We start from the raw sequence: 144,179 nt of genomic DNA on the forward strand, positions 1-144,179 counted from the left end.
GCCGCAGAGACCTTAGCCTAGCTGGAACAGGACCTAGAGCGTCTCACAGCGGACATACCAGAGATGACTATAGACGATATTCCTATCCGACTTCAGCGCTATGTGGTCGCAGTCCCAGGACCTTTCAGGAGGTTCCTGTGTAGGGTAGCGCGGGCAGTGGTCTCATATAGAGAGCACCACCAGTGATTGGCTAGTCACTTTTTGTAGACACATGTGACATTTTTGTTTTTTTGTACTTATCATTTTTGCCGATCATAAGGTGTTTTTCAACCTATGATCGAAGACGATGTATATTTTTTGACACACTCCTATCTATATATATATCATTATTACCAGCTTATCTTGTTGAACATGTATGATGAAATGTTTTTAAATTTACATTTATGATTATCGCAAATGTCTGTCTAACATTCGAGAAGCAATTGCATCTGCTAATGTATTTAATGACCTTGGAATATGCTGATATTCAATGTAATCAAATTCACGTTCCAAGAGGCGCACTCTAAAAAATAACCTTAATAACACTGGATTTCTAATGGCATATACTCTATTAAGCTGTAATACAACGAGTTCAGAATCTAACCTCACTATCAAACTCCGAATCCCAAATGAAATAGATTCAGATAATAACTCAATCACTGCACTGTATTCTGCAATGTTGTTTGTTGTTTGACCGAGGCTAACCCCATGCATAGAGACTAACTCGTCAGAGGGTGAATAGATAACCCAAGCTGCGGAAGAGATATTCCGTGTACTACAACAAGCACCATCAGCAAATCCAATGTACGTTTGGAGAGGCGTCGACATCTGCAATATCAAGAGTAAAACCAAGATAAGCCAGAATAACGACAAAAAACACACTCTCTAAGCTAAGCACACTGTCTATACTAACAAACACGCCAGCTAGAAAGAAAAACTAACCTAACTAAATCTCCATACCCATCATTTAAGCATAATACCTCTTTAGGTAAAGTCCATTTCTGGGCTTACCCAAAGAGTCCCCATCAAAATCTACCAGCTCATAGGCCCCTTTTGCTAGCTTTCGCTTAACAATGTAGGGCCCATGCCACATGGGAACGAATTTTCCAGCACCTAATTTATCGTTAGCTTGATCATATAATAGCACTAGGTCTCCTTCCGAAAAATTACGAGGGGTCACGTTGCGATCATACTGAGCTTTCATCCTTTTTGCGTGAGTCTCGATTGCCAATGCAGCGTCACGTCGAGTCTCATCTAATTTAGCTAAGTATAATAGACGCTTATCCTCTTCGGAAGTAGCTGGAAGTAATTCGATAGCCATTTGAAGTGATGGGATTTCGCATTCAATGGGCAACACTGCTTCCAAACCATAAACTAGTTGGAAAGGAGTGAACCCTGTTGATGTTTTCACTGAGGTTCGGTACGCCCAAAGCGCTGAAAATAACATGTTGTGCCAATTCGACCGATGAATACCAATGATTCGTCGGATCATGATAACTAGAACTTTGTTGATGGACTCAACCAAACCGTTTTCTTGGGGATAATGAGTAGAACTATCATGACGCAAACCAAGCTGGCTTGTAAGTTCTGTCATCATAATGTTTCGAAAATGGCGCCCATGGTCAGTGATTATCGCTTGTGGGACACCAAACCTAGCAATAATATGATTGAATACGAAAATCGCAGCTGTCTTACCGTCTGCCTCGAATGTAGGCATCGCCTCGGCCCACTTAGTAAAATAATCAACCGCAAGGATGATATACGCATGCCCCCCGGCTGAGTGAGGGTTACATGTAATAAAATCGATACCCCATTTAGCAAAAGGACCAACGGTAATTATAGGGTGGAGAGGAGCAGGTGGTGCGCGCATCTTGCGATCAAACACTTGACAGTTGTGGCATTTTTGGACCGCAATGATACAATCTTTAAACATGGACGGCCAGAAGTAGCCAGCACACAACACCTTCTGAGCTGTGGCATACCCAGACATATGACCGCCACACGCTCCAGAATGACAGTCATTCATAACCCTTTCTGCCTCTTCATGAGTTAAGCAATGACGAAAAACCAAATCTGCCCCACGACGATAAAGAGTATCTCCAATAATTTTGTACTGTTGGGACTGGAATTGAATTTTTCGGTGTTCCGACTTTGAAGCTTCGGGCCGAAAGGATTGGGTTTGGAGATAGACAATTATATCCCCATACCACGGATCTAAAGTGCTGATGAGAAACAGAGATTCGTCCACAATGGGTTCCTCTGCCACAGTTTCTGTGTCAGCACGCGGGAAGTCACACATCAACTCTGCAAAAACTAAAGATTTCTTAGACTTAGACTTTTCAAATTCTAAGTCGAACTCCTGCAGGATAACGATCCATTTAGAGTACTTGCCCCCTAGCAATTGTTTAGTCAAAATATAGATCATAGGGTTGCAATCCGAAATGACTGTAGTTTTACGGAGAAGAATGTAATGACGAAAACGTTGGACAGCCTGAACAGCTGCCAGGGCCAATTTCTCCACATGCGAATATTTTAGCTCAGTGGGATTTAACGTCCTACTAAGATAATATATCACATGTTCCGTTTCGAATTCATCTTCCTGTACTAAGACCATTCCAATGGTGGAATGAGCGGCGGCGAGGTACAAAAAGTAATCCTGGTTGTAGTTGGGAGGATGCAGCAACGGTGCATGGGTCAACGCGTGCTTTAGCGCATCAAAAGATTTCTGAGCTATCTCATCCCAAGAAAATTGAGCATTTTGTTTCAACAACCGGGTAAAACCCTTGGTAATCTCGGCGTAGTTAGGAATGAATCAGCGTAAAAAGTTTGCTTTCCCTTGCAAACTTTGGAGTTGGCGCAAACTCGAAGGAGGAGGCAATTTGATGATAGCTTCGACCTTCGAGGGATCGACGCGAATGCTGGCTTTTGAAACTACAAATCCCAGCAATCGTCCCACTTCGATGCAGAAGACACATTTGTGTGGGTTCAACCGTATACGATAATGCCTACACCTCATAAAAATTGCTCGTAAATGGACAAGGTGATCAGCTCGACGTAAGGAGTGAGCGGGCAAATCATCGAGATACGGTTGCACAATGTGCTTGATGTCATGAAATGCATAAGACATTGCCCTTTGAAAAGTGGCTCCGGCATTCTTAAGCCCAAAAGGTAATTTGCAATAAGCAAATGTCCCCATGGACAAATGAAAGCCGTTTTTGGTTGATCGGCAGGTAGAATATTGATTTGGTTGTAACCGGAAAAACCGTCCATAAAGGAAAATATTTCACTGCCGGCACAATCATCAATTATTTGATCGATATAGGGCGTTGGATAGTTGTCCTTGGGACAAGCACGATTGATATCCCTATAGTCGATACATATTCTTATTGTTCCCTGCTTCTTGTTAACTGGAACAATATTCGATACCCAATCCGTTAACGGGATCGGATAAATGAAACCTGCTTTCAACAGCTTCTCAACTTCTGCTTTAATTGCAGCCGCTTTCCGAGGGTGTATCTGACGCAGACGTTGCCGAACGGGTTTAGCGTCCGGGTAAGTCTTGATCTCATGAACAACAATGGAGGGATCAATTCCTGGCATTTCCTCATAGGACCAGGCAAACACGTCGCGGAATTCTTGAAATAGGGCCTTGTATGTTTGAATTTCGTCATCTGAACACGAGGCACCTATATGAATGTGTTCAACAATTCCGGGCTTCACTGAAATGTCAATGGGAATAGTGCGAGAAACGTTTCCCAAATTCAGCTCTGAATCAGGATGTTTCATTGGACTCTGAGCGTCTTTGACATATTCAGCTGTAAATATTGATGAGAAATCGTTTTCAAAACGATCATCCTCAGGTAAAAACGAAGATCTATGATGGAGATCTTCCCATGGTAAATCGTCTACGCACAGGATTTCACAAAGTTGTTCGTCAGATGACACAACTTCGGGAAACGTTATTAACTCCGAGGTTGATGCGAAAAGGGATTCCTCATGGACCACATTCATTTGGTCGATTTGGGTTGAACTTGGGTCGGAAAAAGACTGCACGGCTTCATAAGCAATTTCATATGGACTCAAAGGCATTGCATCACCGAATGAGTCTATCTCAGATTCAGATGGGACAATCCAAGGATCATCGTAAATAATAGTGTCTGACGTAATCATATGAATGAATGCTAATGAAGGGTCTGCGTTGATTGGAGGAAAAGGAAAAGTTCCCAGTAAACCGGAATCTTTAACTAATCCTACGCCAACATCCTTATAAGGGATAGTCGTTTTACCGACATGCTGGATACTCTCTGAAGAGGCTGGGTCGGATGAAAAATAAGCCAGCTGGTCTATTGTCACGATCTTGCCATTATGTGGAAACTTTATTACTCTGAAGACCGATGAAACGACCACTGTCATAGCGTAAGACCAACTTCGACCCAAAGAAGGTTGTAGTCTAGAGGGGCATCAACCACCTCCACATCTAGACTAACGGTTTTTCCTTCAACCCCTATAGGCAAATCCTGTAAAATGCCAAACGGATGGAACCCACGGCCATCAAAGGCCTTAAGAATTGTCGGGGATTGGTTCAGCGAAGGAGAACCAAGCGATCTCCAACACTGAATCGACATAATACACGTGGAAGCTCCCTCATCAATTACAGTCCGATGAATAGGCCTGTTTTTTACTATCACTGGAATCTGGAAAGCCATCTGATGAGGGAGACGCGGTGTACTATTTTCTAGATCAAAGATTATTAGGTTCGGGTCCTGAACATCAACAGCTCCTATAGCCGACAAAAGTAATTTTTGTTGTGCTGGGCATGATTGCAGCACTTCTAAAGCCGACATTGCTGAGGGTGAAACAGCTAAATCCTCAACAATGTTGTAATTCTGGGCCGCTCTCGCATGTGGATTGAAAGCAGACCTTCGAAGTACACCCTTGGCGGGCGGTTTTATTACTAAGTCAGGGTTAGGTTTCTCGATCTGTAGTGGATCGGAACCGGGAGCTGAGGTTGATGGATTTGAATGAGAAGATTCTGCTTCTTTCGATCCATCAACAGGACTTTTACTACCATAATCGTGAGATCGAGTCGCAATCCTTACATGAGACATCATCAATATGGGTTCTTCAGTGGCACTCGAGGAAGAACCTATCATCTTACTCTCCTGCTTTGGAAATGGATCTTTCAAAACAGCAGGAGTTGAGGAACCTTTGACGATTTTCACAACCTCGGCCCGATGGGGGCAATCTCTTGTAAAATGATCCTCTTCACAAATTAGACAAGGATATCGAGGTTTGCGCTTTTCGTCATTGGTTTCCGACTTTTCTGTTTTCTCCTTTGGAGTTTTGTCTGCTTTACCCTTCTTCTTACCCTTCTTCTTCCCACCGTTTTTTGATTTAGCCGTAGATGACTCTACAGCGTGAATATCGGCGGAAATTTCAGGAGAAGACTCTCCTGTCGGGGAATCTGGTAAGGTTATAATGGGCGAAGAATTCTTTGAAGATTTCTTCTTGCTTTTAGTATTTACCGTACCAATCATGCCATCAGCAGCATGAGATCCCGAAGGAGCAGCAACGATTTGATTTGACTTTGGAAGATCTGGGATCTTTTCATGTAACGTACCTGACTGAGTGTAAACTAAGTCAAGGTACTGCGCTTGAGCAATTACTTGCTCTTCAGTAACTACTCCGGCCTTAGCTACATCTTCAGTAATCTTCGGTAATAATGATTTAACAAACCATTCAGCTAAGATTTGGTCCGGAATAAAAACTTTCACTAATCGCCGTCGACGTCTCCATTCATGTATATGATCGGAAATATAAGTGGATGTCGACTGTTTTAGTGAAGTTAGTAGCTCCGTGCCATTATCATATCTGACCGGCAACTGAAAATGAGTTAGGAACGAGGTAGCTAACTGACTAAAATTGTAAAAAGAGGCCCGTGGTAACTCAATGTACCACTTGGCCGCGAGACCAATGAGCGTACGCTGGAAAAGACGTAAGCGGATCGAATCATCCGAGATGGAATTTGAAGCACACCAGAGGTGGTAAGTCATCACATGATTGGACGGATCCTCTCCAGACTTACCTTCGAACTTGGGTATATCACTGGGCAACTTATTTGGCATTGGCGGCCAAAACGAAAGATATTGTATTGGATCGTTCGTTAGGCGCGACAAGTCTGGTAAATCCAAAGTTGCGATAAACGGTAACTGCCGATTAGGATCCCTAAAACTTTGGGTCACAAGACCAGTCCCAGGAGGAGGATATCCAGGATAACTTGGAATAGGAATCGCATTCGGGATATTATATCCTCCTGGAAAACCAGGATTAACCGGACCGTACTGGGGTTGCTGAGGTTGTTGATAAGTGTACCCAGGATACGGTTGATACTGGTAAACCGGCTGTTGGACAGCAGGCCCGTATTGGTACTGTCCCTGGTACGGTTGATAAGTGAATTGTGGTTGACTAGTGACAACCGTACTTAAACCAGGTTGTCCTACAGGCATCTGAACCGTAGTTTGAATCGTAGATCCAGACAATGGTAAAGATGTCTGAGGAGTAGTTGCAGAGACAGTAGAAACCGGAGCTGTCGATACTCCAGAAGCAAGTGTGGTGGAAGGAGCAGATGTTGCGGTAGTTGCAGCAGCCGTTTGAGATGGAGTACTAGGTGCAATTGGCGGCTGAGTAACTACCGAAGTTACAGAAGTTTGAACATTAGACTGGACTGGTTGCTGGGATGGACCAGCAACTAAAGGTTGTCCAGCTTGAGATGACAACTGTATACTTGGCTGCAATACCTGTTGAACTTGCGATGGATCCCACACTATGTTCATTCCGGGGTATTGACCCATGACAGGTTGAGGATATTGAGATCCATAACCGGATTGAGGATAGGATTGATAACTGAAAGGCACAGTTCCCGTACCTTGAACATATGATTGACCTTGAGGTGGTTGATAACCTTGACTCGAGTATTGACCTTGAGGTTGATAACCTTGAGGTAAATACTGATACTGGGGTTGACCTTGACCTTGAGGTTGATACCCTTGAGGTAAATACTGATACTGAGGTTGACCCTGGGGTACATATTGAGGCTGGGGTTGACCTTGAGGAATGTATTGTACTATGGGTACATACTGTCCTTGAGGTTGCCCCCCAGACGCAATTTGTGTACCTTGAGGTTGCCCCCCAGGCGTTAATTGAGGCTGCCCCCCAGGCGGTAATTGGCCACCTTGAGGTTGAGAACCGGGAACTGAACCTGACATCATGTAAATGTCTCCTACACCCAACGGTTTATTACCATTGTTTCCAGCTAATAACCCATGTTCAATGGGTTGAGGAGATGCTCCCGCAAAAGTACCAGAAAGTGACTGATACCCGGAGGGAACAGAAGGACCGCCGTACAAGAAAGATTCAGGAGATTGAGTGAACACGGACGACTGACCAGACATATTTACAGGAGTATAAATACCTCCAGGTGGAAAAGGAGTACGAGGTGGAGAAAAACTTATCCCTGAGTTGTCTAAATAATTGGTTAACGAAAGGTACCAAGTAGTACTTCTAGGAGGACTGTAAAAGATAGATTCACGCTCCCTTAGATCAATAGTAGGTTGATCTTCAAGGATAGATACGCCTAATTCTTCCTCTGGAGCAAGTTCTTCAATAGCTATCAAACCAGCAGGAAGATTTTCGGTGATGACTCTTTCTACCCTAGGTGAATCAGGTGCACTAGAAGTTGGAGTAACAGGTTCAGATACTTCAGGTTCTTCGCCTATATCACTAGTAGATGAAAAACTACCAGCAAGCTCGGAAACTGCAACTGCTTCGGGATTATAACCTGTTTCTAGACCTTGGTAATCTGGATGGACTACCAATGACGATTCTCCTTCTTCAGGTGAACCTACTTTACTGCCACTAGGAGTTACAAGGACCTTTAAACCTTCGTAATGACTCGGGACCTCTTCAGGAGGTTCGCCCCGCAATCTACGGGACTTCCTCAACAAATCGGCCACGGTAACAATCTCAGGAGACTTGCCCCGAAGTCTACGGGACTGTCTCGGTAATTCAGCCACAGTTAAAAACTTTTAACTACTGCACACACAAACAAAGTAAAATCTCAAAGCAAACCACCTAAAGTCTCTAAAGAACCAAACAAATTTGAATCACACGCCTAAAGAATCTAGGGCGTCAAACCATACACAAACAGTAGCCTTCCGGACCAAAAACACTAGTTGGAGATGAAACCCAACATCGTTAAATTCAGTACAGAAGTGGTGGGTAGAACAGTTACCCCAACAACCTGCTTAATGAATAGACCGGCACAAGTTCCTCCACTTTAACCGTCTCGAGTGAAGTGAACCCCCCGGAAAATCCAAGTGAGTCTAGCCGACGTCTGCTCCAGGTACAGTGGGATCTTCCCTCCACCGTCACCTCGGTAGAATCCTAAAGATAATGGTCACTAAGGTTACCAACAGCAACAAATGCACCTGGGGGAATAGTCTACACTCCGACAGCACGCAAGGGCAGAGTATCAAGCTCAATCCCCTTGCCAGCTCCTTGACAATAATCCAAGGTTTACCGACAAGTGACCCCTGGCTCCTCGACAATGGTTAATCCGAGGTTTACCGTTTGTAGTACGTGCATGTCTGGCATCGTTCCCAATGAGGGAGGATTGATCCCCTCACTGGTTCGGACACGAGCTCGTGCTTCTCCTTTAAGAGGAGCTTTCCCAGAGTACAAATGAAACAATTGGATTTATCCTACCACAAGATGAGCTACTTGTTTGGTTTTGCTGTCTTGGAGAGTTAATTACTCTCCTACTCCAAGACACTAGCCTGATCTATATTGGTGTTTCAGAGCCCTAGTAAATAAAAGTTACTAAGTTGATTTTACTTTAAGCGTTAATTTTATGGCTTTCTTTAAGACAAAAGGTAGTGGAGATGAAACTGATGGTGTGTAGACTCGATCGAAATCCACTAAAAAGATGCACTTAGGATGATTTATACTAATTTTTCCTTTTTCAATGAATTCCCTAGCTAAGAGAGTTGGAGAATGCAAACTTGATATAAAAACAACTTTCTTGGCAATGAAAACAAAGAAACAAACTCTTTATCTTTTTCAAAACATACGACACATGACCACTAATCACTTCACGAAAATTCCTTTTTCTTTCAAAGACACAAATGCTACCAAAGCAAACTTTCCTTCAAAAGATATTTTTGTATTTTTTCCTAATTAATAAAGCATGTAAAACTTACTTTAACAAAAATCAAAGTTAAAAAAGCTATGGCAATCAAATCAACTGAATTTCACTCAAAAGCAAATCTAAGGGAAAAGCACCTAAAAGTAAATCTAACGATTCAAAAGCTTACTAAAGATGATTCCTGGATGTTTTACTCAGTCAAAATATAACTAAGGACTAGTTAATGCAGAACCAAAAAACCAGTCAAAACAAAAATCAAAATCTTTTTGTTCTTTTCTCAAGAATAAAATTCAAAGTTCAAACAACAAACTTTTTCGAGATTCGCAAAGAGAAGACACAAAGGTAGGTCTCTCACAAGGGTGATTTCTATGACAGGCCCGACTCCTAAGAGGACTGAACAAAACCAGGGAGATCCAAAGTTTGACAACCTCTAATGCCAAAGTCACTACAGAACCAGTTAAAAATCAAACCCTAAGGCAAAATCCCTATGAATTTCACTAAAACACTCGACACTGACGAAACAAGCTTAGGTGAAGATTTATGGCAGAAAACCAATGGATCTGGGCAGAAAAACAAATTAAAAAACAAAATGTAAAAGGCAAAAAAGAAGAAAATTGAAATTTTCTTAGTTTTGACAGGGGTACGCAGGCGACCTGTTTGCACAGGTGCGGGTACGCTCTGTGCACAAAGCGACAGTGCGTACAGGTACGCACTGTGCTCAACTCAGGGACTGCATACTTCTAGCAAAACAAAGAAAGACTAAAATCTAATTTAACCCTGAGCTAGCCCACCCAAATACACAGTCAGACAACCAAAAACCAGAAAACAAATAACTTTTCTCAGATCAAAAGTTGATACAAAGGAAAAAAAATTCACATCAATGGATTCCTCAGTGGAGTCGCCATTTTTTCATGCGGAAAGAGTCGTTAGTGCAGACACAACCGACCTCCCTAGAAGCAAAATCTTTCTAGTGACAAACAAGACAAATAAATCCTACCTTTCTCTAAACATGCATTGCAAATACAAGTAATCAGGGGATCTTTAACATACCTTTAGTCCAACGCTTTGTAGTAGTCCAGCCTCGCTGATCTGGATGAGCTCCTCCTTCTCTTTGAAACCTGCATTCACTAACAAGCCAAAAGATTAAATAGCACCTGATAAACTCATAAAACAATACATATCTATCATATAGACCAAGGAGTATATGAAACAAACCATGAATAACAATCAGTTGAGAAAAATAAGTTCATTTGCATTAAAAGGTAACAAAAGGAACCATTACAACCTGAGCCTTGGTGTTGTGCAAGTCCCTCCTAGGGTCCAGCAAGAGTTTTCCTTTACTTTGATCAGCTCACCCACTCTCAAATAAGGCTAGGAAAGGATGGGAATCTCTCCTCTCAAGCTTTACAAGGGAGTCCTAATTCCAGCAGCATCTACCCTTAGGAATGTTCAGCTTTCAACCTCCCCTCCCTTTGGCCCAATGCCTGTATTTATAGTGTTCTAGAGGAAGTTATTCAGGTCCACCATCAATGGGATAAGCCCCTCTTTGGATGGGATAACTCCCCTTTGGTAGGGATACATGAACCATCTGGAGGCACTTCATACACGTCAAACAAGCTTCTAGAAGGCTCTAGAAATGACCACAAGTAACTTTTTTGGAGTGAAACTTGCGCCTTTTGACCTTTACAGGAGTACGCACTCATTGCTTTATAGACAGAGCGTACAAGTACGCAGGTATTGTGAACTTGAGGTGCATACACGCAGGTAAGGCTAAGAGAAACTGCGTACCTAGAGATATATAGATTTTTAATGACTTTCTCTCTTTCTTGGAGTTTGACATGGAGAGCAGAGGTATGAGGCTTGCCAAGGAGGATAGTATGACAGTTGATGGAGCCATACTAACTGTAAGTAGTCATGGTGACAAATTTTAGTGTAAAAATAGGGTTTTCATTGTCATGTCATTGTCTAATGAGTCATTTTACACCTTGTTCATGCTTCAGTTGCGCCTAGGCAAGGTCATTTCCCTCTCCTAGGGTTTTGAAAGCTCATTTTTCTTGAATGGTCAAATCATTAGCAAAACTTGTATCCAGATGTTCATACACCTTCCCCTATCCTTCATGTACCTTATCAAACACTTTCCATCACTGGGATCCCCCAAATTCCTCATTTTTGCACAAACCCTAGTTTCTAGCTACAACCTGGCAATTTTCTAGGTTTGGCCTGTGTTTTGCCCTTTTGGACCCCTTCCCCTCACTCAATCTCTGAGATTCCACTTCCCCCTGCTTCCTAACATCCCTCCCCACTCCCAAAAATTTCCCCAAGAATTTAGAAGCCCCTTATCCCCTTCATTTCGCTCCATTTCGACAAAATTCCTTGTTTCACACATCGGGACAAGTCGCACTCAAATGATGTTCCAGAGCAATAAAAGATGCATTTTGGAAAACTGAGAGATTTTTTTGTCCATAACATGCCAAAAAAGAAAAACCTCCTTCACTTTTTGCACAGGTGTCATGGTTTTAGAGAAATGTCAAAATTGCAATCGCCAGATCCAAGGAGGTTGGCCAAGGCACAAAAACGGAGAAAAAGGCCCGATCCCCTCCACATCTTGGCCGAGGCTTCCTTGAAGGAGCATGGCACTAAATATCTCATCCCCAGTACAAATTCCAAGAAATTTTGAACATTTTGGGTGATTTTTTGTTTTTAAGGCAAAAAACAGGTTTTTCCGCTTGACGGGTCTCACCCCCCGTGCGACCCTTTCACTTGGCAACTCTATTTTCAAAAAACTCAGCATTTCTAGATTTGGCATGAAAAGTTACACATGATCACCCATTTCCAAGAGATTTTATGAAGTTTTGCTCCTCCTGAAAGTCAAAAAACAAGCAAAAAATGACTTTCTGCCACATTTTTGACACACAGAAAGAAGTCTTCGGAGATTGCAATTTTGGAGGGGCAAATGACAACCAAATTCAGAAATTCCAATTGGGTTGGAAAGTAGACTCACAGAAATTTTCAACAAGCCTACTCTTGCCTCATTTGGACACCTGAAAGTGCCCCAAAAGTGCTCTCAAAGGCGTGTGACCCGTCAGGCAAATTGCGCAGGATTTCAGCCTACAGCTCAGCAAAACGCAGTTTTGACTGTGTTTGACTTTTTGGAGTTGATTTTTATCCTTCTTGTTGTGAATGATGTAAATTTATGACACTTTTACACTTATTTATCTCTTCTGGAAGATTCATTCATGAGATAGGTGAAAATTAAATGAATGAACTGGTTTCCTAGCTTATAGAGGCAAGTTGTTTTGACTGCCTAGTTTTTAGTGCTTAGTTTAGAATTGGTTGAAACAGCTCCTACGATAGTGAGCTAGACCTCTAGAGGCAGGGAAAGATGTTAGATGATCTATATTATGTACTCTCTTGCTCATTTTCATGGTTGGACTCTTGAGGGAGAAGCTATCATTGTATTATTCACTGTATCTCTGCAATTTTTGGCTAAGGAAGACCAGGGTTTTGCAGTCCTTTTTGGGATTCTTGTGGTTACATGTATTGATGGTGTGTTTCTCTATGTACTTGTAAGTGTGTTATGTGAATCATTTCCTTTCTTTTCCTTCTGCACATTAAGCAAATGAAGTGTTAAAGTAGAACTCATGACTATCATGCTCTGCTTTTAAGTTTGTTTAATTTCAATGTTTTCTACTGTTTAAGGAGAATTCAAAGTTATTGTTTGCTCTCCTTAGCTCCTCACCTATCTTTCTCATCCATTCATCTCAATCTAAGGCATCAATACTGTCTCCTATCTCGCCCCAAAGAACCCCCTGCAGAAACTGTGTCCAATCCCCGCACCCGAAATTGCCACTCCTCAATTTTCCACCAAAAACCCTAAAAATCCCAAATCAACCCTTTTGATCAGTTTACTAGCCTAAAATCAGTGTTACCCTATTGGTTATCTCGCCCATTGAAGATCTTTATCGAGATAGACCGGAGAGAGCCCTCTCCTGCCCCGTAGGGCTATCTACGAGGCTAAGTGGTTTGATGTTGCCTTGAGGTTTACCTTTCTCAGCCTGAGGTGAAATTTCAAGCGTTAACAATACTGACCTCCAACATTTTGATTCCCAATATGTTGATAGGTTAGACCGTCGAGCTCCAATATGTTAATATTCCTTCCTTCCTAAGGCTTCAAATCCCTAAGCTTCAGCAGGCCATAAATTTTGAACCAGGAATCCATTTATGGACTTTCGCATATCATTGGAAATCTTTTCTAGAGAAATTTCCAATGGAGAGGGTCCGATGTAGGTTTTGAGCCCATATTCCAAAGATGGCTCCAACTCTATGACATTGTCTAATCCTTGACTCTTTGGAAATATGGAATCATAACCACCAAGGTGATCCTTTGCATGAAGGTTGCAACTACCATGGAATTCCTTATGGGCCATCACTGCCAACATCTGTTGCACCAAGTCATCCAAGCTAGTCTGGTTGACATCAATGCCAACACTCTTGCTAATAGTTAGGCAATGCCATGTTCCCACAACATCTCCCTAGCATGATTGTTGACATCAATGCAAATGCAGTTGTAGATGCCTTCACTAGGCCACTGGCCATCGAGCCAATACCAAATGTGCAATATGGGGGTCCCACCTATTTGGAAATTTAAATGTAATAATATATAAAATTGAAACCTTTTCTTTTTTCCTAAAGAACCCCAACCCTCAATTTCCAATCAAAACTTGATTAGAGAATATACTATAATTAAGTATTCAAGTGGTTCAACTCCCTAACCACTTTCAGGAGGCATAAGAAAGGGAGTGGGCTATGAAGGAAGAGGAATAAGACTCAAATTAGAGGTATGCACTAAGTTTAATTTGGCATTCATTCCTCCTAATTTTGACATTTTATGAGTTACACAAAGTTGAACCAAAAGGTGGCATCAGATCTTTTTTGAAGGAATATATTGTCAAATGAGCAACTCCACTCATATTTTAGACACATTATTTTAGGTAACTTGATTTTCTGTCATTTTATTTGCTATTTGAAGGTCTGGTATTTATTTAACTAGTGCTGACAACCATTAATTTTGCATAAAAATAGGTTGTCTACCATTATATCAAAGTATTCAAAGGTGTTTTATACACTGTCTCACCATTTGTTTTTTTCCCGGACTTTTGTATATGATTTTGACATTACAGATGTTTAAAATATTATTTTTTCAATGGTTATTTGTAGGAATTTTTTTTTTTTAATTATATTGTACTTGTAGACTTCTTAATTAATAAAATCGACTCTTTTTCTCTATATTTTCTGTGTATACTTCTTCCAAAATTGTATACTTGTAACAACCTCGTTAAAAATCCATGTAAAAATTAATAAAGGTAAGATAAGACCTTGGTCATGGGACATGTATTCTGAGTTGAATGTTCGGAAAAAACATAGTGATGGGGATCACTTATGGTTAATTAATGGCTAAGGAAATTAGCAAAGGAAATCTAAAAGGCTTTGGAAAGGCATGAGGCATTTACTGGAATTTTATTTATGAAAATAATGGAAATTAGGAGAAAAGGGAGGTCAAAAGTCACAGGTTGCATGTGAGGAGGAAAATGAAGGAAAATAATAGAAATTGAATAAAGCAGAGCCCTCATTAATAAAATATGCTTACGAGGATCAATTCACTGTTGTGGGGAAAAATGCCTATGCAGGACGATCCTATCCACCTAAGGTGTGACAGTGCCTTAGCAACAAACAGAGACATCTATTCTAGTATTCTTCCTTTATGAATTAAGAATGAAGAGAGATAGATGGACTAACCGGTGTCTTCCGTTTGTCCCTCGATCCGGTCTCTCTTCTCCTAGAGGATTCCCAGCTACTTGCCTTCTCGCTCGCCCAGCTTCAAGAGGTTTCTGCAAGATCACAAGAAGAGAACACTACACAAGACATGGATTCATATTCATAACTAGTTCAGGATTAGAAATAAACTAAACATACTAATGCAATCATACATCAAAAATACATCAGCATATAGGAGAAACCAAGATAGCTTTATTGATGAATAACAAGGTTCAGGAAGAGATACAACCCAAAGGGCTCCAATCTAGCATCTCCTTCCCAGCAAATGGAATTCCTATCTTCACCCCCTTCAAAGCATTAAGCACCCAATAGTTCCAGTCTCAAACCAACAACAATTCTTTGCAATAACAAAATTCCAGCCCCTAGATCTCATGGAGGAGAGATCCATATATAGATGTTTGGAGAGAGGATGAGTCAGCTTGAGATCTGACTAGTGTCCTCTGCCTCTGTTAGTTCTTGATTCCACTTGGAGGTTCTGGCTTCCACTTGGAGATTTGGAACCTCTTACTCATCACCAGTCGAATTCCCTGAGGCAAGTGTCATTTTGGAAGCTTCCTGGGTTTTGACACCTTGAGAAATGAACTTGCCACATGTCCACTCTCGCTCAACGTAGGTAGCCAGTGTTGCCTTTGACATTCAACGCAGGTAGCCAGTGTTGGCTTTGACATTCAGTGCAAACAGCTAGTGGAGCTACTGAATTGACTTGTTTTTGAGCAGTTTCTGGTGGAGAACTTCTGTGAATTGCTGTGGTTTGTTAGCCTTGTTCCTCTATGGGTAGGAACAACATGTTTAGGGACTTTGGATCCCTTAGATTATGGAAATTTCATGCTCAATGCTGTAAGGCACAAAAATGTCTATAACAGTTGCCCCCTAAAGTATGAGGCCGTTTATCGGGTGAAATGCTTTATCAGGGGGATCCGAAGTTCATCCAATGTTGGGAGGAGACCTGTAATAAGATACAATACAATACATTATTTTTCATACTGCTTTCATGATCTAGCTGAGGCGGGCATTCCCATGCTCAGCTTTATAAATTCATTTTTCTGTACATAGAACAGACAATCGTCTGATGGTAGACTGATAATTTTGATGAAATTATCATCCTTTGAGTAGGATGATTATCTGCTGCAATGATGTACATGTCAATGTCTTTATCTTTCCTGAATATATATCGCAGCCCGGATGGATGAAACTAGATCTGGGGTCTTCAAACTCGTTCGATCTTCACTCTATGTACAAGTCGATCCATGTGAGAATTGTTCTGAAGTCGAACATGGAAAGACATCGCTTGATTACCGGTCAATGAGGTAAACCGTTAACAAGCATGAGAGGAATCACCGATAATGATAATGACCCTCGAGGTACTGCAGTACAATTCACGTGGTGTGAATAAAGGACTAGGCGTCGAACACCACGCAAAATCTTTCAGTCGAAGGTCATTGTGGGGAAAAATGCCTATGCAGGACGATCCTATCCACCTAAGGTGTGACAGTGCCTTAGCAGCAAACAGAGACAGCTATTCTAGTATTCTTCCTTTATGAATTAAGAATGAAGAGAGATAGATGGACTAACCGGTGTCTTCCATTTGTCCCTCGATCCGGTCTCTCTTCTCTTGGAGGATTCCTAGCTACTTGCCTTCTCGCTCGCCCAGCTTCAAGAGGTTTCTGCAAGATCACAAGAAGAGAACACTACACAAGACATGGATTCATATTCATAACTAGTTCAGGATTAGAAATAAACTAAACATACTAATGCAATCATACATCAAAAATACATCAGCATATAGGAGAAACCAAGATAGCTTTATTGATGAATAACAAGGTTCAGGAAGAGATACAACCCAAAGGGCTCCAATCCAGCATCTCCTTCCCAACAAATGGAATTCCTATCTTCACCCCCTTCAAAGCATTAAGCACCCAATAGTTCCAGTCTCAAACCAACAACAATTCTTTGCAATAACAAAATTCCAGCCCCTAGATCTCATGGAGGAGAGATCCATATATAGATGTTTGGAGAGAGGATGAGTCAGCTTGAGATCTGACTAGTGTCCTCTCCCTCTGTCAGTTCTTGATTCCACTTGGAGGTTCTGGCTTCCACTTGGAGATTTGGAACCTCTTACTCATCACCAGTCGAATTCCCTGAGGCAAGTGTCATTTTGGAAGCTTCTTGGGTTCTGACACCTTGAGAAATGAACTTGCCACATGTCCACTCTCGCTCAGCGCAGGTAGCCAGTGTTGCCTTTGGCATTCAGTGCAGGTAGCCAGTGTTGGCTTTGACATTCAGCGCAAACAGCTAGTGGAGCTACTGGATTGATCCTGAATTGACTTGTTTTTGAGCAGTTTCTAGTGGAGAACTTCTGTGAATTGCTGTGGTTTGTTAGCCTTGTTCCTCTAGGGGTAGGAACAACATGTTTAGGGACTTTGGATCCCTTAGATTATGTACATTTCATGCTCAATGCTGTAAGGCACAAAAATGTCTATAACATTCACAGACTTTTGTCAATTCCGTTTTGGAGCTCTCTCTCTATTCTCTCTCTATCTCATATTGTTTGACACTTAGATTTTTCTTGGAAGCATGGCATACTTGGAGTTTTAGAGCAACAAGGAAAAGGAAGAGAAGTAAATCACAAGAGAACATCAGAATTAGCAGCTATAGTGGGACTTTCTTACAGGTATTGAGTTGCATGTATGTTTTCCTCACTAGTTTTGGCATGCAGAGCATATGCACGTGGTTTCTTGGCTATGATTTTTCGTTGGCCTGGAAGATTGCATGGATTGACAATGGATTTTCCTATCCTTTCGATTTCTTGGATATCCATTGTGTTGTGGGTTTTACTTTTGTTTTCTGGTTGGTTCTCTTGTGCCTTTGGTTGTGGGTTGAGTTGCTAGTTCCTGCAAGCCTTGGTTGGACAAACACGTTTGAAGCCTAGTAACAACTTGGGTTGAGTTACTAGTCGTGGAAGCATTGGTTGGACAAAAAATTTGGAATCCCTTCGTGGGTTGAGTTACTAGTCTTGGAAGCCATGTTTGGACAAAAAATCTGGAAGCCCGACAACAACTATGGGTTGAGTTACTAGTCCTAGAAGTCCGAGTGAGAACAAACGCTCTCGAGCCCTAGATAACATGGGTAGGGACCAATCTGGTGATGGTTAGTGATGTCCAACCATGAGGTGGAATCACTAGTTAAGGGTTGAGGTTGTTTGGCCTCTGGAAGCCGTGGATGGTTTTGATTGATATGTTTTATGAGATCCAACAATTATTCTTGGAATATGGCACATGGGTGACTGGATGAAAGAAAGATTTGGTTCAGCCTAGTCTACAGTCGGGTGGTTCGTGGAAGTCCCATATCTAGTTGAATTATGAAATAATCAATAAGAGCTCTCTTTATCCTTGTTATTTGTATGGGTAAATATACGTGTTTATATGTGTGTTATGTGGTTGTTATATTGTTGATATTTATGTTGGTTATATGTTGGTTATGAATGAGTTTTATGATATTGTAAATGGATGGCTCTCATCATGTTTTGGTTAAATCATTGAATGTATAATGAATTTATGGCTTAATAGATGGTAATGAAGTTATTGTGATGAGACATCAATTATTCTTATTGATTCTCATATAAGTATGAGACCCCAGTGCTCAAATTTGTTGTTTAAGCCTATTGAATGCATATTTGTGACATGTTTAACGAAATGCATGTCATGGGTAGTAGGGGTCCAGTCAAGTCCTTATTCAGGTAATTACATTTGTATCATTATTTTGACGTTATATTTAGTTTATGGAAGTGTCATGGAGTTCTAGGTAGTGACTTGAGCCCTGAGCTTGAAAAGGTGGCATGGAATTCAGAGTTGTAGGCATAGAACTGCTTAAGAAAGTCCCCAGTCACAAGAATACCCATGATGTGGGAGTGACTAGAGGATCCTAGTCTCACTCATTTCCATGTCATGGGAGTGACTAGGGTATTAATGCAGTAAAAAGTCGGTTCGTCTTAGGGGCTAGTCACCTAGAAGGTTTGGATGGATCCTCATGGTTCTGCAGTAGGTTTGGAAGGTCTTTTTTGTTGTGTTTCATTGGTTCCACTTCCTTAACTGACACATGGGGATTTGAATCATATCATAGTAACTATTTGCCACATGTTTACCCTCGTTGGCTGGTTACTTGGGTAGATGTGGGAGGAGGGTGATATAGAGTGGTACAAGAACATGGTTCACCGCTCGGACTAGATGGGAAGTGTTTTGTTCATGCATTCATATTGGTTGCATATGTGTTACTCATATGTGTTGTCTATGTGCTTTTTGCATATCCATACTGTTGATCATGGTTGTAGTGATGTTTCCCTATGAAGGTTGATGGTGTTGTTGTGGAATATCTCATCATGAATGTGTGCATTTATTATGCATGTTGAGTGCTTACGTGATTTCAAGTTTACATCGATATGGTTTTTGTTATCATGCATGAGGTCATGGTATGTGATTGATATGATCATGCATTGATGACTAGACTATGGTTGGAATGATGTTTATATGTTGTTTTATATTTATGCTACATATTTACATGTTGTTATGATTATTTTTATACATGTATTATGTTGATTGATTGATCTTGTAGGATATATCCTCCCTGGATTATGCTAAGGTCGGTTGGTTTGTTTATGATTTGGTTTAGCTTACATAAGATACCTTGCAGGAAAGATATCAAGATGACTAGCAAGATGGCAAACTACAATTCACAAGATTCTCCTTAGGGATTAGATGAGCAATGTGGTGTTGGGAATTTGTCTTACTTAGCAGACACACTGAGAATCTTGAAGGTAGAAATAAGGAGTTGTAAAGCATATAATGACATAATCATACAAGCATAGTAGAAAGAAGTAGAGGTTAATGTAGTAATCCTTCATAGTTTATCATAATTGCAACGACATGGACTACTTCAAATCAATCATGAACAGGAGGATGGAACTAATGGGGCATGTGGAATTAGGTCTCGTTGTGGGTACATGTCAGATAGAGATGACATGATCATATATGGTAGGTTCTTGGACACTCCGGATAGGAGAGGCGATAGACATAGGTACAATTCTAGTTCTAGTTCTCACAGGCACTATGATCATCATCATTATCTTCCTTATAGGAGGAGTGAAAAGGGATATTTTCTAGATGATTTTAAGAAGAAAAGACACCTACATTTGATGGATTGATGAATAAGTCATAGGATTCAAAAGCATGGTTGCTTGGAATTAATAAGTTCTTCAGATTACACTATTACTCAAAAAACATGAAAGCTAGAATAACTACATTCTATCTTAAAGGTAAAGCAGTTATATTGTGGGAAGATGTAATGAACGTCAGATATATTTATGAGGAGGAGTTGACCTGGAATGAATTTGAGAGACTACTCATGAAGAAGTATCTATCAGAGAGATATTATGATCACGGGGAAAAGGAATTTTATGACCTAAATATGTGATCTATGACCGATGAGGATTACACTAGTATATTTCTGGATTTGTTGAGTTATGTGCCTTACCTCTTGGAGGAGAAGGCCAAGATTTGGAGATTCATCAGTGGGTTGCCAATATCATTCAAAGACAAGATTTAGTTGATGATCCTAGATCATTGGAGGAGGCCATCAGGAAGCTAAAGCATTGTTATGAGAAATAAAATCACAAATCTAAGACTAAGTTGGACTGGAAAGGTAATGCAAATAATAAAGGAAAATGGGACAAGAAGTGAGAAATACCTTAAGGTATAGGTAATAAAGAGAATGTAGCTCCATTGAATAAGTTCAATGCATCTGACAGGGGAAAGGGACTTCAATCTGAGGAGCAGAATAAGGACGAAGGCTAGAATCCTTTACAATGTTGGACTTGTGGAGGAGAGCATCGTAGGAGAGATTTTCCATAACATCATGGTGGTAGACCACATATATATAGTGGTTAGGATGCATAGACAATGGGATATGTTGGAAAAAGTATTCCTTGGATATATGCAACATTGGATTACAGGCAGGTAGATCACCAAGCGTCTATTATCAATATGGATGGTAAGTTTTTTAATCAATTTGTTTCTATTTTGATTGACCCTTGATCTAATTATACTTATGTTAATCCTGACCTGGTGGATAGGTGTAGCTTGAATAAATAAGTTCATGCAGAGTATTGGTTAGTGCAGTTGGATACAAGTGCAAAGAAGTGAGTTCATCATTAGGTAAACACTTGTGCATTTGATTTGAATGGTATGCCTACCTCAACACATTTGAATGTATTACCATTGGGATCATATAGTATGCTGGTGGGTATGGATTTTTTGTATCTTCATAGGACCAAGGTGGATTTTTATGAAAAGGCTATTGAGTTCCTAGATGACAATGGGGAACAAAGACTCTTGCACAGTAAGAAGAAAGAAACATGAGTGAGAATGGTGACAACTATGTAGGCAAAGCGTAGTCACAGGAAAGGGTGTTTGTTATTTGCAATGCATATTTATAATGACAAAGGTAAGGAAGTTGAGGATGTATATGTTTTGAGCAAGTATCTAGTTCTACAATGGTTTCAGGATGTATTTCCCGCAAGTATTTTAGAGTTTACACCTCATAGTGAAGTAGAATTTTCCATTGAGTAGGTACCAGGGGTAGTACCAACATCTAAGGCACCTTACAGGATGAGCACACCGGAGTTGGTAGAGTTGAAGTCGCAGTTGAACGAAATCCTTGAAAAGGGATACGTTAGCCCAAGTGTATCACCACGGTGCACACCAATACTGTTTGTGAAGAAGAAGGATGGTACTCTTAGGTTATGCATTAAATATAGGCTGGGGAATAATGTGACCATCAAGAGCAGGTATCTGTTGTCGAGGATTGATGATTTATTCGATAAGTTAAAGGGAGAAGAAGTGTTCTTATAGATTGATATGAGATCTAGCTATCATCAGGTATGCATTAAAGAAGATGACATTCATAATATAACTTTCTGAGCTAGGTACAAACATTATGAGTTTTTTGTAGTTCCATTTGGTTTGAATAATTCTCTAGCTACTTTTATGTTCTTTATGAATAGTGTGTTGCATCCTTATTTGGACAATTTTTTTATTATGTTCATTAATGATATATTGGTATATTCTAAAAATGAAGAAGAGTATGTTGAACACTTAGAAACAATATTGAGATTGTTGAGAGAGCATCAGTTGTATGCTAAGCTCAGCAAGTGCAGTTTCTTTCAGACTGAGGTACATTACTTAGGACATGTGGTTTCCAAGGAAGGCATAATAGTGGACCCAGAAAAGGTAAGAGCTATCATGGAGTGGGCAGCTCCTAGGAATGTGGATGAGGTGAGATCCTTCATGGGGTTAGCAAGTTATTACAGGAGGTTGATTAGGAGATTCTCACATATTTATTATCCTATAAAATCATTGCAAAGGAAAGGTAATAATTTTGATTGGGCAGAGGAATGTTCAACAAGTTTTGAGCAGTTAAAGTAGTTGTTGACACATGCTCCAGTGTTAAGGATCACAGATCCTTACAAAGAGATTTTGGTATGTACATTTGCTTGCAAGAGAAGGCTTGGTGGAGTCATTATTTAGGAAGGACACATAGTATGCTATGAGTCATGGAAACTAATTGAGCATGAAAATAACTATTGACACATGATCTTGAGTTGGTTGTGATCATTCATGCATTGAATATATGGAGGGACTATCTTCTTGGCAGATGATTTGTATTGATGAGTGATCACAGTGGATTGCGGTATCTATTTGACCAACTGAACGTGAATGTTAGGTAAGTTAGATGGTTGGAAAAGATCCGTGAGCTTGATTTTGAGATCGGGTATATTAAAGGTAAAGATAAAGTGTTGCAGATGCTCTTAGAAGGAAGATATTGTTGGTCATATTTCTTATTGATGTCAATATGGAATTGTTGGAGATGGAAAATAATATTGTGATGCATTACCCTTTGAGATGTTTCCCTAACCTCATTATGTAAAACCTAAAATGGAACCCTTAGCATGAAGATTTAATCATGATGAAAAACTACATTTATATCCCTATCTTGAATGATATAATAATGCATGATCTAATGATGAAAAATGAAGCCCTATATGCCCATGATCTATCTTGAATGATATAATAATGCATGGATAAATTAATGCAAAATAGGATGCACTAAGCCTTAGCCTTGATTAAAGATGCCCATGAAGACATATTGAAAAGGCACACTAGCCTTAGTGAATTATGTTCATGATGCCAAAAGCCCTAATCCTAATTAAGAACGCATGTGAAGGACCACACATAAATTTGAAGGCCTAGATCTATGAAGAAATAGCCCTAGCACTATCCAAAGCATAAAATCCTAAAATAATGACGACAATTCACAAAATACAATTTTCTTGATGGAAAAATTACCTCACATAAGGATGAAATTAACACCATCATGTAGAGGACATTTTTATCTTTCCATCGAGCTATTGTATGCCATCTAACTCCTTCTACATTGAGATAAAATTATTTTTTAAGTTAAAATATTATATTCTTTGATGCTAGCTGACCTAAGCCTACATGTATATGTCGAATTCTCCTCCAATAGACGTGACTAATCATTATAACTCAAAATGTGTATAAATAGGAGTTCAAAATCCTCATTCTAAGCACAATTTTTCGCTAAAGATCCCAAGCATTCAGAGAGGAGGAAAAACACAACAAGGAGGCAAAGGAGGATTTGATTTCTCTATTTTGGGTTTTGAAGTCAATATCTTGTATAAAAGTTGATGTAGCTCGTACTTATATAATTGAGAAGGCTTCCCTAATTACAACAATGTATAGACTTCATACATGTGTTGTTTTGAACCTATGGAAAGGAGGTTGGACATTTTGTTAGCACAAAAATATAACAAGAAGACTCGGACAGTGGGATAAAAGGTGACAAACCAGAAAAACAACCACTATAGAGGATTGTAATCATTGTAATATACTTGGGTGAAGGCTCATGTGCGAGCTATACTCGAACTTGTGTCATCTCCTCTAGAAGATAGCATTTGGACCTGTGTTATGAGAATTTAGACTACATAACATGTTTCTACTACACAATGAAACTCATATAAATGCTAAACCCGTGGGTTATTGTTTGTGATATAATAACGATGATACTTGGACCTATGTTGTGGAAGCTTGAAGTATATTATAGTCACCATATTGAAGCTCGATCAAACAATCATCTTTTGAAGGCTTGGATTAATCACTTTCCGCTGGGCATTGACATTTAGATTTCAGACTAGCCCAGTGAAGTTAGATCTTAACATCTGAAGGATCTTATAGTTCAAATTTTTTACTAAGAGGGCTCAATGTTTATGCTTCGAATCTGTGGTGTGTAGACCACTATAAAATCTTGGATTTGGAAGAAGATAGGTCTTTACCTCAGAACTGAACTCAGTTCAATGGTTAGTTTCTTGTGGGTGGATAGTCACAAGATCAATTGAAGTAGCTGAGAGCTTGGACTATATTATAGTCACCTGGACCAGTGTGTGAAGAAGTATTTGAGGAGCTCGAATCTTGGACAAAACTTTCAAGAACAATAAAGTATTAAGGCTCGGATCAGATCACCAAAGCATCATTGAAGGATTTGTTGTAACATTATTCTCAATTTTACATTTATATGTCAAAAATAAAAAAAAATAAAAAAAGAAAGAAAGAAAGGAAAAATAAAAATAAATAAAGAAAAAGAAAATAAAGAAAAAATGAAAAGGGATAAAAAATGAAATTGAAAAAAATGAAAATATTGACAAAAATAGAAAAGAAAAGGAAAGGAAATCCCTAGAAAATAATTTTAGCTATGAATATTTAAATGTCGCTATCATATTCAAAAATATTAAATTTGTTGCTAAGTTAAAACTTAGGATAATCGATTTATTTGATGTTTTTATCGCATTTTATAAAGTTAGGATATGACAAAACAAACGTGTCACCTGCAAATAAAGTATGATATGGAAGCAACGCCTCGGATTCACTCCACCGAGATCAATGGTATATGAACCTTTTCTGCTCCCCGCCCCCTGTGCACGGGGACTGAAAAGTGGTCCGCCCAAAATGCCAAAGCATACATGGCGAGTGCTGAAGGATTTTGGGGGTTCACCTCCTAATATGATAAACCACCGACACCTCCCCTGAAAAATCACCTTCACTCCCGCAAAAGATTATATCCTTCGCCAACCATCTCCTGCCAAGTGTCATTCCCTCTACCACATATCTTTCACCACATAAGTGTTGGATTTGTGGGGCTTGACCTAGGTTCAGTGTTAGTTAGCCAAACAAATCCCTACACTACTGGTCCTTTCAACATCAGCCTGCAGAGCGTGGACCAAAGTCTCACCCAAAGCAGTATGGAAGGATGTTGGAACCAAGTTTCTGCACCCTGAGATGGTCATGATGTCGGTTTATACCCTCTGTTCCTACTTTCATGTAGGTCACTAAGATTTAGGGCTTTGTCAGTTTACCCCTTTGTTCCACCCTTTAGTACCTCCACGAATGTGTACGATTGACCTTTGCGCAACCTTAACCTTTGATCCAGGTACTTTCGTGCTACTATGACAACGTGTTGTATAGGTTCCTAAGTTTTCACGAGTGTTTTAATTATCTTACTAATAAACCACAGTTATCGCTGCGAAAATAGTTATTACTATTTGTGTTTGGTTAACTAATATAGTCACATACATTCGTGCATCACATAAACATTGTAAATTAAACCCAAAATGAAATATAACCAGATGCATTAACAAGAAATAAATATATATAATTTGCAGAATACTTCTCTTTATTGATATCTTCAAATTAATACAAACTCTATCTGCCTTGCACACATAGCTGCAAGGGTCCACACACTTAGCTGTGGACTTCAAACCTAGGCCTCTGCACACTCAGCTGCAAAGCCTATTGGAGAGGTAAATCCCCTCTACGGATAGAGGTGATCCCTACTAGCCCAGCAAGGGTCTAGCAACAATCAAACAATGCTGCTATGCATGTTCCTAATTACAATTAAACAAGAGGTAAAGAGCACCTACTTGGATTCCAGCGCTGTTGTTTGACGAAGAGATGCCGCCTTCGCTCCTTCGCTTTGGCTGGTCACGATCCTCCGCGATCTCCGCGAATAGATACCTGCACATACGAAGAGGAAACAAACACAAGCGTGAAATCTAATAAAAGTAACCATACATCAGTCAGAAAAGATGCAATTCACATTTAACCATCGCATAGACAAATGAGAATGGAACAATAATAGCAGTCATCTATTATTAATCAAACAGAGAAGAGTACAACCAAATGTTCTGACGTCGGTAACCTTCTCAGGAGGGGCCAGTCAGCAAGTATCCCAAGCATTCACCTTTGGAAATGATTCTCCCAAGACAAGCAACTCTCTCTCTCACACAAGCAGCACAAAACAACCTTCCCTAAGCAATCAATCACTTCCACACCTAACACACCAAATACCTATAGTAGCAGCAATTTGAGCACTATAAGCTCTATACAATCCAAGCTATTCCAAAACTAGCTGCTCATGGTAATGGTGGAAGTTTATATAGGAGAAGGAGCCTCCTAAAAGGGTGGAAGGATGAGCTTATCCTCAAGGGAAGTGGTTGCAAAGGGTCGAATAGACATGCCATAGAAAGGAGTCGATACTCACAAAGCCAACAACCAAGCCTGGAGTTATCTGGAAGGCTGGCTGTTGGAACAAATTCGCCCAAACAGGATCAGCGCGGATTATAAGGTAACTGACGCACTGACGTCGCGCCTCAATAACTGGACCCAGAAAAGGTAAGAGCTATCATGGAGTGGGCAGCTCCTAGGAATGTGGATGAGGTGAGATCCTTCATGGGGTTAGCAAGTTATTGCAGGAGGTTGATTAGGAGATTCTCACATATTTATTATCCTAAAAAATCATTGCAAAGGAAAGGTAATAATTTTGATTGGGCAGAGGAATGTTCAACAAGTTTTGAGCAGTTAAAGTAGTTGTTGACACATGCTCCAGTGTTAAGGATCACAGATCCTTACAAAGAGATTTTGGTATGTACATTTGCTTGCAAGAGAAGGCTTGGTGGAGTCATTATTTAGGAAGGACACATAGTATGCTATGAGTCATGGAAACTAATTGAGCATGAAAATAACTATTGACACATGATCTTGAGTTGGTTGTGATCATTCATGCATTGAATATATGGAGGGACTATCTTCTTGGCAGATGATTTGTATTGATGAGTGATCACAGTGGATTGCGGTATCTATTTGACCAACTGAACGTGAATGTTAGGTAAGTTAGATGGTTGGAAAAGATCCGTGAGCTTGATTTTGAGATCGGGTATATTAAAGGTAAAGATAAAGTGTTGCAGATGCTCTTAGAAGGAAGATATTGTTGGTCATATTTCTTATTGATGTCAATATGGAATTGTTGGAGATGGAAAATAATATTGTGATGCATTACCCTTTGAGATGTTTCCCTAACCTCATTATGTAAAACCTAAAATGGAACCCTTAGCATGAAGATTTAATCATGATGAAAAACTACATTTATATCCCTATCTTGAATGATATAATAATGCATGATCTAATGATGAAAAATGAAGCCCTAGATGCCCATGATCTATCTTGAATGATATAATAATGCATGGATAAATTAATGCAAAATAGGATGCACTAAGCCTTAGCCTTGATTAAAGATGCCCATGAAGACATATTGAAAAGGCACACTAGCCTTAGTGAATTATGTTCATGATGCCAAAAGCCCTAATCCTAATTAAGAACGCATGTGAAGGACCACACATAAATTTGAAGGCCTAGATCTATGAAGAAATAGCCCTAGCACTATCCAAAGCATAAAATCCTAAAATAATGACGACAATTCACAAAATACAATTTTCTTGATGGAAAAATTACCTCACATAAGGATGAAATTAACACCATCATGTAGAGGACATTTTTATCTTTCCATCGAGCTATTGTATGCCATCTAACTCCTTCTACATTGAGATAAAATTATTTTTTAAGTTAAAATATTATATTCTTTGATGCTAGCTGACCTAAGCCTACATGTATATGTCGAATTCTCCTCCAATAGACGTGACTAATCATTATAACTCAAAATGTGTATAAATAGGAGTTCAAAATCCTCATTCTAAGCACAATTTTTCGCTAAAGATCCCAAGCATTCAGAGAGGAGGAAAAACACAACAAGGAGGCAAAGGAGGATTTGATTTCTCTATTTTGGGTTTTGAAGTCAATATCTTGTATAAAAGTTGATGTAGCTCGTACTTATATAATTGAGAAGGCTTCCCTAATTACAACAATGTATAGACTTCATACATGTGTTGTTTTGAACCTATGGAAAGGAGGTTGGACATTTTGTTAGCACAAAAATATAACAAGAAGACTCGGACAGTGGGATAAAAGGTGACAAACCAGAAAAACAACCACTATAGAGGATTGTAATCATTGTAATATACTTGGGTGAAGGCTCATGTGCGAGCTATACTCGAACTTGTGTCATCTCCTCTAGAAGATAGCATTTGGACCTGTGTTATGAGAATTTAGACTACATAACATGTTTCTACTACACAATGAAACTCATATAAATGCTAAACCCGTGGGTTATTGTTTGTGATATAATAACGATGATACTTGGACCTATGTTGTGGAAGCTTGAAGTATATTATAGTCACCATATTGAAGCTCGATCAAACAATCATCTTTTGAAGGCTTGGATTAATCACTTTCCGCTGGGCATTGACATTTAGATTTCAGACTAGCCCAGTGAAGTTAGATCTTAACATCTGAAGGATCTTATAGTTCAAATTTTTTACTAAGAGGGCTCAATGTTTATGCTTCGAATCTGTGGTGTGTAGACCACTATAAAATCTTGGATTTGGAAGAAGATAGGTCTTTACCTCAGAACTGAACTCAGTTCAATGGTTAGTTTCTTGTGGGTGGATAGTCACAAGATCAATTGAAGTAGCTGAGAGCTTGGACTATATTATAGTCACTTGGACCAGTGTGTGAAGAAGTATTTGAGGAGCTCGAATCTTGGACAAAACTTTCAAGAACAATAAAGTATTAAGGCTCGGATCAGATCACCAAAGCATCATTGAAGGATTTGTTGTAACATTATTCTCAATTTTACATTTATATGTCAAAAAATAAAAAATAAAAAAAAAAAAAAGAAAGAAAGGAAAAATAAAAATAAATAAAGAAAAAGAAAATAAAAGATAAAAAATGAAATTGAAAAAAATGAAAATATTGACAAATATAGAAAAGAAAAGGAAAGGACATCCCTAGAAAATAATTTTAGCTATGAATATTTAAATGTCGCTATCATATTCAAAAATATTAAATTTGTTGCTAAGTTAAAACTTAGGATAATCGATTTATTTGATGTTTTTATCGCATTTTATAAAGTCAGGATATGACAAAACAAACGTGTCACCTGCAAATAAAGTATGATATGGAAGCAACGCCTCGGATTCACTCCACCGAGATCAATGGTATATGAACCTTTTCTGCTCCCCGCCCCCTGTGCACGGGGACTGAAAAGTGGTCCGCCCAAAATGCCAAAGCATACATGGCGAGTGCTGAAGGATTTTGGGGGTTCACCTCCTAATATGATAAACCACCGACACCTCCCCTGAAAAATCACCTTCACTCCCGCAAAAGATTATATCCTTCGCCAACCATCTCCTGCCAAGTGTCATTCCCTCTACCACATATCTTTCACCACATAAGTGTTGGATTTGTGGGGCTTGACCTAGGTTCAGTGTTAGTTAGCCAAACAAATCCCTACACTACTGGTCCTTTCAACATCAACCTGCAGAGCGTGGACCAAAGTCTCACCCAAAGCAGTATGGAAGGATGTTGGAACCAAGTTTCTGCACCCTGAGATGGTCATGATGTCGGTTTATACCCTCTGTTCCTACTTTCATGTAGGTCACTAAGATTTAGGGCTTTGTCAGTTTACCCCTTTGTTCCACCCTTTAGTACCTCCACGAATGTGTACGATTGACCTTTGCGCAACCTTAACCTTTGATCCAGGTACTTTCGTGCTACTATGACAACGTGTTGTATAGGTTCCTAAGTTTTCACGAGTGTTTTAATTATCTTACTAATAAACCACAGTTATCGCTGCGAAAATAGTTATTATTATTTGTGTTTGGTTAACTAATATAGTCACATACATTCGTGCATCACATAAACATTGTAAATTAAACCCAAAATGAAATATAACCAGATGCATTAACAAGAAATAAATATATATAATTTGCAGAATACTTCTCTTTATTGATATCTTCAAATTAATACAAACTCTATCTGCCTTGCACACATAGCTGCAAGGGTCCACACACTTAGCTGTGGACTTCAAACCTAGGCCTCTGCACACTCAGCTGCAAAGCCTATTGGAGAGGTAAATCCCCTCTACGGATAGAGGTGATCCCTACTAGCCCAGCAAGGGTCTAGCAACAATCAAACAATGCTGCTATGCATGTTCCTAATTACAATTAAACAAGAGGTAAAGAGCACCTACTTGGATTCCAGCGCTGTTGTTTGACGAAGAGATGCCGCCTTCGCTCCTTCGCTTTGGCTGGTCACGATCCTCCGCGATCTCCGTGAATAGATACCTGCACATACGAAGAGGAAACAAACACAAGCGTGAAATCTAATAAAAGTAACCATACATCAGTCAGAAAAGATGCAATTCACATTTAACCATCGCATAGACAAATGAGAATGGAACAATAATAGCAGTCATCTATTATTAATCAAACAGAGAAGAGTACAACCAAATGTTCTGACGTCGGTAACCTTCTCAGGAGGGGCCAGTCAGCAAGTATCCCAAGCATTCACCTTTGGAAATGATTCTCCCAAGACAAGCAACTCTCTCTCTCACACAAGCAACACAAAACAACCTTCCCTAAGCAATCAATCACTTCCACACCTAACACACCAAATACCTATAGTAGCAGCAATCTGAGCACTATAAGCTCTATACAATCCAAGCTATTCCAAAACTAGCTGCTCATGGTAATGGTGGAAGTTTATATAGGAGAAGGAGCCTCCTAAAAGGGTGGAAGGATGAGCTTATCCTCAAGGGAAGTGGTTGCAAAGGGTCGAATAGACATGCCATAGAAGGGAGTCGATACTCACAAAGCCAACAACCAAGCCTGGAGTTATCTGGAAGGCTGGCTGTTGGAACAAATTCGCCCAAACAGGATCAGCGCGGATTATAAGGTAACTGACGCACTGACGTCGCGCCTCAATAACTGGGAAAGTCATGTCAGCGCGACCCAATACAAAGGAGAGGTGCGCTGGCTCATGAAATGCGACCAGCGCGGAAAAGTGATGTGCTTCCGCGCTGGCAGCGCACTGAATACACTACGAGCCGCCAGTCATCGCAGATATTTTAGAAACAGACGCGCTGATGAGGAAAACTTTGGAAAAGTGGGTTTTGGGCCAGTTCAGAAGGCATGAACTTGATTATAGTGAACTCCTGACACAGTAGGGTGACTGACAGGGAGACAGTGACAAATTACTGTGTAACAGATGCCCCCTAAAGCATGAAGACCGAGAGAGTGGGAGGGGTGAAATGTTTTACAACAAACGCCGAACTGGAACACCACCAGGAAGGACCGAATATCTCTGATAATCAAGTACATGCAGTCTAGGCATGGGTGCAGCCATCCAAAAGACATGCGAAAAGATCTGTGGAATGGATGCAGCCACCCAGCTAAAGAGACCAGAATAATGATAAGGTATGGTCGCAGCCATCCATGAAGACTCAGGTATGGGCGCAGCCATCCATCAATGAGTCATGTAATGATCAACCACAAAATCGCAACCTGGACCATAACAGACAGGAATCCAGGGTCTTTGCGCTCCGTCCCGACCCGAAGAAAGTACAAGTTCAAGCATGCGAATACATGAGCTGGAGTCGAACATGCATGAACATCTTCTGATTACCAGTCAATGATGAAAACTGTTAACAGACGCGAGAGGTACCACCAATAATGACAATGGCCCTCAAGGTACTATAGGTACAATCCGCGGCATGTGAATCAATGAGTTGGTGTCGAACACCCGCAGAATCATCCGATCGGAGGCCAAGGATGAAAACCTCGCGTCGAACACGAAGAACCTGCCATTGAGGCATGCAGGCTCCAAGGCACCTGAAGGGAGTCTCTAAGTCACCTTCCCGGATAATGAGCTGAAGTCGACAGGAAGTGACCTTGATCGAAGGTGGGCCATAATGTTTCCCACCTCATCGACACGAGACAGAGGTAAAATGATTTGTGTGAGATAGCAGAGGAGGTTGTATTATTGCAGAGGTCAACTTCTCTTGAACATATCGGCGGCACTATAGCGGATTTGGCAGTATTTGACATCAAATGAGCAAAGGGTATGGTGATGATGGCAATGAGCAGATGAGAGGTCAAATAGGATAACCCAAACCCACGGAAGCCAGTGAAAAAACAAGATGAGATGGTCCCACCTAGACACGAAGCAGAGAAGTGCCATGTTCAAGAGCGACATACTGCCGACACGACTACGATTATAGTTCCATTTTCCCCACCATTTCTGGCAGGTACCCCGGTTATTTTTGGATGACAAGCTTGACGGGGATAGCATATGCTTGAAGAGTGTCATTTCGACAATGCCCGATTTCATCAAGTGTTTAACGAGCCTGACAAAGGAAAAACTCGGCGTCTTTTCTTGTTTAGAGAGTCTGAAAAGATAGCGGAAAAGGAGACTCCAGGGAGGTCCTTTTTCGTATAGTTGTGTCTCTCGGGCCCGAAAAAGTATAAAACTATGCTCGAAAGAACCGCCCGACCATTACGATCGAGGAGTACTTTTCGTAAATAGTGCTTTCGACCCGAAAAAGTAAAAAAGCGGTCGGAAACACGTCGTTTTAGAGCCGATAACGAGTGCGAAACGACAAACACCCGGCAATCTTTTTGAGTTATACGGTCAGAAAAAGAGCTTAAAATGACCGCCTCTCGTTCCTTCTAACGAGCTAAAAGGAGGCTCGGCCATCTTTTCTTGTTTTATGTCGGAAAAGAGCTCAAAGACGACGTTTTTTGGGACCAAGTGATTTTAGGATCATTATGATTTTCACCGTTTCTGAGGACCTGCACAATAAAAATACCCGCATAAGTCCGTTCAACATGTTAAAAACATATTAAAACATGCATAAGACATTGACATAAGTGCTAAATCCATAAAAACGTGACAAAAACCCACATTTGCAAAATCTATAGTCAATTGAGCCATTTTTACTATAAATAGGAGGGTAAATAGTCATTTTTACCATTGTTACCATATTGAGCCTTTGAGAACGTTGTGAAGCTGTGAAGTTGACGGAGCAAATTCTTCCCCGTGCGGACACCATTCGGCGAACGGCTTGATCCAGGTAGGTTCCCCTTGCCATGCACTCCATTTTGATTATATTTAGCAAAGTTTTAACGGTGGAATTCGCCCATTTGGGCAAATTTTTTGAGTATGGGTGCGCTCTCGGTCAGCGCGGGTTTTCCGCTCGGGACCGCGCTGACCGATTTAAAATTACACGTACCAGCTTTTGGGTCAGCGCGGAAAACCCGTGTTCTTCCGCGCTGACACAATGAAAAAACAAAGGGGCGCCATTTTCAGCGCGACTGTTTTTAAAACAGTCGCGCTGGCGCGGAAAAATATGAATTTTAATAAATTGAACGTAAATTTTCCCACCAACGGCAATCTAATATTTTTTCATGGCTTTGCAGGGCACAATGTCTTTTGTGTGGCAAGAGAGAGCTCACGATAACGAGGATATAGTTGCATATGGGCTTGCCGAATGCTGGAACGCAATGCGGGCATGCGGTTTCCTAAAGTTCTTCCTGACTCCACGCCTGAGGGCGCAACCTGACTTGCTGGAGTTCCTGATCAGAGCTTGGAACCCAGTAGATGGGAAATTCACCATCCGCGGGCAAGATATCGAGTTTGATGCCTCGGATATCTATTTTTGACTGGTTTGTCGCGCCGGGGCCAGAGGCCCATCCTGGAGGGGCAGCGACCCAGCGGCGAGACTCTAGACCAGCTGATGGCTAGGGTATGCCCAGGAGCTGAAAAGACACAGAGTGGGAAGGTGGCTATCCTGACAGTGCGGGACATGCCTCTCCATATGATACTCTTCCTGGTGACACGGGCAGCGGGTTCTTTGGCCAACCATGAGGCCTTGAAGAACCAAATATTGTTATCTCTGGAGTGTCTACAGCCCACTATCTTTGACTGGGCGACTGTTGTTACTGCTAGCATGAAGAGGCAACTAAGCAACTACCATCGTGGAGAGACGAAGCAGTTCGCCTATGGGTCACTTCTTCTGCCGCTCATGCTGGAGCGGGTGCCGGTTCTACAGCTACAGACCATGGCTGTGGATCCGCCTAGAGGTCCCTGGGAGACGAGGGCCAGTCGATGGGCCCGGGTCATGCCACGTGGAGGTGGTGGTCGCCCAGTATCTTGGGGAGTGTACTTTAGAGAATGGCTGGAGCGCCAGGTTATCATTGTGGAGGACTGGCCATATGCCGGCATGGACTTCCGCAATGATCCAGACATGCCACTGCCCGCAAGAGAGCATTGGGATGATGGAGGTACGTCACTTGATCTCATTTTAACATTTTTTAATGTTTTTGATTTTTCATGTACATGTCTTAATGAATGTCACTGTATGCAGATGTGGGACCTGTGAGACCTATAGGCCTAGCCCTAACGACACGGAGGGAGGGACCAGACGCTGGAGCCTTGGCCTTAGTTCCTCCAGGGGTGGATACATCGGAGACTGTGGCCCGCAACCTTGAGGGTTTGCTGGAGGGAGTGTCGGACTATCAGGGGGTTGAGGAGGTCCCTATAGAGCACCAGATCCACACAGTGGGGGTGGCACCCAGGCTGCACCGCCTTTTGAGGCGGGTGGCACGAGCGGCTGTATGCTACAGAGAGCATAACCCAGCCCACTAGTCGCCTAGGTTTACTTCTATTGTTGTTTTGAGAGACATGTGTCTCGGATGTATTGAGAACAGTGACTCTATTTTTGACACATACACTTATTTTTGAGCGCCTCAGTGCGCCACACGATATATATATATATATACATACCGGTTTTTGGATGGATCTTGTTACATGTGATGATGTTTCGTTTATGTTATGCAAGTGTTCAGTACAAATGTGATCTTATGTATGAATTGCACGACACATGACCCATGTATTTTAATTTTTTTAATGCAAGCTTAAAAGCACACACGCACGCATGCAAACTATGCTTGAGAAAATATTTTATCATATGCTTATTCTTAGATGGATCTTTTACATATGATAATGTGTTTTATATGCTATGCGTTTGTTTGACACTCCTGTGATCTGGTGTACTTACTGCATAACAAACGACCCATTGCGGAATGTGCACATGCATTTTATTTTTATGAAAGCTTAAAAACACACATGATAATCACGTATGCAAACTATGCTTTGAACAATGGATTTTATTTTTGATGCAAGCTTAAAGGTGCGTATATACATGCAAACTATGCTTGATGGGAACGGGCATGCCCCCAGCATCGTGTCTCAATTCGAGGTACATGCCCCCCAAGCTTCAAGCCATTGAAAATGGGTTGAAGGTTGACAAAATGGTTATTGCGCTCGAATTGCACGAGCTCATGTTTCATTGTTTTAACGAGGTTGACACAGGTAAAAGAACTGTCCTCGGAACAAAGTCATTTCATTCTTTTAACGAGGTTGATACATTAGCAAAACTATCCTCGGAACGCCTTGTTTCATTGTTTAGCGAGCTTGACACAAGACAAGGAACTGTGCTCCATGCAGACTTCATCATAATGAACGAGAAGTGGAGGCCTCCAAGAAAGTGGCTCTGGAGGGAAGGCCAACATCTCAGAAATTAGGACCTAATGCCCCCAGGACATTATGGATGATGGTGTCATCACTGGGTACGGGCACGGGCTGAGTGGCCACGTAGTTGATGTGCGGCGAGGCAGATGCAACTTGTGGATGAAAGCCAGGAGGGAAAGACGAATGCGCGGGAGGGGCTTGTGGACGAACGAACGATAATTGATCGAACGTCACGATTCTTCCGTCGTGTGGAAAGCAGACCACACGGAAAAGTGAAGAAACAAGGGCTCCCATGGCATACACATAATCACGACCAAGGAGAAGACTGAAGTCTAGAGAACCTTGGGTAACCGAGACGTCTATATAGACAGTCTTGCCTCCCAAAGTAATAGGAAACTTCAGGAGGATCCCTAATGGCTGACTCGTTCCTCCATCAAACGCAGTGAGATGCGGCGCGACAGGTACGAGCGATGGGGAACCCAAAGCTCGCCAAGTAGTAACGGGCATGAGACTAACCGATGCTCCTTCGTCTAACACAGTGCCGGGCAGCGCCTTATTGGAAGCATAGGCGGTGACCCAGAAAGGCACATGGGACGGAAGGGGAGGGGCAGTCAAACGACTCCAATCAAAGGAGATGACCGAACTACTTGGTGGGGGAACCATATGGTTGCCCCCCTACTCGGAAAGAACCGAATCTAAATTCTCTGGAGAGGTTTCAGGAGAACCTTTATCAAACTCGGGTGAATCTGAGGAGACGAGAAGAACATGAGAATTTTGCTCTTCCGAAATAGAGTGCTTGAGAGGAGGTGAGCTCGAATCAACACCCTTTCTGACCAACGACGGGTCCGGAACAGACTGGGAACAGCCAGGTTTGGGAAGAGGGACCTGGACAACAGGGGAATCTGAAACAATCTCTTTGTCAACAGGGGCGCGATCTACACATGTAGAAAGACGTTGATAACCAGCGGGAAATGGATTCGGAGGAGCAGCAAGACTTTCCAACACAGCAGAGGCTTTATCCATAAGTGGACAAAGGTGAAGGGGATGTTTGCCTTCACAAAGTCGACAGGGGATTCGAAGCTTCCCTTTCTCCTTACCATTCCCAATTGGTGAGGTAGCATCGCCATGATCATCAGTGGACGATGAGGGGCGGGCCGGATCGTGAGACCAAACTTCTAATACCCTGGGAATGCCAGGACAATCACGAAGCAGATGGTCCTCCCTGCATAATCGACAAGGAAACTTAACCTTCCGCGGAGGAGCAGAAGGTGACCCGACTTCAGGTGTACTGGAGTGGATAGCTGGATTTGAGAGGGGGACTGTGTGTGTAGGCTCTCCCTTAGGGGACTTCTTCTTCTTGGTCTTCCTCTTCTTCTTCTTAGCCACCTGGTTACTTACATCGAGAGTTTCACCAGGCGAAGCACAAGAGGAGGATGTAGAAGTAGGCGTCGAAGGGGAGAGGTCCACCTTAGGATCAACATGATGTTGTTCAGGTGGAGGGACTGATGAACTAACAGCCGATACGGTAGGGACCAAAGAGGTTGAAAACAACCACACAGGCAACCCGACAGTTAACCCTGGGAGGGACAACGTCGCCATATACGGAGCACCAACATTCCCAAGAGGAGGGAATTGTCCTGGATTCCCACCAGAGGGGGAACCTGGGTTAGTGAATCCCGGAAAAGTTGCCATAGCAAACGAAAATGAAACCTACTCAAGCTAACGCACACAAGATCTAACCAGGTGATGTTATCGTGGCCGAATTAATTTTAAGACACAAGAACCAAACTTGACCTTTTCATGTTTCAAGAGTCGAGAAAAGGACGAAAAGATGACTCCAGTCTCCTTCGAATGTTTAATGAGCACGAAGTGACAAGACGCTCACAGGCACCTTTTCATTTAGGGAGTCCGAAAAGGATCAAAAGTGACTGCTCTTTAGACTCTAGGTATAAGGTTTACCAAGAAACCCGTAAAACTGCTTATACACCTCAGCAATCGTATGAGAGCCAAGGACTTTCCGTACTGCAGTCAATCTTCCCGAATGCTGTGTTCGGTGCGTTACCTCGGCTTCCTATGGATAAAGGATAAAAGCCTAGTGGGGTCTCCCTATATACGCGACGGTACGTGGGAGCACAGTCCGTGTTAGACCACTATCGAGTCATAGAAGGAGGAATCACCCAACCATAATGTGAAACAACAGTGACTATGTTTAAAGATGCCGGAACACGTCTCTAACCTAGACCTCTAGATGTTTGTGTTTAGTTCCAATGCGTTTTTAGATTCATTCGGTTCATTTTATAGTTGATCTTGAAATTAAGTTTCGATTTCAGGTCCTATCATATGTTCTCTCACAATTACCTAGATGCAAACTACATGCCAAAGAATTTCATTTTGTTCGATGAATTCTAGCTATGAGAAGGTAAAGAATTTTTTATCAAACAAAACAAATACAAGCAAACAAGCAACCTAATGCAGCTAAAAGCAAGGAAAGGAAACTTTTTCTTTTGAAAATGAAAATCAATGAAATGTTCTTTTCCTTTTCAATTCTCAAAAGCAAAGCTACTAGTTTGATTTTCTTTCAATGGCACAAAGAATCTAAATGAATTTGGAGGAACCGGAACACCAAGCAAATCACTTAATGAAAGCACACAAAGTTCCCAAAACGTCCAACAAAGATTTCCAAATCAAGAGGAAAACCAAGTTCCGCACGAGCTATGTGATCTAAGCTCGGCAAGACAAGCAAGGATTCAAACAAGGAGGAAGCGAAAACCACTCGGAAACACAACCAAAAACACTTCAACAATCACTGAACAAGTGCAACAACAAATATGAAGTTGGCTGGTCAAACAAGAAAACAGGATCCCTACGGAAGGCTTGACACACACACAGCCACTAGATGCCCTAGGGCTAGAGTACGAAATCAAAGGAAAAAAACAAACACCCGGAGGATAAGAGTCCCAACCAGTCAATTAAAGATTCAACACAAACCAGCAACTGTAAAAATGATGGTGGAAATACAAACCAAGCAGCGAAAGCAAAGAGGAAGGTATTTGAAAAACCGAAAGATGAGCAAAAAACGAAACCCTGTGGAACAAGACTTCGCAAACAAGCAGCTCAGAGTTCAGGTAATGAAAAATAAGTCACAAACCAAGTGGAGAGAAGAGGGGAAAGTCACAGCAATAGGTTCAGGAGGCTAATCTGGACAAAAATGAATTCTACAGGATCAGCGCGGGTAGCCTTCAGCAACTTGGCGCTAAAAAGAGGAGGCCTGTAGCAACTTTGCGACGTCAGCGCGGAAATACATGGATAAAGCGCACTGTCTCAGAAAAATGAGGTCAGCGCGACTATTAATCACACAGGTGCGACGACAGGGAGGACAAAGAAGCAGGTGTGCGACGTCAACGCGGAAGCACACGGATAAAGCGCGATGTCTCTAAAAACGAGGTCAGCGCGACTATTAATTGTACAGGCGCGATGACAAGGATAACAAAGAAACAGGGGTGCGACGTCAGCGCGTCTATTCTGAATTAAACCGCGACGAAAGTGAAAACGAGTAGAATCAAGGCAGAAAACTCCCAAACCAAAGGTAGAAAGTCTTTTAAGAGTCAAGACACTTCCTAGATGGACCCAGGAAGGCTACAAGCAGAAAAACAATCCCCAAAACTCGAAAAGAGAGAAAAATCAAATTCAAGCACAAAGAGTGGACACAAGAGACAAAAAGGCTGATCCCCAGCGGAGTCGCCAAATTGTTGGAGATGTAAATACCCTCTACGGATAGAGGCAATCCCTACTAGCCCAGCAAGGGTCTAGCAACAATCAAACAATGCTGCTATGCATGTTCCTAATTACAATTAAACAAGAGGTAAAGAGCACCTACTTGGATTCCAGCGCTGTTGTTTGACGAAGAGATGCCGCCTTCGCTCCTTCGCTTTGGCTGGTCACGATCCTCCGCGATCTCCGCGAATAGATACATGCACATACGAAGAGGAAACAAACACAAGCGTGAAATCTAATAAAAGTAACCATACATCAGTCAGAAAAGATGCAATTCACATTTAACCATCGCATAGACAAATGAGAATGGAACAATAATAGCAGTCATCTATTATTAATCAAACAGAGAAGAGTACAACCAAATGTTCTGACGTCGGTAACCTTCTCAGGAGGGGCCAGTCAGCAAGTATCCCAAGCATTCACCTTTGGAAATGATTCTCCCAAGACAAGCAACTCTCTCTCTCACACAAGCAGCACAAAACAACCTTCCCTAAGCAATCAATCACTTCCACACCTAACACACCAAATACCTATAGTAGCAGCAATCTGAGCACTATAAGCTCTATACAATCCAAGCTATTCCAAAACTAGCTGCTCATGGTAATGGTGGAAGTTTATATAGGAGAAGGAGCCTCCTAAAAGGGTGGAAGGATGAACTTATCCTCAAGGGAAGTGGTTGCAAAGGGTCGAGCAGACATGCCATAGAAAGGAGTCGATACTCACAAAGCCAACAACCAAGCCTAGAGTTATCTGGAAGGCTGGCTGTTGGAACAAATTCGCCCAAACAGGATCAGCGCGGATTATAAGGTAACTGACGCACTGACGTCGCGCCTCAATAACTGGGAAAGTCATGTCAGCGCGACCCAATACAAAGGAGAGGTGCGCTGGCTCATGAAATGCAACCAGTGCGGAAAAGTGATGTGCTTCCGCGCTGGCAGCGCACTGAATACACTACGAGCCGCCAGTCATCGCGGATATTTTAGAAACAGACGCGCTGATGAGGAAAACTTTGGAAAAGTGGGTTTTGGGCTAGTTCAGAAGGCATGAACTTGATTATAGTGAACTCCTGACACAGTAGGGTCACTGACAAGGAGACAGTGACAAATTACTGTGTAACAAAGCCTCTACTTACGCTAAGACCCGAGAACACTTAGATTTCTCTACCAAGACTCCAAAACAGATCTTACTTACTTAGCTCCTTTTTATACAATCCCATGGTCCATGGACCATGGGTGGATCTTTACAACCAACTTTACACTTTACAAAATAAGGGCAGACAACCCTTTATGACTCTTGGCACCTTCGCGCTCCACAACCACAAAATGCGGAGACTTTACAACTTTATTACAAAATTGTCCCAAAACATGGGCTTTTAGCCCCAAAACTAACCTGTTCCCAATAGGCCCCACAACACAAGCATGGTGACTTGCCCTCGAGTCACTCTACAGGCACAGAGATCTTGGCACGAAGACCTCCCAGCTTGACCTGTAGGACCGCAACCTCGGTAGTGCACTATGTGGCCGCCTGCTTTGCTTCTTCAACCAACTGCTCAGTCACTAGTCCTGAAATGTCAGCCTGAAGCTTATGCTGAGTTTCTTGCATATTAGCAATCTTGCCTTCAATAGAGGTCATGACTGAATAAGCCTCATCCAACCAGTGTTTCAAGCGTGCCTTCAACACTGCCTCCTTGTGTTGCACTGCATCTACCTATTCTTTCAATTGTTTGGTCTCCTACAGCTTCGCCAGTCTCTACATGAGAGTGACGGTTTGTGTTGTACCTTTTACTTCATCATAGCATTGCTGCAGTTCTCGCACCTTAGTCTCGAGCCGATGTACAATAGGGTCCTCCTGCAGGTTCATTAGGACCTCAAACGACTATTCAAAAAGTTGTGTGTAGTCTGCTACTGCACTGTCTACTACTGCTATCATCTCTATGACAGCAGTTTCTCACTACTCCTTTACCTCTGGTGGAGTTGAAGGCTAGGCCTTCAACTATAAATCTACAATCCATAGGTTTAGATCCAGCTAAACCCTATCCGACTCTATGTGAGCGTCGCATACCCCTGTAGCAAGCTTGCGAATGCGCACCTCGACCAGTTCTTCCTAAGGAATGGCCAACTTCGGGACCATTCGGCATGCCTCCTCCATGATCTAAACTATATGCTTGTTTCGGTCAGTTACCTTGGTCATGGCGGTGATGGTAGAGTCTCGTTGTAGAGCCATATGTTCATTATTAATCATCTACTCACTGATCACCTGCAAAGCGCGGTGTTCGCGGGCCCTTAGCTCCATGATCACTCCATCTTGCAATAAGTGGAGTGCCTCATTGAGGAGCACTGCCAAGTTCAACCCCACTCCCTTGAGGGCACTAATAGTGGGCCTATCAACTTCATTCTCTATGGTCAGTGCTCCATCCGGCAACACTATTGCATTGGAGACCTTCTCACGCAGCGTCTCAACAGCTTCTGAAGTACCGATAGTGAGGATGGTGGACACCGTGCCAACTTATGATGCACGAGTTTGAAGCTCTTGTAGGCCTGTCTAAATGGTCCCCAATAGTATCTATTGTTGCTACTCGAACTCTTGTAGTGCCTCCGTGGTGACATCCCTCACCATGTCTCCAATGTCATGTAAATCGCCCTCTGTGAGGGTCATTGGGTCTAGTGATGCCTTAGTGGCCTTCGATTTCTTCCTCAACCCCACATTCTCTTATTCCCTTGGATGCTTTATGTAGTCTGATGTCGTCTATGAGTTTGCGCCATGCTGTTATATTTGCTCGTCCATTTTGTCCTCTGTTTCGGGCAAAGGTGACCTCGCACCTTTGTCAGAGCCACACTCTATTTTGCCTGACTGTTTGTCCATCTACTAGGCGGCATCATGCTCCGCCTGGGACTTGTAAGCGGCCTCCTTCTTCCTCTTCTCATCCAGCTATGCCATCTTGAGCTTGGCCTCCTCCTTTTTTCACTACGTAGTCGACTTGCTTTCCCCCACCGCAAAGTCAGAGGTAGTGCACCACTCTGTCAGCCAACAATCAAGTACTGCATCAACTGCGTCATCTGTTGCCAAGTAATGCAATTCATACCATGTATGCGTAGGGCCCTTCCATGCCTTGATCGACACACGGTGAAAGTCTACCTTAAACTCTGCGTACCCCTATAGGTTGGAAAACACAATAGGCGACAACCATAGTTTGTGCTTGATAACCATGCAGATGTTCATTTCCATCAAGATCTATAAGAGATTTTTGTCCTTGATGCGCTGACCATCCTTGGCCACCCACAACAAAGTGCACTTCGCTGCTTCTAGCAGGTCCGACTCGACCAAAGGGAATTGACTACCTTCCGGTAGCTCCCAGGCTACCAGCACAATAGATAGCAAGAGCCATGCATAATGGAAGGTCTTGCTGAGTTGTTGTACTTCACTACAGTTTGCAAGGAACTAAATACCAAGATAATGCACCCAATTAAACTGGACTCCTTCAACGCATTGGGATGCAAGAGCAATGACTGGTGCCAGCACTTCATCTGTGCAACACTTCCTCATAACATTTCCTGCCAAAATCTGTGTGGCCACCTTGACTGCAGGGTCGTAGATACTCAATATGGCATAGCCTCGCAGCTTCTTCACGAGCTTGAATTTCTCCTTCATGGCATCCATAAGGGCCTTCTCACCACCTTTTCCGCCAAACGTCATGGATAGATTTTCCCTTGTGTAGGGTCACCGTGTGATCCTATGGATCAATCTATCCGTGATGGGTATTGGCTCCTCTAGCCACAGACACCCATTGTGCACCAAGCATAGTAGCTACTTGATCACCAATACTGTAATGGGGGTGCAATTGTAGTGTGGCACCCATAGTAGTTTGAGCAGACGTGCCTTGTCTACTCCCCTGAGCCACTTCCATGGTTCCAATGCAGTCACCCTGGTGGTTGTGTCAATAATGCGGCACATTAGCTAATCAGTCACCAAGTGCAGGAACTTCTCATGGTCAGCTAAGTCCCAATCTTCCAGTTTTAAGAGAGGAACCCATCCCAAGCATAGTCCTTCAAAGGCAATCTCGTCCGACAATAGAGGGTTTTGCAAGGGGACCTTGCTCTCGTCAATGTCCTTTGGCACCTTGGTCTTGCCCTCGCATGGACAGTTGTACTCGAGCAACTTAGTGATAGGGTCAGCACCCTGGACTTCAACTTCCTCCACTTCTACCCCCAACTCCTCGTCATCCATTGGGATGTCTTCAATTTCTTGCTCCTCTAGCTCCAGGTTAATGGCTTTTCCCTTTTCTTCCACGATGGGATTGTCCTTCGATGGGTTTCTTCTCGGTGATGCGCGCACTGGTATTACAGCCTACTTGCCCTTCTTATCCTTCGCACTCTCCTTGGTTGGGGTCAGCTTCAGTCTAGGCATCCATGGTGATTTGGGATCTTTAGCTAATACCTATACAACCTCTGTAGTAGCTGCCTCTACCTCTCTAACAACTTTCGGCACAGCCCCCTCAGCTGTCACTTCTTCTGTGTCCATAGCTTTTGTGGGTGTCAACATGACGTTATGCAACAACTCCTGTGTCTCCTTTGGTAATGTCTCAAATACTGAACTGGCTAGCAAAGCTTCGAAGTTCTCTCGATTCATGTGCGCCTGAGAGCTCAACAACTCAATTCTCAAAATGCCAAGTATTTTTCGCTGGGCAGCCACCTGTAATTTATAGGTCATTTTGAATTCAAATCTGACCGTTCCCCCCACATTCGGTTCATTAATGTTGGATTGGCGGCATATTTCCAAGGATCTGACCCATAAGTTCGTCTTAAATGTCGACCGCCTGCTCATTTGGCCACATTCCTACCATCAAATCATGAAAAGTGACTTTAATGGTCACTTTCCGACTGACCTGCGCAATTTCTCCCTGGGTAGCGTAGCTCCCTTCGTGCTGTCGGGAACCCTGTGATATTTCCTCACTCTGCACAATCCTCCAATCACGCAATTCCCTAACCCATGCAGTGTAGTTATAGTCTTGTGCCTCCTTTCAACTACCTAGAGCACTAAGACTATGCTACCCTCATATATTCACCTGGCTAGATCACCAATGTATGGCTTCAAATAGCTACCATTCACCTTTCCTAGGAAGGGATCTCCATTAAATTTAACCAAGTGGACTGCTCCACCATCAGTAATCTCCTTAATTATGACATAGGGCCCTAACCAATGCATTCTGAATTTCTCTGGAAATTTATCAAACTTGTTGTCATATAACAAAACCAGATCATTTACTTTAAAGGTACGCAACTTAATGTGCCAATCATGCCATGCTTTTTGGTGCTGCTTTTGGACTTGTTGGTGAAATCCAGTTAGAAATCTCTCTTCCTCAAGCTCAGCAAGTTGTGCAAGCCTCTCTTCCAGGGCTGTGTAATCCATCATACCCATGAGTGCTATGCGTAGACTAGGCATAATGTATTCCATGGGCATCACTACTTCAATGCCATATACAAGCCTAAAGGGTGTCTGTCTAGTCAACTTTTTGCATGTCGTCCGATAGGTCCGTAGAACTGTGGGCATGCATAGGTCCCAATCACTTCGTTGAGCGTTGCAAACCTTGGTCAGTGCATTTTCTAGGACCTTATTGAATGCTTCCACCATACCATTAGCCTGTGGGTGATAAGGCATGCTTTTCTGCTGATATACCATAAATTCCTCCCTTAGTGCATTGATCATCTCATTCAGAAAGTGCGTACTGTGATCACCCATCAAAACCTTTGGACACCCAAATCGCATCAGTACATATGCAAAGAAAATTTTGTAGCAGTCGTGCCTATGCATTCCTTCACAGGATGCCCCTCTGCCCATCAAGTCAAATACTCAGTCGTGGTGATAATGTACTGCGCTCCCGTCTTCTATCCTTGGGGATGAATGGGTCCCACAAAATCTATCGCCCATTTCTCAAAAGGTTGTAACATCATCTGTGGGTTGAGAGGTAGCTCATCCCTCTGCGATGGCCTACCATTCCTTAGACACACATCACACACCTTGAAATAAGCTTTTCAATGCTGATGGAGGGTTTGCCATCACAACCCTGCACATAGAATCTTTTGCGCAGTTGGTCTTCCTGCATAATGGCCTCATGCAGTGCTCCCATGAGCATTCGCGAGGATATTGCTGCTTTCAAAATCTGGTACATATCATCGTAATACTTCATCAGAACCCATTTTGTACAGATGCCCGAAAATGATAGGAAATTCTGTCGTGCACACCACTAACTCCTTCTTTGGTTGGATGGTGTAGCCTTCTGGCGTAGTTCTTGTCGTTAGGAAGTGTATGATGTCTTGAAAGTGACCATCTGTGACACGCACTACAAATAGTTGCACGTCAGGCAATCCCTCCTCCAAATTAGTGGGCTCTTTCCCTGTTTCGATGTGCGATAGATGATCTGGCCCCGCGTTCAGTTGTCGAGGCTTCACAATAACTTCAAAATCATACTCCTGGAATAATAATAACCACCTACAGATTCCCCCCCCAACATAGGCTTATTGACCAAGTATTTAAACGTGGAATGATCTGTATACATTTTAAAATTTCCATCCAGAAAATAGTGTCTAAACTTCTAGAGCATGTATACCATGGCTAACCCTTCGCACTCAGTGGTGGAATAGTTCTTCTCAGCCTTGGATAACCTCTTGCTTGTGAATGCTATATGAAGGTCCGATTCTCCTCCACCAACCTATGTCAGTACTGCTCCCAGCGCTATACATGACATGTCTACATGTACATGAAACTCCTTCTTCCAATCCAGGAAGACTAAAATCGGCACGGTGACCTTTATTCCTTTCAATACATTCAAGCTCTTTTAACAGTCCTCATTCCAACAGAACATGACATCCTTTTTCAACAAATTCTCCATAGGTGCATTAATCTGGGCATAGCCCTTGATAAAATTCTTGTAATACCCCGTATGTCCTAAGTTTACGGGAAACTATTTTACACTCCTCAGTGCCTCCAAGTTAAGTATCACTGCGATATTCACTAGATCTACCATCAGTCCTTGTCTACAAACCACATGATCCAGTAGGGTCCCAAAAGGAACACAAAACATGAATTTCTTCATATTGAGCACAATCTAGTACCTTCAACAAGTACCTAACATCAAGTGAAAGCTTTCCACATGGCGTTTTACCAACCCAAACATAGTCCAGTCATCAAAGTACACTTCCAAAAGCTTATGAATGAATTCTTTGATTGCAGCAACGACTATGTGTGAAACAATCGTAGGCACATTCTTCAATCCAAAAGGCATTATAGTGTATTGAAAACATCCCCATTCAGTCACAAAGGTCTTCTTTCTTCTATCCTCAGGTGTGATTTTAATCTATTGGTACCCAGAGAACCCATCAATGAAGGAGTACACTTCCTGGCCACCTACATTATCCAATACCTCATCAGTGAATGAAGTCGGGAAAGGATCATGTACGCAAGCATCATTCAACTTCCTGAGATATACGCATATCCTTATTTCATCCTTTTGCTTCTTTTCCTATACCACCATTGGCCTTACCCAATCAGATTCTTCTATGGGCTCAATGATGCCTACCACGAGCATCTTGTCTAGCTCTAAGTGGACCTTCTCCTTATACTTCGGATTAAGATGGTAAGGTCTTTGCTTAACTGGCTTTGTGTGAGGCTTTAACGTGATCTTCATAACGTCGAGCTCTCCTATTATCCTCTTTAGCTTCGTAAACTTGGTAGGGAACAAATCATGGTATTCGCAGAGAAATTTGACGACCTTATCTATCATCGCATCATCTCAGTAATCCCCTATATTCACAAATTTAGGCTTTGCCTCCGTACCAATATTTACCTATTTTGTTTTCAGTGGCGCGATTATATCAGGATTCTCAATCTTCGGTCCCTCGACCTCATGGTGACCCTCGGTTTCAGGGATATTAATCTTTTGCGGATCCTCATCTTCTTCTTCAGTAGTCATGTTATAGCATTCCAGTGTGTGGCTCAGTTGAGTAGTCCCATCAAGTTGAAACGGATTCAAAGGATCCTACAATATCCTAAAGATTTCTACTTTAACTTCTTGTAGCGCTTCGTCAATATAGTCAAACTTGTCTTCGAAGCTGAACATCATTATGAATCCTTCGCACAGAATATCCCATTCACCTATACCATGGCGTAGCTCTGTTTCCAAGTACCAGTTCATCATGATGACATCCAAAGTGTGACAGAACAAGTGCACCCATTCAAGTTGGGGCTTCGCTCCATAAGCCTTAGTGCATTTAGCCAAGTGTGCATGCAGATCATCCTTCCCATCATATTTTTATGTCATTCTTACCTTGGGTTTCCAAAAGCGTGTTGTCATTATCCTCCTACACTCGCGCCAATCATCAAAACTACCCTTGTGTGTACCCTGCCATCTCGCAGGCATAGCTTGCAGTGCCCAGTCTAAAGCCTGGAATCACTACTCCTCTGGTACTTCCCTTTTCAATGCATCCAAAAATATATCTACATCATTCAAGCCATCGTAAGTAGAAAAATTTCTTATCGCTAATGACACATAGCACAGTGACCGGGTCATCATGTTACAACTCAGCATGGTTACTTCATGTATCCGATTCCGCCAGCAATCTAATTCTTCATCAGAGTCTGAGGTGTAAGAACTCTTGCGATCCCATGTGATTCATCCATCCACCATCGGATTCAATCTTGGTCTCGTGCTACTATCTTATATATGCAGTCCAAATCATCATCTCTCTCATAATCACGGAATGGTTCAGTATAGCACGATCCTTCAATAGGATCTAGGGGTATTATTACACGAAGTGATTTCTTTTCAAATATCACCTTTCGCTTCATTAGGTTGATTACCCTGTTCATGTCAGTAGCCCAGTCAATGCCAAGGAGCGCATGGTAGGGGTTGTTGTCATCCACAATTTCTATCACTTTGAAGTCAGCCAATGCACTCGCACCTTCAATATCTATAGTTACTCCTTGTAGCCATCCCATGGGGATGATCTTCTACTGATTTTCCATCCTTAAATAAATTGGAGACCACTACAACGCGGGTCTTCCCATCCACTCCCAAGTCTGTTTTGGTAAAATGTTCTCGTCTGACCCAAGATCCAGAATAAGCTGATCCATTTCATATTCTCCTATCTGCGCGGTCAGTATCATCTCTCGTCCTGTCCTTGCTTTATGCTTACTAATCTTTCGTACAATGCGCAGTTCACCCGGAGTGTTTCTAGAGCATCTATTTATAAGCTCCTATAACCCCTTCATGTCATTGCAATTACGCAGTAGCTTCATGTAGGTTTCTAGAAAGGGCGTAAGCATAGAAGGGTCCATTTCTTGATTAGGTTTATCCCTACTCGCTGAGGTAGAGGCCTTAGCGAAGCTATTCTTTGCCTCCACGAACGTTTCGCGTGCACGCTCCAAATCAAATTCAACCTCCTTCACCAGAGCTTTATGAACCCATGCGCTATCTTCGGGTTGTTTCCCCTTATCATCTCTTGTTGCAATTCCATTTCGGAGCACTATATTCACATTTGGGTCCTCCTCACAAGGCTCATCCCTCATCATCTGTATGTTCTTAGTTGGTTGAGGTGGTAGCACCCCTTTTTCATGTATCCTCGCTATCAGCGTAGGACAATCCTCTATCTCACAATCAAACTAAGTACAATATTTGCTGATCTGAATTTGAAACTACTTGTAAATGGTTTGCAAGGTATTCAATTCAGAAATATACATGTTTAAAAGATGTCCATGTCTTGCAGAAAAGGAACAAATGAAATTTCCAGCTGTTCATGACCCATTTAAGTATAGAAGATTTATTTCCTTTTACTGTTTAACACACTAAAACAAATTTTTTCTGCAAAATAAATCAACCACAGATGCAAAAGAATTTGATGAAGCAGTTCACCCCTCCTGGGCTATGTCTGCTGGGTCCAAGGCTCCCAAATGGGCCTGTCCTTGTTTTAATTAAATTCTCAAATTGAATATACAGCTGAATAGAAGAATATACAGGTGGAATAGATGGTAAAAACAGATTCAGAACACTTGAATCCTTCAGGATTGACTACTGGTTCACCTCAAATGGGTACCTGCAACCCTATACAATCTTCCCAATACTAAGCCCTAATGGCTCCTAGAACTTCCAATGCTCCAAAACCTCTACAAATGACCTCAGGATGCTATAAGACCTATGCCAATGGCTTTAGAAGGTCCAAAATACCCAAAATCAAAGAAAAATTCATCCAAAATGGACGTTCCTAGCCAAAGTTATGGCCATTTACTCCTAATTGCCAGCTGGTCCTTAAAAAACTCCAGCTAACTTTAGTTAGAGTCCAGATAGGCCCGCCAATTTTGGCGGTCCGCCAATTCCGACACCAAATCCTGACCTGACCGCCGGCTTCACCTGTTTCTTTAATGCGCATGTGAACGCATTTATATTAACTGCAGTTTTCCTCGGATTGCGCGCTGACTGGTGGTTAGTGTTCTGGCCCACGGTTCTTGGCATAAGGTCATGTGGTATGGGGGGCTGGCCCCCTTGGGGCCCCGCCAAAACAAACTTAAACTTTTTTAAGAATTTCCGCGAGCAATACAACCAACGTAACCCCAGTGGCGCATTGGTAAGGCGCTTGGTTAATTTTGGGCAGGTTGCGGGTTCAAACCTCTCTGCTGCCACCAAAAATTTTAACATACCTATGCTGATGTCACCCAGGCCACGTGGTGGCCTCCGAGCCTGCCACATGGCAGCTTTCTATTGGCTGCCCAAATGGAATATTCCAAGGAATATTCTGTGGAATATTCTTTTTTTTTTTTTTTTGAAAAATTCAAAATTTCAATGTTATTGAGAAATTCTTCTTTTTGGCATAACTTTCTCATACGGCGACCGTTTTTCGAACCGTTTGTGGTGCCAGAATTGGGAAGATGAGCTATATCCGGTCATTTAGGTTTGAACTAGTTTTGAGCATTTTAAATTTTGAACATTTAACGACACTTGGGACATGAGCCCCTGATCACGCCTCCCCATTGGGAAGCTTTTGGACCCCAAAAGCCTTCAACTACCTGTTAAAGAGGTGAGGGTACAGCTCCCTCACTCTATCCACCTCCATCCACTTTTCCTTGTTCGGTTTGTTGCCTTTGAAACCAACCCGAACATAATCTACATTGCCCCTCCTTGAAGTGCGTGTCCTTCTGTCAAGGATTGTATCTTCTTTCAGCTCATCTAAGAATTCTGGCGAGAAATCTTCTATAGATGGCATCTGAACAACACTTTCATGATCAACAATCAAAGGAGGTTCATACAAACGTAAGTTCTCCACATTGACAATAGAATACATTTGCATATAGGAAGGCAAATCTAATTGAAAAGCATTATTTCCAACCTTCTTGAGGATTTTGAATGGACCATAATGAATAGGCTTCAGCTTTTTACCTTCTCCTTGCATCCTTTCCTTACTAATGTACAACCATACCTCATCCCCTTCTCGAAATTTGTGATCGACTCTATGCTTGTTGTGTCTTTCCTTGTACTTGCCTAGACTCTTCTCAAGCTGTTCTTGAATTTGCTGATGTATTTGCTGAATTCTTTCAATGAATGAACGAGCTTTGTCAATATCACTATGTCCCTCAATGGCAACATCTTTCTCAAGAATGAAATCAAGAGGTGATTTTGGCAAGTAGCCAAAACAAGCTTCAAACGGTGAGGTGTTTATGGAAGAGTGCTTGGCACGGTTGTAAGCATGTTGTATGTAGTGCAAATGTTCATCCCAAAGCTTGGGATGCTTGCTGCAATATCCTCTCAAGAGGTACACAATGGTTCTGTTCACAACTTCGGTTTGTCCATCTGTTTGTGCATGGAAAGCAGTACTTTTCTTCAACTTTGTGTCCATCATCTCCCATAGCTTGGACCAAAAATTCCCCACAAATCTGGAATCCCTATCACTAATAATGGAAGTAGGCAAAGTGAATCCATACATGATGAAAAAATAATTTAGCAGTTTGTTCAGCAGTTATAGTTTTCTTACAAGGCATAAGTATACACATTTTGCTGAAACGGTCAACTACTACATATAAATAATCATGCTGCTTTCTAGATTTTGGCAAACCTCCTACAAAATCCATAGAGATTCTCTCCCATGGTCTAGAAGGTACTGGCAAAGGAGTATACAAGCCAAGCTTCCTATTACTAGGCTTGCTTGTAGCACATAATGAACAACCTCTTATGAACCTTGAAATGGAATCTACCATGAGAGGCCAATAACAATACCTCTGTAGATGTGCAACTGTTTTGCTTACACCAAAATGGCTAGCAATAAGAGAAGAATGAGCTTCTCTTGTGTCATTTATTCTCTCCCCCTGTGGTATACACAACTTGCCCAAATGAAACAGCAAATGGTTATGCATGTGATAGTCATTTTCCTCTACATGATTCCCTTTACTCAAGTTAGCATACACATATTTAAAGTCATGATCAGATGCATATTGTTCTATGTAACTATCATGTACCATGGAATCATTCTTAAGTAAAGTAACAGCACCAATAATAGGCCTTGAAAGCATATCAGCAACTTTATTCAGAGTACCTTTCTTGTACCTTATTACCAAATGGAACTGTTGCAAGAAGCCCATCCATCTGAAGTGTCGTGACTATTGTAACTTGCTTTGTGATTGCAAGTATTGTAAGGGCTGATGGTCGGTATGTATAATAGTTTCTTTGCCCATCAAATAGTGTTTCCACTTTTTGATGCTTTGTACCAATGCATACAACTCCTTATCATATGTAGGATAATTTACAACAGCACCATTAAAAGTTTCAAAATGAAAAGCAATAGGCTTACCATGTTGTAGAAGAACTGCACCCATGGCATAATCACTAGCATCAGTTTGTATCTCAAATGGCTGTCTCAACTCTGGTAATGCAAGGACCGGAGCTGAACTAATCTTCTCTTTCAAAGATTCGAAAGCTTTTTGCTGCTTGCCTCCCATTGGAAAGCATGCTTCACACTTGTCACTGCATGCATAGGAGCTACTATAGAAGAGAAGTTAGAGATGAACTTCCTCCAATATTGATCTGCACCCAAAAAACTTCTTACCTCTGTTATGGATTTGGGAGTAGCCCAATTCACAATAGCCTCTATTTTAGCAGGATCTATTCTCAAAGCACCTCCTCCTACTATGTGTCCCAAATAAACCAAAGAAGTCTTTCCAAATTCACACTTTGACATTTTAAGAAATAACTGATTCTTCTTCAAAACATCAAGTACTTTCCTAACATGCATGACATGATCTTCTCTAGACTTGCTGAAAATTAAGATGTCATCTAAGTAGACAATAACGAAATCATCAAGAAAAGGATGCAAGACATCATCCATTACCCGCATGAAAGTTGCAGGTGCATTGCACAAACCAAACAGCATCACAAGCCACTCAAAGAGTCCTTGTTTGGTTTTAAAGGCTATCTTCCAAATGTCACTTTCTTCAATTCCTACTTGATGATATCCACTGCACAAGTCTAACTTAGTGAAATATCGAGCATCTTTTAGCTGGTCTAGCAAATCATCTATCCTTGGGAGTGAGTAACGATTCTTTACCGTTATCTTGTTCAAGGCCCTGAAATCAACACACATACGCCAAGTTCCATCTTTCATTGGAATCAGTACAATCGGTGACCCACATGGCGAAGTACTTGGCCTTATGAAACCCTTGTCCAACAATTCCTTGATTTGCTTCTTTATTTCAACATTCTCCATAATAGACATGCGGTACATGCCTATGTTTGGAAGAGGACAATCTGGATGCAAATGGATTTCATGTTGAATCTCCCTCTTAGGAGGCAAACCTGTTGGCTCCTGAAACATCTCATGATATGCATCAACTACATCATACAGTTCTGACTTAAGTTTTGGATCACAATTGTCAAGTGACTCATCATTCACATCAACCTTGGGCTTAATCATAAGAAGAAGAAAATTCTTACTTGAATTGACCAGCCTTTTTACCTGTCCTGCATTCACCATCGCTATGTTTGTCTTCTTGCAATGAGCTCTAACAATGAACTCCTTGAAATCTTTGAAAAGATGATATTTGTTTTCATGGCGATGAAAGATAGCTTTCCTATCAAAGAAATAAGGACTTCCTAAAACAATTCCTGCTATATCAAAAGGTACCACATCAAGTTCAACTGTGTCAACAAAATGTGCAGTAATTGCAAAGCGCAATGTGCAATTTATTGAAACTTGTAAATTTACATCCTTGTGAATCCATCCAAGTGGATATGGCTTCGGATGTGGAACAGTCTCAAGTTTACGCTGCTTGTACATGACAGTTTGAGGTACTAGTGCTGGCTTGAGTTTCAATTTCTTTTCCCTTCAAGTTTTTCAAACCCATGGCTGCAATTTTGGTTTCATCACCTGAATCATCCCCTAAATCTTGTGGTGTAGATGTAGTAGCATCAGTTTTTTGTTTCCCTTTGGATTTGTTAAATTGAGGTCTTTTTCCAGGATGTAATTTCCAACAGTTTTTCTCCTCATGGCCTGGTTTAGAACAGTGTTTACAGATCACTCTCTCACTCTCCTGTTTGACAGATGCATTCTTTTTGCCCTTTCCCTTGGAGGCTTTTTCTTTGTTTTTCCCCTTGGGGGGCTTGTTTCTACCCTCTTCAATTGTGTTTTTTACCCTTGCCTCTAAATGGGTAGCTTGGACACAAACCTCGTCCAGGCTAGTAGGGTTAAACATCAAGATGGTGTGTCTAAGGTAGCTATGCAAGCTACCAATGTATTTCAACAAGGATTCCTGGGTCTGTAAATCTACCCCTAGCAAGAGAGCTCTTCTCCTGAATTCTTGGGTGTAGTCTTGGACACGCTGACCCTTAAGTTGCCTGAAATTTTTCTAGTTCATAATGGCTTTCTACATGTGAGCAAGAGGATAAAACTGTTTTTTAATGGCTAACAGAAATTCAGGCCATGTTAAGGTAACCGTACCGAATTTCTTGATCTCCTCTTTAGTCTTGGCCTCCCACCAGACCAATGCTGCTCCATCCATTCTCAAAGAAGCCAACTGAATCTTGGTGGCATCATCATGCATATTCTGGATCCTCAAGTAAACTTCCAACTGCCTAATCCAGTTTTCAAGCTTTTCTGCATTCACTTCACCATTAAACATAGGTAATTCGAATTTTACATCAAGCTTCAAAAAAGGACTTTTTCCAGAGGATCTATGCTTATGCACAGAAGAAGAAGACGAGGATGAAGAGGAATAAGGTGATGATGGGGGTGGTGGATCACCATTACCTCCATGTCCTTTCTTAGAATGATCATCATCGTTCTTACCTCCTGAAGAGCCCTCTCCTTCCTGTGGATGTTTGGACCCTTCTCCAGCCAATTTCTCATTTCTTTCTTGGTACAATATCCTCACCATTTCAGTGAGGTCCAAGAAAGCCTTTCTGAATACTCTTTCTTCTTCTTTTGGATCCATGTTTGCAGGAATTTCTCCTTCATGTTCAGATATTCTTGAAACTTCTGCTAAGACTCTTGAGGGTGAAATTGAAGGTGGAGGTGATGGCTCTCTGGCCTTCCTTGACTGAGGATTCTCTCATTCTCTAGTCAACTGTCCTTCCCCTCTTTTAAGTTTCAACCTGGTAAGCATCAATACTTGCAAGACAGTTAGAAGATCTTTGCACGAAAACAATCAAAAGACAAATACACCAGAGATTGACTGAAAGAGCATTTATCTACTTTGCAATTGTATAACAAGAGCATTTCGAAGGCTTCCTAGCTCGTTTCAGGCTCTGTCTATAGTTTATTTGACTACTTTTGATACAAAGAAACAACAACATAGCTCTGATACCAACTTGATCTGAATTTGAAACTACTTGTAAATGGTTTGCAAGGTATTCAATTCAGAAATATACATGTTTAAAAGATGTCCATGTCTTGCAGAAAAGAAACAAATGAAATTTTCAGCTGTTCATGACCCATTTAAGTATAGCAGATTTATTTCCTTTTACTATTTAACACACTAAAACGAATTTGTTCTGCAAAATAAATCAACCACAGATGCAAAATAAGTTGATGAAGCAGTTCACCCCTCCTGGGCTACGTCTGCTGGGTCCAAGGCTCCCAAATGGGCCTGTCCTTGTTTTAATTAAAATCTCAAATTGAATATACAGCTGAATAGAAGCATCTACAGGTGGAATATATGGTAAAAAAGGATTCGTAACACTTGAATCCTTCAGGATTGACTACTGGTTCACCTCAAATGGGTACCTGCAACCCTATACAGTCTTCCTAATATTGGGCCCTAGTGGCTCCTAGAACTTCCACGGCTCCAAATCCTCTGCAAATGACCTCAGAATGTTGTAAGACCTGTGCCAATGGCTTCAGAAGGTCCAAAATACCCAAAATAAAAATAAAAAAAAATTCGTCCAAAACGGACTTTCCTAGCCAAAGTTATGGCCATTTACTCCCAACTGCCAGCTGGTCCTACAAAGACTCCAGCTAACTTTAGTTAGAGTTCAGATAGGCCCACCAATTTTTTCTGTCCCCCAATTCCACCACAAAATCCTGACCTGATCGTCGGATTTAACTGTTTCTTTAATGCGCATGTGAACGCATTTATATTAACTGCAGTTTTCCTCGAATTGCGCGCTGACTGGTGCTTAGTGTTCTGGCCCACGGTTCTTGGCATAAGGTCACGTGGTATGGGGCGCTGGCCCCCTTGGGGCCCCGCCAAAAAAAATTTAAACTTTTTAAGAATTTCCGCCACCAATACAACCAACGTAACCCCAGTGGCGCGTTGGTAAGGTGCTTGGTTAATTTTGGGTAGGTCGTGGGTTCAAACCTCTCTGCTGCCACCAAAAATTTTAACATACCTCTGCTGACGTCACCCAGGCCACGTGGCGGCCTCCAAGCCTACCACGTGGTAGCTTGCTATTGGGTGCCCAAATGGAATATTCCCTAGAATATTCCAAGGAATATTCTGTGGAATATTCTTCTTTTAAATTTTTTTGAAAAATTCAAAATTTCAATGTTATTGAGAAATTCTTCTTTTTGGCACAACTTTCTCATACGGCGACCGTTTTTCGAACCGTTTGTGGCACTGGAATTAGGAAGACAAGCTCTATCTGGTTGTTTAGGTTTGAACCAGTTCTAAGCATTTTAAATTTTGAGCATTTTACGACACTTGGGACATGAGCCCCTGATCATTTGCACGACGGTCGCATTGGGTTAGCGCTCTGGTCAGGGGGATGCGTTTCTACCTGAACCTTATAGGCAAGTGTTCTGTCCATCATCAATTCATAACTTCAACAGTTGTTCTCATCATGCCCTGCTAACCTACAGAAGTTGTAGAATAGTTGTTGCGGTGTTTGTACAAACTTCTGCAACAAATGATAGTTATCCGTCGTATGCTTCCCTGCTACGTGACATATAGCGCACCACAACGCAAGCCCCGTGCTTGGTCCTACCTGGGCTTCCGATCTCAAAGGCATTGATCCTCCTCCTGCAATATAGTTCACAATGATCAGGAAGTGGTCTTTGTCATGCCCCTGACCTTTACATTTCAGGCACCATATCTCTTCGCGCATCTTCGGTCGAACTATTCTGTCCTACTTCAAAATTTGCATTTTGAGGCAAAGATTTTGCAACTACGCATGGATCTGCTAAACCCCTATATTAGGATCTTGCATCGGTGTTTCATGCATCTTATGGCAATCTCCAAGGCCTCTGCCTAAGTCGTAATCTTCTGTTGTGATAATGAAACCCTTAGGTGAGGCAGGAGCGAAGCCACGAACCATTCGTAGTGTGTTCCATATGTTAAGTTCATATTGGCTTCACGGATTTTCCACTTCAACCTCTGATCCAGTTCCCAAGGTGTCTCACTTGGCTTCATCGTGATTTCCTTGAACCCCACAATCAACTGTGCCTCGGATTTAGGCCTGCTAAACTCTTTATTCAGCGTGGTCTAGATCTCTACCAACCTAACGTTTGGGTTATCAGTAGAGTACTTGATGTACCAAGTTAGTGCACGATCCTGCAAAGCACTAACCAAGGTTTCCTTCTTCATCTGATCATCTGTGACGCCCTGAGCTTCCCATACAACTTTCACGATGAACCAAAACTAGTCCAAGTCCTCATTTCCAAAGCCCTTAAACAAAGGCAGCTTCATTGAATTTGCCATGTTGAACTGTAGTGGAGGGGAGGTAGTACGAGTGAAGTCGTAGGTGACAGTGGTGAAGTTGGAGGTGGTGTAGGTGGAGGTGGCAGTTGCAGGAATCCCTATTTTATTAACTGAACTACACTTGGCAGAGAAGCTTGCGCTACTCCCTCTTTGTCACCCAACAGCGGTGAAATCAATGGGCTATATTCAAGACCCTTTCTTCCTTGGTTTCTGTAAGTCTTTCCACTTCACATAGCTCTGAACATCAAGGTAGTTGAACAACCCATTTTTTTCACAATAACATCTTAATCCAGGTATTTAAAGACTTCAAGTACTTACCTCACAGACCTTTGAAAAAGCGTTGATCCTCCTTGTTGTAACTAACTGAGGTATCATCAGTGAATTCAGTCACAAATCCTCCTATGAGGCGATTGAGCCAATAATCGACAGCACGGGTGATCTTATCCTTGGAGGCTTCCAGTCTCTGTACTAGCTCCGGGGTCTAGATAATAGGACCATCAAGTCTCCACCTTCCTTGGCTATCCACTAGCTTCGCAATCCACTCGTATAACTCAACTCGAAAGGAACATAAAAGTATCTCGTGAATTTCTATATATAGCTACCTGTCTAGCCACTGTTCCTTTGTCAGTCATGGATTTCTGTTCTCCTGCACCACGAATTCGTGGATATTCCTATCCAACCAGTCTACGATCCCTTTCTTATTTGGATTCTAGTGATACAACATCACACATCTCTCATGCAAATTTTGGTCCCAACAATGGAACAATTTGTTGGTTTTGTGGGGCCTAACCCAGTTTAGCGTTAGTTAGCCAAATAAATCCCTACACTACTAGCCCTTTTGGCATCATCCCGCAGAACGCGGAGTTTCTACCGAAGCAGCATGGGGGGATGCTGGAACCAAGTTTCAGCACCCTGAGATGGTTGTGATGTCTTTTTATACCCTGTTTTCCTACTTTCATGCAAGTCACTAATATTTAGGGCTCTGTCAGTCTACCCCTTTATTCCACCCTCCAGTACCTCCACAAAGGTGTACGATTGACCTTCTCGCAGCCTTAACCCTTGATCCAGGTAATTTTGTGCTGCTATGACAACATATTGTATAGGTTACCAAGTTATCTCAAGTGTTTTACTTATCTTATTAATCAACCACAGTTAGCACCACGTAAACAGTTATTCTTATTTGTGTTTGGATAAATAATACAATCACATACATTCGCACATCAAATAAACATTGTAAATTAAACCCAAAATGCAATATAACTAGATGCATTAATAAGAACTAAATACATAGAATTTGTATAATACTTCTCTTTATTGATATCTTCAGATTAATACAGACTTAATCCGTCCTGCACACACAACTGCAGGGGTCCACACACTCAACTACAAACTTCCACCCTAGGCCTCTATGCACTCAGTTGCAGAGCCTCTACCTACGCTAAGATTCAAGAACACTTAGATTTTGCTACCAAGACTCCAAAACTGGTCTTAGTTACACAGAGCTTACTTACTTAGCTCTGTTTTATACAATCCCATGGTCCACAGACCATGGGTGGATCTTTACAGAAAACTTTACCCTTTACGAAATAAGGGCGGACAATCCTTTATGACTTTTGACACCTTCACACTCCACGACCATAAAATGGGGAGACTTTATAATTTTATTACAAAATTGTCCCAAAACATGGGCTTTTAGCCCCAAAATTGTCCTTGGGGGAACTTGTTCCCAACAATAACTGTTACCTCTTACCACTCGACTCTTTCCACCCATCTTGCCACATCATCATCCTTCCATGTCACCTATCCATTAATGTTCTAAATATCCCACGAGATCTTATGAACGTTACAACATTAATTCCTGCTGTTATCACTCAGGTTGTTCCCCAAAAGATCTGAGAAAAGGGAATACGGCCGAGGTAACCACTAACCAATATTTTAGTTGCAAAGTCTAGCCAATCTGCAACCAGAGAGGGCTCTCGCTTTATGATTTAGCTTTGTTTTGCTATATGTTAGGCTAGCTATGAAGCACAAGTGTTTATTTGTTTGATTTTGGATGGCGACATTCAACAGAACAGGGTTGCAAGGTATGAGAAGATCAAACCATTGGGTTAATGGAGTCAATGAAAATAAACTTCTGGGTATGGTTTCTTTGGCAAAGGACGAACTACAGAGCAAGATAATTAACAGGGAACAATCTTCAAGCTGGAATAGGATGAAATGGAGTCAGGGAATGAAAGGCAATTAAGGATCTTTCATTATGTTAAAAGAGGGAAAATGAATAAATATTACGAAGGAGCAGTTAAGAATTCCTTAATTATATTCAGAGTGTATGAACCAGGGAGACAGGAGCAGTCAAGAATTCCTGCCTATGCTAGTCCTGAAGAAAACATAAAAATGACAGGAATTGAACGCAGAGTACAGCAAAATAAATTCTGGGCTATTCTTTTTTCCTGCAATTTAGAACATGATACTTAGATCATATATAAAACACAGATAAAGTAGAACAAGGGTTAAAATGACTTATTGATCCATGAGATAATCCAAGAATTCTACAACATGGGCTTCCGCCATCAGTTCCATAACCAAAGAGTTTATCAGCAAAGCATTCCAGCAATCTTTATTCAGAAGAGTTCTCAAATTTACAGCGCAAGTCCAGAATGATATTCACCAACCCCAAATATATCTCTTGGGGAGGTACTTATACAAAAAGAGTTACAAAATATCTCATAGAGAAAAATATCAAGCAATAACTTCATCCATCTACTTTTACAAGGGACATAAATGCTGTTGGAAACAGGTATAAATGAATGCAGAAGTAATTGATGCTGTGCTGGCCGCTTTAATTGATCAGATACGTTTGAACTGTTACACCCAGTGAGTCGGCCGATAGTCTTTCTTTTATTGGCGTTGTTGAGTTATTGTCCCGGCTCTTTCATCTGTGCATTGTCCCACTTTAATGAGCTACAGTTCTAGCTTGATTGCCTTCCTCTGTTGTTTTCATATTTATAATATGTGCCACGTGTTTTGACATTTGATTGGATGCAGATAACTTTAAAGAAAATTAAAAATTACATTTGTAAAACCTCTAACATGCTCTGCCACCATTGGTCTATTGGCAACTGGTGTCTTTGTAGTTTTATCAATGTTTCATCAGCTTCAGTATACTTGTAGAAATTGGGTTGGACTGCAAAAATATGTTTTATTTCATGTTTGATATAGAATAGATTCTCTAATTTGTCATATAAGCTCTGCCCTGACGGAAGTGTTTTATCCTCTGAAGTGCTTGATGATGCTGTAATCTGATTGGCAACATATGTGTTTACCCTGTGAGCATATTGTTCATGTGTCAACAGTCTATGATCACTGGTTAATAAGTTGGGTAAACCTTTGCTCTGCAAGACTGTAAACTTATCTATAAAGGCATTTATCTCTGTCTGCATCTCTTGGCACTTTCTCTCCAAATTTTGTATAAAATTCCTCATGGTTAGCACCTTCTTAACTGTCAAAATGGTGCCTATTCTATCCCTAATATCCAAAGCTGCTAGTTGTTCCCTGGTGTGAGTGTTCAAAAAATAAATTAGTCTATTGGCTTGTTCGGGCATGTTTCCCAGTAGTGCTCTGGCCTTTTGAATCTCTACTTGGGCCATTTCTATCAAATCAATTTGCTCATGGATTGTTTGAATTGATTGCCATTGATCAATGATGGACTGGCCAATTTTAGTCCACAAAATTGTTTTGATTTCTGATAGAGGTTTATGAAGAGTAAGATCTTTCTCCAAGGATTTTACCTTATTTTCCAAGGCCTTTACCTCTCTTGTTTTTTCAGCCACAGTTATTTTAGATTTATCATAGCTTACCTCTAACTTGGCCAGTTTTTCTTTGGCTTCCTTTAGCTCTGCCATTTGGAGTTCTAATTCTTTTATTTCCTTCATCATCTTTTCCATTCTCATTCTGGTATCTGGTATTGTTGTTTTTGCTACTACTTAAGTATCTGTGACTGATGTACCTACTGCTGATGCTGGGGCAGTGAGAGGGACTGTTGTTGTTGCTGTAGGAGGAGTAGTTTCTGGTGGCTGGGAGGTCGACACTCCCTGCTTCTCCTGTAATGCTTTCTCCAATGCCTGCTCAATTTCACTTAGCCTTTGATTCATTTTTATTAACAACTCCATCATGTCTTCTTCTTCTTTTTCTTTCACTATCTTTGTGGTCTGCGGACGCATAGTAACTGGCAGTTTTAACTCCTTCTTGAGGGCAGCTATGTCATCCTCCTTTTTCTTTATTAGTGCTTTTATTGCCTTAGGATCCTTGGGATTATGTCCCAGCTCAATGATGATTTCTTCCAAGGACTTTATCCTATTGTCCTTGGCCAGAGAGGATTCTTTTTCCAACTCTAATTGGGCAGATGTATTGTTTAGTGAATTTTGCAATTGTTGAGCTTGTATGGCTTTGTCTGCCATGTTATCGAGAAAACTAGTGTCTATGCAGAGCTGCTAGTCCCACTAAGGCTGGTAGCTACCTTAGAAACAAACAAAATAAAACTACTTTCGTTTTCCTTTATGAGAAATAGATAAGAGGGGAATAAGGAGACCAACCTCTCTCTTGCGCTTGGTTCCTTGCTCGATTCCTCTCCCTTCTGATAGATCTTTGCTACTCACTTCCTTGTCTACCCAGCTTCAAAGAGCACCTATAGAATCAAAGCAGCATAACACTATCCAAGAACATAGATCTATTATCATAAACAATATAGGACCAGATATATATTGACCACACAAATGCACATAACATCAATCATACAAGAATGTGCAGGAAAACTTGAATAGCTTTATTGATAATCAAGAAAGAGAAAAGAGGATTACAACCAATTGTTCTGGCCCAGCATCATCCTCTCAGCAAGAAATCCCTTCTTCACCTCATGAAAAGCTTAGATCACCCAACACTATGATATTGCACCAAGAAACCAACAACACTTCCTTACAAGATACAAAATTCTAGCCTCTGGATCTCTGGGATGAGGGATCCATATATAGATGTTTGCAAGGGGGGTGAGTCAGCTTTTGAGAGTTGATTAGTGTCCTCTCTCTGATAGTTCTTGATTCCACTTGGAGATTGATGATCTCTTACTCATCCCTAGGCGAATGCAGAGAGGCAAGTGTCACAGGAGAAGTTTCTAGAAGATTCCATGATTCTCCACCTTGCAGATTGACCCTGCCATTTGTCCACTCTCGCCCATCGCACCCCATAGAAGGGCTTTTCAAGATGCATCGCACCTACTGTGTGCACTTAGGTGGGATGCAGCGCACTTTGACCATGAAGCAGGTGAGATGGTCCAGTTCTGAGCAGTTTTTCATGGAGAACTTCTGGGAGATGTAATCAGTTGACCTTGCTCTTTTAGAGGTTGGAACAACAATTTTAGGGACTTAAGAGCCCTTGGTTTATGGACATTTATGATTGGGGTTGCAGTGCCCAAAAATGTCTATAACAGTTGCCCCCCTAAAGCATGAGGTGGTTAATTTGTTGATGTCGGGTGAAATGCTTTATCATGAGGATCTGAAGTTCTTTCAAGCTGGAAGGCGACCTGCAATAAGATACAATACAATACATTATCTTCATAATATTTTCATGATCTAGCTGAGGCGGGCATTCCCATGCTCAGCTTTATAAATTCATTTTCATGTACATAAGACAGACAATCGTTTGATTGTAGACTGATCATTCTAGTAGAGCCATCATCCCTTAGGTTGGATGATTATCTGTGCAATAATGATGTACATTTGATGTCTTTATTTTCCTGAATATATATCGCAACCCAGATGGATGAAACTAGATCCGGGGTCTTCAATCTCGTTCGATCTTCACTCAAAGTACAAGTCGATCCATGTGAGAGATGTTTTGGAGTCGAACATGGAAAGACATTGCCTGATTACCAACCAATGAGGTAAGCTGTTAACAGGCATGAGAGGAATCACTGATAATGATGATGACCCTCAAGGTACTGTAGTACAATTCACGTGGTGTGAATAATGGACTTGGCATTGAACACCATGCAAAATCTTTCGGTCGAAGGTCATTGATGTAAATCTGTCGCCGGAAGTGAGAAACTTGTCATTGAGGCATGCAAGCTTCAAAGTACTGAAAGGGTTGTTCCTAGATCGACTTCTTGGTTAATGAGCTGATGTCGACAAGAAGCGATCCATCATAGGAGGGCCTTAGTGAATCCCACATCAATGACACGGAATGGAGCAAATGATTTTAATGGAGGTGAAAATGATATGGTGATATAAGGTTCAGGGTGGCGATCATGAAAGAATGGAGCGTGAATGTATTGCAGTGGGTGAGACACAGGTGAATTCTCTGAGCGACTTCTCTTCAACATATCGGCGACACTGACATGATGGATAGGTAGCATTAACCCCAAATATGGATGGTGTGATGGAACCATGGTGATGTGACCAGTGAATGGAACAACCCAACCCGACTCGGATGCGGAGTGAAAGTGTCATGTTCAAGAGCGACTTGCTACCGATAAAGTTTCTTCAAGTTTTCTTCCCAATTTTTCCCCAGTCATTGCTAACCAGTACCTCTTTATTTTTGTCAAGCTTGAGGAGGATAACATATGCTTGTTCTATAATTTTCCCTTATGGAAAACCCATCGCTATGTTTTAACGAGCCTAGCGATAGTGAAACTTGTTCTTGTCTGTATGGACAAGTTTATCGCTATTCAGTTTTAACGAGTTTAACGATAAGGATAACTCGGTCCTTTTCAATTTTAGAGAGTCTGAAAAAGGGATGTAAAGAAAACTCCAACAATCCTTTTTCGTCATATAATCCCTTGAGTCTGAAAAAGTATAAAACAATCCAAAAGGGATGAATTTTCAGTACTTTTAACGAGCCAAACAAAACAAGCGCTCGATCCTTTTGTGTAATAATCCCTCAAGTCCAAAAAGATTAAAATCTAATGGAGGGATAGCACTTTCGGTCCCTTTAACGAGCTGGAGAGGCCAATGGCTTAGCAATCTTTTCATATTTTATGAGTCAGTTGAAAATAGCTTAAAGGAGACTCGTTTTTTGAGGAACGAGTGATAATTATGGGTAGCAGCTGATTCCCGGTAACGTTTGGAATTTTCCAATCACAGCAGTGTCACAAGGATGGCTATTAGGATCACTCTTCGTAGCTGTTCCTCAAAAATGGTAAACAATCAAATGGAGGTGAATGATCGGCCAATACAGAGTGGAGGTGATGATGAGAACACGACCAAGGCTTCAAAGGTTGATGATAATACATTCATGATTGTTATTTACCAGAAATTGGCTCATTTTTTAATGAGCTTAAACTTTGGGGGAACATTTGCTCATTACTTATGTTTATTTTTTAACGAGCTTGAATTCTGTGTTAAAACTGCTCAATTAATCTAGTCGTATAATAAGGATGTATCATATATAAAAACGACATTCTTTCAAAGCTTTGCCCCGCATCCTTTCTTTATGCAAGTTAGGAAACGACCAATCCTACGAGTTTAAAGGGTTAGAGGACCTATAAATTAAAAAAAATAAATGGTCGCTCTTCACTTGCACGCCAAAAGGTTTGCATGCCCCCAGGTATAGCGAAGTAGAGTTTCCAGGTTACCCCTCAATTTGTAGACAAAACATTTGTTTTATCGAGAAAGACCTACCTTTTCAGGTTACCCCTCAATTTGCAGACAAAACATTTGTTTTATTGGGAAAGGCTTACCTTAACAGAGGTATCTTATTTCGGTCCAATCCCATTTTCCAAAATGGACAGGTCTGTTAGGCCAGTCATATACTCTCCACGGAAACCCACCCTATACCCAAGGTTTTCCTGTCGAAACAGGCCAGGGTGCATGCCCCCTGGGTTTCAATCATATCCTCTGAATCACTGGTTTCATTCATATCCTCCGAATCACTCGCACTCATTAGGAGGACGGACTGGGGATTGATGAGACATTCCTTGTGTGAAAAGACCATTTAGGGTTGGTATATGACTATTTGCTACGTGTGAACTGGGAAATGAAAGCTGCTCTACGAGCTTGACCACTCTTCCTTCATGCGGAAAACACATTACTCTAAAGAGTGAGGAGACAATGGCTCCCATGCAATAAATATAGTCTCATCCAAGGAGTAGATTATAATCCAGGGATCCTTGGACTACCATTATGTTCATGTGAACAATTTTCCTTCTCAATGTTATCAGCACATTGGGAAGGATCCATAACGGTCGACTGGTTCCTTTGTCAAAGCCTGTCAAATTTCTCATCTCAGGCAAAAGCGATGGCGAACCAAGCACTTTCCAAGCAGTTGAGGAAAGGATACTCACAGAAGCCCCTTCATCTATGATGGTACTGGCCATGACCATTCTATATATTTGAGCAATGATTCGAAATGGTACACTAGTCGGTAAGCGGGGTCTGCCTAGAAGATTCCAATCGAAGGAAACAACTAGGTTTCTTGGAGGTGGGACTGAATAGATGGCCGGATACGACTCTGACGAACTTCCTTCCTGCGGTAAACGAACAGGTAGACTGCCCCCATGTTCATCGGAGTCTGTGCTTACAAAAAGAATTTGGACGATGTCATCCTTATTCTCTTCGGTGACTATATCCTCTGAAGATGGATCCTCTGGTGTGGATTCATATGGTTTATCTTCAATGATAGATGCTTCAGCCGACCACAAGGGTGTGTCAGCCGGATTTTCAACTAGTGATAGATTTGGCAAAAGCTTCTTATATCTCGGAGGAAGTCGTAACGGTGAAACCGGACGGTCGTCCAAAACTCTTTTAGCCTCATCTAAGAAGGGACAATGGTGGATGGTGTGATCGCCTTCACACAATTTACAAGGAAATTTACATCTCCCTTTTTGTCCAGGGGCTTCACTTTCACTAGTTGACAGTGTACCTTCAACATGATCATCAGAGGTTGACGACACCAGATTATGCAAACGAGGAGACCAGTCCCTTAAGATCCGAGGGATGCAAGGACAATCTCGATGATAGTGGTCTCCTTTGCAAATGACACATGGCGATTTAGGCCTAGTCGGTGCAGTGTGTGGATTTTCACTGGACGATGCTTGGTTGCCCCTCTTCGCCTTTGTCTCATTCTTCTTCTTCTCTTTCTTCTTCTTCTCCTTCTTCTTCTCGGTTACTTGATTTTTGGCTTTACCAGCTTCATCAAGCAAAGAGGAAGGAGGAGAGGAAGAATTGGACGAAGTAGAGGGTTGGGGGGCAACTTTGGTATCGTTTAGTTGCTAACTTGATTGTTCAGGAATCACGGGGTTCTGAACGACAGAGGTTGAGAAGAACCATACGGGCAAGCCAATTGTCAATCCTGGAAGCGACAATGTGGCCATATGGGGCGCACCAACATCTCCCCAAGAGGAGAAGGGACTAGGATTTTCCCCAAGGGGAACTCCTTGGTTGGTGGGCTCCATTTTTCTCAACCTAAGACCAACGTAGGAAAGGTGATATTTATTTCGATTAAAATAAATTTTAGACGCTTTGACACAACTTGTCTTTTCAATTTTTAAGAGTCGAGAAAAAACAAAAGATGACTCTAGTCGCCTTCGATTTTTAATGAGACTGAACTGACAAGTGCTCAGATGGACCTTTTCCTTTAAGGAGTCTGAAAAGGAACGAAAGAGACTGCTCTGGAAATCTAGACAGAGGGATTACCAAACCAATCGCAAAACTGCAAAATACTTTTTATGGTACGGTAGTCAATCTTCCCAAATGTTGTTTTCAGTGCATTGTGATCGATAGGCTGGTAGACACGGCTTCCTATGGATAAAGGATAAAGCCTATTGTGGTCTCCAAATATATACTTGACGGTACGTGGGAGCACAAGTCCGTACTGGCACTTATCGTCTCAAAGTGGAGGAATCACCCAACCAACAATGAAAGCAACAGTTACCAGGCTTTACGACACCGGAATACATCTCTAGCCTAGACTTCTAGATGTTGTGCGTTAGGTTCCAAAGCGTTTTTAGATTCATTAAATTTATTTTACAGTTGATCTTGCTTAAGAAATTTTCCTTTCAGATTCACCGTGTGATGTAGATGTACAATTCCTAAAATGCAATCTAAGATGATAAACAGTCGTTTAATCTTCTTTTTGCAATGAAAATCCTAGCTACTAAGGAAAGAGAGATGGTGTTCTTTCAACATAGAGCAGAGAGCACACACTATATGCACTATCCTAAATCAAACCAACAAACATTCTAAATGCAAATGCACATGCATGTATTTGTTTTCAGCCTTCTTAATGTGTGAATGATAAAAAGAAAGCTAAGCGCAAATCTGAATTATTTTTCAAAGCGACGTTACTAACAAGTTTCTTTTCAAGACAAAATGAGGACAATGACGGCACTTTTAGATTTGGAAATGAAAACTTGCTTTTGACACTTGAAAAACTACTAATTCAAATCAAATACAAGAGTAACAGTGTAATCGACTATCAAGAACAATCAGATTCTCTTCTATGACTGAAAACAACACTTGCGACACTTTCAAATCAAGAAACGACAGTACGATTACGCTACTTCTTTGTAAAAGAGAACTGAAAATGGCTCAAAATACATAAAAACATTTATAGTCCTTTGCATAATGGAGGCGGAATAATGGGAAGGAAGGGGGTTTCAACAGAGGTGTACTGACTACAGGCAGCAAAACTCTTGAATAGAGCTGAAAAGAGTGAACACATAAACCAAATCTAGGAGCAGGAAAGGCATTGTCTGATCAGCGCACCTGTAACATAGTGAACCAGAGATGCAGTGCACCTACTACACTCGAGAAGTGCGATGCATCTAGAATTCACAGAAGAGATAGTGCTTTGGACCAGAGATGAGACTTTAACTGGGCTCTGGGTCACAGTTTGCAGCTTAGTTCAGGGATTTAGGCCGAGCAAGTGGTAATCAGTAAATCAATCACAGGGGTAGATCTAAAGAGGTTACTAGAGCCACCACAAGGGCAATCAGAGAGCTTGTAAATCAATTGTTCAGTTCATAAAAAAAACCTAGAGATAGACTGAAGCAACATTGATCTACTTTTCACTTGCATAGCAAATGCAGTTCGAAGGCTAGCTGGCTTAACTTGAGGCTCCATCTGTAAGTTTATAAAGCAAACAAATGTAGATAAACAAACAATCTATTCGCTCCCTAGTGGAGTTGCCATTTTGTTATCGGGAAACCTAGTGTCTATTCAGAGCTGCTAGTCCCACTAAGGCTGGTAGCTACCTTAGAAACAAACAAACTAAAACTACTTTCATTTTCCTTTATGAGAAATAGATAAGAGGGGAATAAGGAGACCAACCTCTCTCTTGTGCTTGGTTCCTTGCTCGATTCCTCTCCCCTCTGATAGATCTTTGCTACTCGCTTCCTTGTCTACCCAGCTTCAAAGAGCACCTGTAGAATCAAAGCAGCATAACACTATCCAAGAACATAGATCTATTATCATAAACAATATAGGACCAGATATATATTGACCACACAAATGCACATAACATCAATCATACAAGAATGTGCAGGAAAACTTGAATAGCTTTATTGATAATCAATAAAGAGCAAAGAGGATTACAACCAATTGTTCTGACCCAACATCATCCTCTCAGCAAGAAATCCCTTCTTCACCTCATGAAAAGCTTAGATCACCCAACACTATGATATTGCACCAAGAAACCAGAAGAACTTCCTTAGAAGATACAAAATTCTAGCCTCTGGATCTCTGGGATGAGGGATCCATATATAGATGTTTGCAAGGGGGGTGAGTCAGCTTTTGAGAGTTGATTAGTGTCCTCTCTCTGATAGTTCTTGATTCCACTTGGACATTGATGATCTCTTACTCATCCCTAGGCGAATGCAGAGAGGCAAGTGTCACAAGAGAAGTTTCTAGAAGATTCCATGATTCTCCACCTTGCAGATTGACCCTGCCATTTGTCCACTCTCACCCATCATACCCCATAGAAGGGCTTTTCAAGATGCATCACACCTACTGTGTGTACTTAGGTGGGATGCATCGCACTTTGACCATGGAGCAGGTGAGATGGTCCAGTTTTGACCAGTTCTGAGTAGTTTTTCATGGAGAACTTCTAGGAGAAGATGTAATCAGTTGACCTTGTTCTTTTAGAGGTTGGAACAACACTTTTAGGGACTTAAGAGCCCTTGGTTTATGGACATTTATGATTGGGGTTGTAGTGCCAAAAATGTCCATAACATGCCAAAGTGGAATAGACCATTTCACCGGTTTGCTTGTGCAACTCAACCTGGTCCAAAGGGTGAATATCTTTGGCAAGAGCCTCCAGATTTGTTCTAATATAATCGGCAGATAACTGTGGCTGCTGCACTGTGGGCTTGAAGTGACTCAAGATCATTTTCCCTTCCTTGATATCATATGCAGACATCAATCTCTGTTGTTTGAAAGGAGTATTTTTGAGGAACTGATCGTAAAGCTACATTCTTATTGGCTCATTCCAAGGAAAATTTTAAGGATGGAAAATTTTCTGGAAGTTTAAAAACATTGGCGAATCTCACTAATCCCTAATATGCAAACTATAAATTTTTTAATGATATATTTGCAAAATTATTCAAATTTATAATGATTTTATATATAGTCTCTATATAATGTTGGCGATTTTTAAGATAAAATAATTTTATATTCTAAAATTTGGGCGAATCATCTTTTATAAAAATTGGAAATTGGCGAATCATTTTTTGGAAAAATCATGGAAAATTAGCCCACTGGGCGAACATTAGCCCCTAAAATTTTCCATGGCTCATTCTGTGCTTTGATGTCCATGAATGGCCTTTTAATATCAGAGCTTTGTTTGCTTTGTGGCCGTGCTGATCAAATTTCCATACTAGGTTGTTTTCCCAATTGTTGTCCATGAGAACTGGTAAGTGATTCTATGCCTGGGGAAGTTAGTGGGCTGGCTGCCCTTTCACTTCTTGGACTTTCAATGATCTCCTCTATAACTTCCTCTTCAGGTAAAGGATCCACTCTCTGTTTCTTTGCTTGCTGTTCTGTTGGCCCACTTATGGGTGTGGCCTCTTCCCGGTCCCTTTTCTTGCCTCTTTCCTCATTAAGAGGAGTTTGTAATACAAGGATTTCATGTACCTTTGTTTGTGTTGAAGGACTTTGCCCTTGGCTTTGTTCCTTTGATGTATCTGGTTGGTCTGCTATTATATCTTGTTTCTCTAAATGCAACACTTCTTTGCCTGTTGATATCGTTGCAAGTAGAGTACTTTCTTGGGCAGGTTGTTGTGAAGTTGTAGCAGATGATGTGCCCGCTCCAATGTGTTGAGACAATTTGAAAGAGACCTGTCCAAAAGAGTCCAGGTCAAGAGTTCTTTCCAGGTTTTTCATTGCCTATTCCATTTTCTCTTCCTCAGTAATCTATTCTACCAATGTGCCCTCTACCCATTCATCTTGATTAGCATACTATTCTATATCAGGGATTCTACAATGATCATAGCCTGATAGCCTATTTTTTGTCTTTCTATCATGAATAAATCCCTTTGGGTCATAGGGTACCCACCAAGAATCCTTTTTAGTTTGAGTTGCTCATCTAATATCTTTTCAGCATCTTTCCACCCTTCCTTTTTGTTAATAATGAAGGGGCCTAGTTGGTTTCTTAGCTTCAGCTGAGCCTTTTTCTTGGCAGCATAAAAATGAGTCAAATTTGAGCCAATAAATTGCCTAAAGTATTCAAGGTCAAACAGTCTCATAGGTAGATACTTTGGCAGCTTGTAGGGGCACAATTCACAGCCATAAATCCTGATCTCTGTGTGATTTTGGTAAAAGTACCAATCACCTATTTTATAGCTTTTGGACAGCTGCAATTTTTTCTGCATTTCAGCTAAGAGTCTAGGAGGGGGACTTCTCATCAGCAGAGATGAGACTGGATATATAAATAGATCAATGAACTCATAATAAGTATAAGGAGGATTATGGACTAAATGGAAGACTGGGGTCCAAAATATGACAGATCTCCTTTCTCCTTTCGCATCCAATTTCTTGACAGGGAATTGAAAACTATCTGTTTGGTAGTACAAGAACATATGATATATATATGTTGTATACTTGAAAATCCCTTCTCTATTTAGAGTCATGCATTGTTCATGGATTTTGTTGCTAATGTAGGTAGCAAAGTAAAATTTGATAGCAGGTGGGTGTCCTGGAATAAATATAGACATCAGAGCTAGAATGGTTTCATCAACATACTCACTGGTTCTAAAACCTAGGACATAGGATATCATGTCAATAACAATTCTCCCAACTTCATTGAAATAGACCTGGTGAAAAGGAGGTGAGTCTGTGGGCTGGGAGTCTGGGCTCATGAATAACTTGGCAATTCGGCCTATTTCTGCAAAGGATAGTTTGGAGCCTTGGTCCAACAAATATTTCATAGACAGAGGAGCCAGAGGCTGATTAGGTTTGAAATGCAACATCTCATTGATTGAGTCAGGAGTGATATAGAACAGGACAATGCCATTTGGGGACATGACTTCTCTTTGAGTAGGCTCATAGTTAGCACAACACAAGCAGATTATATCTGGAAATACATTAACTGATGGAAGATAATATATGGGCAGATTGGACTCCCATATGCCATAGAGATCAGTCTTGTTTAGGTAGTTGTTTCTAATTTCACAAAATGTTTGCAGATGGTCTTTGATACCCATTAAGTCTTGTATTTGGAAGTCCCTATCAGCTAAGGGCAACCATTCCAGCTCCTTGTGTGGTGCATTCAAGGGGGCAACATTGAGGGCCACTGGAGCCTCCATTTTTCAATCCTCTGTGATTATTTAATTTGAAATTTTGGGTTTTCACAGCAACAGTAGGTAAAATATCAGTTTCTGGGGCTTTCTGCGGGAATTGCAGGCCGAAATGAGCTTGAACTTTAGCTAAATGGGTGAATTTGCAGAGGGAGACAAATTCTGAGGAATTTCTCGGAGAAGATGGGCAGAACAGTGGTTAAAATGCAGAGGTTCGGGGGCAACACTATGTTTTTAGATATGGAACTCTAGTTTTCTACGAAAAAATGGATAAAACATGTTGTTTTGTGGAAAAAATGTGAAAAATAGGGATAGTTATGGTATTTTTCTCAAGAGTTGTCGACTGGATTTGTGCAATTTTTGGTTTCACGAATTTAACTCAGAGAACAACTGAAAATACACAGGGTTCGGAAGAAATTGAGTAAATACCTGCTTTAATGGGCGCTCTGTGAAAAATGCAGGTGGTGGGCTGAGCTTGAAGACTGGTTTGCAGGCTGGAGTTAGCTGGGTGGCGGACTGTGCAGTGAAATAGGTATTTCGGTTGAAAATCGCATGAACGTGTCGCATAGAACAAAACAACGCAAATGGGCAAAAACGACCTTTTCACGCCAATTTGACAAAAAAATTGGTTTTGGCAGGTTTTGGCGCTCTTTGCTTGGGTGACGTCAGCATGACATGATGATTTTGTCATATAGCGCGGGTACGGAGGCCGACTTGGCAGTGACGTGGCGTACACGGTGGATGATGTGGAGGCGAGGTGGTGGGTGACGTGTCGAATGATGAGAGGGTGACGAGAGAGTGACGTCAATGGAGAGGGGGCATAGGCGGTAAGCGGTTTGGCCCCTGCACCGCCTTTGGGCCATGGTGGTATTGGAGGGGGGGCAGCGATCACCCCGGGCGCCTACCACGTGTCCTCTGTACGGTAGAAATACTGCCCATCCCCCGGACACTATTATTCAGCATATAAGGGGCTGTGATATGTATGTAGGCCGTCCGATCTAGGGGATCAGATCCAATGATTGGTGGCATCTAAAATAGGTGGAAGGCTACGCTACGGGACCCGCGCAATATATTTATCGTTTTGTAATGTTCTGCGGGGTTTTTAATGTATTCGAGCTTTGGGTGTATTGTTCGGGTTTGGTTATTTATTTAACCAGATGTTAAATAAACTCCATTGTTATATGTGCGCGGGGAGGAGGGTTGTCAACAAGGTTTCAGGTAAACCTTGGATCCCAAAAATATTGACATATGGCTTTAATAAGCCCGGGGCAGGATAGTATAAACTTTGGGGTTTTTGCATAAGTTTTATATAGTATGGGAGGGGAAATATATGTAGGAGTTATATAATAGAGTTAGAATGTTATAAAGGTATATTTACACAAAACACTAAGTTTGAAGGTAAACTTAGGCTTAGAAGATAGAAGGGATCCAAGTCATGAACCTTTAGAGACTTAACACAATGGAAGAAAAAGGATTTTTACACAAGAAATGTGGCTTTTTTCTCTTAAGTAAAACCAGAATTTCACTTGGTCTTTGCTATAAAATGAAGTGAACTAGGACCATTGAGAAAATCCCAATGTCCTTGAGGGTATGTTAGTAAATGATTTTTGGGGAAATGAGAAGGGAAATTAGTCATGCTCCAAATGTTTTGCAAGCACTTTGCCATGGTACCAGTGATAGCCATGAGATAGATCATAAAAAAGGCAAAATTGTTCATGAACTTGTTTCTGCAACATCCAACTGCCTACCCAGCCTAATACACCTAACATTTTTTCTTCTTTTCCCTTGGGTGCATTTGAACTAGCAAGCCCTTTCTCTTTTGTTTTCCTTTAGCTGTCCTCCTATCTAAGTCTGCCGTTATTTCTTCCAGGGGCTCAGATTTAACTGTTGAGCTCCCTTACTTCTCTACCTAACTAATGATCTGTTAAGCTCAAACTATTTGAACATACCTTATTCTCTAATGCTAAAACAAGAAATTTAAACATGGACTAGCCAATATTGAGCTGTTTGGCCATCCATCAGGTGTGATAGAAGTCACTGATTGCATAATTTGAACTTGTTTGCAAAAAATAGGACAGTAGTGGCATTTTGACTAACACACTTTCCTGGTCTTTTCTTTGGGGTTCATTTCCTTTCTTTCTTGACCAATTCATTCTTTTTGCCCTTTGATTTTTCTTTTATGGCATACCTTCTTTACATTTTTTAAATTTTTTGGTTTTTTGAAAATATGGAATCTTTGCAGCATGGAAAGAATGATCATATTTGGCATTTCCACAGTCAATCACGAAATATGACACCTATTGGTATAGGAACCTAATAGTGGCTCCACTTGGGGATGGCTTTTCCAAATAAAAAGCCAAGAACAACAGGTCAGATGGCCTTATATTCAACTCTTGCTGCAATCTGAAATTTCCTTTTGCTGGAGACAACAAAATTGTATCTCTGTAACATATATGCTTTTCCCATAAGCTGGTTTGAACAATTACAACTGTGCCTCTGATAGTTTGTCTGAGTATTGTCATTATTTTCATAGCTCCCAATTTTCCTTCTTCACTTCTTCTGATAAACTCAAAATTTCATACAAAAAGGTGGCATAATTCCTTGTCTCTTTCTCAAAACTGTTGCATCTTATTCCCTACCTCATTGCTGAAATAAAATGTAGAAAATAAACATTATTATGTACAAAATACAGTCCTAACACCTTAACAAAGTGGATCAAAATAATGCTTGAGCATCCGACCATTGACTGGCCCTTCCCCTACTTTTGTACCATCCAGGATTCCTAAAAAGCAGGTGTTGTTCCTTGTACAACTTGAATAATAAAAGGTCCTTTCCATAGGAAATCAAATTTGCCATGTTTTCCTTTATCTTCCCTTTTGGAATCCCACTTCAGCACTCTGTCTCCTATGAAAAAGTCCTCGGCCTTTGTCCTTTTGTCAAAAATCTTCTTAAGTTTCTCTTGTAGAATCTGAGTTCTTTGATACACTTCCTCCCTAGTCTGCTGTAAATGAATTGTTTGTTTGATTCTTCTCTAAATATCATTGGGTTCTGCCTGTATTTCTTGCATCAATTTTATCACAGGTGTTATCACTGAAAATGTTGTTGTCAAAATTTTTTAGTCTAGCTTAAAGTCAGGGTGTTTTCGCAGCGCCTGAATTTTGTTTAGCAGTTTCGCAGCGCCAGAATTCTTTTAGCAGTTTCGCAGCGCTATCTGTTTTAGTGATTTCGTAGTAAAAACACTGACCTTGCACTGGCTGCGCTGCGAAATTGGGAAATGACGGATATTTAAAGTGAATTGATGGAAACACTGCAGGAAATGAGGTTTGTCAAGCTGTTTTGTGTGGGCTTGTACTTCATTGAAGGGGAACATTCCAGTGGTAATTTTGCTTTGCACTCATAGTTGTTGTGGCAGGTTCTCATGATCACCAACGAAGTTCCATCAAAACCCTGTTTCATACTCAAGTCTCAAAACCGTGGTCCTTTTTAAAATCAATGCTTGATCAGAATCGGTTATGAGAAGGCTTCTGTTCGTTGACTTATTCCAAGTTATCATTACCTTGTGTCAGTTGAAGGATTTTAATGAATGTTTGACTCAGTAAAAGGAATCTGGGCTGCAGTTTGATGGTATAGTCTATATTTTATCATCTCGTTCAGCACAAGAGGAGTTGAGTGAAAGATGTTTTTCATTTTGCAATGGGAAACTCAATATGTTGATTAATAATGTCGGTATAAATATGAAGATTTCGCATTTCTTATGTCTATCAACGTTGAATCAGCTTATCATATGTCTCAGCTGTCACATTCTCTACCAAAAGCATTAAAAAGGGGAAGCATTGTTTTCATTTCATCGGTTGTTGGTGTTGTAGATATTTTCTGGTACCATGTATGTGGCCAGCAAAGGAGTAATGAGCCAACTCACAAAAAGTCTTACATGTGGGTGAAACCGATTATGGACAAGTGACAACATACGTGTTAACTGTATGACACATGGCCTCTACAACAGCGCGCTGGATTTTGGGATTGTGTTTGTGGAATTGCTGGATGTTATAGATCATTATGTTCATGCGCAAATGAAGGAAGACAAATTTCAGCCATTGACTCAAGGTCCTGTCATCATGATATTGAAACAAGGCATATTTCTCTGTTTTAAGCAGTCAACTTCCGGGAGGTATTTAGAGCAGCTGAAAGAATATTTTAGAAAACGGAAAGAGGCTTTTATTCCTAACATACTCAACTAGAAAAACCTCTTTCAGTTTCCTCAAATCCGTTACGAGCTGAGAGAATCGAATGACTAAAGTTGCGCTACAAAACTGCTGTAGATGCAGTTTTTAATTTCCTGTTTCACACATCTTTTTCAAGGCTCGATTCTGGGCAGCTGGAGTAATTTTTCAAAAAACCAAAAGAGGTTTTTGTTAAGAACGGGTTGGTTCACAAAAACCTCCTTTAGTTTTGCCAAATACGTTTTCTTTGAGAAGCTATGAGCTCTGTCCCAAGAGCTATTTTTCAGGCAGAATAACAGTTTCGTAGCTGTAATGAAAGGCAGCAAAAGCTTTGCTAGTCAGGTAGATGCAGAGGCTGAGGTGTACACCTGGACGGTTTCATCCATCAAACAAGCCAAACATGTTAGAAAGATGAACATGAGCCTGAGAGCAGAGAACAAGAAGTTGAAGGAAGAAGTCATCAGCCTGAAAGAGAAGCTAGTCAAACTAGCTAAATGATTCACGGAGGAATGTGTTTTCCAAATTTTGATATATTTTGGCCATCGTCTTTTTAAAGCTTTTTGAGACTTTTTGATGTCCTTACACCTGTATAGAATGACTGAAGAAATCACAGACTTGAGTTATAGTTGCTTTAAGGTTCATGTATTTAATTTTGATGACCTACAACAGTTTCGTAGCGCGCTACGAAACTGCTGTAGATGACTGGTTATGTTGAAAACTTGAGTTTGAATGCTGAGGTCAGCAAATATTTAAAGAGATGACTTAATGCCAGCATGGAGGTTATAGAAGGTCAGTCAGATATTTAAAAAAGGATGCCAGGTGTAAATATTCGAAGAAAAGGTGAAGTTTTGTCTCTTGTTAAAAGTTTCACTTTATGTCCGAGTTTTTAGGGTTATGATAGAGCTGCTGAGGTGTTAAGTGATACACTTGTCTAGTTATGGGATGGCCAGATCATGAGTTTTCTTCAGTCACACGGGACTATCCAAGGATTAAATAGCTTGAAACTGCATCATTAATACATGAACACCGATGGGAGGCAGCAACCGTGAATATAGGCTTCATTTTCTTATTGGTTGATGAATCATCTATGCATCAGGCATCCGAGGCTATTCATACATTGAATCTGCTCTCAGTTTGGTTTGATTATTATTGTAATGCTACAGGTGGCAAGCTCTAAGAACGCAGCAAAGTATACGAGGAAAAAGACTTAAAGTGCCAATGTGATGGAGTCCTCTATTTTCGTAGCACCATATCTCTTGTAATCAATTAGTTTGTTTATGATATAGTTAAGGTCCTTAATGTCAAAATTCCGAGCTCCCTTCATGCTTGTTGAGGAGTCTCATGCAGTAGGTTTTTGATGGGCTATATATAGGAATAACTTTTATGTAAAAAAGGTTGGACTATATATACAAAAACAGAGTTTTTTTTTGAGCATATGTAAAGACTGTTACAGTAATGGTAAAATAGGTTGTTTCTTCTCAAGATTCTCAATGGATCACTGTGTTCAAATGTGATGATGGTTTAGTTTCTTAATGTTCTTTTTACAGCCTTGTTATAGCACAATCCCTCAGAATTCATATTATATGCTCTGACTTCCTGTGTGTTTGGCAAGCTGTGGGTTTTGGTGAAGCATGTTTGAACATCACTCAGAATTCATTTTTAATGCTCTGACTTCCTGTATGTTTAGCAAGCTTTGATTTAGGTAAATTATGTTTGAACATCTGATGATGCAAAGAGCCTTGACTTCCATGAGATGACTGTGATTTTGTTTATTAACTGTGAGAGACTCCATAGCCCAATGAAGACTAATTTGATGTATGTCCAGCCAGCTATATTTTTATAAATGTGTGAAGAGTTAGCCCTCTGTTGTTGTGATTAATTTTCTATCAAAAGCCTGTGAGAGAGCCCTCTCTGATTAGGAAGGCTAATTCCTAGTCTAAAGTCTGGTCTGAAACAGTTACATGAAACCTTGCTTGGTTGCAGCCCTCAGTACTGGTTTTGTGATAACATTTTGGTGCGTCTGCCGGGAGCTTAAGATTGAATTTCTGAAGGCAGCAAGAGTTCAAATGATTTTCAAGGCTGCAAAACTACCTTGGCGACTCCACACATCAAAGAACAAATTAGAAGGTGACTCCACTGCTAGAAGATCAGTAGCTTGATGAAGTTTCAAGATGGATTCCACTGCAAGAAAGAATGCCAGGTATGCTCCTATGAATCGGTCGCATATCCCTGGTTTTCCAAATCCTATGCCAAAGGTTGATTGGTTGGATGATCTTCCAATATTCAAAGATGAAAAGAAGGATGATGCTGCTCTCCATTTGGTTAAGTTTCACATACATATACGCAGTCTTAAGGTTCATTTCCCTGAAGATTGTCTCATGAGGATGTTTATGGCTACTTTAGAAGGAGAAGCATGGTCTTGGTATAAAAGTTTGGAAAATGGTTCATTATCTTCTCTTGCTGATTTCCATGATGTGTTCTGTGAAATGTTTAAAGAATGTTATCCTTCTTTGTTGCTGCTCAAAGATTGCTATAGGCATTCTTTGAATCTTATTCAGTGCTTGGAGGATTATTATGGTGATGATGAATTTACAGATGAAGAAATTTTAGAGGCTCTTCATGACAATGTTTTTCAGCACCAAGAAGAAGGTATAACACTCCATGAAGCGCCGCATGAAGAGCAACAAGAGTTTACCTGTGAAAACCATGTTTTATCCTTTGATATTGATGTAGAGATGCAGCAAATTTGTCAGGCTTCAGATCATAATGAAGACGAAATTAATTGCACCCAGCAAGAAGAAATATTGGAGGAAATTTTCTATGACCCTCAGGCAGAGGAAAAGCTTGCTCAATTTTGTAATTCCTTGCAGCAGCTTACTCCAAATAATAATCATAATAGTGAGGAAAATTCCATTGTTTGTTGGAATGATTCAGAAAGGCAGTTGGAAAACTTGTCAAATAGAAAAGTGGATAGCACATCAGAGGAACCTTGTGTGGTTGTGAATCAGTTGTCTAAAGATGTGGAATATTATGACGATCATCAACATAACCATGTCTTCTTGGACCCTGTAAGTGAATATATGGACAAGCTTTGCACTCCGGTCTTTCATTTTCATTTGCATTATGAAGATCAAGTATATTATGAGTTGAGTTGGTCATCCCACTACCATGGTTATGTTGAGGTTGAATGCAGTCAAGAGCCTCCCATATCAGAAAAGACAATTGATTGGCTTTATTGGAAATATCATGTTGCTTGAGCTACAAGTGAAGTTTGAATTGTTAGGGTAGGTAGGTAGGTAAATGCAAAATAAGCTCAAGGTCAACTGAGCATTTCTCAGTAGATATAGTTTTCTTTTTCCTACAGCCATGCTTGTCAAGCAAATTTTAGTTTGTCAAAAATGGATAAGGCACTGGAGCTGCATGTTCTTAGTGTACCACAGGGGCACACTATCCCTAGTGGAGCCACTGTTATCACTGAAAATGCTGTTGTCAAAATTTTTTAGTCTAGCTTAAAGTCAGGGTGTTTTCGCAGCGCCTGAATTTTGTTTAGCAGTTTCGCAGCGCCAGAATTCTTTTAGCAGTTTCGCAGCGCTATCTGTTTTAGTGATTTCGTAGTAAAAACACTGACCTTGCACTGGCTGCGCTGCGAAATTGGGAAATGACGGATATTTAAAGTGAATTGATGGAAACACTGCAGGAAATGAGGTTTGTCAAGCTGTTTTGTGTGGGCTTGTACTTCATTGAAGGGGAACATTCCAGTGGTAATTTTGCTTTGCGCTCATAGTTGTTGTGGCAGGTTCTCATGATCACCAACGAAGTTCCATCAAAACCCTGTTTCATACTCAAGTCTCAAAACCGTGGTCCTTTTTAAAATCAATGCTTGATCAGAATCGGTTATGAGAAGGCTTCTGTTCGTTGACTTATTCCAAGTTATCATTACCTTGTGTCAGTTGAAGGATTTTAATGAATGTTTGACTCAGTAAAAGGAATCTGGGCTGCAGTTTGATGGTATAGTCTATATTTTATCATCTCGTTCAGCACAAGAGGAGTTGAGTGAAAGATGTTTTTCATTTTGCAATGGGAAACTCAATATGTTGATTAATAATGTCGGTATAAATATGAAGATTTCGCATTTCTTATGTCTATCAACGTTGAATCAGCTTATCATATGTCTCAGCTGTCACATTCTCTACCAAAAGCATTAAAAAGGGGAAGCATTGTTTTCATTTCATCGGTTGTTGGTGTTGTAGATATTTTCTGGTACCATGTATGTGGCCAGCAAAGGAGTAATGAGCCAACTCACAAAAAGTCTTACATGTGGGTGAAACCGATTATGGACAAGTGACAACATACGTGTTAACTGTATGACACATGGCCTCTACAACAGCGCGCTAGATTTTGGGATTGTGTTTGTGGAATTGCTGGATGTTATAGATCATTATGTTCATGCGCAAATGAAGGAAGACAAATTTCAGCCATTGACTCAAGGTCCTGTCATCATGATATTGAAACAAGGCATATTTCTCTGTTTTAAGCAGTCAACTTCCGGGAGGTATTTAGAGCAGCTGAAAGAATATTTTAGAAAAATGAAAGAGGCTTTTATTCCTAACATACTGAACTAGAAAAACCTCTTTCAGTTTCCTCAAATCCGTTACGATCTGAGAGAATCGAATGACTAAAGTTGCGCTACAAAACTGCTGTAGATGCAGTTTTTAATTTCCTGTTTCACACATCTTTTTCAAGGCTCGATTCTGGGCAGCTGGAGTAATTTTTCAAAAACCCAAAAGAGGTTTTTGTTAAGAACGGGTTGGTTCACAAAAACCTCCTTTAGTTTTGCCAAATACGTTTTCTGTGAGAAGCTATGAGCTCTGTCCCAAGAGCTATTTTTCAGGCAGAATAACAGTTTCGTAGCTGTAATGAAAGGCAGCAAAAGCTTTGCTAGTCAGGTAGATGCAGAGGCTGAGGTGTACACCTGGACGGTTTCATCCATCAAACAAGCCAAACATGTCAGAAAGATGAACATGAGCCTGAGAGCAGAGAACAAGAAGTTGAAGGAAGAAGTCATCAGCCTGAAAGAGAAGCTAGTCAAACTAGCTAAATGATTCACGGAGGAATGTGTTTTCCAAATTTTGATATATTTTGGCCATCGTCTTTTTAAAGCTTTTTGAGACTTTTTGATGTCCTTACACCTGTATAGAATGACTGAATAAATCACAGACTTGAGTTATAGTTGCTTTAAGGTTCATGTATTTAATTTTGATGACCTACAGCAGTTTCGTAGCGCGCTACGAAACTGCTGTAGATGACTGGTTATGTTGAAAACTTGAGTTTGAATGCTGAGGTCAGCAAATATTTAAAGAGATGACTTAATGCCAGCATGGAGGTTATAGAAGGTCAGTCAGATATTTAAAAAAGGATGCCAGGTGTAAATATTCGAAGAAAAGGTGAAGTTTTGTCTCTTGTTAAAAGTTTCACTTTATGTCCGAGTTTTTAGGGTTATGATAGAGCTGCTGAGGTGTTAAGTGATACACTTGTCTAGTTATGGGATGGCCAGATCATGAGTTTTCTTCAGTCACACGGGACTATCCAAGGATTAAATAGCTTGAAACTGCATCATTAATACATGAACACCGATGGGAGGCAGCAACCGTGAATATAGGCTTCATTTTCTTATTGGTTGATGAATCATCTATGCATCAGGCATCCGAGGCTATTCATACATTGAATCTGCTCTCAGTTTGGTTTGATTATTATTGTAATGCTACAGGTGGCAAGCTCTAAGAACGCAGCAAAGTATACGAGGAAAAAGACTTAAAGTGCCAATGTGATGGAGTCCTCTGTTTTCGTAGCACCATATCTCTTGTAATCAATTAGTTTGTTTATGATATAGTTAAGGTCCTTAATGTCAAAATTCCGAGCTCCCTTCATGCTTGTTGAGGAGTCTCATGCAGTAGGTTTTTGATGGGCTATATATAGGAATAACTTTTATGTAAAAAAGGTTGGACTATATATACAAAAACAGAGTTTTTTTTTTAGCATATGTAAAGACTGTTACAGTAATGGTAAAATAGGTTGTTTCTTCTCAAGATTCTCAATGGATCACTGTGTTCAAATGTGATGATGGTTTAGTTTCTTAATGTTCTTTTTACAGCCTTGTTATAGCACAATCCCTCAGAATTCATATTATATGCTCTGACTTCCTGTGTGTTTGGCAAGCTGTGGGTTTTGGTGAAGCATGTTTGAACATCACTCAGAATTCATTTTTAATGCTCTGACTTCCTGTATGTTTAGCAAGCTTTGATTTAGGTAAATTATGTTTGAACATCTGATGATGCAAAGAGCCTTGACTTCCATGAGATGACTGTGATTTTGTTTATTAACTGTGAGAGACTCCATAGCCCAATGAAGACTAATTTGATGTATGTCCAGCCAGCTATATTTTTATAAATGTGTGAAGAGTTAGCCCTCTGTTGTTGTGATTAATTTTCTATCAAAAGCCTGTGAGAGAGCCCTCTCTGATTAGGAAGGCTAATTCCTAGTCTAAAGTCTGGTCTGAAACAGTTACATGAAACCTTGCTTGGTTGCAGCCCTCAGTACTGGTTTTGTGATAACAACAGGGATTCCCAAGGATGAAGGGAATACATCCTCCATACCATAAACCAACTCATAGGTGCTTGTTCTAATAGATTTTTTTGTAGTTAACCTGTCTGCCCACAATGCATTAATAAGCTTTTTGTGCCAATTCTTCTTATTTTCCTCCAATATTTTCTTTATGATGTTGATCAAGCTCTTATTGGATGATTCAGCTAGACCATTACCTTGAGGGTAATAAACTGTGGAATGGCCTAAGGTAATGTGGTACTTGTGGCAAAAATTGATCATTCGTTTAGATTTAAAGGCAGCAGCATTGTCAGTTATGATCTTTTTCGGATAGCCAAATCTAGATAGGATATTGGTTTCTAGGAATTGTATGATGATTGCGTCATTGGCTTGTCTACAAGGGATGGCTTCTATCCACTTGGTGAAATAGTCTGTGGCAGTCAAAATCCACTTATGCTGGCCAGAAGAGGAAGGGTGAATTTCTCCAATGAAATATAAACCCCATTGTTGAAATGGTCTTTCAGTGGAAATGGGTTTTAGGGGTAAAGGTAAAAGCTTTCTCTTGCCTTCAAAGATTTGACATTTATGGCAAGAAACTACAAATTTTTTTACATCAGCAAACATGGAGGGCCAATAAAACCTAGCTCTTAGGATTTTATCAGCTGTTGATTTCCAATATAAATGTCCACCACAGTCCCCTACATGAAATTCTTTTAGCACTTTGTCAGTTTCATCCTTTGTTAAGCAATTTAGCAAAATGCCTTCATGATTTTTCCAAAATAAGACATTGTCTACAATACAAAACTTCGAATCATTCATTTTCAAGAATCTCTTTTTAGTTCTGGATAACCCTGGAGGAGCTTGCGGGTTTAACAATACATAAATTATATCAGCATACCAAGGTGATTGTAAGAAGGCCTGATTGATCTGTGGAGTTGCCATCTCCTATTCGTTATCTAGTTCATTGATGTCAAGGGCCTGAAAATTGGTTTCAGAAATCAATTTGGCTAATCCTTGTCCTTTTATCAGTTTTGTTGGCTTAACTTCAATAGCATATTCCAAAATGTTAGCTATCCATTTGCCTCTTTTGCCTTCAATTCCTTCTTGAGTTAGAATGTCTTTGACCACGGCATTTGGGACATAAGCTCTTACATGAGAGTACAAGATATAAACTCTGAAATCCTTGATAGCTTTCACAAGGGAATAAGCTTGTTTTTCCATGATTTTAAATTTCAAAGGTGCATCTCTAAGCGCTTTGCTGAAGAAGGCTATTGGTTTCTCACATCCTTGATCATCTTTTTGTAATAGGACAACAACAATAGTATGTTCTGATGCAAAGGAAAAGATTATGAAGTCTCTATAAAAATTTTGGCTTGTGAGGACTGTTGTTTTGGTTAAAGCCATTTTGATTTCCTCAAAGGCTTGCTTATCTTCTATTTTCCATTTGACTTTGGAGTCTTTCTTCAGCATGTTATTCAACAATCTTATTAGTTCAGCCAAGTTGGGAATGAATCTTCTCAGAAAATTGATCTTTCCTAGAAAAGCTTGCAATTCTTTGATATTTCTTGGGTGAGGCACTTGGATAATAGCTTGTATTCTATCCGGGTCAATTCTAATGCCATCTTTTGAGATTATGTGACCTAAGAGTTTCCCTTCTTCTAGGCCAAACAATGATTTCTTTGGGTTAAGTGATATGCCATATTTTCTGCAAATTAGGAACACTTGTCTTAGATGTTCTAAATGTTCTTCATCTGATTTGAAAAAAGCATTGAGATCATCAAGATATATGACTAAAAAATCATGAATCTCTTTCGCAAAGGCTATGTCCATTGCTCGTTGAAATGTGGCCTCTGCATTTTTAAGTCCAAAAGGCATTTTCACATATTTGAAAGTTCCCCAAGGTGTTGTAAAGGCAGTCTTGTCTTGATCATCCAGGTGAACCAGGATCTGATTAAATCCTGAGAATCCATCTAACAGTGAAATCCTAGAAGCTCCCACTACCCTTTGTAAAATGTGATCCATCTTGGGTAAGGGGTAATGGTCTTTGAGAGAAACTTTATTCAGATTTCTTAAGTCAACACACAGTCTTATCTCTCCCGTTTTCTTCCTAGTGGGCACTAGATTTGAAATCCATTCTGAGAATCTTATAGGTGCAATTATTCCAGCTTGGTACATTCTTTTGACTTCCTTTTCAATGAGAGGAAGGAGAATTGGATTAACCCTTCTAAGTTTTTGTTTAAAAGGTTTTTGATTTTCTTTTGAAGGTATTGTGTGTTGGATGACCGAAGTATCATAGGACTTGAGGTCCTCATAGCCCCATGCAAAGACAACTTGAAATTCTTTAAACAACTCAATATATTTCAGTTTTTAGTCGGGAGTAAGGCTTTGGACAATTTTACCATCTTAGTATTTTGTACAGTTCCTATATTACAGTCCTCAATTTCTGCACTTAAAGGCTGCATTTTTGGCTTTCTTGGTATATCATTTGAATCAAAAATATCCTCCAAAGGAGTCAAGCCCGTGGGAAAAAAATTATCCTTCAACTCAATTACTTCAGATTCTCCCTCAGCAATTTCATCAAAGTCCATATGTTTCAACTCTTGTAAATTTTTGTTGCTAAAAATTGTTGGATGCAAAATGTGATTTGCTGCTTCAGCTGATATATTTTTCTCAATTTTGTCTATTTTCTGTTCTTCACAAATGGTGCTTTTGTCTATATTTGTGCTTGAGAATTCCTCTTTCAAAGTCAAGAAATTATTAATTTGTGTGTCATTGTCAAACACCTGCCAATTTTTAACATTGTCTGGAACAGCAGGTCTGTGTTTAATCTCAGCAGTAAAGTGATGGTTGGGCTCGAATGGCAGCTTACAAGTGCTGGCAAATGTTGCCAAACTGTGAGCATGCAAATTATGGTTTCTCAGAATTTTGGTGAGCAGTGATTCTAAGAAGGTGTTGAGTATTTCAATTGCTACCCCTCTATAAGCCCTTAGCCTTAGATCATTTGTAACAAAGTTTCCTTTCATCTGTTGGATAATCAAATCTGAGTCCCCTAGAATTGAAATCCTAGTTGCCCCTAGACTTTTAATCAATTTGAGACCTAGCAAAAGGGCTTCATATTCAGCCATATTGTTTGTACATCTAAAATTCAGCCTATATGCATGTCCTTCAGCATGATCATTTTGCATATTGTGTACCCAAATCCCTGCCCCTGCTCCTAGTTTATTTACTGACCCATCAAATTCTAGATACCATAAGATTTCTTGATTACCACTAGGATGAGGAGTTTTAGAAACTGTCTTAGTGGGCAGATTTGGATTTTGTAAGTCATATGGTTCGGCTTGCGTGTCTGTTATATCAATTGTTTCAACAATTTCTAAATCTTGAGTAGTAGATTCTTCATTTATATTTCTTGCTTGTGCTAATTCTAGCAACTTGCCATCAGTTTTGGGACACATTTCAACATTGTATAAGATAAACGAATCCATATCAGAATGCATGGAATAAATTGGGAAATTTTGGGGTTTCTCTTGACTTCTGACCACATATTTCATCAATTTTTCTCGGTACAATCTCTTTGGCTGGCCAACGACTGAAATAGTGGCATAGGACATGTCTAGCTGCAAAGATCCTTGGAGTTTTGCACCCCAAGATCTAGACAAAAGTATTCCATACTTTGGTGGGATATCAGCTACCACTACATCCATTAAAATAGTCTTGGCAGGGTATTGCACTAGAGATACACACAAATCTTTGATCAGGCCTAAACACCTAACATGGCTAGAATCAAATGAAAAAAAGCCTTTATATGGCCTTGTGATATCTAGGTCCAATCTTTCCATCACAGATTTAGGCATAAAATTATGGGAAGCTCCCGAATCAAACATTGCATTATGTAGTACTTTGTCATGAATGTTTAGGCTTACATAGAATGGAGGGACTCCTCCATCTACTGTTTTACCATTTACCTCAGGACCAAAAATTAGTTCTGGTTGGTCATCTAAAACATTCACTACATCTCTATTCTCTGATATTTGAAGTGACCTACTGATTTGTTCTCTGTAAACCTCTTGTTTAGCCAATTCAGACAATGGAATGGCTATTTTTAACTTAGATATCATTTTTTGGGATTCAACTGCGTTAAGTAAGTCATTCAAACGTATGACCATTTCCATGAGAGGTAGTCATAACTGACTAATTTCTCATGATTTTTGAATAGTTCACTTAGCACTCATTGCATCGGGTGATGCTCACAGGGGTGAAGAAGTGGGATTGAAACTAGTGAAATGTGGAGAACGAATCACATAGCATCAATCATCACTTCCGGGGCTTGCACCCGGTAACCAGGACTTCCCAGGAGGTCACCCATCCCAGAACTCCTCTGGCTCAAGCGCGCTTAACTGTGGAGTTTTTCCCCACAATCAAGCCCACTTAGCTTGCTACCCCATTTGCCTATTTCTGTTTCTAGGTTGAAAGGTTTTTCCACTTGAATTTTTGTATTCCGGGCAGCAAGGTCTTCCTTTTCTGCTGTGTTTTCAGTGGTTTTTTCTTCATCAAGAGTGTTGTTATGAACTAACTCTGCTTTGAAATTATTTTCAGGAGAGCTGTTTACATTCTCTTTTGGAGGAAAGGAGGTGGATTTCCGATCACTTGATGGCTACAAGTCTGATATGTCCTCAACCGTGGGTTCTTTTGGGTTGAGGTCTATTTTAGCAGGGAGTTCTGTCAGGGTAGTTTTATCCTTTGCTTTTGTAGGTTGCTTGGTATCTTTTAGCTTGTTGGGTTCAAAAACATCTACCGTTCTGCTTCTCAATTTGTATTGTTTATGAACCTCATAGACAGTTGTGTCATACCCCTCTTTGAAATCAAACGATTCTTCGGATTTGGTTTGAAATTGGTTGAAGTTATGAGCTTCTTGGTCATCTTGTGTTAAAATGATTTTTTGTTCATTATTTAGACCCATTAGGTTGATTTGAGGATCCTCTGTTGGCTCACTAGAGGTTGAGGCTTCGGCATAGTTCTCTTGAAATGGAGGTCTGATATTCTAGTCAGGGCCAGCCTTCCAGATGTTAGGATTTTGATTTTTCCTAAAGTTTGGATTTCTTATGGTGTTACTTGGTTGACCTTCCCAAGAAGATTTCCTTTCAATGGTTTCCACTCTATCACCCAATCTATCCATTCCTTTGATGATTGCATCTAATTTTTTCTCAAATGCAGAAGGCTCTTCTTTGACGGGAGTCCTTCTTTCAGCTCTGGCTTGTGCTCTTTTAGAAATCAGATTGGCCTCTACACTAACAGCTATGCTCTGCATGTCTTCTAGAATCAAAGGGGCTCTTTCCCTTAGTTGATATGCCATGTCGGAATCAAATCCATCAGGGAATTTGATCAAGGCCAAGTTTGGTGGAGGTCTAAGGTTTTGAGGGATAGCATTATACACGTTATTGAATCTAGCATAGTACTCTTGGACAGTTTCTTGTGGGCCTCTTTTCAAGCTTTCATATTCTGATAGGATATGTAAAGGGTCCTTCTTATTTTCCCACCTGTTCAAAAAGGTTTGGTACAGGGCATTTAGATCAACAATTGTGTTTACAACAAGTGCCCTAAACCAAGTCCTTACATCACCTGTTAAGCTTTGGACAAAAATTTTCATCCTAACATCATTATAATCAATTTCATAGTTCTCAAAATAGTCCATCATTTTCTTAGTGTGTTGTTGTGCTGTGTAGGAGCCAGTACCATTGAAATATGTAATTTTTCTTTGATAATATTGAGGCATAGCCCCTGTATTTGCCAGTAATTTCATAGGAGAATATCGGTTTTCCATGTTAACAGGTATAAATGGGATAGGTGGAAGCCCAGGGATAATAGCTGAGATAAACAGAGTGGATGGAGGAGTGGAAAAAATGCTTTGAAGTGATGATGGTGAACTAGAAGAAGCTACAACAACAATAGAAAGGACTGCTTCTTTTCCAGGAGGCGATTGGGTAAGATTTTGTTGAAGTACACCAAGGTTCAAATCAGCAGAATTTTCTAGACTTTTTTTTCTTCTAAGGTTCTTAGAGATCAAGTTAGGATTTTCAAAAATAGCTGGAGGATTGGGATCTGGATTTGACCTAGTGTAGCAAGTTTTCTTCTTTGGAGCCAGCTTCTAAATCTGTTTTTGGTATTTTCTGAAAGTATTTGAAGATCACAGTTTTGACAATATCTTTCTAGGAAATTATATATTGTGAAGATGTGTTGAATTTTCCTGAAGATATTTTGAAAACAAAAGGAAATTGATAAAACTTTTGAGACAGTTGTTTAAAGCCTAAAACTAGACTGGAGATAGACTGAAGCAACTTTTATTTACTCTTGTAATTGCATAGAAAAAACAGTTTCAAAGGCTACCTGGCTGACTTCAGGCTCCATCTGTAGCTTTAGAAAGTAGACAACAGTAACAAACACAGTCATTCAACTCCCCAGTGGAGTCGCCAATGATGTTATCACTCAGGTTGTTCCCCAAAAGATCTGAGAAAAGGGAATACGGCCGAGGTAACCACTAACCAATCTTTTAGCTGCAGATTCTAGCCAATCTACAACTAGAGAGGGCTCTCTCTTTATGATTTAGCTTTGTTTTGCTATATGTTAGGCTAGCTATGAAGCACAAGTGCTTATTTGTTTTATTTTGGATGGTGACATTCAACAGAACAGGGCTGCAAGGTATGAGAAGTTCAGCATGAGCATGAGCATGGAAAAGATGATGATGAGGGCAGCTATGTCATCCTCCTTTTTCTTTATTAGTGCTTTTATTGCCTTAGGATCCTTGGCATTATGTCCCAGCTAAATTATGATTTCTTCCAAGGACTTTATCCTGTTGTCCTTGGCCAGAGAGGATGATTTTTCCAACTATAATTGGGCAGATGTATTGTTTAGTGAGATTTGTAATTGTTGAGCTTGTATGGCTTCATTTGCCAAAGTGGAATAGACCATTTCACTAGTTTGCTTGTGCAACTCAACCTGGTCCAAAGGGTGAATATCTTTGACAAGAGCCTCCAGATTTGTTCTAATATAATCGGCAGCTGACTGCGGCTGCTGCACTGTGGGCTTGAAGTGACTCAAGATCATTTTCTCTTCCTTGATATCATATGCAGACAACAATCTCTGCTATTTGGCAGGAGTCATTTTGAGGAACTGATCATAAAGCTACATTATTATTGGCTCATTTTGTGCTTTGATGTCCATGAATGGCCTTTTAATATCAGAGCTTTGTTTGCTTTGTGGTCGTGCTGATGAAATTTCCATACTAGGTTGTTTTCCCAACTGCTGTCCATGAGAACTAGTAAGTGATTCTATCCCTGGGAAGTTAGTGGGCTGGCTGCCCTTTCACTTCTTTGACTTTCAATGATCTCCTCTATAAATTCCTCTTCAAGTAAAGGATCCACTCTCTGTTTCTTTGCTTGCTGCTCTGTTGGCCCACTTATGGGTGTGGCCTCTTCCCGGTCCCTTTTCTTGCCTCTTTCCTCATTAAGATGAGTTTTTAATACAGGGATTTCAGGTACATTTATTTGTGTTGAAGGACCTTGCCCTTGGATTTGTTCCTTTGATGTGTCTAGCTGGTCTGCAATTATATCTTTCTGCTCTGAATGCAGCACTTCTTTGCCTGTGGATGTCGCTGCAGGTGGAGTACTTTCTTGGGCAGGTTGTTGTGAAGTTGTAGCAGATGATGTGCCCGCTCCAATGTGTTGAGGCAATTTGAAAGAGACTTGTCCAAAAGAGTCCAGGTCAAGAGTTTTTTCCAGGTTTTTCATTGCCTGTTCCACTTTCTCTTCCTCAGTAATCTGTTCTACCAATGTGCCTTCTACCCATTCATCTTGATTAGCATACTGTTCTATATCAGGGATTCTACAATGATCATAGTCTGATAGCCTATTTTTTGTCTTTCTATCATGAATAAATCCCTTTGGGTCATAGGGTACCCACCAAAAACTCCTTTTTAGTTTGAGTTGCTCATCTAATATCTTTTCAACATCTTTCCACCCTTCCTTTTTGTTAATAATGAAGGGGCCTAGTTGGTTTCTTAGCTTCAGCTGAGCCTTTTTCTTGGCAGCATAAAAATGAGTCAAATCTGAGCTAATAAATTGCCTAAAGTATTCAAGGGAAAATAGTCTCATAGGTACATACTTTGGCAGCTTGTAGGGGCACAATTCACGGCTATAAACCCTGATATCTGTGTGATTTTGGTAAAAGTACCAATCACCTATTTTATAGCTTTTGGTTGGCTGCAATTTTTTCTGCATTTTAGCTGAGAGTCTGGGAGGGGGAATTCTCATCAACAGAGATGAGACTGGATATATAAATAGATCAATGAACTCACAATAAGTATAAGGAGAATTATGGACTAAATGGAAGACTGGGGTCCAAAATATGACAGATCTCGTTTCTCCTTTTGCATCCAATTTCTTGACAGGGAACTGAAAACTATCTATTTGATAGTACAAGAATAGATGATATATATATGTTGTATACTTGAAAACCCCTTCTCTATTTAGAGTCATGAATTTTTCATGGATTTTGTTGCTAATGTAGGTAGCAAAGTCAAATTTGATAGCAGGTGGGTGTCCTGGAATAAATATAGACATTAGAGCTAGAATGGTTTCATCAACATACTCACTGGTTCTAAAACCCAGGACATAGGATATCATGTCAATAACAGTTCTCCCAACTTCATTGAAATAGACCTGGTGAAAAGGAGGTGAGTCTTTGGGCTGGGAGTCTGGGCTCATGAATAACTTGGAAATTCGGCCTATTTTTGCAGAGGATAGTTTGGAGCCTTGGTCCGGCAAATATTTCATAGACAGAGGAGCCAAAGGCTGATTAGGATTGAAATGCAACATCTCATTGATTGAGTCAGGAGTGATATAGGACAGGACAATGCCATTTGGGGACATGAATGCTCTTTGAGTAGGCTCATAATTAGCACAACACAAGCGGATTATATCTGGAAATTCATTAACCGATGGAAGATAATATATGGGCAGATTGGACTCCCATATGCCATAGAGATCAGTCTTATTTAGGTAGTTGTTTCTAATTTCACAAAATGTTTGCAGATGGTCTTTGATACCCATCAAGTCTTGTATTTGGAAGTCCCTATCAGCTAAGGGCAACCATTCCAGCGCCTTGTGTGGTGCATTCAAGGGGGAAATATTGAGGGCCACTAAAGCCTCCATTTTTCAATCCTTTATGATTATTTAATTTGAAATTTTGGGTTTTCATAGCAACAGTAGGTAAAATATCAGTTTCTGGGGCTTTCTGCGAGAATTGCAGGCCAAAATTAGCTTGAACTTCAGCTAAATGGGTGAATTTGCAAAGGGAGACAAATTTTGAGGAATTTCTCAGAGAAGATTGGCAGAACAGTGGTTAAAATGTATAGGTTCGGGGGCAGCACTGTGTTTTTAGTTATGGAACTCTAGTTTTCTGCGAAAAAAATGGGTAAAACAGGTTGTTTTGTGGAAAAAATGTGAAAAACAGGGATAGTTATGGTATTTTTCTCAAGAGCTGTCGACTGGATTTGTACAATTTTTGGTTTCATGGATTTAACTCAAAGAACAACCGAAAATACATAGGGTTCGGAAGCAATTGAGTAAATACCTGCTTTAATGGGCGCTCTGTGCAAAATGCAGGTGGTGGGCCGAGCTTGAAGACTGGTTTGCAGGCTGGAGTTAGCTGGGTGGCGGACTGTGCAGTGAAACAGGTATTTCGGTTGAAAATCACATGAATGTGTCGCATAGAACAAACCAACAAAAATGGGAGAAAACGACCTTTTCACGCCAATTTGACAAAAAAATTGGTTTTGGCACGCTCTGGTTGTGTGACGTCAGCATGACGTGATGATTTTGTCACATAGCGGGGGTATGGAGGCCGACTTGGTAGTGACGTGGTGGACACGGCGGATGATGCGGAGGCAGGGTGGTGGGTGATGTGTCGAATGACGAGAGGGTTACGAGAGAGTGACGTTAGCAGAGAGGGGGCATAGGCAGTAAGCAGTTTGGCCCCTGCACCGCCTTTGGGCCATGGTGGTATTGGAGGGGGGGGCAGCGATCACCCCGGCCGCCTGCCACGTGTCCTCTGTATGGCAGAAATACCACCCACCCCTCGGATGCTATTGTTCAGCATATAAGGGGCTATGATTTGTATGTAGGCCATCCGATCTGGGGGATCGGATCCAACAGTTGGCAGCATATAAAATAGGCGGAAGGCTATGCTACGGAACCTGCGCGATATATTTATCGTTTTGTAATGTTCTGCGGGGTTTTTAATGTATTCAAGTTTTGGGTGTATTGTTCGGGTTTGGTTATTTATTTAACCGGATGTTAAATAAACTCCATTGTTATATGTGCACGGGGAGGAGGGTTGTCAACAAGGTTTCGGGTAAACCTTGGATCCCCAAAATATTGACATATTGCTTTAATAAGCACGAGGTGGGATAGTATAAACTTTGGGGTTTTGTATAAGATTTATATAGTATGGGAGGGGAAATATATGTAGGAGTTATATAATAGAGTTAGAATGTTAATATGAAAGGTAGATTTACACAAAACACTAAGTTTGAAGGTAAACTTAGGCTTAGAAGATAGAAGGGATCCAAGTCGTGAACCTTTAGGGACTTAACACAATGGAAGAAAAAGGCTTTTTACACAAGAAATGTGGCTTTTCTCTCTTAAGTAAAACCAGAATTTCACTTGGTCTTTGCTATAAAATGAAGTGATCTAGGACCACTGAGGAGATCCCAATGTCCTTGAGGGGATGTTAGTAAATGATTTTTAGGGAAATGAGAAGGGAAATTAGTCATGCTCCAAATGTTTTGCAGCCACTTTGCCATGGTACCAGTGATAGCCATGAGATAGATCATAAAAAAGACAAAATTGTTCATGAACTTGCTTCTGCAACATCCAACTGCCTACCTAACCTAATACACCTAACATTTTTTCTTCTTTTCCCTTGGGTGCATTTGAACTAGCAAACCCTTTCTGTTTTGTTTTCCTTTAGCTGCGCTCCTATCTAAGTCTGCCCTTATTTCTTCCAGGGGCTCAGATTTAACTGTTGAGCTCCCTTGCTTCTCTACCTAACTAATGATCTGTTAAGCTCAAACTATTTGAACAGACCTGTTTTCACCCCAAGAAACTCACCTAGGTTGTATATTAGTGATGCTCGGGAACATTACAAACTCAACAATTTTTTGTTGGATAAAATGATGGATGAATGAAAGAAATGCCACACATTCAAGCCAAATAACCACTCCTACTATGATTTACCCCAGACATGGGTGAAAAACCCCAAATTACAAGGCTTTTAACCACCAATTACTCACAGCTTAAGGATAATTTGATAATGGAGAAGACTGACCACACCAGCAGATGCACAGGACCCTGTGATGGCCGACTGCAACCAGTTGGGAGGTCTGTAAATCTATTATCTAATACACAGACAGGATGACAACTCTTTGGTATTAAAACAACAGACACCTGCAAGCAATTTCAATGATACAACTAAATTCTAACACAGAGGTGGGATGACAGCCCCTCTGATGCTAAACATTCACAGACCATGAAATACATGCAAAGCAAGCACAACCTAGAACATAGAAGAAGTGAAAAGTGAGCAAGTAACAACAAAAGAAGCTTGTATTGGTTGGAAATGAAGACCAGATGCTGCAGGTCACATAGCAGTTACAGTCTCCAGAAGTTGAAACTCAGAGCAAACTTGCACTCAGATAACACTCAACAAACTGATTACATTGTTTTTCTCAGTATATATAGAGTTTGTTTACAAAAAATCTCTGCTAGGGTATGCGTGGAGGTGTCTTAATGGATCACCAACCACATTTACAAAATGTTATGGGATTTGATACATTATGACTATTTTTATGGACAAAATCTACTCTTTCTGGCGCTCTATAGTCCTGCTCGGGCAGATCAAGTAAAACATGGATGAAATTTCATGCCTGATAAATGCTTTTCACTGCTAGAGGTCGTCCTTCTGTCCTTGGGCCATTCTGTTCTTGAATGTGGTAGGTGAAGTATTAACTGCAGAGAGTATTTGGATCACAGACACCTTCCTTTTTCATGTGCACAAGGCTACTAAAATACAAATATGGCATTGAAAATGGGCGATGGGCCGGTTATAGCTATTAATCGTTGGATGGCAAAGATGGATGGCGAAGATTGTCTTGTGGTGGAAGCTATGAAATATGGCAAATATACTATCGGAGGCGGACGAGTGGACATGAGATTTTATACAAAGAAGTGGTGAGTCAAATTGAGTCTGGCACCTGGTATCGCATCAGCGGAAGACATAAGGGGGAAGCCTTGATACAACTGTCGAATTGGGCGATTTGCGATCAGATCGCATCGCAAAATCGCAATCGGCAAAAGACACGGTGAAACTTTAAGACACAGATGGATGCGATTTGCAATAGCGATTATATCGCATCGCATCTCAACGCTACATCGCATCGCATTATCGCAGGGGTGGAAGACAAGGGGCGATAGGAGGTAGCAGGAAAATGTGCGATAGCAATCAAATAGCACCACAAAGGGAAGAAAACGGAAATAGAGGGATTATTAAGAGTATAATTGGCACGAAGGAAAAAGGAAGAGAAGACTGTTGCGATCTGTCTTTCTGAGCATAAACACATGACCAAGCTGATATTTGGTCCTCCCAAGAGCTGAAGTATGTAGCAGAGCTAACACTGGCTCCTTCTGGGGATAAGATCCTCCCTGTGAGGTCTCAAGAACCTGTAGTCCAATGCCTTTCTAGCTCAAAGCAAACTAATCAAAATTCCTAGTATTCCATTAGGCATGGAGTCTACACCTAAACTGATAAAAAACAAACTATTTATAACTTTTAAGGGCAAAGACCTTAAACTATATACACTTTCAAAAACCGCCCATTAACTAGGCCATCAAAAATTGCTTCACCTCCCATACTTTTCAGTATGAAGGTATTGTTCCCTTGAATATGTGAGATGATGAAAGGCCCAGTCCAGAAAGCATCAAATTTCCCATGATTTCCTTTCTTTTCTTTCAGTGCATCCATTTCAACACCAAGTCTCCAACCTGAAAATTAACTGCTTTTGCCTTCTTATTAAAGGCTTCCTTGATGCTTCTCTGATGTGCTGCAGCTCTTTCAACGAGCTGTTCTCTAATCTGATGCAACTCTATCAAATCAATGATTTTTTTAGCCATATCATCTTCCTCATTATGTTCTTCTTGAAGGAATTTTGCCACAGGGAGAGTTAACTGAATTGGGAATACAGACTCAGTGTCATATACCAGCTTAAATGGAGAACTCCCTGTAGATCTCTTAATGGTCACTCTGTCAGCCCATAGTGCATACTTGAGCTTTGAATCCCAATTCCTTTTATTGTCCTCTAACAGTTTTTTAATTATCCTGATCAGACTTTTATTAGAGGATTCCACTAGACCATTTCCTTATGGATAATAAGAGGTGGAATGAACAAGTTTAATGCCCATTGCATCACACATTTCCACCAACTCCTTTACTTTGAAGGATGCTGCATTATCTGTGACTAATTTGTGTGGACAAATAAATCTACTGAAGATATTATCTGTTAAAAACTTCATGACCACATTATGATCAGCCTTCCTTGTAGGGACTGCTTCAATCCATTTGGTAAAATAATCCGTGGCAACTAATATCCACCTGTGCTGGCCACTGGAATGCGGATTGATTTCACCAATGAAATCCAAGCCCCACTGCTGAAAAGGTCCTTTTGCAATTATTGGCTTTAGGGGCAGGGATTTCAACTATTGCTTTCCTTCAAATCTTTGGCACCTGTCACAAGCTTTAACAAACACCAATACATCAGAAAATAACGTGGGCTAATAGTACCCAGCTCTGAGAATTTTGTGAGCTGTAGTTTTCCAATAATGATGCCCCCCACACTCGCTGGAATGAAACTGCTGCATGACTTCTCTTGACTGCTCTTTGTCCAGACACCTTAGAAATATCCCGGATGGATCCCTCCAATAGAGCAGGGTATTATTAATGCAATATTTTGCTGCCCTGAGTTTTAATGTTCTAGCTTGACTTGTGCTTAAGCCCGAAGGGATTTCTAGCTTCAACAAAAAAATAATTATTGCAGCATACCAATTACATGAAGCTAGATTCTTGGCCACCGACTGTTTTTTCTTTTTTTAAGTTGTGCTTTCCTCTTCTTGTACTTGACCATCTTCTGCAATCGTGCCCAGGAGATCAATGTCTAAATGTCTGCAATTTTCTTCAGCCAACAACTTGGCAAGCCCCTGACCTCTTACTAGCTTGGTGGGCCTCAAGTCTATGTTAAACTCAATCATTTTTGCAATCCACTTAGCCCTTCTTCCATCAGCATCAAGTTGTGTTAGGACATATTTAATTACAGCCGAAGGCACATATGCAATTATCTTTGAATGCAAGATATAAACTCTGAAAGCGGGGAGTGGTATTTTTGAAAGGAGTCGCTGGATATTGAACCGACACCCGAAGACCTCCTCGCCTGTTGGGGACTGGAAGAGTCAGAGGAGAACCTGCATTATTTCTTTCCGAAGCAGGCAGTAAAGTCAGCAAGCTTGGAAATGGCAGTGGAAGCAGGAGTAAAGGAAAAAGGTGCTATCGAACGGAGTTCTGGGGAAAATATAATGCGGAAAGGATTGCTTTCAAGCTCTGCTCGGCCCTCGACTGTAGAAGAGGCGGGAAGGGAGTTGAACGATTCAGGAAAAGAGGGTCAAAATCAAAGTTGTTTTTCAGCATCGGCGGGTGGGGGTTCCAGGATGGCCGAGGAGCCAAATGAAGGCACCTATCTTCAGTCTGATAAGCGTTCTAAGTCATTTGAGGCTATAGAGGGAGAAGATAAGATGGAGGAAGTGGGTGGAAAGAGGAAGAAGCCCAAAATCTGCAGGAAAAAGGCAGTAAGACCTAGTTGTGTTTTTGGAGTGGATATCCACATAGACCGGGTGCTGGAAGCATCGGAAACCCTTCTAGTTGGCAGAGTCCGTGGAAGGAAGTTCTCGGTGGCCTTCATCAAGCAATGGGCTCTGGCTGAATGGAAAGAAGCTCCGGGACAACCAGAAGAGATCAAGATGCTTGACAGAGGCTGGTTCTGTCTTCGGTTTGGGCAAAAGGAGCATGTCGAATGGGTGTTGGCAAAGCACTAGAGCCTAGGGAAGAGGCCTATCTTATTTAGGAAATGGTCACCTCCATTTGATTCCCAAAAAGAAAAATCAGAGGAGTTTCCAGTCTGGGTCAAACTAATGGGTCTCCCTATTCATTTCTGGAATGACTCGGCTTTCTCCTCAATCAGAAACACTCTGGGTAAGTTTCTTGATTCAGATAAATCCTATTTATACACTCATGACTAGAGCGTTGCCCGCCTTATGGTAAGTTTAAACCCCAAAGAAGGTCTAGCGGATGATATTCTTCTGGAAGTATCGTGGTATAAAGTTTATCCAGACCCTGGACTACAAAAATCTTTCTTTTAGATGTCATCGATGCAAAGTTTATGGACATCTGGCTCGGGAATTCCCTCTTGGCCATCGTTGTTGTCGAAGGCAGAGGAAAAGTGGGATTAAGATAGAGGAAAAGGAAAAAATGAAGATTACTGCTCAGAAGGAAGAGGTTCAGTTCAAGGAGGCCGAAGTCTTGGCAAGCATTCAGGAGATGGGTCCGGAGCTCATGGGGGGAATTGGAATCATTCAGCCTGAGGTGACAGTGAGTGCTGTTGTATCAACTCAGCTCTCTACAGTTGGCTTCTCAGCAGTCCCTGCAATGGATGAATCGAATCAGGCTTGTCCCCTCCCCCCTCAATACTCCTCCCCTCACTTTTCAAGCGTTCTGCATGTGTCGTGTAGTGGCGAGTTAGGTCTGTTATGTCAACTCTCAAACGATATGACAGACATGAATAAGGGACTAAACCCAACTGATAGTGTTCTAATGTCAGTTCCATCCCCTCCTTCTCACGGCTCTACGCATTCTGGAGATGGAGGCCGTGAATCTCATTACAATCTAAGGCCTTTAGCCACCAGGAAAGGAAAAGGGCTGGTAGTAGGTGGTTTGGCAATGGATGAGGTGTCCATAGGTCCGAGGAAGTTAAGAGGGAGGAAGTCGGATTTGTCGAAGGCAAAGCTGAAGGCTATCATTGATATTGCTGGAGGGAAGCAGTTGTCCCTGCCAGGGGTGCTTAGAGCAAAGCAATCACCCCTTGAGGTTTTTAGATGATCATTTTATCCTATAACTGCAGGGGTCTTGCTAGTATCCCCAAAAAACTAGCTCTGAAGGATCTGGTCAGGTCTAACAAACCTGATATTCTTTTTCTTCAGGAAACTCTTGGGAAAGGAGATGAAATTATAGGCTATCTTCATAAGCTTTTGTCGGGTTGGAGTTTTCATGCAATGGATGCAAATGGTCATTCAGGAGGTGTGGTTTTGGGGTATAACGTGAAGGTAGCGCGTGAAATCTCTTCCTGGGGATCAGAAAATGTCTTGGCGGTGGAAATTTTCTCCAACAAACTCTTTATTCCCTCTCTTTTTCTGAATATCTATGGTCCTATTTCGGAGCAGGAGAAGTTCTGGAACTCTTTCTTCGCTAAGTCTTTTTTGGCGCATACAAATCTTATTATTGGTGGAGACTTCAATTTTTCTCTGGGCCTGACTGAATCTTAGGGGTTCAATGCTAGAGCGGACCCCCTCTTTGCTTTCTTCCATCAGAAATTGGCCTCATCGCCTCTTGTTGATGTTATCCCTTCAAAGCTGCGTCCCACTTGGAGGAACCGCAGAATTGGAGATGACTGGATCGGGAAGAAACTAGATCGTTTCTTAATAAGTGATCTGCTGGCTGAGAAACTACAGGTGTTCAGGCATTGGGTTGGAGATGGTGGCCTCTCAGATCACTTACCGGTTTTCCTGGAAGTGAAAGGAGATCTATCTAAGCCAGGTATCCCTTTCAAATTTAACTCCTCTTGGCTTTTGGATGCATCTTACACTAGTCTTTTTCATAAAACTTGGAGGAAAGCTGTGGTCAATGAAAATGAGAATCGAAGTCAGCTATTTATGGAAAATTTATTAAGGATGAAGGCCGCTTCAAAACTCTGGGCTCTACAAAAGAAGCTGAAGGAAGAAGAATTAATGTAAGCGGTTAACTCAAAACTCACCCTTCTTGAAGATCTAGATAGTCTGGGCTATGGTACAGGTGAATCTCGATCGAGGATTCATGAATTGGAAATGGAAAGAAGGAGAATTCTTAAAAGCTGACATCTTAAAAGCAGAGCGATCTGGTTACAGGCAGGGGATGAAAATTCCAAGTTTTTTCAGAATTATGCTAAAGGGAGAAAAAACTCAAACACAATATGGGAAATGAAGAAAGCAAATGGTGATTTAGCGCTTTCTTTCGAAGAGTTGGCCACTGAGGGGGTTAATTATTTCAAACACCTCTTTAAAGCTCCAAGCAAAGCTTCAATTGCAAAAGTTATAAGGGTTGCCTAGATTTTCCCACGGTTTATAGAGGAGGAAGACAATGAATCTCTCATGGCACCTATTTCTGAAGAGGAGGTTGCAAACTTCATCAAATCGATGCAAAAGGAAAAAATCCCCAGTCCGGATGGCTGGATAGTTGAATTCTTCCAGCATTTCTTTGAATTCATTGGTGATGAGTTAGTGGAGGTAGTGGAAGAATCCAGGTGTTCAAGTTTTATCTATCAACCCTTTAATGCTACATTTTTAACACTCATTCCCAAGTCTGATCTCCCAGGTTCTTTTGGCGATTTCAGGCCCATTTCTCTGTGTACATGTGTTTACAAACTTATTGCTAAAATCATTGTTGTCACGCTAAAACCCTTCCTTTCTAAAAATGTTTCTCCGGAGAAGTTTGGCTTTTTAGATGGCAGGCAAATTGATGAAGCTGTGGGAGTTGCCCAAGAAATGCTCCACAGTCTTAAAGTTGGAAAGAAAAAAGGAGTCATTGTGAAAATATATTTATCGAAGGTTTACGATATAATCAGCTGGCTATATCTGAGACTTTTTTTAACTCATCTGGGGTTTAGATTCGAATTTGTAAGATGGATTATGAGCTGTGTTTCGTCTTCTTCCATAGTTGTTCTGATTAATGGAGCAACCTCCAGTTTCTTTAGCCCTGAACGTGGCCTGCGCCAAGGTTGTCCGCTCTCTCCCCTCTTGTTTTTGCTGGCAGCAGATGGAATCAGTCGTTTGATCCATGAAGCAAAAAGACAAGGATTTCTGAAAGGAATCGAAGTTGCTCCAAATTTCTGGGTCACTCACCTCCTCTTCGTGGATGATATAATACTCTTCAGCAATGGCAGCCTCGAAGACTGTAAGATGCTCAAGAGGATCTTAGACCTCTTTCTGAAAGCGACTGGCCTCTGCATAAACGAGAGAAAATCTACTCTTACTTGCTCTGGTCTGGCTAGAGAGGAGGTGCGCAGAGTGGCTTTGGTTCTGAATTTTGAAGTTAAATCGCTAGAGGATTCTTTCAAATATCTGGGGTTCTATCTGAAACCAGATAATTATAGGATAAAATATTGGCAGTGGATCCTTGTAAAATTGGATTCAAAATTGAAACATTGGAGCCACAAGTGGCTCTCTCGGGCAAGTAGGCTTGTTTTAATAAAATCAGTTCTGATGGCAATCCCAGTCTATTGGGTGAGCCTGACCTGGGTGCCCAAAGGAATCCTAAATTCTATTGAGAAATTATGCAGCAGTTTTCTGTGGGCGGGGCCCAAGTCTGAGAGAGTTACCCCGTGGATCGCTTGGGACAAAATAGCCCACCCTAAAGAGTGGGGAGGCTGGGGTATAAAAAACCTTGCTAGTTTCTCCCAATCACTTGCAACAAAGTTGGCTTGGAGGATCATTACTACGGAAAATTTTTCGACTGTTATGACTAAAAGGAAATATATAGATCCATTATCAACGCTAGATTGGATTAGACTGCCGCATAATTCATCCAAAAATTCCTCGGTGGTCTGGAAAGCAGTGGTTGCATCTGTTAACATCATAGAGAAGGGTTTGGCATGGTATGTGGGAGATGGAACTCAGATCCATTTGGGGCGAGATCCTTGGATTGGCTGTTCTGAGGGATTTACTCTATCTCAGGGATTGGTTGTGGCTTTAAAAGACAGAAGTCTATACACTCTAAACCAGGTAGCTAATCCTCGGGCCTCTTCCATTTGGAATCAAGGGTGGCTTCAAGGAAGAGACTTAGAATTTACCGATGATAGGTTGGAGGAATGGGACAGGTATACAAGGGACCTCCTCAATTCCTCAGTCAGGCTTTCTGACTCCCCGGACGAGCTAAAATGGGTTTTTGCTCAGAATGGTTTTTATTCTCCAAAGGCAGGTTACAAATGGATGATGTCTCAAAATGGTTGGGAGAATCCGGATTGGTGGACTAAATCATTATGGAAGTTAAAAGGACCAGCTAAATCAAAATTGTTCTTCTGGTGTGTCCTATTCCAGAAAGTTCCTACGTGGGATTTCCTTCAAAGAAGAGGTAGGATTGGTCCTGGCAGATGTCCATTGTGTAAAGATAGTGCTGAAACAGTTAAGCATTTATTTCTCTTTTTCCCTTTTAATTCCAGCCTTTGGGTAGCAATGCTAAGCATGATAAATATCCCTCATAGGTGGGAAGGGCAGGGGCTCTTAGAGGCCTGGCAGAGATGGTGGAAAGATTCCTCAAAAGAAAGAGAATGAACCATTTCGTTACTCATTACATGGGGTACTTGGCTAGCTAGAAATCAAGTTATTTTCAAGGACTCTGCCTTCCCTATTGGAAGACTTGCTGCTGAAGGAGCTGCCATTTATGAAATTATTCCTATACCTCAAGCTCTTAATCCTTCCAGAGCTGTTTGTCAAGAACTCATTAGATACTCTATGTCGTGGGCTTATTTTGATGGGGCTTTAGATATTAATGGTCGATGCGGGGTTGGCTTGATCATACACTTTTCAGAGGAGATGGTTGTTAAAGCTTCAATAGGTCTGGGACAGGGTTCAAATAATTTTGCCAAATTGAAAAACCTTCATCTCCTCCTTAGCTGGCTTATTCTTAGAAATGTGAGAGAAGCTCAACCTTTCAGGGACTCCATGAATGTGGTGAAGTGGTTTAAAGGGGCTCAACGCTGCAGCAATCTTACTCTGTTTCCTCTGTTCAGAGAAGTTTCTCGTCTTAGGAATCGCTTCATGGAGATCTCTCTTAGTCATATCTACCAGGAAAGGAATTCTGTCGCGGACTGTCTTTCTAAAGAAGGAGTTGAACTTGAGATAGGGTCGTGGTCTGTCTCGGAGATTGAAAATGGGGTGGTTCGACCTGTCGAACAACCCATCTTTGCTTAACTTTTCTTCTCGTTTCTTTGGTTCCTGTAAATAATCGTTTTGTTTTTCTGCTCTTTTCCTTGTTCTTATACTCTCTGTTTTTCCCTGCCGGCTTCTTGGGTTGTTTTCCCTATTTGTGGATGCCCAGGCAGTGGTTTCAGTCTTTTCTCTGTAGCGGTTTCAGAATCCTCAAAGTGTTTACTATGGATCTCTGAGGCCTTAAACTTTGATTGCACTCTAGTTGTTCTCCCACGTGATCATGTTTCTAGCGAAACGTGTGGATTTGGAGGAGGTTCTCCCTCTTGCGGTGGCTTGCTTTTTAGCAGTGAGCAGGCTTGGCAGTAGTTCAGTGAAGCATGTGGATATGGAGGAGGTTCTCCTTCTTGCGGTGGCTTGCTCTGTTTTATCAGCGAGCAGGTTTGGCAGTAGGCTGAGACTTTCCCCGCTTGCTGGTGGATACAGTCTCGGCGTTATGCTTACATATTTTATGTAACCCCTTTTTTTAATAAAAGGATGGTCTTTTTTTGTGGAAAAAAAATAAACTCTGAAACTTTTAAGGATTTAATAAGAGCATATGCCTGTTTCTCTATAATTTCATACCTTAGTTCAGCATCCCTCAAATTCTTGCTAAAAAATGCCACTAGATGCTCTGAACCTTCTTCATCTTGCTGGAACAGAACGGCTGCAATGGTATCCTCAGAGGAAAATGAAAACAGGTGAAACTCCTTACTATAGTCAGGACTTATTAATGTGGGAGCTTCCATAATAGCCTTCTTGATGGACTCAAAAGATTTTCTTGTTGTTTCAGTCCATTTTACCTCTGCTCCTTTTCTCAACATGGAGGTAACATGCTTTACCAGCTCAGCAAAATTAGGAATGAACCTCCTTACAAAGTTAATTTTTCCCAGAAAAGATTGAATATCTTTATTTGATCTCGGTACAGTCAAAGCTTGAATTGCCTTGACTCTTTCTGGGTCAATTTGAACACCTGCAGCAGACACAATATGTCCTAATAGCTTGCCTTCATGCAAGGCAAATTGTGATTTCTTCGGATTGACTGAAATCCCAAACCTTCTGCACTTCAAGAATAATTTTTCCAAATGCTGCAAATGACTTTGATGGCTGCTGGAATAAACTGTTATGTCATCAAGGTATATGAGGACAAATTTGTCCTTCTCTCCCACAAATGCTATATCCATAGCCCTCTGAAAAGTGGCTCCAACATTCATCAATCCGAATGGAATTTTGGCATTTTCTTGGTCCTCTCGGTGCACATCAATCTGATTGAAGCCTGAAAATCCATCTATGAAAGACAACACTTTAGCTCCTGAGACTTTCTGCAACAAATGTTCCATTTTTGGTAAAGGGTAGTTGTCTTTCTTGTAACATTTGTTCAAATTCCTGAAATCAACACACAGTCTGATTTCACCACTCTTCTTCCTTACTACCACCAAATTGGCTACCCATTTTGAATACTTGAGAGGGACAATAATCTTGGCAGCTAGCAATTTTTTAATCTCTTTTTCAATCAGAGGAAGAAGAACAGGGTTTATTGGTCTCAGCTTCTGTTTGAAAGGAACATAGTATTTTTCCAGAGGGATTTTGTGCTGAATTATATTTTCATCATACGTTTTCAGATCACTATACTCCCAAGCAAACACATCAGCAAATTGCCTCATTAAATTGCAGTATTCAAAAATTTGGTCAGCAGTCAAACGAGTGGACAAATTCACATATTTAGGCTGACCTGGACTTCCTATATCATGATAAAAAACTGCAGATTGATCTTCTTTTTGGGCAGCTTTGTAAGGCACATCATTTTGGTCAAACAGTCTCTCAAGAGGAATTAAACCTTTAGGAATATGGTTACTAGGAAGTTGGACAATGTTGCTTTTGCCAATCTTACTTCTAAGCTGGGACTGGGGATTTTCTAACAAGGCATCATTTTCTTGGTCAATTTGCATCTCAGAAAACTCATCAATGACTTGAAGAAATCTATTAATCTCACCATCATCATCAAAAACTTTCCAATGGTGGACATTATCAGGCAAGGAAGGTCTGTACTTCATTTGCACCTCATAAACTAATTTGGGAGGCAATGGAGGGATGAACAGACTAGCAGAAACAGCAAGGGAATCAGCAAGCTGATTTTGGCTCCTAGGAATATATGAAATGTAGAAATAATCAAAGAGATCTTTGACTCTCCATACCTCATCTCTGTATGCTTTCAGCCTTGGGTGCTTTGCTTGGAATGTTTTATTTACTTGCTAAATTATCAGATCAGCATCTCCAAATACCTTCAGCTTTTTTATTCCTCTGTCTTTTGCTGCATTAAGGCCCAATAGCAGTGCTTCATATTCTGCTATGTTATTTGTTACTTGAAAAACCAGCTTAAAAGACAATTGAATACTTTCTTGCTGAGGAGATACTAGCACTACCCCTGCTCCTGCAGTCTCCTTGGAACATGCTCCATCAAAGAACATCTCCCAAACCTGACTTCCTTGCTCTTTCTCAGCCTGAACTGTTGGCTTTCTGATCTGCATTTTGACTTTCTGAGATCCTTCTATTTGGAGAATACATGCTCCAAAATCAGTGTCCACTGCATATATGGGATGATTTGTAGGATTCTTTTCATCACTGATAATATATGCCAGCTGTGCTTCTCTATATAACCTCCTGCTTTCTCCTCCAAACATTGGGACAGTAGCATAGGATAGATCATTCTGTAATGTCCCACCTAGTCTCTTAATCCACCCTCTAGACAACAACATACCAAATTTAGGAGGGACATCAGCCACCACAATATCCATCATCATACTCTTCATGGGCAGCTGAGTTAAGGTAATGGCCAGATCCTTAATCAATCCAAGACACTTCACCTTCCTTGAATCAAAAGAAAACAAATCATGATAGGGTCTAGTTATATCAAGGCCTAACTCTTCCATGACAGCTTTAGGCATTAGATTGTGGCTGGCCACTATGTCTAGCAGGAAATTGTGGAGGATTTTATCATGGATAGTTAATGAAACATAGAAATATGGAGAATTATTATTAGCAGGTTGAATCATGGGGCTAAGCACAACATCAGGCTTGTCATCTTGCAAATTGACTGAGTCAATGGAGGTTTGTTTGGTCTCTAGCTCAAGGGCTTCAAGGATAGGCTTTCTAAATAATTTACTCTTCACCAACTCAACCAAAGGCACAAATATCTTCAATTTTTGGACCTCTGACTCAAAGCTGAAAGAAGAAAATGATTTATCAGCAATTTTTACCTCTTGAACTGGAGATTTGAGGGTGATAGGATCAGCTGCTAGTCTTCTTTGCTTGATCTTCTGCGGTTCTGTTTGGACGGCAGCACTTTGTGTAGGATCCTCCTTGGCAATTTTTACATTAGATCTCAGGTTATATCTCTGCTGTTGTTCACCAGATTGCAGAATAGCAACCCTGTCCCACATCTGACTGTTTTGTTCTTGCAACAATGACTCTTCATATTCAGCCAATGTCAAAAATGCAGCGCTGCCTTTATCTTCCATGTAGTGAATTTCATCTTCATCCTCTTCAAATTGTCCCTCCTCCATGACTACATTCTGGAAAGGAGCCTTAACTGTCTGATCTTCTTTTGACTCTTCACCCCTTTGCATTATTTGTAACTGATCATTTACTCTTCTGAATGGATTTGGATTTCTTGGAGCAAATGTGTTTTGTTGCCTTGTTTTTCCAAAATTCTGCTCAACCTTTAGCTTAGAAATTTCAATGCCTAATGACTCTATCATCTTAGTCATTTTATCTAATTTAGGCTTTGAAGGGGATGTAGTAGAAGTAGAAGCCTGATTTCTTTGCCTTCTCTTGTTAGCTAAACTCTTTAACTTCTCTGCAGACATGATATTAGATTCTACTTCTAATGTTGCATCTTGCATGTCTACCAGGGTAGCACATCTTCTTTCTCTCAATAACAAATAGAAGTCAGGATCAAAAGCATTGGCATAAGTGAGTTTGGCAGTAGTGGGGGTAGGTTTTACCTCAACTGGTATCCTACTATACAAACGATTGAATCTTTTATTAAAATCAGGTATTGACTCCCCATTTTCCCTCTTTAGATTCCCAAACTCAGTATGATAATACAACAAGTCTTTTTTATCTCCCCATTGCTTCAAAAATGCATCATCTAATGCTTCAATATCTGTTATTGATCTCTAGGGTAATTCTCTAAACCATTTCCTAGCCTCTCCATCAAGGCTCTGGACAAAAACTCTCATCCACACATCATTTTCACTTACATCTAAATTATCAGCATAACTGTAAAAAGCTTCAAGGTGTTCTTCTGTTGTTACTCCCTCTGTTCCAGTGAATTTGGGCATATACTTCTGATATTCTCCCACAGGCATAGGATTTAAAGGCACAGGCAACACCAACGGTCCGTATCTAGCAGCTACAATTCTTTCTATTCTCGTAGGTGCTTGTTGTCCTGCCATGATTGGAGTATTTGGAAGAATGCTAACAGATGGAGGAGTAGGAAGCAATGTGATGGATGGCAATGAATACGGGATGTTTTGGATTGAATGGGAAGCTTTCTTTGGACTGAGATTCAAAGGGGAACTAACTAAACAAGGGGCTGAACTAATCTCTGAAAGTTTCTGCTTATTAACAGTGCTGACTTGCAAGTCTTCAAGTTTTAATTCTTCAGCTACAATTCTATATTTCAGAGATAAATTAGATTTCTTAGGCTTACCTGATCCTGATGCCCCTTTGCGTGAATATTTCTTCGATTTAGCAATCCTTTCAGGTTCAGGTACTGGTTCAGCCAGAGATTTCTGAGAATTTCTTCGAGTGTGTCTCATAAACTAAGCCAGAACTTCAATGTGGAGTCGCCAGACAAATGATTACAACCGAAACACTGTGTTCAAACCTTGTCTGTCATCAAAGCTTGAAACTATGTCATTATCCTAGGGAAGCTGAGCTTTGATTCTCCTCTCCCCGGCAACAACGCCAATTAATGTTTTCACCCCAAGAAACTCACCTAGGTTGTATATCAGTGATGCTCGGGAACATTACAAACTCAACAATTTTTTGTTGGATAAAATGATGGATGAATGAAAGAAATGCTGCACATTCAAGCCAGATAACCACTCCTACTATGATTTACCCCAGACATGGGTGAACACCCCAAAATTACAAGGCTTTTAACCACAAATTACTCACAGCTTAAGGATAAGGTGATAACGAAGAAGACTGACCACATCAGTAGATGCACAAGACCCTGTGATGGCCGGCTGCAACCAGTTAGGAGGTCTGTAAATCTATTATCTAATACACAGACAGGATGACAGCTCTCTGGTATTAAAACAATAGACGCCTACAAGCAATTTCAATGATACAACTAAATTATAACACAGAGGTGGGATGACAGCCCCTCTGATGCTAAACATTCACAGACCATGAAATACATGCAAAGTAGGCACAACCTAGAACATAGAAGAAGTGAAAAGTGAGCAAGTAACAACAAAAGAAGTTTGTATTGGTTGGAAATGAAGACCAGACGCTGTAGGTCACATAGCAATTACAGTCTCCAGAAGTTGAAACTCACAGCAAACTTGCACTCAGCTAACACTCATCGCCAGGAGGCAGCGGGAAGACAAGGGGCGATAGGAGGCAGCGGGAAAATGTGCGATAGTGATAAAATAGCACTAAAAATGGAAGAAAATGGAAATAGTGGGATTATTAAGAGTATAATGAGCTCGAAGGAAAAAGGAAGAGAAGACTGTTGCGATCTGTCTTTCTGAGCATAAACACATGGCCAAGCTGATATTTGGTCCTCCCAAAAGCTGAAGTATGTAGCAGAGCTAACAAGACCTTATTCTCTAATGCTAAAACAAGAAATTTAAACATGGACTGGCCAAGATTGAGTTGTTTGGCCATCCATCAGGTGTGACAGAAGTCACTAATTGCATAATTTGAACTTGTTTGCAAAAAATAGGACAGTAGTGGCATTTTGACTAAGACACTTTCCTGGTCTTTTCTTTGGGGTTCATTTTCTTTCTTTCTTGACCAATTCATTCTTTTTACCCTTTGATTTTTATTTTAGGGCATACCCTCTTTATATTTTTTAAATTTTTTGGTTTTTTGAAAATATGGAATCTTTGCAACATGGAAAGAATGATCATATTTGGCATTTCCACAGTCAATCATGAAATATGACACCTATTGGTATAGGAACCTAACACCTACCAGATACCTATTTTTGTTAATTAAGCCCCTGTTACAAAGACGTTTGATTGCTTGTTTTGCACCCAATTTACCTGTTATATAAAACCCTGTAACAACAATTATTCATTTCCTTTGCTCACCATTGACCATGTAGAATGAAGAACTCTCTACCTCCAATTGTCAGCTGTCAACAACAATTCTCCCTGCATAGAGTCGACAAATTTCGCGAGTAACCTTGTTCTCATACATTTTTCTATTAGAATTTTCCTGTCAAAATATTTTAGGAATTTTTTGTTTGTATTTGGTTCTCATCTTCAACAATGTCGAACCAAAAGAGAAAGGGAAATTCCACATATAACAATCCCCTTATTCCTCTAGTCTTGGACTTCGACAAAGCACCTTTAGTAGACACCCAACATAAAATAGTACAAACCATTTCCAAATTCGACCTCTACAAGCTACATAATTGGGCCAAGAAGAAATATTTGGACAAGAGTGATGAATTAAGCATATCGAAATCCTTTCTCCCACAATTTGTTTTTCCCCAAACACACTTCTTCGCCAAATTTTCTATCTGGTGTCACTTTAGGTATTTACCTAGTCAAAGGGTCGTCATTTCCCAAAGTAAGGAAGTTATCTTCTTTGTTTCTCCTGAAATCATCTGTCTGGCCCTACAAATTAAGGATGAGCCTTCCCATCACCCTTTTTCTTCTCAAATCTTAATGGAATTGTATAACAAACTCACCTTCCGTTAGAGAGCCCACATATTTGAATATTTCCTTCCTAAGAATGTTGAGATGTCTAGGAATAGTCCCCCATATCCAACTTATATATTTCCTGAGTTGTCCAAGTAGGTCATTTCCATGGTAACTCGATTGCTTGGATACCATACTGATTAGTGGGCAGGTGAGATAGTATTAGGATTTTTGTCCAATTTTGCAGTTGGTAAATAACCCTCTTCACTTTTCAACTAGAGCTAATGAAATCCATGAACAATTGGTTAATTACAAATAAGAAGTTTTGGGACAGGGCCCCATAATGCCAGTTCTGGGGAAAAAGCCCAAGTTTTGTTGTATAGAATGTAAAGTCTCCACAAGCTGTGGTCACGGAGTGCGTAGATAGTAAAGTGTCATAAAGGTTTTTACTGTTCTTTTATGTAAGTTGAGTCAGATTTTGATGATCTACCCATGGTCCTCGGACCATGGGATAGTATAACAAGGTGTGTCTTAGGATGTCTAAGGTAGTAGCATCGATGATGAAGATGAATGTAATGGGTCAGTAGATGAAAGAGTAAAGAAGTCTTAGAGTAGAAGAGAGGCTCTGCAGCTGTGTGTGGAGAGGCCTAAAGTAGAGTCCGTAGTTAAGTGTGTAGACCCCTGTAGCTGAGTGTGTAGGGAAGTCTTGAGTCTGTAAGAAGAACTGAAGTATTAATAAAGAGATTATTCCGGAAATTCCCTCGTTTTGTCCATTTACTTTTTTTATGAATGAATGCACTTTTATCTTGTAATGGATGATGGGTTTATCAAGTAATACTGTATTGATGCACAACTTTACATAATTCATGTTGTTATATGAACGCACTTAATATTAACTGTTTATGCAAAGCATAGCTTATTGAATGTTAATGTTCTCAACACTTAGGCTAACCTAGGTAAACACGAGATTAGGAGTAATCACAGAGGCTCATAAGTGGTTGATTCACCTATTTATGGTTACTGAAAGATAGTCGTAGAACTTCACGAAGGTCTAGAGTTTGATTAAAGGAAGTTATATCGATAATCCCTAAAGGCTTATCAATCTATGTGAAGGCGTGTTTAGGGCATAAAATGACATTACACTAATCTCTGGGTGTGAAAACTTGGTTCCAGCATTGCCCCATACTGCTTTGAGTGAGACTTCAGTTTGATGCCGAAAGGGCCAATAGTGTAGGGCTTTGTTTGGAAAAACTAAATTTGAACCTCGGTCATGACCCACTAAGCCAACAAAAGGTTCCATTGATGGGACTGGGATCTTCATAAGGAGATGTGTGATGTCGCATCACTGGAATCCAAATAAGAAGGAAATTGAGTGTTTGGATAGAAAGATCCATGAATTTGTGGCTCAAGAAAATAGAAATTTGTGCCTGATAAAAGGACAGTAGTTGGATAGATATTTGTACATAGAGATACACAAAATTTTCTTTTGTTCCTTCCCGATCGAACCATACGAGTGGATCGCTAAATTGGAATATGACCAAGGAAGGTGGAGGCTTAACGGTCCAATATTGTGGACCTCAGAGCTAGTGCAAAGATTGGAAGCCTTTGAAGATAAGATTGTGCATGCTGTCGAACACTGGCTTGGTTGCGTCATAGGAGGATTTGTGAAAGAATTCATGGTCGATACCTTAGTTAGCTACAATGAAGCAGAGCGACACTTCTTCAAGGGACCATGAGGTAAGTATATAAGATCTTTGAATACTTGGATTAAGATGCTCTTGTGTGAAAAGCAGGTTATGCCATTACCTCGATGGTTGGAGCTACGCGAAGTGAAAATTCAGGGATAGAGGGAGAACATGCCCTAAATATAGCTCGGTGATTGAGGCTCCTCTGAGTGACGATGAAGGAGCAGCACAGGCTTCACTGTATATCAATGTCCAGTTAATAAGGCAAGAGTTTCCGTGAATACCTCATCCATCCACACCACCTATACCTTCACCTCCACAACATACACCTTCACCCACACCGGCACCACCTCCACCATTGTTTAATATGTTGACTACAATAAAGTTTCCCATTTTCAAGGGTTTGGGAAATGAGAACTCGAACCTGTTTTGGTTGGTTGCAAAGGCCATATTGACAACCCAAAATATTATAGATGATCATATGAAGAAAGTGCAGGTGTTTACTTCTCTACAAAATCATGCGTTGACATGGTACATTGAATACTGCACTGATAACTCGATGGCATCGTTGGCAGACATTGAGACTACGCTAAATAAGGAATTTAGTAGGCCCAAGTTTGAATCGCAATGAGTAGTTGGATTCAAGGAAATCATGATGAGGCTTGTCGAAACACACTGGGAGCTAGATCAGAGATTGAAGTGCTAGATCCATGAAGCTAACATGAATCTCGCAGATGGGCAGCAATGTGAATGGTTTTTAGCTTCACTCTTGCCCCACCTAAGGGTTGCTTTATCACAACAGAAGATTAGGACTCAGGCGGAGGCCCTAGAAATTGTGACGAGGTTGCATGAGACACCAATTCAAGACTCTCCTTTGGGAGTTTATAAGATTCACGCGGAGTTGCAGAATCTTTGCCTAGAATTTCAAACCCTGAAGAAGGATAGCGTAGCTCGGCTAGAGGTGTGCGAAGAAGTTTGTTGTATGAAATGTAAAGATCACTGCCCTGTCTTCACGAATTATGTTGCAGGGGGTGGGCCAATGCCTCTAAGGCCGGAAGATCAAGTAAGGCCAAGTACATGGCCCACGCTATGGTGTGCTATTAGTTAGGTAGCTGGAAAACATGTAATAGACAATTGTCACTTGCTGCAGAAATTTATGTAGACACTACAACAACTCTTCTACAACTTCTGCAAATTGGTCAGCCATGATGAGCATAACTACCATAGCTATGAGCTGATGATGGAAAGAACGCCCGCATATCAAATGCAAATGGATACCTAGCCTCCGGATGAAGGTACTGGGGGAGTGCGCGGGGGATATTACGGGCACGGACAAGGCCAAGGAGGAGGAGGACCTGGTAGAGGTCGGGGACAAGTCATTTGTTACAATTGTGGAGTGTCAAGACACTACACATAGGATTGTACGAGCCCAACATGCCTATTGTGCCGATAATGTACTCAGTTTGATCACGCGATAGAAGACTGCCCTATATTGATAGATAAGATGCAAGAGAAGAGGGTGCAACCTCAACAGCCTACCTAGAACCTATGGATGATGAGGGTTGAACCCCGTGAAGAAGATCCTAATGTGATTATTGTGCTGCGAAGCGGAATGACGACTAGCAACAATAAACGGAAACAACTTGAGGAAAGTGAATGGGTCAACAAGGCTCTAGAAAAAGAGGTTGGGTCTGATTTGGAGCGCGTGAAAGAAACGTTCATGGAAGCGAAGAAAAGCTTCGCTGAGGCCTCTACCTTAGGAAGTCAAGACAAGCTATCTAAAGAAATGGACCACTTCATGCTTACTACGTTCTTGGAGACCTGTATGAAGCTGCTACACGATAGCAAGGCTATGAAAGGATTACAGGAGTTGATACATAAATGTGTCGGTAAAGAAAATGCTCCAGAAGGACCTTGTGTATCCAGAAAAATTGGTTAGCATAAGGCAAGACTCAACTTGAGATGAGGTTCACCATGCAAATAAGAGAATATGAAATGGACCAAGTTATTATGGATCTTGGGTCGGATGCGAATGTTTTTTCTAAATATACATGGGAGAGAATGGGAAGACCTATGATGTAGTGGTCTCCAATTCAATTGAGGATGGGAAATCAATAGAAGATTATCCCCATGGGAAGACTGCAGGGAGTGACAATAGACATTGAAGGCGCAAGCGCGTTGGTTGATTTTGAGGTGACAGAGATTGTGGATGATAGCAACCCATACCCCATGCTCCTTGGGATTGATTGAGCTATTGACATGAATGGAGTAATCAATCTGAAGAAGCGAACGATGTCACTTGAAATAAAATCGCTCCACGTGGTAGTACCTTTGGACCCTTCAGAAGGAGTGCACTATACTGAACCGATCCACGATTATGAGGAAAGCGACGATGATCTGGACCAAATCTATAAAATAACAGCGCAAGGTCAAGATTGGATTAATCTGACAGCTGATGGACACATTGCATGGGACCACAAAAGTTCCAGTACATCAGATTTAGATGAAGAGTTGGAGCACTCGCAGAATAGGTTGCATGAAGTATCTACACTGCGTTGTAACATGATAACTAAATTCTTGTGATGTGTATTGTCAGAGGTAAGAAGTTTCCCTTATTAGGATGGTCTAACTGACGTAGATAAATTTTTGGATGCATTTGAAAGGGAATTGCTTGAGAAGCATCACTTCCAAGAACTAGATTTGGTGTTGCACACTACGCCCACAAGGTGATGGGGTATGCATAAACACAATTTTGATGGATGTTGTGAATACAAAAAAATGATGAGGTTGCGGTTTGGTCGCCAAAAGGTTTAGCTAATAGAGAAATATGATAGAAGGAATGATCCACGTGATTATTTGGAAAAATGGACTGAGGTTTACGGAACGGAGCCACAACTTGAGTGGGTACATTTATTCTATCACACTTTGGATGTAATACCAATGAATTGGTACCAAGAAACAGAGCTCTGCCATGACATTAAAGAATGGGACGTTTGAGATAGGGATTCTTGATAATATTTAGCTTTGAAGATGGGTTCGAATGTATTGACAAGGCATTGCAGGAGGTCAAGGGAGCGATCTTCAAAATACCACAGGATCCTTTGGACTTGATTCAACCAAATTGGAGCACCCAGCTACGCAATGAGTTGGAGTTCTATAATGTGGTTGCTGAAGAAGAAGAGGAGGATCCAAGGAACATTAACATCCTATAGGTAGAAGGCCACCGTGAAGTTGAGGGGTCACAGATAGAGAATCCAGGTATCACGACGCCGCTAAAAACCCTATAGGTAAACATTGACACAGAGACAGAACCAAAGTTTGCAAAGATAGGGGACTATTAGGATGATACTGCGATGGAAAAAGTCGGTGAGTTGCTCCGCAAATATCAGGATTTGTTTCCCACAAATTTTTCAGACTTGAAAGGCATCATCGACGATTTGGGAGTGATGAAAATAACTTTAAAACCAGATGCGAAGCCTGTTAATCAGAGGCCATATCGCCTAATCCAAAATACAAGGAAAATGTCCATCTAGAGTCGGACAAGATGCTTGTAGGTGGAAGAATCTAATTTGGTGAGTCCAATAGTAGTTCAAGAAAAGAAGCAAAAGGATGAAATCAAGATTTGCATAGATCCGAGGAAGATGAATGATGTCTGTGTTCATGATCCTTTTCCAACTTCGTTCACAGATGAAGTATTGGATAATGTTAGTAGATAGGAGGCCTATTCATTCACTGATGGGTTCTGTTATCACCCAAAAGTTCTCAAAACATCATTATGCCAACTCTGCTTTTGGTCATTATTTCAAGGAGGTCTAAAAGTCATTTTAGTCTTGATAATGGGTAGGTGATAGGTTAAGAGTCTCATTTTCGTATCCAAATAAAGTTTAAATTATCCTTTTTCCATGTCCTAGAAGTCTCACATGCTGTTTAGAACTGATATATTTAACCATTTTGAAAATTGTGTTGAAAAAGAGCATACACAGCAGTTTCGTAGCGTGCTATGACACCGCTGAAGGTGAACTTTTAGTTTTTTTTTTTTTTTTTTTTTTTTTTAGAAGTCAACTTCCAAGGGGATTCTTGAGCAATTGAAAACTAATTTATGAAAAGTAAAAGAGGTTTTTATTCCTAACATACCGAAATACAAAACATCTTTCAGTTTCTTCAAATTCAATATGAGGTGGGAGAAATTGATGGTTTAGCTTGTGTTATGAAACTGCTGAGAGGAACTATGTTTTCTGGTTTTAGCAGTCTTTTTCAAGATCCGTTTCTGGCCACATGCAAAAGTATTTTGGAATTATGAACGAGGTTTCTCTTCATAAAATCTCTAGCTACAATAACCTATCTCATGTTTTTCATAAGTGTTACCAGTTGGGAGATACAAGGCTTTCTTTGTTGTAGGCGACATACACAGCAATTTCGTAGCGTGCTACGAAACTGCTGTAGGTGCAGTTTTGATGTTTTGATCAATTCTCAAAGGAAAGAAATGGTTATTTTTTGGAGAATGATGCTGTTGGAGAATGTGAGGAGGTCACTTATGAAATTTTAAAGCTCAAGCAAGGAAAAAACACAAAGGATAAAGGATATATGTAAAAGCAAAGTTGTGTGTTACAAAAACAACAGTTAGTTTCATAGCACATCCAGATTGACCTTCTTCATGCACCTTCAAGGAGTTTAATTTTTGCACAAGTGAAAGAGCAGGGTTCTATGTCTAACTTAACATATGTTACATGATTAAATGGGTTAGTTTTTTCATCAGAAGATTCGAGGAACATCATTGAAGACCAAGGCTATAGTGCAGGGGACATATTCCTAGTTTTCAGGGCAGATAAAGGAGAAGTTATTAAAGGCCAGTAGGAGGGTTATGGACATTACCAAGGTCGAAATTAAGAAGGAGCAGCTTTCAAGCATCAAGTTTAATTCCTAGATTAGGTTGTTGTTATCATAATAAGGAGTTGTACTCCTGATTGTATTAGGACTCTAAGACATTCAGTTAATTGTTACTTGTAATTAATAGTCTGTTTTAGGTATAAATAGGTGTCAAGCTAGGAAATTCGAATTCCCCTCAAGTTGGATCATGGAATCCAAGATTGTAATGATAACTCTATAAAAGACAAGAGGTGAAATTATTCTAAGGGAAATTTTCAAAAGAAACAAGCACACTGTGTTATTGTATGAGATTGTATGTTTTTATGTTAATACAGAGATATTGGCTTCACTACTCAGGATTCAGAGAGGGTTTTTAATGTTTGATTTTCTCATGGCTTTCTTCATTTACTTACTTGCAGTGGTATAAACACATGTTACTTATAATTCATTGATAATGTTGTAACTTCTTTCATGTGTTTATAAATTGTGCTCCTTGCATTATGTCTCTGTTTTGCTGATATATTAAGACTCTTTATGCCCTGACTTCCATGTGAAGTTGATCTTGCTGTTGTATTGAAACAGACTTTGAGTCCATGGCCCAATAGATGTTTTTTGATTGGTATTTCAACCATTTATACATTTTTGTTTGATTTTTTCATAGATTTAACCATCTAATCTTCAAATTAAAATCTTTAACCCAATGAGAGAGCCCTCTCAGGTTGAGGAGGCTAAGCCTCAACCAAAAGATTGGTTTGAAATAGTTACTCAAAGTCTTCCTAATCAGTAGCCGATCAGGGTCTGCTTTTGTGATAACATTTTGGTGCATCTGCTGGGAGCCTGAAGATTACTCATTCCCGAAATCAAGAAGCTGAACTTCTAAAGGTAGCAAGAGCTCAGAAAGTTGTTCGAGGCTGCATCTACCTTAGCGACTCCACACATCAAATAACAAATTGTAAGGTGACTCCTCTACCAAAAGATCAGTAGCTTGATGAAGTTTCAAGATGAGTGCCATTACAAGAATTAATACCAGGTATGCCCCAATGAATATGTCTCATATCCCTGGTTTTCCAAATCCTATGTCAAAGGTCAAATGGTTAGATGATCTTCCAATACTCAAAGATGAAAAGAAAGACAACGCTGCTCTTCATTTGCTTAGGTTCCATATGCATGTACACAGTATTAAGGATCACTTCCATGAAGATTGTCTCATGAAGATGTTTATGACTACTTTAGAAGGACAAGCATGGTATTGTTATAAAGGCTTGAAAAATGGTTCATTATATTCCCTTGCTAATTTCCATGACGTATTCTATGAGATGTATAAAGAGTGTCATCCCTCCTTGTTGCTGGTCAAATATTTCTGTAAACATTCAGTGAGTTTTATTCAATATTTGGACGATTGCTATGGTGATGATGAATTCATGGATGAAATAATTTTACAGGCTCTTCATAACAATACATTTCAACACCAAGAAGAAAGGATAACATCCCATAAAATGCCACATGAAAATTAGCAGGGGTTTAATTATGAAAACCATGTTACCTCCTCTAAGAAAATGTAAAGATGCAGAAAACTTGCCAATCTTTTGATCATAAAGAGTATGAAAATCATTGCAAAAATAGGGAAGAAATACTATAAGATAACTTTTATAACCCTCAGGCAGAGGAAAAGGTTGATTTTTGATGTCATACTTTGTAGCAGCTTACATTAAAGAATGATCATAATAATGAGGAAAATTACATTGTTTGTGGGAATCATTTAGAAAAGCAGTTGGATAGCATATCAAAGGAATCTTGTGTGGCTAAGAATTAGTTGTCTGAAGATATAGAATGTTATGAGAATCATCAAACTGATCATGTCTTTTTTGACCCTATAGTTGATTACATGGAAAAGATTTACTATTCAGATTTCCAGTATATTTTTATCTTGAAGATCAGTTACATCTCATGCTGCCTCGGTTATTTCAGTATCATGTTTATTTTTGCTTCAAGCACAGTCAAGAGATTCAAGTGTCAGATCAGATCAATGACTAGATTTATAATTGGAAGTTTCATGTTCCTTGAGCTACAAATGGAGATTACAGCTGATATGGTAGGCAGGAATGTGCGAATAAGCTCAGGGTAGGTTGACTGAGCATTTTTAGTAGGTGTCGTTTGAGTCCTTCTTGCAGAGATCATTAAAGCTTGAGGAGTAGAATGGGTAGAATTTCAGAGTTTTATTCTAAAGGATGGATAGCAACACTAGAGTTACTAGTTCTTAGTGTACCACTGGGGCACACTGTCCCTAGTGGAGCTACTGTTATCACCCAAAAATTATCAAAACATCATTGCGTCAACTCTGCTTTTCGTCATGATTTCAAGGAGGTCTAAAAGTCATTTTAGTCTTGATAATGGGTAGGTGATAGGTTAAGAGTCTCATTTTCATATCAAATAAAGTTTAAATTAGACTTTATCCATGTCCTAGAAGTCTCACATGCTGCTTAGAACCCATATCTTTGACCATTTTGAAAACTGTGTTGAAAAAGAGCTGTTATGAAACCAGCTCACAAAAAGATAGAAAAGAGAGATCAACGCCTTAGAATTCAGCCTATTCAAGGGGGCAACCTCCTTTACATTACACAAATGAACAATTCTTGGATGATTCAAATGAAAAAACCTCCTTTCTATATATAGGAGTCTAAGGAGTCACAATATAACCCAGTCGACCTAACAATAATAATATAAAGCCACAAAAATAACAATAGAGGGATTCTATGGGGCGCAGTAATAACAATATGGGGACAATAGGGGCACAAAAATATTAATAAGGGATACACCTACAATAGTAATGGGGTAATCACTAGTATTATAGTGACCCAACATGCCCCTCTCCTTCAAAAAAGTGTTGTCCTCAACGCTTGAGTAGTTCTGGATGCTTCTGTATAAAATTCTCATCCTCCGATGTGGAATCTTCAGCGGATAAGTTCTTCCACTTGATAAGATACTCCGAAATTGATCGATTTCATAATTGTCGAGTTCTTGTTTCTGTGACTGCTTCTGGTTCCAATACAATTTTTCCTTCCTCTTCAAGTTCTGGCAATATTGTTTGAACTGGGAGCTTGTCGCCTATAACCTTCTTTAAACATGAAACATGGAAAACTAGGTGCAATCGAGAAGCTGCAGGAAGCTCCAATTTGTATGCCATAGTACCAATATTTTGCAAAACCTTGTATGGACCATAATACTTTGGTGATAATTTATTATCCTTCATAGCTTGCTTGAGGGACATTTGCGTATATGGTTGTAGCTGTAGGAATACTCAATCACCTAAATCAAAACTTCTTTCATTGCGATGTTGATCTGCCTGTTGTTTCATTATATTCTGTGCCAACACAAGGTTATCCTTGAAGAGTTGGAGTACTTGTTGTTGATGTTCGATGTGATGTTCCACTACTTGAACCTTAGAATTTTCTCTTAAATATGATGTGATGGATGGTGGCTAATATCCATAAAGTGCCATAAATGGGGTCATTTTTGTTGTTGTATGGAAGGAAGTGTTATACCACCATTCAGCCAGAGGCAACCATTTGACCCATTGTGTCTATTTATCAAATATAAAGCAACGAAGATATCCTTCCAAACATTTGTTTACTATCTCAGTTTGCCCATCAGATTGAGGATGATAAGATGAGCTATGAGCTAACTGAGTACCAAGACAAGAAAATAATTCTGTCCAAACATTTCCAGTGAAAATGGGATCTCCGTCACTTACATTAATCTTTGGGTTTCCATGTAGCTTTTCAATTGTTTCCATAAATGCAATAGAAACTGTATTGGCTCTAAATGGATGTGATAATGCACAAAAGTGTGCATACTTGGTAAGTCTGTCAACTACCACCATGATGACACTCTTTCCCTCAGACTTGGGAAAACCTGTGATAAAATCCATTGAAACCTCCTCCCAACATTGGCTTGGAATGGATACAGGTTGTAATAGACCAGGTGTCTTAATTGTTTCAACTTTATTTTGTTGGAAAACAAAACATTCCACCACAAACTTTTGAATATCTAATTTAAGGCCCTCCCAAAAAAATTCCTTCTTAACCCTTGTGGTAAGTTTTTAAAAATCCTGAGTGCCCTCCTAAGGGAGAAGTGTGAAATTCCATAAGAATCTTTTGTTTTAGCTGGGAATTCTTACAGAGGTATAAGCGATCTTTGTACCATAACGAATCATTTTTCTAACTAAATGTATCAGACGTACTGGAGTCTTGTTGTAACTTTCGAATAAGTGCCCAAACTTCTTCGTCATTCTTCCATTCCTCCCTTGCTTCGTTTATCCAATCTGGTTGGATAATAGAAATGGCACACAACAATGCTTCCACGCCCTCATCCTTTCTTGAGAATGCATCTGCCACCACATTTTGCTTCCCTTTTTTGTAGATGATTTCAAAGTCATAACCCAACATCTTTGTGACCCACTTTTGTTGCTCTTCAGAGGATAATCTTTGTTCTAAAAAGTATTTAAGGCTATCATGATCCGTTTTTACCTCGAAGTGTCTTCCCATTAGGTAGGGTCGCCATTTCTTAAGTGCATGGAGTATTGCCAACATTTCCTTCTCATAAATAGCTTTGTGTAAAAACTTTCCCTTGATTGGACGACTTTCAAAAGCAATGGGTCTTTCATCTTGCATTAAAACAACACCAATTCCATTTCCTGAAGCATCACATTCCACAATAAAGGTTTTTGTCAAGTCTGGTGTAGCTAAGACCGGTGCTTGGCACATTGCCTCTTTAAGATGCTTGAAGGCCTTTATTGCTTCTAGAGTCCATGAAAATGCATCTTTCTTTAATAATGTTGTTAGAGGTGCTATTATTCTCCCATAATTCTTAACAAACTTGTGATAATACCCTGTCAAACCGAGAAATCCTCGCAGATGCTTTATGGATGTGGGGATTTTCCATTCCTTAATGGCTTTAATTTTGCTAGGGTCTACCTTAACTCCTTCATGAGATACAATATGACCCAGATATTCCACCTCTTGTACTCCAAAGAAACATTTGGATCTTTCTGCATATAATTGTTTCTCCTCCAATAGTTGTAGCACCATGTCAACATGTTCAACATGATCCTTCCAAGACTTGTTGTAGATTAGTATATCATCAAAAAATACTAACACAAATTTTCTAAGGAATGGTTTGAAAATGGAATTCATCAAACCTTGAAATGTTGAAGGTGCATTGGTAAGGCCAAAAGGCATGACCAAAAATTCATAATGACCCTCATGAGTTCTAAATGCTGTTTTCAGAATGTCTTTAGTCTTTTTTCTGGTTTGATGATATCCTGAATGAAGATCCAACTTGGTGAAGTAAATTGATCCATGAAATTCATTCAGTAATTCATCAATGACAGGAATGGGAAACTTATCTTTAATAGTGAGCTTGTTCAGCTCCTTATAATCCGGACACATGTGCCATGATCCATCCTTCTTGTGCACCAATACTGCTGGAGAAGATAAAGAACTTTGACTCAGTTGAACTATACCCGCCTCTAGCATTTCTGCAACCATACGTTTAATTTCGCTCTTTTGGGCATAGGGATATCTGTATGGCCTGATTTTTGGAGGAACACTTCTTGGAATCAGATGAATAGCATGATCATGATCACGAATAGGTGGGAGACCTTTGGGAGTCTCAAATACCTTGGAATGTTTGTCCAAGAATTTTTGGAGATCTGGAGAAATAGATGATTCCAACATGGAAACATCTAGCAAACATAATTGTGCAATTACACCTCTTTGTTCCTTTTTCAGAAGCTTTGTCATACTGTTAGAGCTTATTATCTTTCCCAGTTTTCCTACAATACCCCTTAATTCAACTTCCTTCCCTTCCACAAAAAATTTCATGAAAATTTCTTGAAAATTAAAAGCTATTGTACCCAAGGATTGTAGCCATTGGACTCCTAGTACAACATCAACACCTCCCATTGGAATGGAAAGCATTGGGCTAGTCAATACATATTCTCCCATGGACAACTTGATATTATGGCACTTTCCAGAGCAATTTATTGTTCCTCCATTTGCAACCATCACTTGACACTCTGGTGCTAGATATAAGAAGCAATTCAATTCTTTTGCTACCTTACAATGAACAAAATTGTGGGTACTTCCTGAATCAATCAACATTATTACCTTTTTCTTCTTGATTTGTCCTTCTATCTTGATGGTTTGAGGAGTGCTAATTCTTGCCAATGCATTACAAGATATGGTCAGATTCATTTCTTCTTTATCTAGGCTTTGTTCCTAGAGTATATCCTCTTCTTTTGACCTTTCTTGCTCCTTTTCTTCTTCCTCTTCACAATCTATGTAGAATAATTTCTTCTCAGCACACTTATGACCTTTAGTGTATTTGCTATCGCAACTGTAACAAAGCCCTTTTGCTCTTTTTCCTTCCAACTGTTGTGGTGTCAACCTTATAGGTTGTGAAATACTAGGAGCAACAATACTTCCATCTTTATAGTTGTGAGTGGTATGCTTCCTGGTTGCCATAATTTTGTTTTCCATTTTTCTTGCTAACCTGAATGCCTTCTCTAATGAATCAGTTTCCCAAAGGCGAACATCATGTTGGATATTATCCTTTAAAGTCCCTATGAACACATCAATCCTATGCTCCTCTGGAATATTTTTTACCCTTATGTTCAATTTTTGGAACTACTCAATGTGCTCCATTATTGAACCCTTTTGTTTGAGACTTATCAATTGGCTAGAAAAATTGTTGCTTTTTGTATCCTCATAATACGTTGTCAATTCTTTGTAAAAATTGCCCAAGTGATAATTTGTTTACGAGAGCAAAGCCATTGATACCATACAAACTGATTTGGTTCCAAATATAAAGTTGCAATATGTACCTTTTGTGTGTTTTGCACATTATTGAGATTTAAAAATTGCTCCATCTGTAATATCCATGTTGCGGGATCCTTGCCATCAAACTTCCTCATATCGATTTTTGGAATATGGTGGGTCTTCGATCCAACATTAGAGTCTATGGAATCATGATTAACATTTCTTTTGTTCTCATCATGAGTTTCCTTTACTGTCCTTTCACCATTAGTGACCATTTCTTGTAGCAACTTATTCATATTTATCTTCAATTCTTCCATCTTATCATTCATGCCATCAATTTTAGCATCCATGCCATTTATCTTAGCTTCCATGCCATCCATCTTAGCTTCTATGCCTTTTTTTAAACAATCCATCTTAGCTTCTACACCTTTCTTTAAACCATCCACCTTAGCTTCTACATCTTTCCTTAAACCATCGATCTTAGATTATGTTTCTTTTTGTGCAAGTGACACTTGTTGATTTTAATATATCATGTTGCATTTCTTCCTCTTCCTCATGATTCATGCTAGAGCTTTCAGGTTTCTTACTAGGTGTTTGCATTTGCTTTCCTCCGGGCATCAATTACCGATTCAAACTAATTTTTCAAACCAAGCTTATGCAAAAATTTAAAAAAAACTACACACCTTTTTTCACTTTGTAGAAGCTTGATATTGAATCTGATTTATCTCTGTAATTTTGGATCATCCAGTTTTGAAATTGCAACCTCTAGCAGCCCTCTGTGTCCTCTTTCCAATGCCACCAATCTGATCCAAATTGGATTCTCCAAGGAAGAGTTATGCACAATCTCCCAAGATGACCTTCTGACGAAATTTCAATCCGATGCTCAGAGCGAAAGTTATGACGATTTTCCCCAGGTCACCTGTTTGGAATGTAATTCAGGAGTCTACAAAAATACCAACTTCCTCAAATCATATCTCCACAAATATAACGCGAAAATCTCTGAAGTTTGGACCCAAGATTCAGCGTGATTTCTTCTCAAATGGGTTTTTTGTTAGCTTTTGAAACGTCGCAGAAAAAAAGTTATAGCGAAAATGCCACGATGACTTGTTTGGAGCAGCGAAACCCTATTATCCAAAGCTCTGATACCAAATGTTATGAAACCAGCTCACAAAAAGATAGAAAAGAGAGATCAACGCCTTAGAATTCAGCCTCTTTGAGGGGGAAACCTCCTTTACATTACACAAATGAACAATTCTTGGATGATTCAAATGATAAAACCTCCTTTCTATATATAGGAGTCTAAGGAGTCACAATATAACCCAGCTGTTGGGCCTTAGTTTTGGTCTTATTTTTGCTCAAAGAAACTTACTTATCCATCTATTTTCCATCCATTTTCCCTTCATTTATCCCATTTTGATGTATATTTGATATCCATTTAGGTATTTAATTTTAATTTTTCAATTTCTAAAGTTTTTATGAAAATTTGGTTTTTAGTGCAAAATTGGCAGATTCAGAAATTCCTGTAATAGCTCTATGGTTGATATGGTTGCAGGACACTTGGGCACAAATGGAATGCATGGATGGACAGCTTGGGAACTAGGACTAAGCCAGCAATGCTTAGTTCGAATAGAACAAGCTTTATTAGGCCCATTTGGTGCTAGTCAACCATGACTAGTCATGCAGGAATCCCATAGAAATAGGGCAGTTTTGAGATTTCATAGGAATGGTCATCTTTCTTGGGATGGGGATAATGAATTCGACTTAGATAGGTGTATGAGAGTAGATGGGTTTATTTGAGTGAATATAGATCCGTTTGTTCATGAGACTTCTTATTTAAAGCCAAAACTTTGATGGCTTATGTATTGATTTTGTGATATACTTTATGCTGTGACATCTTTGGATTGAGGAGTTAAGTTGAAGACTTGTGTTATTATTATTTTTCTGTTCAATACTATGGATGTGTGACTAATTTAAGCTTCTGATATCACCTCTCAAAGTGTGCAAGGCAAGGGTGGAGGGCCCCCATTCCAAGCTAAGTACACTTCCTTATTAACTAGTTTCATTTCCTTGTAATCTGGTTGATTGTAGCACTAGTTTTTCAAAGCTTTATTTCAGTTTGCTTTATGGTTCATGCATAGTGATTGATTTCATTATTTAATAGCTTATTCATCACTTTATTGAGTTGGAAAAACAGGTGTTCAAGTTGGGCATCCCTTCTGCTAAAATGATGAATCAAAACTAGTTTCTTTTGTTTGCATGCAAGTAGTTTTATTTTCATTAAGATTTGGATATTGAGATGAATGAATTATGATGGAATATCTTATGTGTCTCTTAAGTTAAGAGCTTCTTTCATTAATAATTTATCCATCTTAAGCTTTTGGTTTCGATCTCTGATTCATTAACTGATAATTGAGGTGAAGGTAGACTTCTTGAGGTCAAGAACCCTATCAATATTTCTCTCTTTTTAAGCTGATTGAATTAGAGTTATAGATGTACTACTTTTAGCTTTTGAATAAATTATCTTTCAAGGTTTGATTATATATGATCTTCACATATAGTGAACTTGCCTCAAAGCATAAACAACCCGGATTGATAAGAAATAATTGTGTTAATTTAGGACCACAAATTAGCTCAACACCAGCCGACCTAACAATAATAATATAAAGCCACAAAAATAACAATAGAGGGATTCTATGGGGCACAGTAATAACAATATGGGGACAATAGAGGCACAACAATATTAATAAAATATACAACTACAATAGTAATGGGGTAATCACTAGTATTATAGGGACCCAACAAGAGCATACATAGCAATTTCGTAGCGTGCTACAAAACTGTTGAAGGTGAACTTTTAGTTTAGTTTGTTTGTTTTTTCTTTGTTTTTTTTTTTTTCTAGAAGTCAATTTCCAAGGGGATTCCTGAGCAATTGAAAACTCATTTCTGAAAAGTAAAAGAGGTTTTTATTCCTAACATACTAAAATACAAAAATGTCTTTCAGTTTCTTCAAATTCACTACGAGGTGAGATAAATTGATGGTTTCACTTGTGCTACGAAACTGCTGAGAGGAACTCTGTTTTCTGGTTTTAGTCGTCTTTTTCAAGATCCATTTTTGGCCACATGCAAAAGTATTTTGGAATTCTGAAGGCGGTTTCTCTCCATAAAATCTCCAGCTACAATAACCTATGTCACCTTTTTCATAAGTGTTACCATTTGGGAGATACAAGGCTTTTATTGTTGTAGGTGACATACATAGTAGTTTCGTAGCGCGCTACGAAACTGCTGTAGGTGCAGTTTTGATGTTTTGATCAATTTTCAAAGGAAAGAAACAGTTATTTTTTGGAGAATGATGCTACTAGAGAATGTAAGGAGGTAACTCATGAAATTTTAAAGCTCACGCAAGGAAAAAAACTCAAAGGATAAAGGATATATGTAAAAGCAAAGTTCTGCGCTACAAAAACAACATTTAGTTTCATAACACATCCAAATTGACCTTCTTCATGCACCTTCAAGGAGTTTAATTTTTGCACAAGTGAAAGAGCAGGGTTCTATGGCTAAATTAACATATATTACATGATTAAAGGGGCTAGTTCTATCATTAGAAGATTCGAGGAACATCATTGAAGACCAAGGCTATAGTGCAGGGGACGTACTCCTAGTTTCCATGGTAGATAAAGGAGAAGTTATTAAAGGCCAGTAGGAGGGTTATGGACATTATCAAGGTCGAAATTAAGGGGGAGAAACTATCAAGCATCAAGTTTAATTCCTAGATTAGGTTGTTGTTATCATAATAAGGAGTTGTACTCCCAATTGTATTAGGACTCTAAGATAGTTAGTTAACTATTACTTGTAATTAATAGTCTGTTTTAGGTATGAATGGGTGTCAAGCTAGGAAATTCGAATTCCCATCAAGTTGGATCAGGGAATCCAAGATTGTAATGATAACTCTATAAAAGACAAGAGGTGGAATTCTTCTGAGGGAAATTTTCAAAAGAAACAAGAACACTGTGTTATCGTATGAGACTGTATGTTTTTATGTTAATACAAAGATATTGGCTTCACTACTCAGAATTCAGAGAGGGTTTTTAATGTTTGATTTTCTCATGGCTTTCTTCATTTACTTACTTGCAGTGGTATAAACACATGTTACTTAGAATTCATTGATAATGTTGTAACTTCCTTCATGTGTTTATAAACTGTGCTCCTTGCATTATGTCTCTGTTTTGCTGATATATTAAGACTCTTTATGCCCGAACTTCCATGTGAAGCTAATCTTGTTGTTGTACTGAAACATACTTTGAATCCATAGCCCAACAGATGTTTATTGATTAGTATTTCAACTATTTATACATTTTTGTTTGATTTTTCCATAGAGTTAGCCATCTAATCTTCAAATTAAAATCTTTAACCTAGTGAGAGAGCCCTCTCAGGTTGAGGAGGCTAAGCCTCAGCCAAAATATTGGTTTGAAATAGTTACTCAAAGTCTTCCTGATCAACAGTCTATCAGGGTCTGGTTTTGTGATAACAGGTTCTCTGGATATTATCAGATAAAGATCGTGCCAGAAGGCAGGAGTAAGATGACCTACACGACTGAGTGGGGATGATTTTAGTATAAGGTAATGCCTTTTGGGTTTAAAAATGTGCCGACGATCTTCTCGCCCATAGTCATCGCGGCGTTCAGAGAGTTCATTCACAAATTGTTGGAGGTATATTTTGATGATTGGAGAGTGTTTGGACTGGTAAAGCGCCATGTAACTAGTTTGCGCTTGATGTTGGATACATGCCGAAGGTATCAATTCACGCTAAACTTGAAGAAATGTTTAGTTTGCACCCCTTTCAGAATCTCGCTGGGTCATGTGGTTTGCAGACAAGGATTAATGGTTTACCTTGCTAATATCATGGTTATAATAAATTTAGAGGCACCAAGAAGTGTTAAACAGTTGCACGCAACACTGGGTCATACTGGATACTATCAGAAGTTCATCAATAGTTATGCTTAAATTACCGCACCAATGGAAAATCTACTAGAGAAGGGTGCTACATTCTATTGGGATGAAAAATGTCAACGGAATCTGGATGCATTGAAGGAGAAAATGGTCACAATGCCGATTCTAGTCTTCCCGGATTGGAAGAAATAATTTCATGTGCATGTGGACTCTTCATGTATTGCACTGGGAGCAATGCTGACACAGGCCAGTGAAGGGGAATTGGATCACCCTATAGCATTTGCAAGTAGGAAGTTGTCTAAGGATGAAAAAAATTATTCGACGGCAGAGCGTGAAGGGTTGGCTATGGTGTACGTGCTCCAGAAGTTCAGATATTACTTGTTAGGCGGACACTTTAAGAGGTATACAGACCATTCTTCATTAAAGTACCTAGTCAACAAGCCTATGTTTTGGGGGGGGGGATATGCAGATGGTTATTGTTGTTTCAGGAGTATGATTTCAAGGTAATTATGAAGCCAAGATGATTGAATGCAGGTCCAGACCATATCTCACGCATTGAAATAGGAGAGGATCCCACAAATTTGGAGGAGGGGCTGCCTAACACGTAGGTCTTTGCAGTGTACGTAGAAAATAATCACTTTGCAGACATTATCCACTTCCTAACTACGAGAATGGCTCCATAAGGATACACGAGTCAGAAGAAGAAGGGATTAGTGGTGCGCACAACATACTTTTATGTTATTGTAGACTACTTTTATAAGATGGGGTTAGACAAGATATTGTGACTCTATGTGCCTGATTTTGAAAGAAACAGTGTCCGAGTGGAAGCTCATGGAGGGGCTATGGGAGGCCATTATGTAGGAAAAGCAATAGTGTATGAGATTTTACGTGCTGGGTTGTGGTGGTCGTTACTGCATAAGGATTCCAAAGCATATTGTAGGGCATGCGATGCATGTCAGAGAACCAAAAAACCATCACGAAGGGACTAGTTGCCTTTGAATCCACTGGCATCATTGCATCCATTTGAGAAATGGGTAATTGATTTTGTAGGACCGATTCAACCTCTAGGAAAGAAGACAGGTGCATGGTATATCATCATTGCGACTGAGTATTTGACAGAATGGAAAAAGGCACAACCCATGAAGGACTATACACGGGTAACAACAACGAAGTTCTTATTTGAATATGTGTTGACCAGGTTCGATTGTTCAAATATTTTCAGGAGTGATCATGGTATGCATTTCCTCAATGAAACGTTCAATGCGCTGATAAAAGAATTCCAAGTTTATCATCAGAAGAGTACTCCATATCATCCTCAGGCCAATGGGTTGGTTGAGGTGTTTAATAAAATATTGGAGGGTGCATTGAAAAAGGTTTGTAATGCGCAAGGGAATGATTGGGACATGCACATACCAGCAATATTATGAGCTTACAGAACTACTTGTATGAAGCTTACTCGTTAGACACCTTTTAGGCTGGTCTATGGCATAGAGGCTGTGATGCCTATGGAGTACATTGTACCTAGTCTACGCATAGCATCTTTTACAAGAATTGCAGACCACGGAGCCTTAGAAGAAAGGCTCATGCGGCTAGAAGAGCTCGAGGAAGATAGATTTTTGGCTGGATTCCATCAACAGGTTCAAAACGAATGTGAAAAGGCATGCATGATCGACACATAAAATTGCGCACCTTCAAGGTAAATGATATAGTTTTATTATATGACAGTAAGTTTGATAAGTTTCCAGGAAAATTTTAGATGCACTGGCTGGGCCATATGTCATCAAAGAGATTACCGATGGTGGAGCAGTTCAGCTCGTGAAACTGAATGGAGATCCATTTCCGTGAAAGGTAAATGGAATTCGATTGAACCCATACAGTGGGGATCTGGCCCAATCATTACATGATGGTAGCACAGTCTTAGCACTCAAGGTAGCTGCAAGGAGGCACGGGACTATAAAATACACTGCCTAGTTTTTAGAGTTGTGTGACAGGGTACTGCACGAAATAGAAAGATGTCATAGTACAATAAGAAGAAGAAGAGAGCTGCGCTATAGGGGGGAGACCTCACAGCGTAGCCAGAAAGTGACTGCTACCATCACTGTTCATGATTTGACAGTGAGGAGACAGTTAAGAGGAGCGGGGGGTGAAATTTAAGGCTGAATTTAAGAATGAAATCTTTGGAAATCTGCCACCAATCTAGCATTGATGAACAGATTTTGGGGGAAATAGTCGAATTTGAATTTGAATTCGACTATAAATTACGTGTGGCCATCAAACGAGAAACACTTTGCATCATGAGAATTTATGTGTTGAGCCATCAAGTGTTTATGAATCCTCATCTTTACGCGGATTTGGTCGTTTCCTCTGTGTTTGAGAATTTATCTAAAGACACTCAGTGGTTTATTCTTAGCACAATGCTAGACCAACTGAGATTGCTAGTACTAGGGAAGCTATCGCCTCTGAGGGAGCTGCTCCAGAGATTATGAGTATGGAGGTTCCAATTGAGGTGCCTGTTGTGACATGATTAGTTTTGATAATTTAAATTTCCTGATATAATAGGTTTTAGTAGTCTAAAAATAATAAATGGGTTTGCAAGGGTAAATGCGCCCTCAAAATGTAAAGTTAAATCTCATTAGCTGGTTGATTTAGTTAATCATGCATTTAAACATGATTAAATGATGTAATAAAGTAAATTCAAACATGGTTTACAAAAAGCCAAGAATGCATTTTCAAAAAAGGAAAGAGGTTTTTGTTGATAACATCCTCATGTACAAACACCTCTCTCAGTTTTCTAACAACGATTATGATTTGGGAGATTCTAATGATTTTGTAAAGGCATATTTTTGAGAAATTTCATGTTTTAGTCACCTTTTTGCAGAGGATGTTGTGGATAATCAGAAATGAATTGTGGTAAACTAGAGGAGGTTTTTGTTCCTCAGATTCTAATATACAAAATTTCTCTCATTTTTGTAATAGAGGTTATGTTTTTGGAGATTCAGATGAATCTTTGCAGGCATGTTTTCCTGCATTTTCCTGTTTTTAGTCAGTGTTTTCAAATATAGTTTCCAAGTATGTGGAAACGAAATTTCAAAATATGAAAGAGGTTTTTGTGGAAAAAATCATCATTCACAAAAAAATCTCTCATATTTCTAACAGAATTTATGGTTTGGGAGAAACAAAGGTATTACAGGACCCTATTTTTCAGAATTTTGGGAGGAAAAGTTCAAAAACAGTTAGTGACTTGGAGGCCACTTCATCAAATATGAGTTTCAATCAAATTTTAATTTCTCTTCTTTATCAATATAAATCCTCAATAATATCAAAAATCTTCAAATAGCTTTAGTTACCTTTGTTTGTGTTCTATTTTTGTATTATAGCTTTCAGATATTTGTAATAACTCTTGATATTTTGTGAGGAAATTGTATAAATACTTCATCAATTGAAGTAATATGTGTGGGCTTTTGATTCCAAGGATCTTCACTTTGTAATAGATTATATTATAGTATTTCTAATGAAAGCCTTCCGACTCAAGTTTGATAGAATTTTGTGTTTTCTAATATGCATTTCTAGTGTTTCATATCTGCTCTCTACACATGTTCAAAGAATTTATATGAAGGTTTGGGTAAGTGTAGATTAAAACTTAATCTCTTTGAAATCCCCTGTAAAAGCATAACCTTTAGAAAGAGGTTAGCTTATTAGACTATTTGTCCAAGATAACTCCTCTTTGACTGGTGTTACAGGGAAAAGTGTCTATGCAGAACTGCTAATCCCACTAAGGCTGGTAGCTACCTTAGAAACAAACAAAGTAAAACTACTTTCGTTTTCCTTTATGAAAGATAGATGAGAGAAGAATAAAGGAGACCAACCTCTGTCTTGCGCTTGGTTCCTTGTCCGATTCCTCTCTCTTCTGATAGTCCTTTGCTACTTGCTTTCTTGTATACCCAGCTTCACAGAGTACCTGCAGAATCAAAGCAGCATAACACTATACGAGAACATGGATCTATTATCATAAACAATCTAGGATCAGATGTAAATTGACCATACAAATGCATAAAACATAAATCACACAAGAGTATGGAGGAAAACTTGAATAGCTTTATTGATAATCAAGAAAGAGCCAAGAGAGTTACAACCAATTGTTCTGACCCAACATCATCCTCTCAGCAAGTGAGCCCCTCTTCACCTCATGAAAAACTTAGATCACCCAACACTATGATGTTACCTCAAGAAACCAACAACAATTCCTTACAAGATGCAAAATTCTAGCCTCTGGATCTCTGGGATGAGGGATCTATATATAGATGTCTGTAAGGGAGATGATTCAGCTTGTGATTTGATTAGTGTCTTTCCTTTGATAGTTCTTGCTTCCACTTGTAGATTGATGATCTCTTACTCATCCTTGGTCGAATTCAAAGAGGAAAGTGTCACAAGAGAAGTTTCTGGAAGATTCCATGCTTCTCCACCTCGCGGATTGACATTGCCATTTGTCCCTTCTCGCCCATTGCACCCCATAGAAGGGATTTTTGAAATGCAACGCACCTACTGTGTGTATTTAGGTGAGATGCAATGCACTTTTCCTATGGAGCAGGTGAAATGGTCCAGTTTTGACCAGTTCTGAGCAGTTTTTCATGGAGAACTTCTGGGAGAAGCTGTAATCAGTTGACCTTGTTCTTTTAGGGGTTGGAACAATACTTTTAGGGACTTAGGAGCCTTATTTTATGGACATTTATGCTTGGGGTTGCAGTGCCCAAAAATGTCTATAACAGTTTCCCCCTAGATCATGAGGTCGTTAATCTTTTTTTTTGATGTCGGGTGAAACGCTTTATCATGAGGATCCAAAGTTCTTTCAAGCTGGAAGGAGACCTGTAATAAGATACAATACAATACATTATATTCATAATATTTTCATGATCTAGCTGATGCGGGCATTCCCATGCTTAGATTTATAAATTCATTTTCATGTACATAGGACAGACAATGATCTCAGTGTAGACTGATGATTCTGGTAGAGCCATCATCCCTTAGATTGGATGATTATCTGTGCAGCCATGATGTACATTTGATGTCTTTATTTTCCTAAATATATATCGCAGCTCGAATGGATGAAACTAGATCAGGGGTCTTCAATCTCGTTCGATCTTTACTAAAAGTACAAGTCAATCCATGTGAGAGATGTTCTGGAGTCGAACATGGAAAGACATCGCCTGATTACCAGCCAATGATGTAAGTTGTTAATAGGCGCGAGAGGAATCACCGATAATGATAATGATCCTCAAGGTACTCCAGTATAATTCATGTGGTGTGAATAAGGGACTTGGCGTCAAACACCACGCAAAATCTTTCGGTTGAAGGCCATTGATGTAAACCTGTCGCCGGAAGTGAGAAACTTGCCATTGAGGCATGCAAGCTTCAAAGTACTGAAATGGGTGTTCCTAGATCGACTTCTTGGATAATGAGCTGATGTCGACAAGAAGAAATCCGTCATAGGAGGGCCTTAATGAATCCCACATCAATGACACGGAACGGGGCAAATGATATTAATGGAGGTGAAAATGGTCTAGTGATATAAGGTTTAGGGTGGCAGTCATGAAAGAATGGAGCGTAAATGTATTGCAGCGGGTGAGACACAGGTGAATTTTCTGAGTGACTTCTCTTGAACATATCGGCGACACTGACATGATGGATTGGTAGAATTAACCCAAATTTGGATGGTCCGATGTGACCATGGTGATGTGACCGGTGAATGAAACAACCCAACCCGACTTGGATGCGGAGTGAAAGTGTCATGTTCAAGAGCAGCTTGCTACCAACAAAGTTTTCTCAAGTTTTCTTCCCAATTTTTCCCCAGTCATTGCTGACCAGTACCTCTTTATTTTTTTCAAGCTTGAGGAGGATAACATATGCTTGTTCTATAATTTTCCCTTCGAGCAAACCCATCGCTATGTTTTAACGAGCTTAGCGATAGTGAAACTCCTTCTTGTCTGTTATGGACAAGTTTGTCGCTATTAGGTTTTAACGAGTTTAACGACAAAGATAACTCGGTCCTTTTCACTTTTAGAGAGTCTGAAAAGGGATGTAAAGGAAACTCCAAACATCCTTTTTCATCATCTAATCCCTTAAGTCCGAAAAAGTATAAAACAATACAGAAGGGATGAATTTTCGATACTTTTAATGAGCCGAACAAAACAAGCGCTCGATCTTTTTGTGTAATAATCCCTCAGGTCTAAAAATATTAAAATCTAAAGGAGGGATAGCACTTTCGGTCACTTTAACGAGCTGGAGAGGCCAATGGATTTTTTCATATTTTATGAGTCAGTTGAAAAGAGCTTAAAGGAGACTCGTCTTTGAGGAATGAGAGATAAATTCGGGTAGCAGCTGATTCCAGGTAAGGTTTGGAATTTTCCATTCACGGCAGTGTTACAAGGATGGCTAACAGGATCACTCTTCGCAGCTGTTCCTCAAAAGGGGTAAACAATCAAATGGAGGTGAATGATCGGCCAATACAGGGTGGAGGTGATGATGAGAACATGACCAAGGCTTTAAAGGCTGAAGTACTACATTCACAATGGTTAGTACTTCAAGCCTACCCAGTCACTCAAGTCAACCCTAAACTTTGACTTCTCCTAACTTTCGCACATGGACTCAGTTTGACGAATCATTCACACCACCACAATCACGACAACAAGATCTTCAACATGAACCTAGTTCGAGCACAATCCAAACACTTTGATTTTTGACCCTTCCTGAGTCCTCTTGGACTTCTGCATGTGTCTAGAGCCACCTGGATCAATCCTCCCCACTGAGGAGCTTTTGGACCCCAAAAGCATTTACACTTAGTACACTATTTGTGTCCTTTTCAATCCACACTTTCAATCACCTGCATGCGAAATTGGTACATTCTTTGCAATCATGCACACCACACATGACTTAACAACCCTTCCTTGCCAAGATTTTATAGTACACACTCATTGGCCAAGGATTACATAAAAATTAATCAATACCTCAATTACTAATAAAGAAAGACCAAAATATCATTGTTGCATTTTGAAGTGATATGAAACACACCATCACTTTTATATTTACTTGCAGCGTATGATTTACAATGGTAGCCATAAAAAGTTACTACCTCTAAAAAACCAACTTAATAAAGCAGACCACTGTGAATGGGGTGGATTCATTTGTTGAACATGTTCACCTTTTGTCTCCTCTGACGATGTTTTCGAAGCATGGAGCATCAGACTCGTGGTTTGTTGGTGTCCCTCTTTATTGCACGGATTACAACAATTCTTTTTCCTCCAAACTTTTGAGGTTGCCTTGGGGCTCTATCCTTGGGTGTCCCTTTGATAAGTGTTCATGGATCCCTCACTATCGCTGGAATGTGAGGAAGGAGTTTCATCGTTTGTCATTGGCTAGTTACCAGCTGTATTGGAGCTTTCTCCCATTTCCTTTCTGGTGTATCTGAATCCTACATGACGCGGCATTTCCTTGACTTCGATGGGGTTTATGATGCCTTGGCCCTTGAAGCCAAGGCCCTTTCCTTGATACCCCATTTTCTTCAATATTTTGGATCTAATCCCTGTAGTATGTTTTTCAAAAAGCAACGAATTCATCATCATGAAAATCATATGAAATTGGAGAATCATTTTTTACCTCTAGGTAGCAATGCTACAACTTTTCCAAGGCCTCATCCTTGGCTTGCAACTGGTGTAGTAATCTTATTTTTCTTCCCTTGCCTCCTATAGAAGCCCCCTTAGCTCAACATTCTTTGCTTGGATACGGTGGTTGATCTCCTCAAGTTCTTAGAGTCCTGCTGCAAGAGGTTCCCTTTTCGTTATGTCTGTTGAAACCCTTGACTCATTGGCAGAATCAGACCCCAAATCTATGGGCCCTTCTGTCGCAATACCAGGGCTGTAAACATCATTTCATTGTCAAAATCGGGTCCCAAGTCAATGGGCCTACCTCATGCAAATCCTGCAGTTGTGACCTTCTCATCTTCCTCTGACTCGGAATCTTGGTTTTGCTACATGGTGGTGACGACCTTCTGGTTCCCATTTCTGTCATTTCTTTCAAGTCTCAGCTTAGGGTGCAGCTTCCAGCAACTTTCTTCATCATTCCCCTCTTTTCCACGATGTGTACAAGAGGCCTTTTCTCCCCTTATCCTAGATGCTACTGTTCTCTTTGAGTGGTCATCTCATCCATGTGTTCCCCTATTTTCTAGATGAATGGCCTTTACATTGGCCGAGTCAATGGTAGTAGGTTCAAACAATAATAATGGATGTCTAATGTGACTATGTAATGATCCAATATACTTAGTTATTACTTCTGGTGAGTCAAGTGCAATGCCCAAATTAAGTTCTTGTTTTCTAAACTCCTCGGTAAAGCTCTGAACATCCTGACCTATGCCTTGCCTTAAGTATTTCCAATCCATTAAGGCTTGTTGCTTATAACCGAAGGGATAAAATTGTTCTTTTAAGGCAAAAAATGAAACTAGGCCATGAGGAAAGAAGATTACCCACACTCTTACTACTTTGCAATTTGTTCTCCCACCAGACGAGAGCGATGCCACTCAGCCGAAGAGAGGCCAATTGAATATTTGCCTCGTTCTCTTTGATCTTCTAAATCCTACAATAGATCTCAATTTCCCTAATCCAATTATTAAGCTTTTATGCATTACTTTCACCATTATACATGGACAGATCAAATTTGACATCCAATTTAAAGAAAGGTTTCTTAGATGCACCCCTTGAATTTCTATGATGATGGTGATGAGAGGAAGAAGAGCTTTCACTCATGGAAGGAGAAGGAGGAGGTTCTTCTCCGCCATTTCCATGTACTAAACCTTGTTCTTCTGCCTTTCTCCCTTCCGATTTCTCCAACCTTGAAAGCAACTGACCAACATTTTCTCCCATTGTATAGAAGGTTTTGCAGAAATTGAGCTCCTCTTCATAACAAGCCTCTTCATCTGCCATGCTCCTCCTTCGATGTGCACGCCCCGCTTCTGGATAGAAAGACTTTAGTTTCCCTTCATCTCTTTGGAGCCTGTTTCTTGTTAGCATACAAACATGCAATTCACATCTACAAGGACTAGCTCTGATACCACTTGATCCCAAAAATATTTTCCTTGTTATGCATTAAAGAATTACATCTTAAGCTTTCATTTAACAATGAAATTACAAGTGCATAAAAAAATGGGAAGACAAGAATAGAAAGTCATGCATAGAAGACACAGGATTGATATCAGAGTTCGTCTAGGAGGGACTACGTCTCTGAGCCCTGCTCAAATTAGTGGGGAGGCCCTATTTTCATTATATGGCAAAATAATGAAAGTACATCAAAATCAAAATGACAACCTTATACCTCCAAAATGGAAGAGGCCCAAAAATTACAGATCTTTGATGGAGAAACAGACAACACCATTGAGTTTTTGGCATCGAGAAATACTGAAACCATATAAAATTTGTCGAAAACTGACAAAATGAAAATCTGGCCCCTGGAGAAATTGCTCAAATCATGGTTCTGGCCGCCCTGTCTACACTGCTGAGCGTTCCACCCACATAGAAATTCATTCCCCTTTTGCCTCCTCCCTGGCACACTGTGCAAAAGGGTTCAAATATGTTTTGGTGGGCGGAGTACACAAGAAGCACCATTGGTGCATTGGTAAATTTGGAAAATCGTTGAGGAGGGGTTGGGGGATCAAATCTCGCCCCTCCTTTTTTTTACACATAATGGTTATATTTTATTTAATGGGAGGTGGGTCTGCTGGTTTGGTGGCCCGCTCCCCTAACCTACGCTGCCATTTTAGTTTGTATGAGGGTGAGGTGGAGGGGTGGTGGGGTTGATAACCCACGCCCCCCACATGTTTATGGTATTATGGTTGTGTGGCTCTAGGGGTGGTGGGGCCACCCCTAATTTTAAATGTTGTTCAGTGATTGAGGGAGGGTCGGTGGGGGTCATGGCCTGTCGGCCCCATAATTAATTATTTTTTGTTTTATTTTAATACATTAGATATGGGGGGTGGTGCGGTTGGTGGCCCACCACCCCAAAATAATATTTTTTTGTTTCAAAAAAAATCTATGGGAATTTTTAACAAATCAGAAAATTGGTTGAAGGAGGAAATTAAATAGGCCACAAATTCGCCTGGAATCTGGCCTAGGTTTGCTAGAATTTGGTGGCCAGGTTTTTTCCAAATTGCTACTTCCTTAAGCCTACCTAGTCACCCAAGTGAACCCTAAAATTTGACTTCTCCTAACTTTCACATACAGACTCGGTTTGACGAACCGTTCACACCAGCACGATCATGACGATGAGATCTTCAACATGAACCTAGTTTAAGAACAATCCAAACACTTTGAGTTTTGACCCTTCCTAAGTCCTCTTGGACTTACGCATCTGTCTTGAGCCACTTGGATCGGGCGCCAAGGTCGCCTAGGCTAAAGCTTACACCAGTGAGGGAGGTCCCCGAACCAAACAAAGATAAGCAAAAGAAGTTTGTGCTGGTGCGTGAGTCACCGAGGAAGCATGCCACTACACAGGCCCAAAGGAAATAAAGTCCAAGTGCGAAGAAGAAGGGAAAAGTGGTGGATCTGGAGGCGGAGGAGGGCGTGGAAGATATATATATATTGAGGGGGTGGCCCCCATATCTAGGTTGCTGGAGTATATCCCTCCATGCAAGGGAAACATGAAGGTCCCGAAGGACCTAGATGCAAGACAAATCCTCCTCAACACACCCCTATTACCAGAGAAAATCACCTTTGAAGGTCTGCGCTTGGTGCGAATGAGAGGTTACCCCACCTTGCTACCAACACCTTCATGCAGAGGGTCTTCTACAAAGAGTCTGGTGTCACCGTGTTGGAGCCTGTGGAATGGATTCACAGAGTAAACAAGTCAGGTTGTTGATTCTGTAGTAAGTGCCCCACTATCATCGCTCAAATATAAACCTAACTGTCATTAAGCACCCGTTGTACCTGGTGCATGACGAGTTCTTATGGCTAAACGCGTTGATCCCCATCACCAATATGCTAATCCATTGGATCACGTGATTTCCACACTATGTGTTAAATGTAGCCAAGGCATTTGGCAGAAAGACGAGCGAGCATGACCTCACTAAGAAAATGAAGGACAAATTTAAACTTGTGAAGAAGCCATGTGGATACTCAATTACTTCAATTACTAACCCCGCGGTAAAGGTTTCCACACCGATTCTGGTTCTCAAGGTTATGAGAAAGTCTCACGTGGATGAGGTACCCACACCAGTGGTTTCATTCGTAGCACAGTGCATGAAGGTCGTACAATTCAACTGGGCACGCTACCTGTGTAGTGAGTTCCTTGCGAACTGTAGAGATGCACAAGATGAGAGTAAGAAATTGCACTATTTGTGGTTGTTTCTCTCGATAGTGCTCGTCATGTGGGATTTTCTGGAGGATAGCCAGTTTCCTTGAGTGGAGAAATATTTACTGTAAGTCGCAAAATTTTCATCTCTTTGGGCCACAAAAGAGGCTGCGTGGGTCACTAAGTGCAAAGTATTTTGGGTGCTAATGGAGGCGAGCATTCACACGGCCATCAACCAAAAGCTACAGTTCTCAACAATCATGTTTGAAAAACTCTCTAGGTACGCAGAGTTCAAAGTGGACTTTGTCCATGTATACATTAGGGTGCGAAAGGATCCTAAGCAAAAGTGGTTTGACCTAACATACCTTGCTATGGATGATGCTATTGAAGAGGTCATCAGGCACTGGTCCACAGAGTGGCATTCTCCTTTCAACCTAGTCACAGGGACTAGTAAGTCCACGAAGAAGAAGAAGAAGGATGCAACCAAAAAGAAGGTTCAACAGTTGGCTAAAAAGCAACAAAGAGGCCAAGGAGAAGGCCTAGGTAGAAGCAAAGTGGGTTGCAAAGAAACAAGTAGAGCAGGAAGAGCGTAGCTTCGAAAGAAGTCAGAAGTATCCTTCACCCCACATGGAGGAGGAAGAGTGGTTAGAGCAGGGTGGTAGTGAGCAGCAGGAGAGCACTCCCTTCCTAGTGAAGTGGTATAAGGAGCATGAAAATGAAGGACTGCGGAAGAATACAAAAGCCACCAAGGTGTTGTTGGATCCGGTTACTTTGACAGATGGCAACCTGGATGAAATTGGAGACAAGGTGCAGGATACTACCACAAAACTACAACATAATTTTGAGCAGTAGCAAAAGCAGGCACTAAGCACCATCTAGAAGGATATGCATGAGCTACAAATCCACACAACTAGAATCTAGGCAGGTGCAGGACAACAACACTCCATCAACAAGTTTGGCACTGGGAACCACGCAAGCCGTAGAGATGGTTCAATCATTGGATCTTCGGGTAGTCGTGCTACCTGATGGAGTTTTGAGTGTATAAGTAGCCGCTGACAAGGCTATTGTCAACTCTTTGAAGAATATTGGCCTTAACCTGGCTGTGCTCCCAGGTAATTTTCTTCACACGCAAGTAAATGTGATAGTAGAGGTTAAACCCCATGAGCAGTGCGCGTTGAGCCTGATAAGCGAGTACAGAGTCAACAACAAACCAATGTTCATGGAGAAATGAGCAGTGCTGGAGGCCCAAAAGAAATTTCAGGTGCATAACAACCAACTTGCAGTCGTGGTAGCCAAGGCATGCAAAACGATTCCAGAACTACATATCCCGAAGGAAGCATTGTTGGAGGTGATGAAATCACGAAGCTGGCTGTAAGTGTGCATGACTCCAAGACAGAAGTGGCTAAGGTTTAGTTTGAACTGAATCTAAAAATCACAGAGTTATAGTGGAAGACATAGCCTTCAACTCTACTAGAGGTCAGAGAACAACACGAAGCCACTATGAAGGATGGAGTCACAACAGTGGATGTCGTGGTGGTGGATTTCACCGTTCTCTTCAAGTAATCCATGGAGGTAGGCAAGGCTCTGTAGGAAGATCCTAACCTCCAAAGGTTAAATACAAAAGCTCGTCAATTGTAACGGCAGTATGATGAAACGAGAGCAACGACACGCACCATCGCTATAGCACAACGATTGAACAAGCTGTAGGACACAAAACACCTGCTTGAACAGGTGGAAGAAGCGCAGAGGAAAGAGGTGGTCCTCAAGGCCATATTCGGGCCTTGGCTAGATGAGGCCTACATTATCTCCACCAACATTCAGGAGAAGTTGGCGAGCCTACAAAGCACGCAACAGAAAGTCAAGGAAGATAGTGTGGGACTAGCAACAGAGTAGCTGGTGGAGCAGATCAAACATGTAGCCACACAGAACATGGTTGAGGTAGCAGTGGCACAATGAGTGTTAGGATGTCTCCACAGTAAGATCCTCATGCCAACAGAGTGACTCAAGGGCAAGTCACAATCTTTGTGTTGGGTCCTATTGGGACAAGGTCCCCTAGGATCAGTTTTGGGGCAAAAAGTCCAAGTTTTGTTGTATAGAATGTAAATTCTCCACAAGTTGTGGTCACAGAGCGCATAGATAGTAAAATGTCATAAAGGGTTTTACCCTTCTTTTATGTAAGTTGAGTCGGCTTTTGAAGATCTACCCATGGTCCACGGACTATGAGATTCTATAAAAAGGTGTGTCTTAGGATGTCTAAGGCAGTAGCATCGATGATGAAGATGAATGCAATGGGTCAGTAGAGGAAAGAGTGAAGAAGTATTAGAGTAGAAGAGAGACTCTATAATTGTGTGCATAGAGGCCTACAGTAGAGTCTGTAGCAGAGTATCCGGACCCCTCCAACTAATTGCGTAGGGAAGTCTTGAGTCTATAAGCAGAACTGAAGTATTAATAAAGAGATTATTCCAGAAATTCCTGCGTTTTGCCCATTTTCTTCTGTTATGAATGAATGTGCTTTTATGTTGTAATGAATGATGGGTTTATGAAGTAATATTGTATTGATGCGCAATTTTACATAATTGATGTTGTTATATAAACACACTTAATATTAACTGTTTATGTGAAGCATATCTTATTGCATGTTAAAGTTCTCAGCACTTAGGTCAATCTGGGTAAACGCAGGATTAGGAGTAATCAAAAAGGTGCGCAAGTGGTTGATTCACCTATTTAGGGTCCGCAAAAGACAATCGTAGAACTTCACAAAGGTCTAGAGGTTGATTAAAGGAGTTTATATCGATAAGCCCTAAAGGCTTATCAGTTTGTGCGAAGGCATGTTTAGGGTATAAAACAACATTACACTAATCTCTAGGTGCGGAAACTTGGTTCCAACATCCCCCTATACTGCTTCAGGTGATACTTTAGTTCGCGCTCCGTAGATTGATCCCGAAAGGGCTAGTAGTGTAGGGATTTGTTTGGCAAAACTAACTTTGAACCTCGGTCAGGGCCCACTAAGCCAACAAGAAGGTATTTTCAAATACCTTTTAGTCCTAATTTACCTTATCTTATATTATCAAGCAGATAAATTCAAATTCCCTTTACAGAAAATTGATAGTGAAGGTAACCCTTGGTCAGTCATTCACTCAACTATTCCTACACCTATTTTATAAACAAATTCCTATAGAGGAGTATTCCTACACCTGTTTTATTAACAAATTCTTGTATACCTCACTATGTTTGTTAAGCAATGGTGTAATCCCAAGTATCTCTCCTGATATTAGGAACTTTTTGCACCTATCATAGCAAGACAAAGTGGGAGACTGGTATTTATACCAGAGCTACATCAAAATGAGAGTTTATGGATCATACTTGCCTCCATACAGACTGCCAATTTTTGTACCTATCAAGATTATTTCATTGGATTACAATAGGAAGATGTTAAAAATGGATGAAGTGCACTTTGTTTCCTATAAGAAGAAGGCATAGTTTAAGTTCAAATAACACATAGGACCATACATTATCAATAGCAGAGCTGCTGCAAAAGAAATAAATGCAATCTTGAGCCGAATCAAGTTAAATATTATCTTTTCCTGGTCATATGATCCTCATGGTATTATTTCTAAGCTCAGGCTGGAGCAGAAAAGCACCTCTTATGCACACACACTGAGGCCTGAGATTGAGCAATATGCAAATCAGGAAGAACTGATAGAAGGTACTTTACAGGAAGCTGAAGAACAATTGTTTACGTAGTCATCCATGTAGACACCTATTTCTAAAGAGAAGGAGCAGAAAAGAGAAAGAGAGCCATTGTCTCCTATAGAACCTAACAATCCAGATGCAAATTTTATTGTTT

This window comes from Pinus tabuliformis, chromosome 5_2 (assembly GCF_031772625.1).
Source record: "Pinus tabuliformis cultivar Carrire ecotype Pingquan chromosome 5_2, CPIR1, whole genome shotgun sequence".
Lineage (NCBI taxonomy): Eukaryota > Viridiplantae > Streptophyta > Pinopsida > Pinales > Pinaceae > Pinus > Pinus tabuliformis.